The 132,461-nt window shown below is 39.5% G+C and overlaps 9 protein-coding genes across 18 annotated transcripts; 4 read left to right on the top strand and 5 right to left on the bottom strand.

The window, feature by feature from the left end:
- The first annotated feature begins 11,084 nt into the window (after positions 1 to 11,084).
- LOC130436972 (NACHT, LRR and PYD domains-containing protein 3-like) lies at positions 11,085 to 22,533 on the top strand. Its single transcript, XM_056768043.1, has 7 exons — positions 11,085 to 11,145; positions 14,834 to 15,018; positions 17,114 to 18,940; positions 19,021 to 19,194; positions 19,269 to 19,439; positions 19,533 to 19,579; positions 21,249 to 22,533. Exons 2-7 carry the CDS (start codon positions 14,858 to 14,860, stop codon positions 21,776 to 21,778), a joined length of 2,910 nt encoding a protein of 969 aa, XP_056624021.1. The 5' UTR covers positions 11,085 to 11,145; positions 14,834 to 14,857; the 3' UTR covers positions 21,779 to 22,533.
- Positions 22,534 to 24,186: 1,653 nt separating this feature from the next.
- Positions 24,187 to 54,109, top strand: LOC130436796 (adhesion G protein-coupled receptor L1-like). 3 transcript variants are annotated; one of them, XM_056767751.1, is made up of 26 exons: positions 24,187 to 25,501; positions 36,616 to 36,750; positions 37,207 to 37,420; positions 39,492 to 39,601; positions 41,357 to 41,371; positions 42,818 to 43,025; positions 43,101 to 43,365; positions 43,555 to 43,882; positions 43,971 to 44,267; positions 44,740 to 44,843; positions 45,543 to 45,728; positions 45,804 to 45,842; positions 45,922 to 46,102; positions 46,371 to 46,493; positions 46,744 to 46,949; positions 47,122 to 47,295; positions 47,368 to 47,577; positions 48,444 to 48,664; positions 49,015 to 49,081; positions 49,307 to 49,398; positions 49,537 to 49,705; positions 49,869 to 50,024; positions 50,767 to 50,863; positions 51,152 to 51,274; positions 51,413 to 51,430; positions 51,878 to 54,109. In XM_056767751.1, the coding sequence occupies exons 2-26, from the start codon at positions 36,681 to 36,683 to the stop codon at positions 52,708 to 52,710; spliced, it is 4,506 nt and encodes a 1,501-aa protein (XP_056623729.1). In that variant the 5' UTR covers positions 24,187 to 25,501; positions 36,616 to 36,680; the 3' UTR covers positions 52,711 to 54,109. The 3 variants fall into 3 exon arrangements, with proteins under 3 accessions (XP_056623729.1, XP_056623738.1, XP_056623748.1); XM_056767760.1 differs by lacking the exon at positions 41,357 to 41,371; XM_056767770.1 differs by lacking the exon at positions 51,413 to 51,430.
- Positions 54,110 to 66,439: 12,330 nt separating this feature from the next.
- On the top strand, positions 66,440 to 68,976 carry LOC130438076 (uncharacterized). Its single transcript, XM_056769846.1, has 3 exons — positions 66,440 to 67,000; positions 67,167 to 67,200; positions 67,529 to 68,976. Exons 1-3 carry the CDS (start codon positions 66,776 to 66,778, stop codon positions 67,936 to 67,938), a joined length of 669 nt encoding a protein of 222 aa, XP_056625824.1. The 5' UTR covers positions 66,440 to 66,775; the 3' UTR covers positions 67,939 to 68,976.
- A 6,486-nt stretch (positions 68,977 to 75,462) lies between these two features.
- On the bottom strand, positions 75,463 to 83,378 carry LOC130438027 (tumor necrosis factor ligand superfamily member 6). 2 transcript variants are annotated; one of them, XM_056769775.1, is made up of 6 exons: positions 82,947 to 83,378; positions 79,516 to 79,557; positions 79,228 to 79,261; positions 79,081 to 79,146; positions 78,668 to 78,884; positions 75,463 to 77,701 (listed from the first exon to the last, which is right to left on the bottom strand). In XM_056769775.1, the coding sequence occupies exons 1-6, from the start codon at positions 83,145 to 83,147 to the stop codon at positions 77,530 to 77,532; spliced, it is 732 nt and encodes a 243-aa protein (XP_056625753.1). In that variant the 5' UTR covers positions 83,148 to 83,378; the 3' UTR covers positions 75,463 to 77,529. The 2 variants fall into 2 exon arrangements, with proteins under 2 accessions (XP_056625753.1, XP_056625761.1); XM_056769783.1 differs by having other exon boundaries at positions 78,668 to 78,881.
- Positions 83,379 to 85,400: 2,022 nt separating this feature from the next.
- On the top strand, positions 85,401 to 88,108 carry tmed1b (transmembrane p24 trafficking protein 1b). The gene is made up of 4 exons (XM_056769858.1): positions 85,401 to 85,836; positions 86,784 to 86,881; positions 86,996 to 87,182; positions 87,288 to 88,108. The coding sequence occupies exons 1-4, from the start codon at positions 85,675 to 85,677 to the stop codon at positions 87,504 to 87,506; spliced, it is 666 nt and encodes a 221-aa protein (XP_056625836.1). The 5' UTR covers positions 85,401 to 85,674; the 3' UTR covers positions 87,507 to 88,108.
- Positions 88,109 to 88,899: 791 nt separating this feature from the next.
- dnm2b (dynamin 2b) lies at positions 88,900 to 101,789 on the bottom strand. Of its 4 annotated transcripts, none has more exons than XM_056768175.1 (21): positions 101,616 to 101,789; positions 99,442 to 99,515; positions 98,852 to 99,001; positions 98,666 to 98,750; positions 98,328 to 98,446; positions 97,779 to 97,877; positions 97,503 to 97,663; positions 97,283 to 97,425; positions 97,070 to 97,205; positions 96,772 to 96,839; positions 94,989 to 95,127; positions 93,371 to 93,457; positions 93,226 to 93,296; positions 93,092 to 93,143; positions 92,889 to 92,999; positions 92,684 to 92,793; positions 91,707 to 91,818; positions 91,423 to 91,587; positions 90,347 to 90,573; positions 90,005 to 90,265; positions 88,900 to 89,718 (listed from the first exon to the last, which is right to left on the bottom strand). In XM_056768175.1, the coding sequence occupies exons 1-21, from the start codon at positions 101,774 to 101,776 to the stop codon at positions 89,649 to 89,651; spliced, it is 2,601 nt and encodes an 866-aa protein (XP_056624153.1). In that variant the 5' UTR covers positions 101,777 to 101,789; the 3' UTR covers positions 88,900 to 89,648. The 4 variants fall into 4 exon arrangements, with proteins under 4 accessions (XP_056624153.1, XP_056624170.1, XP_056624161.1 ...); XM_056768192.1 differs by having other exon boundaries at positions 88,900 to 89,715; XM_056768183.1 differs by lacking the exon at positions 94,989 to 95,127 and adding an exon at positions 94,190 to 94,328.
- Positions 101,790 to 110,111: 8,322 nt separating this feature from the next.
- Positions 110,112 to 117,074, bottom strand: LOC130437617 (zinc finger protein 239-like). Of its 4 annotated transcripts, XM_056769022.1 has the most exons (3): positions 116,715 to 117,050; positions 111,981 to 112,059; positions 110,112 to 111,718 (listed from the first exon to the last, which is right to left on the bottom strand). In XM_056769022.1, exons 2-3 carry the CDS (start codon positions 112,003 to 112,005, stop codon positions 110,628 to 110,630), a joined length of 1,116 nt encoding a protein of 371 aa, XP_056625000.1. In that variant the 5' UTR covers positions 112,006 to 112,059; positions 116,715 to 117,050; the 3' UTR covers positions 110,112 to 110,627. The 4 variants fall into 4 exon arrangements, with proteins under 4 accessions (XP_056625000.1, XP_056624992.1, XP_056625009.1 ...); XM_056769014.1 differs by lacking the exon at positions 111,981 to 112,059 and having other exon boundaries at positions 116,715 to 117,052; XM_056769031.1 differs by lacking the exon at positions 116,715 to 117,050 and having other exon boundaries at positions 111,981 to 112,341.
- A 31-nt stretch (positions 117,075 to 117,105) lies between these two features.
- LOC130435483 (zinc finger protein 883-like) lies at positions 117,106 to 128,103 on the bottom strand. The gene is made up of 5 exons (XM_056766159.1): positions 127,939 to 128,103; positions 126,123 to 126,363; positions 122,263 to 122,613; positions 119,344 to 120,346; positions 117,106 to 117,256 (listed from the first exon to the last, which is right to left on the bottom strand). Exons 1-5 carry the CDS (start codon positions 128,101 to 128,103, stop codon positions 117,214 to 117,216), a joined length of 1,803 nt encoding a protein of 600 aa, XP_056622137.1. The 3' UTR covers positions 117,106 to 117,213.
- Positions 127,905 to 131,597, bottom strand: LOC130435475 (zinc finger protein 260-like). Its single transcript, XM_056766147.1, has 3 exons — positions 131,541 to 131,597; positions 130,475 to 130,838; positions 127,905 to 130,307 (listed from the first exon to the last, which is right to left on the bottom strand). Exons 1-3 carry the CDS (start codon positions 131,595 to 131,597, stop codon positions 128,962 to 128,964), a joined length of 1,767 nt encoding a protein of 588 aa, XP_056622125.1. The 3' UTR covers positions 127,905 to 128,961.
- Between the last annotated feature and the right edge of the window lie 864 nt (positions 131,598 to 132,461).

Below are 132,461 nucleotides of genomic sequence, written 5' to 3'. Positions count from 1 at the left end.
TCTTGATGTCATGAATGCATGAATTAATTTCTCTGCATCTGACAGTGACAGCATATGACGTAATTTAGATATATTCTTAAAATGGAAAAATGCAATTTTACAGGTGTTTGCGACATGGCTTTCAAATGAGAGAGTACTGTCAAATACAACGCCAAGATTCTTAGCTGATGACGAGGATTTTATGGAGCATCCGTCAATCGTTAAGCAGTATTCTTGGTTGTTACGCATAGCAGTTTTCGGTCCAGTAAGTAACAATTCTGTTTTGTCCGAGTTTAGTAGTAAAAAATTGTTACTCATCCACATTTTTAAGTCAACTATGCAATCCTTTATTCGATGAAACTGCTGGGTTTCATGAGGCATCGAGGAAATATAAAGTTGAGTATCATCAGCATAACAGTGAAAGCTAATTCCGTGTCGCTTTATTATATCTCCTAGAGGTAGCATGTATAATGCGAAGAGCAGGGGTCCCAAGACTGAGCCCTGTGGTACACCGTACTGGACTTGTGATTTGCGGGACACCTCATTGTTTATTGCTACAAATTGAAAACGGTCGGATAAATAAGACTTAAACCATTTCAATGCTATTCCGTTAATGCCGACGTAATTTTCGAGTCTATGTAGAAGTATGCTGTGGTCAATGGTGTCAAATGCAGCACTGAGGTCTAGCAGCACCAATAACGAAATACAGCCACGGTCAGACGCTAAAAGCAGATCATTTGTAACTCTGATCAAAGCAGTCTCTGTACTGTGACATGCTCGAAATCCAGACTGGAATTCATCATTAATGTCATTCCTTTGGAGGAAGGAGCATAATTGGGTTGAAACTACTTTTTCCAGAACTTTAGATATAAAAGGTAAATTCGATATAGGCCTGTAATTCCCTAGTTCTTTAGGGTCGAGTTTGTTTTTTTTTAAAAGAGGCCTTATAACAGCCACCTTAAATGCTTTAGGCACATGTCCTAATGTCAGAGATGAGTTAATAATACTAAGAAGAGGATCTATAATTTCGGGGAGCATTTCTTTCAGTAGTTTTGTAGGTATAGGGTCTAGCATGCATGTTGATGATTTAGATGATTTAATGATTTTAGATAGTTCATCGTGATCTACTGTAGAAAATAATTGCAATTTCTCCTTAGGGGTGCTGTAGTTAGTTTGTTCAGCGGGTTTCACTTCTGGTTGCATTGTTATAATTTTTTCTCTTATATCTTGGATTTTACTTGTGAAGTAGTTCATAAATTCATCACTGTTATGCTGATAATCAGAATCTGACGTCGATGACGACTTATTTTTTGTTAATTTAGCCACGGTGTTAAATAAGAACCTAGGGTTGTGATGGTTTTCCTCTATTAGTGTTGAAAAGTAGGCGGATCTAGACGTTTTTATTGCATTCCTGTAATTTCGAGTACTATCCTTCCATGCTATACGAAATACCTCTAGATTCGTTTTCTTAAAGTTGCGCTCCATTTTACGGGATGCTTTTTTTAGAGTCTGAGTGTGTTCATTATACCACGGTGTTGGGCTGCTATTTTTAATTTTCTTTAAACGCAGAGGAGCAACTGTGTCTAATATTTCCGAGAAAGTAGAGTTAAAATTTTCAATAGTAGTGTCAAAATCGTCAACGTTATTACTCATGCTGGATATTTTAGACAATTCAGGCAGATTATCGAGAAACGCATCTTTGGTAGTTGAAGTAATCGTTCTACCATATTTGTAACAAGGAGTTTGATTTGCAGCCGTAGGCCATTGAAGCAAACATAATATCAGATAATGATCCGAAATATCTTCACTCTGCTGAACGATTTTAACATCGTCCACATTTATACCATAAGAAAGTATTAAATCTAAAGTATGATTACGAAGGTGAGTGGGTCCTGACACATGTTGACTAACGCCCATGGAGTTAAGAGTGTCTTTGAAAGCCAGTCCCAAGGCATCTGTATCATTGTCTACATGGATATTAAAGTCACCGACGACAAGGACTCTATCTGCGGCCAGTACTAGTTCTGATAAGAACCCACCAAAATCTTTAATAAAATCTGTGTGGTGCCCTGGAGGCCTATATACAATAGCTAGAATAAATTTTAAAAATGTTTTGTCCTTAGTAATAGGTGTCGATACGTGAAGTACCATGACTTCAAAAGAACTGTACTTAAAATTAGACTTCTGAGAGGTAATAAAAGAATTCTTGTAAAGTGCAGCGACACCTCCCCCTCTACCTTTTAGACGAGGCTCGTGTTTATAGTAATAATCATGGGGAACGGATTCATTTAGAGTAATAAAATCATCTGGCTTTAGCCATGTTTCTGTCAAACAAAGCATGTCTATTTTATGATCGGTTATCAAATCGTTAACAAAAAGTGCTTTATTTGAGAGAGATCTAATATTAAGCAATCCGAGTCGTAACAGCTGATTATCTGTATTTTGTTCATGTTTGATTTGTTTAACGTTTATTAAATTACTTTCAAGAGGTTTACGCAATATCTTATGTTTGCTAATCCGGGGGACAGACACAGTCTCTATTTTATGTTGTTTGTAAGAAGGGATTATTACATGTTGTATATTTTGTGTATTCTGTAACGCGAGACGGCAAGCAGACAGTTGGTTAAGCCATTCTGTCTCCTTCCTGACCTGGGCCCCAGGTAGTCAGCCTTTAGCATTATTAAGACTGTGTGCCAAATTTCTAGAGAGGAGGAAAACCCCATCCCAGGAGGGATGGAGACCATCTCGTTTCAACAGGTCAGGTCTGCCCTCAAAACTCTTCCAGTTATTTATAAAATCTATATTATTCTGCAGGCACCACTCAGACAACCAGCCATTTAGTGATGATAATCTGCTATAAATCTCATCACCACGGTAAGCAGTGAGGGGGCCAGAGAATATTACAGTGTCTGACATCTTGCTTGCGAGCTCACACACCTCTTTAATATTATCTTTAGTGATCTCCGATTGACGGAGTCTAACATCATTTGTGCCGACATGAATAACAATCTTACTGTATTTACGATTAGCCTTAGCCAGCACATTTAAATTTGACTTGATGTCAGGCGCTCTGGCTCCCGGTAAACATTTGACTATGGTGGCTGGTGTCTCTATGTTAACGTTCCGGACAATAGAATCACCGATCACTAGGGCACTTTCAGCAGGTTTCTCAGTCGGTGCGTCACTGAGCGGGGCAAACCTGTTCGAGACTTTAATCGGAACGGTTGAGTGATGTTTTGTCCTGCGACTATGCCGTCTCACCGTCACAAAGTTTCCCAGCTGCAGGGGATTTTCAACCGGAACCGAGCTGTGTGCGCTAACATTGCTCGCATCCGAAGTGTTTTCTACGGTTCTTACACTCTTACTATCCTCAAATAAAGATTGGATGCGAGACTCTAATTCTAAAATCTTCTCCGTCAGCCTAACTACTTCCCTGCATTTATCACATGTAAAACCCTCGCCGCTGACAGAGAAGGCTAAACTAAACATATGACATGAGGTGCAAGTAACAACAATAGGAATAGAAGCCATAACTCACCGGGTATGAAGTGCAATCCTAACTTACCAAGGTTGCTTGATGAGTCTTAGTATATACACTTAAAAAGAGAAACAGTTAGCACACAAGACAAATAGGGGGAGATGATATTCCACAATGTAAACAGAAGGCAAGCTAACACGCTAATATGCTAGCGGCGTTACGTTTCAATGAATATAGGTTTAAAACATAAAGTTATAAATAATTCGGCAACGACAGTGATATGTAACGAAAGTGATATGTAACGATAGTAAAATACACTAATAATAAGACCAAGAACAAATGTGAGGTGAAGCAAGTGTCAGAGGATACAAACTAGCCGCCGGTGTTGTGCCGAAAAATGCACCCCTGCCAGATTAAGCACCCCCTTCTAACACACGCTGTCTGATTGGCTAATTCTAACCACTCCCCTCCCCACACCTAATCCTAACCCCTCCCCTAACACCTAATCCTCACCCTAACCATTGTGGGGATGAGGGGGTGCATAATCTGGCAGGGGTGCATTTTTCAGCATAACACCGGCAGCGATGCAATCAGGGATGCAATCTGGTCCTTCAGGTCCTCCACTAGGAGGACTCATCATTATCATCATTACGACTTCCCCATAAAGTGCTATGTGCATTAAAATCTCCACACCAAATGAATTTATGATTTCCTGACCCAATAACCTTTTCTAATTCTTTACTTAGTCTACTACAAGGATTATAATAATTTATTATTCTGATAGTTTGATTCTCTGCATATACTTTTATAACCACCAATTCATAAGCTTCAGTCTCATTAATGAGTAGAAAGAGAGTATAAAGAGTATTCTATACCATTCTTAATAAAAGTGGCCACCCCACCTCTATTTCCTGCCCCTCTATCTCTCCTTACTATATTATATCCTTGCAGAACAAAATTTAATCGTGGTTTTAACCATGTTTCTTGTAAGCAAATTATATTTGGTTTCTTATACTGTTGATCTATATAATTCTTGAATTCTGGTCCATTCGCAATAATACTTCTGACATTCCATTGCAAGACCGTAAAAACCATTATTATTATGCATTTCCACATGGTGTTTGAGTACTTGGTTTAGTCTTTAGCATGTCATTTATTTTTTCCAAAATTACTCCTGCTACATCCAAGTACCTCTCTGCTGCCCTTATTATGATTTTAATTCTCTCCGTTCTACTTTCTGATTGAGCCGAACAATTTATCACTTCTGCCACAAATGACACAAATTCAATTTTTCCAATCACCAATTTTTCCTCATTTGTCTTATCCTGAACCAAAGCACTTTCATTCCTATCCTGAATTCTCATCTCTCCCTGTATCTGCTCATGTTGTTTTGCTTTTTGGGCTGCTTCAGCATAAGTCAACCCCTCCGCTATTCTCACATTTTGGATTTTCACCGCATGTTTATGAGCAATGCAACCCCCAAATCCAGCACTATGCTCCTCACCGCAATTGCAGCATTTTACCTTTGCTCCTACATCACATTTACCATATTCATGTTCGCCACTACACCTCGCACATCGTAAATTTCCTCTACAAACCGCACTAACATGTCCACACTTCTGGCACTTGAAACATCTTAGTGGGGGAGGAACGTACGGTCTTACTGGGTAACTTACATAGCCTATTTTAATCCTCTCTGGCATTCTTTCCTCATCAAACTGAAGCATCACCGATAGACTATCCAGCCTTTCTTTGTTTTTACAATATTGAAGCCGTTTTGCTCCATTAACCTTGATCCCTTCAATGCAGCTTTTAATTTTTTCAGCCGGAACATCAGTTGGAATTCCATATATTACACCTCTTAACCAATGTTTCCTAGTCATCACTGTGCTTGATACAGAGTATCCAAGCATCGAATTAATACCCAGTGCCTTCTTTTGTTGTTTTTCATCCTTACACATGATAATCACATTACCATCATCTGTCAAAGTCTTTGTATTATTTATTTCTCCTAAAGCTTTCTTCAGAGCTTTGGTCAATTTAATTGGGTTTAACGTCATTCCAGATTCTGCGAATTTCATCATTACTTTATATTCTTCTATATTTTTCTCACTCACGTTATCCTCCTTTCCACTATCCGTGAATGATCCTTGACTATGAGTTTTCTTTCTTTTCCGATTACCTATTTTGCACCATTCATTCCCTCCAATACTCCCGCTACATGATTCATCCTCCATTTCCGGATCACTACCAGAGCTACCGTCATTTCCTGCAATCAGTGCTCCAGTCACAGTCCAGTGTTGCCAGCCGCCCCGATGTCCTGTCGCCACCTATCTGGCTTACCAGTGCTGTCTACTTTTATACCCCTGGACCGTACCATTTCCTCAAGCATAGGTAGATCGGGCGATCGCATCACCACATTACTTTAAAGCGTACGTAACATGACATCATGAAAAGGACGTTTCATGGATTTTGTTATGTTGCCGTGTTTGAAAGTAAGCTGTCTGCCAAGTTGTAAGTCCGGAGGTGAATAGATAACAAAGTTATTTGCTTGTAAAAATGGGAGTCTACTCGGAATCACACAAACGAGTAGTGGACGCATATCTACGTCACTATACATAAACGTGTTGCAGAGACTGCCAGGAAAAACTTATGTCTCCTCCCCCAAACACTGTCGCACTTTCGTGATGCGTGTGTATCATGTCTAGAGTCTGTGTTCTACGGTGTGAAACTAAGTCCGTCTTATTTCAGCTACCTAAGCAAGAACGTCTGAGGGAAAAATGGTTACAATTCATTTTCTGAGAATACCGAAGGAGTATAACCCCAGAGTTTAACTGTGTGCGCGTCATTTCACCGATGATTGCTTTGATAATCTTGGCGCGTTCAGTGCAGGATATGTGAAATGACTATTCTTGAGAGAGGGGGAATACCAACTCTATTTGGACCTTTTAGCTCCACCGAGTCCCAACCTGTTAGTGTGACTTTTGATATTTGTCTGAAGTTCAAGAAATATTTTCGTACCTTATGTCTGTGTTTAGCTAATGCATATAACGCTAACATTAGCATGTACTGTTATTTCTGGTGTGTTACAGTTTGTTTAACTTGCAATTTACTCGCTGATTTAATTGTTCAATCCATGAATTCTCAAAGTATTTATTTCAAGAACTAAGTGGAGTACTATCTGTATTGTAGTAACATCTGAAGATACGAACACGGTACATTTACATTTACATTTAGTCATTTAGCAGACGCTTTTATCCAAAGCGACTTACAAGTAGGGTGGGTAATGGAAGCAATTGGGACAGCACAAGTACAACAAAAGCATAAGTGCATCAAAAAGAAGACTGGTCTCATATAGCCTAACACAGTATACAGAATCATTCATTCATACTTTTTTTTAATGGATAGAGAAGAAAAGAGTAGAGAAGAAAATAGAGTCAGAACAGATCAGTAAGATGTTGACAGAAGAGTTTTCAGGTGTTTCTTAAAGATGGCTACAGAATCTGCAGATCTTGTAGCAGCGGGCAGATCATTCCACATAGGTGGAACAGATCCGGAGAAGGTGCGCGAGAGAGATTTTTTACCTTTATGGGATGGCACCACAAGACGCCGTTCGTTTGCAGAGCGTAGGGATCTGGCGGGTACATATGTCTCTATTAGGGAGTGAAGATAAGGTGGTGCAAAACCAGTGGTGATCTTGTAGGCCAGGAGCAGAGTCTTGAATTTGATGCGAGCGACTATAGGGAGCCAATGTAGCTTAATGAGTAGAGGAGTGACGTGTGCTCTCTTCGGTTCATTAAAGATAACTCTTGCCGCAGCATTCTGGATCATCTGTAGTGGTTTGGTTGTGCATGCTGGAAGACCACCCAGTAGCGCATTGCAGTAGTCCAGTCTGGACAGGACTAGAGCCTGCACTAGGACTTGCGTAGCATGCTCTGATAGGAAGGGTCTAATTTTCCTGATATTGTAGAGGATGAATCTACAGGACCGGGCGGTGCTGGCAACTTGATCCGTGAAGTTGAGCTGATCATCGATCACCACTCCCAGGTTTCTTGCCTTTCTGGAAGGTGTGATGGTTGATGAGCCCAGTTGAATGGAAAGGTTGTGATAAGTCTTTGTATCAACCGGGATTACAAGCAGTTCTGTTTTTGAAAGGTTCAGCTGTAGGTGATGGCCGTTCATCCAGAGCGAGATGTCGACTAGGCAGGCTGAGGTGCGTGCAGAAACAGTCGGATAGTCTTGGCGAAAAGACAGGTAGAGTTGTGTATCATCCGCATAGCAGTGATAGGAAAAGCCATGTTTCCGAATGACAGAGCCAAGGGATGTCATGTATACAGAGAATAGCAACGGACCAAGCACTGAGCCCTGAGGCACACCTGTGTCGAGATGATGGGACTCAGACACCTCACCCCTCCAAGATACTCTAAATGACCTACCCGAGAGGTAAGACCTGAACCATTGTAGCACCATTCCGGAGAACCCCATAGCCTTGAGAGTGGACAGGAGGATGTGATGGTTAACAGTGTCAAAGGCGGCAGATAGATCCAGTAGGATGAGAACAGATGAGTCAGAGTAAGCTCTGTCCAGTCTCAGGGCTTCAATAACAGAGATCAGCGCAGTCTCAGTGGAATGACTGGTCTTGAACCCAGACTGGTTGCTGTCCTGGAGGTTGTTCTGGGTGAGGAAGGATGAGAGCTGGATACATACAACACGTTCTAGAGTTTTAGCAGCGAAGGGAAGTAGGGATACCGGTCTGTAGTTTTCTAACAGTGCAGGATTAAGAGTAGGCTTCTTTAGTAGTGGGTAATACGGGCCTCTTTGAAGAGTGTAGGAAATGTGCCCGTGGTGAGAGACGAGTTGATAATGTGAGTCAGAGAGGGGACAACCGATGGAGAGATGTCCTGGAGAAGATGGGTGGGGATGGGATCTAGAGGGCAGGTAGTCGGGTGGTTAGAAGAAATTACCTTGGAAACGTCCTCTTCAGATAGGAGAGAGAACGAGGGGAACAAGCATGTGTCTGGGGATTGGCTGTGGTCCATAGGCGGTGGCGCAGAGAATTGATTGCTGATGGTGATCGTTTTCTTTACAAAGAACGATGCAAAGTCGTCAGCTGTTAAGTCTGATGGAGGTGAGGGGGTAGGCGGGCAAAGGAGAGCAGAAAAGGTTTTAAAGAGCGTACGAGGGTCAGGAGAGTTGTTGATTTTAGTGTGGTAGTATTGGGTTTTCGCAGAGGAGACAGTGGGTTCTTTTGATTTGCGCCACTTTCTCTCAGCAGACCTGAGAGAGGCGCGATGCTCACGGAGAACATCAGATAACCAGGGGGCAGAAGGAGATTCACGGGATGGCCTAGATCTAAGAGGGCATAAGATGTCTAAGCAGGAGGTTAATGTGGAGCAAAGGGTGTGGGTGGCGGTGTTAGCATCAAGGAGAGAGAATTGTTTAGGGGGTGGGAGAGTAGCAGAGACTGCAGAGGATAAGCGGGAGGTAGAGAGTGATCGTAGGTTGCGTCGGAATGTGACCAGTGGGGAGGCATGTGTAGTGTCTGGAGAAGTTAAGTCGAGATCAAGAGTTATGAGGAAATGATCTGACGTGTGCAGCGGGGTGACCTGGGAGTGATGGGTGAAGCAATGGCGTGTGTAGAGAAGATCAAGTTGATTACCAGATTTATGAGTCGCTGAAGTTGGGACCCGCTTGAGGTCGAACGACGCAGTCAGGTTGTTGAAGTCAGCAGCCTGTGGTTTTTCAAGGTGGATGTTGAAGTCTCCAAGTACCACCAGAGGAGTACCATCCTCGGCGAACGATGACAGAAGTGTATCCAATTCCTCCAAGAAGAGTCCAAGGTGCCCTGGGGGACGATAGATAACAACAACATGTGTTTTAACAGGGTGGATGATAGTAACAGCATGAGACTCAAAGGCATTGTTGTTGCATGAGGGTGCCAGCTGTTTAAATTTCCAGTCGTTAGGAATAAGTAGACCGGCTCCTCCGCCCCTCCCTGATACGCGTGGGCTGTGGGAGAAAGTGTAATTATTAGAGAGGGCAGCCAGTGTCCTCCGGTTTGATCCAGGTTTCAGTAAGTGCTAAAAGAGAAAGACCCGAATGTTTTGCAATAGCTGTGATGAAATCTGCCTTGTTTACAGCGGATTGGCAGTTCCATAAACCAATAGGAAAGGTAATAGAGGTAGTTTTGGACGCTGAAAGAGTACGCAGGTTGTTAGGACTAGCCATGCGTGGCCTTCTGCGAGTTACCATTGGTTTACGAGATGTAATGAGAGTGTGGATTTGAAAACACATATTGAAAAATGAAGGAATGTACGAGACAAATAAAGAAAATTGAATAAAGATCATAGATAAAGTGCAATAGTCGAAGTGAAGACAGTAATACTCAAGTGCCTTGTCTGTGTCGTTGCTCGGTGGAGTCGCACAGGTAGAGTCGATGGTCTTTACTCTCTTCGGTCTTCACGTGATGAAACAAAACTGCTTCTCCCTGTACGGTACACTGTATGCCGTGTCAACTAGTCCATGTTTTATACTGTTACAAGAGAATTGTAAATGTCATTTTCTTACTGGGATCTGCAGAAGGATGAATAAATTCTCTGAATACATTAAACGTTTATGAACTTAATAGAACCAATCACATGACACAAGGTTACCGGGTAGGAGGGGCGTAGACGGGTGAATCGCGGAACGAATCATTTGAGAGTCAGTCAAGTAGTAGGTACGAATAACTGCATATAATTACGAGATTAAAGTGTTTTTACACATTGTATGTAGATAAACTTGTTGTTGGACACTCCATTACCCAAAGTAGGGCCTAAAAAACATATGTTACCTACTCTTTAAAGGTTTATCAGATTTTTTATTGTTTTGTGTGTGTGTTCAACTTTTGGTTATCTTGGTAGGTTGTCTTGTGCAGCTGGTTTGATGCAATGCAAATTGTAAAAGCGCTATAAAATATAAAGATTGAATGACAGTGAGTTAAAAAGACTCAACACATTAGATGTTTGTGACTGGTCCTATCAGAGACACGCTAACATCTCCAAGATAGCGCAGAAATACCATAGCATCAGAAATAGAAGAAATCACTACATTTACATATTTAGCAGCTGGAGAAATGCAGCTGTGCAGCAGAGATGATTTGGTTCTGTCACAACCTTCTATACTGATCACACAAACACTTACAGCACTTACAGAAACTTATTGTGTCACTGTTTATTTTCTATCAAATACGTTGATATTAACAGCATGGTAAATAAAAAAATAAAGAATATATATACATGCATATATATAGTGTGTGTGTGCGTGTGTGTGTGTGCGTGTGTGCGCGCATGTGTATGGTAAAACCGGAAAAAACACATGTGTAATTTCAAACTAATGATCCTATAATTTAAAGCACTCTTTTTTCAAGTTTTGGTTTTAAATATATATGAATTGATTAATTATATTGACAGTTAATAGATCGTAATCGTGTAAAGTATCTTCTGGTAGCCGAAAGCACATTAATTTAATTAAATGTAAAAAATGAAAGTAATAAAACTGGTCAGTTCTGGTTCCCAGAATTTTCTTCCACCAATGAAAAGCATTTGTAACTTCCGTGTTATGTTTGTGGACACTGCAGCGATCCACGTAAAAACGAAAGTGAAAACACCGCGATTACACTCGAGCTGATGAGAAGTGCGCAGTTTACGGTAAGAACTTAAAAACCAATATCACAGTATTATCACAAAAACCACCAGAGATTCTGCATTTAGTTCACAACTAATACAAATACATATTAAAAGAGTATGATCGTTATATTTGATTATTCCGCTCGTTTACTTCGATCGTTTCATGAGGGAAACTCTTCTGTTGTGAAACCACGTAAAGTCAAATGACCAACACACACACAACGTTGTCATTATGTAGATAACCTTAAAAGCACTTTAACGTGATCAAAAGTTGGATGTTTTCTACGTTGTGTGTTAAAGTTGTCTTAAAGTTATCTTTTAATCTGCCTTCGTGGCCATCTTTTGAAGTGTTTGCTACATGCAAACGTCATTCAACCGTCACAGTAAAGAAGCGCGAAAATCAGCCGTTTAAATTTCAGCCGACAGCTGAAACATTAACATACATCCCAGTTTGTAATAAACATGTATAACATAATATATTTCTCTAAAGCAATCTTATGTCAATAAAAATGACTAATAACACTAAAATAATTTTTATTATGGGTAGAAAAAGTACCTGAAGAGTACTGCGTTTCATGCTGTTTGGTTAGAAAGATGAACTTCAGCAAATAACTGGCATTCTGGATCATGTCAAGACCACATCTTCTATTTAGAGTCTAGATTGTGACAAAGAATATATGTTAGATTAATATATGAGAAAACAGCATTTGCCCCTGCGTCTTCAATGCCGCTGTGGTGTTCTTCAGAAAGACGCTGTAAACATTGTGACATTGGCATTGAACGTGATGTTCTCACAGAGAAGTCCTCTAAATAGAACAAATATAAATGACATAAATAAATAATTCGATTTTTTTTTCAGTGTCCTTACCTTGTATTACAGTATAGCTTTCAATGGGTTCTTTTCAAGTTGATCACCACCCCTCACACTGAATCTCACCATTAAGCCATTTTAGATTAGATTAGATTCAACTTTATTGTCATTACACATATACAAGTACAGTGTAACGAAATGTAGTTTAGGTCTAACCAGAAGTGCAATTAGCAAGTGCAGGATATACAGTGTGAAAAAATACAGAATACAATATTAGGAAAATACTATACAATAGGCATGTACTATGAAAATATGACAGTCGGTATGTACTATAAACAATATAAACAGAAGGCTATATACTGTGAACATTAATGTACAGGTGGTTATGAACAGATAACAATATAGACTATAATAGTGCAAGTGACTTAAGTGTGCATTAATTATAGACATTAGCTATTAAAGTTACAGTGCAGTAGATGAGTTGATGCGGTTATTAAAGGTACAGTGCAGTAGATGAGTTGATGCGGTTATTAAAGGTACAGTGCAGTACATGAGTTAATGCAGTTATTGAAGTTATAGTGCAATACATGAGTAGATGCAGTTATACAGTTACAGTGCAGAAGATGCGTTAATGCGGTTATTAAGGTTACAGTGCAGTAGTTGAGTTAATGCAGTTATTGAAGTTATAGTGCAGTAGATGCGTTAATGCGGTTATTAAGGTTACAGTGCAGTAGATGAGTTAATGCAGTTATTGAAGTTATAGTGCAGTAGATGCGTTAATGCAGTTATTAAGGTTACAGAGCAGTAGATGAGTTAATGCAGTTATTGAAGTTATAGTGCAGTAGATGCGTTAATGCGGTTATTAAGGTTACACTGCAGTAGTTGAGTTAATGCAGTTATTGAAGTTATAGTGCAGTAGATGCGTTAATGCGGTTATTAAGGTTACAGTGCAGTAGATGAGTTAATGCAGTTATTGAAGTTATAGTGCAGTAGATGCGTTAATGCGGTTATTAAGGTTACACTGCAGTAGATGAGTTAATGCAGTTATTGAAGTTATAGTGCAGTAGATGCGTTAATGCGGTTATTAAGGTTACAGTGCAGTAGATGAGTTAATGCAGTTATTGAAGTTATAGTGCAGTAGATGCGTTAATGCGGTTATTAAGGTTACACTGCAGTAGATGAGTTAATGCAGTTATTGAAGTTATAGTGCAGTAGATGCGTTAATGCGGTTATTAAGGTTACAGTGCAGTAGATGAGTTAATGCAGTTATTGAAGTTATAGTGCAGTAGATGAGTTAATGCGGTTATTAAGGTCACAGTGCAGTAGATGAGTTAATGCAGTTATTGAAGTTACAGTGCAGTAGATGCGTTAATGCGGTTATTAAGGTTACACTGCAGTAGATGAGTTAATGCAGTTATTGAAGTTATAGTGCAGTAGATGCGTTAATGCGGTTATTAAGGTTACACTGCAGTAGATGAGTTAATGCAGTTATTGAAGTTATAGTGCAGTAGATGCGTTAATGCGGTTATTAAGGTTACAGTGCAGTAGATGAGTTAATGCAGTTATTGAAGTTACAGTGCAGTAGATGAGTTAATGCGGTTATTAAGGTTACACTGCAGTAGATGAGTTAATGCAGTTATTGAAGTTATAGTGCAGTAGATGCGTTAATGCGGTTATTAAGGTTACAGAGCAGTAGATGAGTTAATGCAGTTATTGAAGTTATAGTGCAGTAGATGCGTTAATGCGGTTATTAAGGTTACAGAGCAGTAGATGAGTTAATGCAGTTATTGAAGTTATAGTGCAGTAGATGAGTTAATGCGGTTATTAAGGTTACAGAGCAGTCGATGAGTTAATGCAGTTATTGAAGTTATAGTGCAATAGATGAGTTACAGTGCAGTAGAGAAGTTTGTGCCGTTATTGAAGTTACAGTGCAGTAGATGAGGTAATGCAGTTATGAGAGTAGTCCATTAGTGCAAATGAGCACTTTAGTTATGAGTACTTTATTTGTTTATTGATTCAAATTGGCAAACAGATAAATCAGTCGGGCTCTAGTTCCTTCAGAACTTATTCACAAAAGTGTATTTATAGAATTACACGAAGCTAAAAGTCAAAGTGACAATTATACATGCAACCGCAGATAGATATTGACATGTATTTTATGTAGGAACAATAGATTTAAAAACTATTTTATACCCGCTGCCATCGTTTTTTTAAATTACAAATCATTTTATGGATATTATAAATGTAAGTTATTGTTTTTGTTTGTTTGTTGTTATGGTGCTTGTCATTATTTCATATGGTTTACTGCTGGCTGTGAAACAAATTGCCCTTCGGGGATAATAAAGTTTGACTAAGACTGAGTCTACACATGTATCTGAATGCATTTTTTGGAATGTCACATATTTAACCGATTTATGACGACCTACCACCACGATTTTCGGCCAGGGACACGATCAGATTTCACACGCAAGAAGTTTTTTACTGAAAATAACATTGTAGTGCAACCAAAACTACTCGACTAAATCAAAGACTAAAACAAAAAAATTCAGCACCTTTATAAAATGGATAATTAAGAAATGGTGGAAATGTGTATATCTTTAATCTATATCATAATGTATTCTCTTGAAAAGTCTTTATTGTCAAATGTGTGTTGAAAATAAACTCCTTTAATGAATTTCACCATTCAACTGGGATGTATCAGAGAATATTCTTAAAATAGGAAATCGATTCAGTGATTGGTCAATGTCAATGTCGTCATCCAAAATCCCGTTTGTGGCACAGCAAAGTGTCGTCTATCTCTAAACCTGACACTAAAGATTTAGTTCTACACTACACGGGCCCTGATACAAAGTCATTTTATTTCCATTTAATTGAGTTTTTCTGTGTTTCTGTGTACAGATCTGAGGTCATTTTTATTTCATTATGGAGTACAGAGAGAGCACTGCTCCTCATACGAAACAGAAGAGAAAGCGTCAGAAAACGTCATCGTCATCTCCTGAACCCAGTGTTGTCTCTCTGAGGAGTGAGCACTCCATGGGTTACCCTCCTGAACTCAGTGATAAAATAGAAACATCTGACTTTATGTGAGTATAACGTGTTATTACATTTAAAAGGTTTAAAAAAGTGACATTTTCAATAAAACACTATATCAGCAAGCTCTGCACAATCTTACATTAGTCCTATTTAATAGTAAATAAACGTGAACACCAATGTTTTTGTAATGATGTAACACTGACGAAGGGACGATGTCACTAAGGGTGTAAATCGAACAGTTCATCACGATCCAATATGGTTTTTCCACCAGTGATCCGAAATATGCTGATACATCTGAAATTTTAGCGATCCGATTCGATTAATTTAATCCATATTTCTACATTACTTGTTAAGACAAGCAGTTACATTTTAATAATGCACAAATGCAACACAAATATAAACATGAATGTTTAATTAACCTGTTTGAAAATGACACAATATCTGTCGCAGCAGGGACATTTATAATGACAAACTAACAGAAAAAAGTTTTTTTATCAAAGAAAAATAAATAATGGGGGAAAAAATGTCATGGTGACGCTAAATACTGCATGCAAGGTTTAGAAACTCTTTTTAAAAAGTGAGATAATTGGAGACATACATTATAGGTAGTTTTCCTGGGGTCATTCCATTTGACATTTCATTATTATTATTATTATAAAAAATTAAAAAATTACCATCAAGGTCAACATAGGTGTCCATTTATGCCGGTCAAATTGGATAGCACCAAATTCTTCACATCCTGTGACCTTCCGGGTTTAAAACGTGTTTAAAATTACCGCCAGATACGTCAGCTGGGATTGTGAAATAGAATTGGTTCTTCTGTCAACACTGAATGTGAAGTCTCATTGACTCTCGATTGCGAGACGCAACTGTTGGTTGTAATAATGTGCTTGAACAAATGACCCATAGGTTTGTTTTTTTGGAGGACAGTCTCTTCTTTGCTTTTACGTTTGTGCTCTATGTTATGCAAACAATGTCTCTTTTACAACTACAGCACAAAATTGTTTACAAGATATTTGTTCTCAAGACGTTCTGATGCCTTTAACTTTAAAATGTACATATTTTTTACTGGGGTGAAGTTTCATATATAAATCAGACGATATTATCACTATTATCACACACTTTAGAGATATTCTCTATTATTGCTTTAAATATATGTATTTGCATGTACGGATATGTGTATGTGTTGTGCACACTGTGCCCCCTTAAAAAATGGTTGCATGACAGCCATGTATGTGGGGACTCAGAAATATCTATGATCTCATCAAACCTATCTTAATTTGTGTTCGGAAGATGAACAAAGGTCTTACGGTTGTGAAACGACTTCAGGATTAGTAATTCATGACTGAATTGTCATTCTAACCCTGAACTTAACCCTTCAACTGTATTTACACTATGGGACACAATGATTGCTAGTTATCAGATGTTTTTTCGGCATTGAGAAAATAAAACCAATTCAGCTAAAATGGTTTCCCATCATGCTTGATTTTCAGTGTTAATGTATTTAACAAACAAGTCTAACTGGTCTTTGGCTGTAGAAGCAACATGGTCAAGTGATGTAACGGGTTTTTGTCAATTGGCGTAACCAGGATTTTTCATAAAAATATAATTATATACAGTAAAATGAATGTGTAAGAGTAGACAAGCACCTGGTTTAGTGTATTAGTATGTAAAGTATTTGGCCATTTTCAAATAGTTTGTCCAAGATTATTCAGAAAAGAAATGTGTTGTTATATATATATATATATATCCCCAACAATGTTGCAAAAACACATTCAAATTAATATTGTTATACAATTTCTTTTTGTGATATTTTACCAAATACTTGATGTATTTATGAGTATGTGTACATTCCTTCTATGTGGATAATTTTTTTAATATTTCTCATTCTTTGGCAGTTACACCATTTTACATTTTCTGGTACCTCCAGTCTTAACTTTTATAAAAAACTATTTTTTTTATTTATATTTTGGTTCTGACCAATAAACTTAAAATACCAATCATTGATGTAAAATGACCTTTGAACATGTGCATATGAACATTTGAACTTTGAAACAAATAGTATGAACATGCACTATTTACATGAACATATGATTTATAAATGAAATATTTTACAATCATATTCTGTTTGTTCTTTGTCTGTAGATCAAACATTACACATAAACATGATCTGTCTCCAGTTGTGCATCAGGACTGTCATGATGAATCAGTGGATGATGTTCTTCAGAGAGTCAAAGACAAACACAAAAGCATCATGAAGAACAAGTATGAGAATTTATTTGAGGGAATCAAAGCACAAGAGACTCAAACGCTCCTGAAGAGAATTTACACACAGCTGTACATCATAGAGGGAGAGAGTGAAGGAGTGAATGAAGAACATGAGGTTTTACACATGGAGAAAAAGCCCAGAAGAACACAAGACTTACAAGACACTCCAATCTACTGCAATGACATCTTTAAAGCTCAATCACATCAAAGAGACAAAATCAAGAGTGTTCTTACTAAAGGCATCGCTGGAATTGGAAAAACAGTCTCTGTGCACAAGTTCATTCTGGATTGGGCCGAGGGAACAGCCAATCAGGACGTAGATTTCATGTTCCTGCTTGCGTTTCGAGAGCTGAACTTGATTCGAGAGCATCGCTACAGTCTTCACAAACTTCTGCTGGACTTTCATCCTGAACTTCAAGATGTGGACTCAAAGATTTATGAGGAGTGTAAAGTTGTGTTCATCTTTGATGGTCTGGATGAAAGCAGAATGACTCTGATGTTTTCAGACAGTGAAAAAGTTTCTGATGTGACTGACACTTCATCAGTGGCTGTGTTGATGTCAAACCTCATGAAAGGAGATCTGCTTCCCTCTGCTCTCATCTGGATCACCTCCAGACCAGCAGCAGCCAATCAGATCCCCTCCAAATACATCACGCGTGTGACAGAAATCCAGGGATTCAACGACGCTCAGAAGGAGGAATATTTCAGGAAGAGAATCAGCGACGAGCATCAAGCCAGCAGAATCATGTCACACATCAGAAGAGCGAGAAGCCTCCACATCATGTGTCACATACCAGTCTTCTGTTGGATCTCATCCACTGTGCTTCAGAAGATCCTGACACAAGATCACAGTGAAGAAATCCCCAAAACTCTGAGTGAAATGTACATCCACTTCCTGCTGATTCAGATGAAGATGAAGAATGAGAAGTATGATCCAGAGAGAGATCCAGAGATCAACAGAGAAGTGATTGTGAAACTGGCTGAAGTGGCTTTCAAACAACTGATGAAGGGCAATGTGATGTTCTATGAGGAGGATCTGAGAGAGTGTGGGATAAACATCACTGATGCCTCGATGGATTCTGGCATCTGTACTGAGATCTTTAAGAAGGAATCTGTCATTCATCAGAGGAAGATCTACAGCTTCATACATCTCAGTGTTCAGGAGTTCCTCGCTGCGGTCTACGCGTTTTACTACCATGTCATCAAAAATACTAACACTTTGCAGTTTCTTGATGTTGTTCATGCTCTGCATAGAGAAGCAGTCGATAGAGCTCTTGAGAGTGAAACTGGTCATCTGGATCTTTTCTTGAGATTTCTTCTGGGCATCTCACTGGAGTCCAATCAGAGACTCTTACAGGATCTACTGACACACACTGTGGACACATCACAAACCATCAAGAAAACTACTGAATATATCAAAGAGAAGATCAAAGATGGACGTGGTTTCTCAACTGAAAGATCCATCAATCTGTTCTTGTGTCTGTCTGAAGTGAATGATCAGACTCTGTACAGAGAGATTGAGGAGTTTGTGAGATCAGACAAACACTCAGAGAAGAAACTCTCTGCTGCTCACTGTTCAGCAATAGCCTACATGCTTCAGATGTCAGAGGAGGTGATGGATGAGTTTGATCTGAAGAAATACAACACAACACAGGAGGGCAGAAGAAGACTCATACCAGCTGTCAACAACTGCACAAGAGTTCTGTGAGTATTACAGTCATGTTTAGTGAAGAGTCTGAAAGTGACAAGTGAAGTTTTTCTAAAATGGTTTTATTCTCTTTCAGACTTGCTGACTGTAATCTCACAGTTGAGTCGTGTAAAATCATCGCTTCAGCTCTTCAATCTTCAGATTCTCCTCTGAGAGAGCTTGATGTGAGTAACAATGATCTTCAGGATTCAGGAGTGAAGCTGATCTCTGATGCTCTCAAGAACACAAACTGTCATCTAGAGATACTGAGGTGTGTCTGAGGACTTAAGCACTTCAACAGGATAGGACCTATGATGTAAGCATTAATGTTTCTTTTTCTTTAAGGTTGTCAGGTTGTATGGTGACAGATGAAGGATGTTGTTATTTGGCTTCAGCTCTGAGTTCAAACCCGTCACACCTGAGAGAACTCGACCTGAGCTACAATCACCCACAACACTCAACACTTCAGCTGCTCGCTTATCAAAATGATCCAAACTACACACTCAACAAACTCAAGTATGTGTGTTTATGACCAGTGAAGTTTAAGCATATCAATAATCCCTATTTATCAAACATTTGTTTTACGTACTTCTCTATATATTTGTCTAGTGTGGAGCATGGAGGACACTTAAGGATCACACCAGGTTTGAGGAAATGTAAGTCTTTTCTATTGTTTCCTCACACTCTCACATCAACCGTCAAAGCGTGTAATACACAGGTTGGTCCACTAGAGAACACATGTCAGTGTCAAGAGTTGGCTTCTCTGTGTGAATCTGACTCGCATGTTTGGAGATGGTGGTCTAGTGGGTTAAACCACTGAACTGGTAAATCAAAAGGTTGCTGGTTTGATCCCAGCAGCCACCACCAGTGTGTCCTTGAGCAAGACACTTTACTCCATGTTGCTCCAGGGGGATTGTCCCTGTAATAAGTGCACTGTAAGTCGCTTTGGATAAAAGCGTCTGCTAAATGTAAATGTAAATGTTTGAGGCTTGAGTATCAGCAGGGGGCGAAAGTTACCGAACCAGTAACAGTTTGTATAGTATACAATATAAAACACAACACAGGCAGGTACTGCTACATATTATATTTATTTAAAAAGGGCAATTATTCCAAGCGTTCCGAGGCGAAGAACAAACCCAAAAGCGTTCCCCTTCTCTATCTGCCATAAAACTCTGAGCCGGACCACCTGCGTTTAGTGACAGAATAAAAAAACTTCCTTACAATGTTAAACGTGCTGTCTTCTCATGCTTAACATGGTCAACGTGTCAAATAATTAACTGCCGTATTACATAGTATTTCTGTGCTCTATAGTTCTCCCGGAAAAGCACGCGGCACGGCAACTGCAGACCTCACTTTCACTTGTAACAGGATAGAAAAAGAGAGCATATGTTCACGAAGTTCGGGTGTTTGTTTGTTCATTGCATTTGGGTAATGAATGTTATATAAACTGTTGATATAAAGCTTGATTTCGCGCTAAAAGATGCCGAACATGCGGTGAGTGAAACTGATGTCTGTGTTTTGTTGACAATGGGTGCGCACGTGCTTTGGTTCAGTCTACCCTTCCCCCCAGCACGCACCGTATGATTTTGGAAATAATTGTAAAGCTGTATCTATCTTTTATAAATGTGATCAAACTAAATACTCTTTGAAGATATGAAGTAAGAAATACTACTCTATAGCTACTGAAGATTAATATGAGATTGGCAGAAAGAAACCCTGTGTTTTACGCCCAGTTTAAACACGTGCCTATAGATAGTGAAAATTATTTGGGAGTGATGATCTAGTCATTTTTACCGATGCTGTATATTAAACAGGTTTTAAAATGGTAGTTCTGCTCCGATGGCGTCACGAGCTAAGCTTATACTTTTAAATAAAAACACGACTGCATGCATTCCTGGAGCGCAATCGTCAGAGATTAAGACCCACTCACACAACCATATTTTTTGGCTTTTGAAGACTGAATGCGCGTCCTGTAATGTTTTATACTGTTTTTGGTCATTGTTTGCTATAAATGCACTAGGCCGACTTCTATTTGCTTGTTGCGTGTTTTACATGGTTGGGAAGTGGTTAGTTTTAGTTTTAGGGTAGGAGTGGGGCAAGTAGCTCTAAAAAACTATCAAAGAACAAATAATACAGATTTATAAAATCATTTTAGTTTAAAAAATGCAAAGAACGGACCGTGTCATTTTCAAGCCTAGAGGAGGCAAATCGTGACACCCACACACATTCTCTAGTGGACCAACGTGTGTATTACATACTTTGGCGTGATATTGAGTTGCCCACATACTGTATATTGATGCAGTTTAATATTTTTTTTGTGCTCAGATGTCTGTAATCTCACACTGGATCCAAACACAGCAAACGTTCGTCTCCTTTTGTCTGATGGGTACAAAAAGTTGACCCATGTGGAAGAGCAGTCGTATCCTGATCATCCAGACAGATTTGAGAATTACGAGCAGGTTTTGTGTGGAGAGAGTTTGACTGGACGCTGTTACTGGGAGGCTGAATGGAGCGGCTGGGTTGATATATCAGTGACTTACAAAAGAATCGGCAGGAAAGGACGGAGTGACGATTGTAACTTTGGACTCAACGAAAAGTCGTGGAATCTGAGTTGTATTTATGGAAGGTTCACTGCCTGGCACAATAAAAGTAACATCGAGATACGCACCCCTTTACCTCCGTCTAATAAAGTAGGAGTGTATTTGGACTGTCCGGCCGGCACTGTGTCCTTCTACAGCGTCTCTGACACACACACACTCACACACTTACACACATTCAACACAACATTCACTGAACCTCTCTGTGCTGGATTTGGAGTGTTTTATTCTAACTGCTCGGTGTCACTGTTACATTAAACATTGTGAGTAAGAGTGTGTTTAGTTGCAATACTGCAATGGTATTGGAAGCATTATATATAATAAAGTTGTAGGAAATATACCCTGATAGCACACACACACATCTGGGAGACATCTTTTTAATGTTTGCATTTACATCTGCAAGACATGTTTTTGGATTTGTTGCTCATCTGACATCGTATAGACGTCTAGAAGATTTACATTTAGTCATTTAACAGATGCTTTTATCCAAATCGACTTACAGAGAGATCAGGGAGCAATAAGCGATATGTCATACAGGAGCAATAATACGATGCTAATACAAAGTTACTAGACCAGTAAGTGTTGAGAGAAAGAGAGAGGTTAGTGTTTTATTATATTTTATAACTCATTTGTCTGTCAAGTATTCACAGAAGAGATGTTTGGAGGATGTTTATAAGTTAGAATGAATGTAGAACTCCTCTTTCTAAGACGTTTATCAGATGTTTTTACACTGCAGATGTTTGATGTACATGTGCTAACTGGGAAAAATATCATAATGTGTTAGTATTAGGTTACTTGTTTATATCAAAAGTGTTGGAAAATATATAAAATGGACTTAAATGATAATTGGTAACGAAAGAGAAATAATGGTAAGCCTATTGATGTGTTGATGTAAAACTGTAAATCTACTGGACAAACTCTTGATTGTGTATGTGTAAACTTTCACAAACTCACTATCAACTCAATTTTTTGTACTTTGTGATCAAATATACACATATATATATATATACTGTATAATTACATATTTCTCCAATAAATACCATATATCACAAAACCTCATTTACTCTGACATGCACATACTGTACTGTAGCAATTACTAAGACACAAAACAGTCAGTTAAAAACTAACAGAAATCAGGAGACAACGCAACATACGCAAACATAGAAGCATAATATCCTTTATGATTATATATATCAAAAGCAACGATACCAATATTGCGTACGACCAGCGTCCACAATCTTCTTGCTTTTCATAGAGTTTCCATCTATCATAAAGTCCAGAGCGATTATCATAAATTACTGATGTTTGTCAGGTAAAACAGAAAGTCTGTGCATGCCAGCCTGTTAAAAAGCAGCGTTATGTGTTTTTACGATAGATATAAGAATACATGAACATAGAAAACTGCAGTCAGCAGCACTTCTCAGGACCGTCTGATGAGGCAATGATGATTTGTGCCACTAGAGGGAGACGTTCACTTGAATTTAAATGTAAAGGTTCACAGCTGTGTTCAGTTTGCCAAACTAATATACATAAACGAACAAGTACTCACAAGACGTATATAATATCACAATAACAACAAAAATGTGGTAGTATTTAAATAAGAGTCTAGATCAATATAAAAATACGATTATATATAAAAAGGGACTTTACACCTGACTTCTTTAACAAAAAGCAATCCATAAAAAAATCACGTAGACACTTATATAAGTTTACAACTTGTAGTGAATTTAAATCAGGCCAACTCTTCATAGACAAAACAAAATGATAAAATGTTAATTTAAAATATGGAGAAGAAGCAAAAAGATACCAATTTAAATGAACGTAAACTACTGCATGTGTAACGTGGTTGTCTTTGTAAACACAACAGTTAAAATAGTTTTAGGGGGAAATTTTAAAGACAGCCAACTGCTGACCCTACAGAACAGCGTCACCTAGAGGTACATGTGTGACATCACAGGGACATAGAGAGACACACCTGTGTGCTTTGCTCTCTCTCTCATTTAATGCGAGATATTCACATGGCTGTATTATTTGTCTTGGATTAAATCAGTTTTGTTTCCACGGCATTTATTTATAATATTTGTGATTGATATCCTCACCACCAATTAAGGATGAATGAAGGTTTAGGTGTTTGATAAGTGAGAAAAAAATATGCGTATTTGGTTGTTTTTGTAGTAAAAATAATCATTTAATTTGACTACATATTTATCTATTGTTCGAGGGTAAAACGTGGATGTCCATGTGGTACATTAATCCAGAAGGGAAATGACCTCACGAAAATCTAAATTCGGTTAATATTTGCCTTTTGGCGGTGTGGTTGATTTATATTGATACACGTATTCTATTAAAGTGGGCAAGGCCATATGCAAATGTTTTAAGAATGCAAAATGCGATATTCCGGTCGACCACTGAGACGGTGGAAGAATTTTAGAGAGATTTGCATAAAGCAATACAACCCACACGCAAATAATAAACGATGAGACTTGTTTACAAGCCCAATGACATTATTCATCCTTGCATTAACTGCCAGTGAAATATTAATAGTCACGCGCATATATATGTAGGCCTATAGCTATAACACATGGGCCTGTTTTTTCCATGATGTATAGAAATATAACCTCTATTCAGAGAGAGACACAGTGAGAGAGTGAAGTAGGGCGGTCGTGTTCTCTGCGTTAAGATCTTATGGTCACGCCTGCCGCATCCAGCGCAAACGGGAATAACATTTCTCCTCGGGCACGCATTCGTGATGAAGTGAAGCGTTGGTGTTCGCTTAATAATTTGTTTGAAACACCAGCCGGTGTTGTTTCGTTCTCGAGGCAGAATCATTGCCGTGTGTCCCTATTGTGTGCAGCGGCAGAATCCATCTTCCATTGATCTGTTGATATCTTTTGGATCTTCTGCATCTCTCAGCCGCGCGCTTTTATACACGAGCGTAACATCTGGCCGCGCTCGCGAGCTCTTCTCGTCAGAACTCAGCCGAATCGATCGTGTTTTTGAAAGAGGAATTCGCTTGTAATACACGATGACCGCGGACGTTAATTTGTTTTATGTAAGTAGATATAAAGGCCAAATGATGTTTCTAGTCATCGCGTAAATGCGCTATTTATTCGTCAGCCATCGATATTTGCAGGCCGTGGGTTTTTTCACGGTTGCTCATGAGGGGTTTCTAGGGTCGTTATCGGGGATGCTGTTGATTATTTCTTTCATATTATACGGATGAGATCCGTGTTTCTCGCGTGGACGGGGAGCGGCATTTTTGCGTTCGCATCCATTGACGCAAATAATTTTACCTCAGCTGAGTCTTGTAAATATTGTAAATTGTTTTTTTTTGGTTTCTTATGAAAATAAGCAGTGTACCTGAAAGGGGTTGTGTGTCGTGGAGGGGAGCGGCACCAGGCAGGATTTGATGACGCAAATCTTTTTACCTCATCTCATTTTCCCCTTATAATCATTATTTTAGGCCTAGTTTGTAATTTCGACCGAAAGTCCTCCGTTCGTCAGAAGAGGCTCATCCTCGGCTCATTGCAATACCCTTGACGATCAACAGTTCATCCCTCGAACGCGATTACACATGTCCGCAAATCAGCACGATTGATCAGGAACGGTTCGTCATAATCGAACCGAATTATCTGTGTTCCGGTCGCGGTGACTAATAAACCGAGTCGGTAACGGACGCTTAATGTTGCGTTGTGATTCGTCTCATCGACGGGCATCAGGGGACTGTGTTCATATTGGATTATACCATTCTCTGTTTTAATTCTTCCTCCTACGTGTAACGCTCCGAAGACGATCTTTAGTTTGAGTATTTTGCTCGTGACATTATGTTCGGCCCGTTTATTCGCCTGGAAGATGGCAGCTGATTAAATTTTAATCTTGATGCATTCTGGCGACACGGGAGGAGAAGAGGAGAGAAGATTGAATCGGGGAGGAGTGGAGAGAGGAGAGGATGTAGGCTGGTGGATACGGCAATAGCTGAAGGTAAGAATACACGAACGAGTGTGTAAGTGTGTGTTCATTAATAGCTGACACGAATGCGTACACACGCTTTTGTCCATAACACATAGTTTGGTCCCTTATAAATACGCGCACTGAAACGTCAAGGTGCGCGCACTTACAGTATCAGCTCGCGCGCACACACACATCACTCTGAACACACATCTACACAACACACACACATGTTGTAGTCGTTTTTTCATTGCATTTAAATTGAGTTACAGGCCAAAGGCTCCAGCTGAGTGATGCGGCGCGTGAGCGGTGTTTAAATGTGCTGGCGCCAGTGTGTACTGGTGCATTCTGACACAACACCATCTCTCCCCACCCAACACCTCCATCTCACATCCTTCCTTCTCCTCAACACACACTATTGCGTGTAGAGAAGTCAGTGTGTAGATTCTCAACGAAATTGCTCAATGAAACCTCCCTGTGAGGGCACCTGTATTTGGACAAATGATTGATGAATGAATGGTTTTTATATCCAGATCTTTATATTTCTGAATAATGTCTATATTTATACAGAATTTTAGTTTATTGTGTGTGAGAGGTTTATGTTGAAGCAGATTGGCCTACGGTAACAATTTGACCACAAACACACGCAAAACACTGGAGGAGAATTATTTTATTTTATTTTTTTATCGCCCGGTCTTATGATATTTTGTGAAAAGCAGTGCATTAATAAATCCGTGTGTGTGTGTGTGTGTGTGTGGTAACAATCGACTCCAGGCTTAATTTAAAAACGGCTAAATATGCATAGACATTCATTATTAACATGTTTATGTCATTTGTGCTTTTAAAAAGTACACTGTTGGGGGAAAAGGCCACATTCTAATCATTTTGGCAATTTTCTAGTTTCGTTGTATGTTATTATACAACCCAGGAAAGCTTGAAATTTCACAAAGGACTAGGGACGCAGACCTTTTACAAAACTTTCCTTCGTAATAAGGTATTTGTTAATATTTATAAATGTTCTTCTAATACAATTTTTAAATCACACGTTGTAACTGTTAACTTTAGTTAATGCAGAATGAACTGATATGAATAATTGTGTTGACATTACCTAACACTAACAAAGATAAATTTGTGCAGATAGACTACATCCCTCAGTGTTCATGTTTGTTAATGCTAATGCATTTACTAATGTTAACAAAAACAGCCTTATCGCAAAGTGTTGCTTTACATTTAAAAATGAAAGCAGGAAAAATACATCAAAGCATTATTTGGTTGATTCATGAGCCCTCAAAAAGTAACAAAATAATAAATTAACTATAATAATATATGCGTGGCATGATGATTGTGTTTGTGAATTTGTATGTTAATGTTAGTTTGTCTCCTTAGTTTGCAATCAAAATCTAAAAAAATCTAAAAAAATTGAAACCACATTAATATTCTGTATATTTTTCTTAAGCATGCTGTTTCTGGTGTGTGTCGTGTGTGTGTCAGTGTGAGAGTGTGCGAGTGTTGTGTTCAGCATTGATGAGAGTGGTGTGTTTGTTTATATCTGTTACACAGAGGGACAATTCCGAAAAGAGGAGTTTTCTCTGCATGAGGGTGAATTATAGCAATTACTCTACCCTGATCATTACACACACTAACAGTCGGGTGTGTGTGTGTTTGTGCGCGTGTTGGAGTTTTTGGAAGCCCTCCAGATGAACAGCTCTGTTGGGTTTGATTTCTTAAAACTTGAGAAGCGAATGGCTGAAAAAATGCTAATTTTAATCACGCCGATGAATTGCGGGTCCTTACAAAGAGACCGACACTCTGTCATAACACCACCATATAATAAGTTGTTTTGCTAACTAGTTACTGTAATTTATGATAAAGCAAGTTAAGAGCATAATGTAAATGTTTCTGCACTATTTGAAGGTCACTAATCAAATGTAAGCAAATCTGTGTCAATGACCATGCGAAGTCCTCGGCACAGAAGGTCACATTTCCTTTGTCACAGTGAAACACACGTGAGGCTCCTCAGAACATTTTCATATCCTGCTGGAGAACATCAACCTTTATGTTACATAGCTTTCCATTTCCATTAGAAATGCCACAGTCATGGGTTCAATCCCAGTGGATTGCACAGAAACAAATGTTTATCACCATGCAATGTAAGTCAATTTGGATGAAAGCATTTGCCAAATCTATAAAAAGTAAATTGAAGTTCATGCAGCTCATTCTTAGAGCACACAAAATGAAGTGTTGAACGTTCTTGTTGATCATGTCATTTGTATGCAGAATGGAAGTGATCTTTTGGAAGTGTTTTCGTGGACGACTTACCTAAATATAAAACCTATTCTGTATCTTTAACACCAGAGTGTTTCTCACTACGCTCAGTAACTTGTTGTCGTGTTCAGATGTGCTCCTGGTATGATGTTATGGTCCACTTCTGTTTTAAGTGCGTGTTTTTGGGCATGGCAGCTTTAGCATGGGCTAAAGTAGAAGGTGTTATTTAAGTCACTTAGCCATTAGGGATTCATGGGTAAAAGTGTCGGGTAGCTCATAAAGTAGCTGAGACATGAGCTGCTGTGTTAGTCATGTGTATGCTCTGAACATCTGAACTATACATGACGTACAGTATGTGTCATCAGAGGACAGGTGTGCTCTTATAGAGGCGGAATAAACTTATTTTTGTCCAAATAAGGGCATGAGAAGGTAATCCTAGATGCTTCCAATTTGATTATTTCTGACAAAAAGATCATTCAGTACCAAAAACATTGATTAATATCTTTTAGCTAATAATAATGGCTAACTAGTATTGTTCTAGTATTTGTGTGTTTGCTATGTTATTATGCTCTGTGCCCGACAAGTTGTATATTAAAGGGTCATATGGCGTGAATACGTGTTGCCCATGAATGTACAGTTGAAAGAAAAACTATGTGAACCCTTTGGGCTTACTTGGATTTCTTCTTAAATTGGTCATAAAATGTTGAAAATTTGATCTTCATCTAAGTCACAACAATAGAGAAACACAATCTGCTTAAACAAGTACCGCACAAACATTATACGTTTTCATGTTTTTATTGAACACAACATGTAAACATTCATAGTGCAGGGTGGAAAAAGTATGTGAAACCCTAGTCTAATGACTTCTCCAAGAGCTCATTGGAGCCAGGAGTCAGCCAACCTGGGGTCCAATCAATGTGAAGAGATTGGATGTGTTGATTAAAGCTGGCCTGTCCAATAAAAAACACACACCAGTTTTGAGTTTGCTGTTCTGAAGAAGCGTTGTCTGATGTGAACCATGCCTCACACAAAAGAGCTCTCAGAAGACCTACGATCAACAATTGTTGACTTACATAAAGCTGGAAAGGGCTTCAAAAGTATATCTAAAAGCCTTGATGTCCATGTGTCCACGGTAAGACAGATTGTCTACAAATGGAGAAAGTTCAGCACTGTTGCTACACTCCCTAGGCGTGGTCGTCCTGTAAAGATGACTGCAAGAGCACAGCGCAGAATGCTCAATGAGGTGAAGAAGAATCCTAGAGTGTCAGCTAAACACTTACAGAAATCTCTGGCACATGCTAACATTTTTGTTGACAAATCTACAATAAGGAAAACATTAAACAAGAATGGAGTTCATGGGAGGACACCACGGAGGAAGCCACTGCTGTCCAAAAAAAACATTGCAGCATGTTTGAAGTTTGCAAAAGAGCACCTGGATGTTCAACAGCACTACTGGCAAAACATTCTGTGGACAGATGAAACCAAAATTGAGTTGTTTGGAAAGAACACACAACGCTATGTGTGGAGAACAAAAGGCACAGCACACCAACATCAAAACCTCATCCCAACTGTGAAATATGGTGGAGGGGGCATCATGGTTTGGGGCTGCTTTGCTGCCTCAGGCCCTGGACGGATTACTGTCATCGATGGATAAATGAATTCCAAAGTTTATCAAGACATTTTGCAGGAAAACTTAAGACCATCTGTCCGCCAACTGAAGCTTAACAGAGGATGGACGATGCAACAGGACAACGACCCAAAGCATAGAAGTAAATCAACAACAGAATGACTTCAACAGAAGAAAATACGCCTTCTGGAGTGGCGCAGTCAGAGTCCTGACCTCAACCCGATTGAGATGCTGTGGCATGACCTCAAGAGAGCGATTCACACCAGACATCCCAAGAATATTGCTGAACTGAAACACTTTTGTAAAGAGGAATGGTCCAAAATTTCTCCTGACCGTTGTGCAGGTCTGATCTGCAACTATAGGAAACGTTTGGTTGAGGTTATTGCTGCCAAAGGAGGGTCAACCAGTTATTAAACCCAAAGGTTCACATACTTTTTCCACCCTGCACTATGAATGTTTACATGTTGTGTTCAATAAAAACATGAAAACGTATAATGTTTGTGCGGTATTAGTTTAAGCAGACTGTGTCTCTCTATTGTTGTGACTTAGATGAAGATCAGAACACATTTTATGACCAATTTATGAAGAAATCCAAGTAAGCCCAAAGGGTTCACATACTTTTTCTTTCAACTGTATTAGACACGTATAATTGCAAAAATGAAAGTGTGGGAACAAAAGATGAATTCTATCTAAAAGTGAATGCTCACCCAGACCTGTCTGAAACACCTCGTGTAACCACACCCCCAGAAATCTTCGTCAGATCGTGGTATAATTTGACTAAGACCGCCCAAATGTAGACGCAAGGTGGAATACCTGTCAGTACAACTGAAGATGAACCTGATGTTCCAAATATGGTAAGAGGCGTTACATTTCCCTCACACGCTTGCAGTATTCCATCAATCACTACACACTGGTTAACTGGCCAATCAGAGCACACCTCAATTTTCAGAGCCATGAGGTTTGTAAAAAATCAGCACGTTTCAGAGAGGCGGAGCAAAGAGAAGATACAAACATGCACGGTATTTGGAAAATACCACGTTTGTTAACCTTAAATTGTCTTTACACTTAAAGTTAAATGTAAAACAAACCATAATATTATTTTTAGCCGTGTCATATGAGCCTTTTAACTTTGACACATCAGATTCTGGTAGAATATTATATATGAGGCTCTGTTAGGGAGTATTCACATTTTACGTCTTTTGCCTGCGCAAGTTAGTTATTTTAAATGTAGACATGCGGCAGACACCCGCAAATAATCCTGTTTTTAAGATGCCCCTGTTTAAAATCGAGATGAATATATTTTTTTAAATATTATTTGCGCGGTTTTAGACGTGTAATGTGAATTGCCCTTTAGAAAAATGTCTTACAACATCCTCAAAAACGTTACTCTAAAAACGACTTCTTAGGTTGTTAATGCAAGCATCTTATTGCAACCTATAGTTACATTTTAAAGTTACGCGTCCTCTAGCTAGTGTCGTGTCGTGAAATATCATTTGAGATAAAATCCCAAAAAGTATTAAGGCAAAGTTTGTAAAATTTTTGCCAAAAGCAGAGCACAGACTGTGATGGAGAGCGTCTTGCTAGTTGGTTGCAGGTGGTGTTGTGTAGGCGGATTTTCTTAAAGAACATTTGAGTGGAAAAAAGTCTAGTGCAGGATGATGAATCATCAGTATTTTCGGTACACAAACACCCAGAACACACTTGACAATGCAGCGATAGACAGATCTCAGTTAAATATCCCAGAGTCGAGAAATAAAGCGTTATTATATTTCTGTGAAAGGTTTGAGAACGGTAATGAACGAGGTGTTCAGCTGCAGAGAGGCCTGAGGCTGGTGTGAGGGGAAGATTCTCCTGATAAATCCTCTGAATCCGTCTCCCGGGATCAGGGAATATTTTTACTGCACTGTCAATAGAGACCGACCGAGGCCGCGGGGGTTTCACAACACGGTGTGTGTGTGTGTGATGGTTACTGTGAACTCCGACGTAGATCATGGCAGGAGAAAAGTATCCAGACAGCAGAGGCGAGCGCAAACAAAGAGAAAAACCAAATGAGCGAAACTGCGAGAGAGATTTCAGCCGCAGCCCCTATTGCAGCGTTGCTATGACGACCGAGTGTAGGGAGACTGGGCACCGAACGATCGATGTGCGTGTGAGTCTGTCTGGAGGGATCTTGGATTACTGATCCTTAAAAAATTATTTTCCAGAGCCACACAAACAGTCTCACATAGGAGGGAAGGGTTTCTGTAGATCCATTGTGAGCAGACGCTAAATAAAGAGGTTGATTTTGGTTTACAGATGCATCTTGTTTACAAACTTGAGCGATGTTTGCCTTAACCAATTAATTTTGTGTTATTGTCGCCCACAGAAAGCGGCTAATTGAGTTTTTTAATGTCAAATAAATGTTTGCTTGCGGTCGTGGTTGCAGCCAATCATCCAACAATGGGAAGAGGGCTTAAATACAGAGGTGATCTCGTTTTTTCATTTATAAGAGCTGATCGCCATCTTCCCAACATGTCAAATTCCTTGAATTTACTAGAAGCAGATGTATTGACTGTAACTGGCTCTTTGCTCACACACTGCGTGTTCTTGCTGAACATGAATTATTAGTTTGATGGAATGGGAAATGTGACACTGGACATTTTTTTCTGGTTTCCTGCTGCAGAGACTTTGCTGACGTTACGACACTCAAGTGAATTTACTCACATTTTCCATACCATGTTCACAACATTATTTAAACGGGCGCTTAGCTTAATATGTATGTTTATGGAGTTAAACATATATTAGACGCGTAACAGCAAATGTGTCAGAGGAGAACAGGCCCTCCTGGCTGAGACTGCTGAGATTATGTTTCATTTATTCTTCATTGGAGTTTTGGTTCCTTGCCACTGTTGCCATGTTAGTTTGCTCACCTTTAGAGAACTTCAAATAACACATTCATTTCCAAACATTTTTCAATAACGTGTTTAGCTAACTAAATAAAAAATGTAATCCAACCATCTCATTACAATTTAGTAAACTCAATATTATTTAAAGGAACTTTAAGGAATTCAGAAAGCTAAACTTTTTAAGCAGTAAGAGCGTACCATTGAAAAAACAAACCATTAAGACATTATATTCAGTCTGTTCATGAAGGTCAGGTTAGTTCAACCCTAAGGATTAAACTAACTTTTCATTGTAGAAAATCACCAAAGTTCTACGATGAATATCTTAAATATTTGGTGTTGACATACTGTATAACATTGGACATGAGTTGTTATAGAGGCTGCAGATTTGCATACAAGCCTGTGGGGTGAGATGCTCCTGAATGGAGAGTTATGCAACTAGGGGTGTCGCGATTATAATCTTTGGCTAATGAATAATTGTCTAATAAATCGTTGCTATCCTGAATATTAATTGTCTGTTTTAGGTCTTTGACTTTTTCATCCTCATACATTTTTGATTTGGCTTTGAAATGACCATTGTGTTTTGAATATAAGACTGTTTTTTTAATTGGAAACACATTGTAAAAAATGAGATCTTCATATATGTAGGGTGAAGGCTTTTTCGTTGTGAATAATGCAACCGCCAAATAGTGTACTTGTGTATCGAGTAAATTGATCAGGGGTGAATTGAAGGCACCCTTAAAATGCTTTTTTCTCACTTGCAAGATTACAATAAAATTTTATGTTGGTAATGAAATTTTGGTAGAGTGGTACACTGAGATTAAATTTACATTACATTTATTCATTTGGCTGATGCTTTTATCCAAAGAGACTTACAAGTAGGAGAGCATGTAAACTAACGGTACTGTTTAGTGTGTTGACAAAATGTTTTTAAGGCCATGCTACTTGGAGGATTAAAGCTGACGTAAGAAAGGGAGCCAATGAACAAATATATATATATATATATATTCTTTTTTACACAAGACATAGACAGATTATCTTAAATAATATTAAATTGTACTGCAGGTTATTTTATGGTGTATGCTTTAAAGCTGTTTTCAAAGTGATGGTGTTGTGGTGGTACATTTCACCAGTTAAAATAATTTGGGGCTGTGATAGTAATTGAAAATTAATCTTAATCGTCAATTTTGGCCTTCAACAATAAAAAAAAATTGAGGTGAAACTATGCAAAGATCCTCTCTTTTCTTATGGTATAAAAACACAGCACACAGATTTCGTTTTCAGTGGTTCACCTGTGCTATTTTCTTGACATTTATTTTTCATTTGAATTCAAAGTGTAAAAGCAAAGGTTTTTTTTATTTTTCTATGTTGTTTCAAAAGTTAGTGAGTTATCGTGTTAAATAATGATATTTTTCATTGTCGAGCAGCCCTACAATATATAGACAAAAAAATGCAATTTGCAGACACTACAGCTCCCTTGTGTCTTCTACAGAGATGTGCAATAATTGCGATCATCTCAAACCAATGCTTCTCAACCTTTTCATAGTCGCGTCCCCCTGTAAACCCATTTAAAGAACTGCCCCCCCCCCATACTTAACATTGAGGATAGATAAGATAATGTGTAAAATATGTTATATATGGTTTATATAGTTTATATATACTGTATGTATAAAGAGGCAAAAAAAATACCTCTATATGACAGATTGATCAGATTATAAATGTTACATATCCTGCTGATAAAAACGAAAGAAACAATCACAGAAATGAATGGTTTCCATTAAAATACCATTGTAAACCGTTAGCTTTTTGCGTTAAAACTAGTGGTGGGCATAGATTAATTTTTTTAATCTATATTAATCTAGATTAAAATGGCTCATTTGAATTCTGCCGAAGGCATTCAGAATATGTGTGCTACCCAAATAATGACTAAAAGTAGGTCTTTGAGAACGGGTTTCTCAAGCCAGGTGGCGCATTAGACCAGGGGCTCATCTCCTGTTTCCAAAATGCATCACAAACTGCTTGAGAAAGCTGTTCTACTATGATAATTGGTAATGAAAATTAAATTATGTTCAATAAGATGAACTTGTGTTTACTTCCGCATTAGCTAAGGGATGATTTGCGTTTAGGTGGTACTTGAGACTGGAAGAGCTCCTACAGTACATTTACATTTAGTCATTTAGCAGACGCTTTTATCCAAAGCGACTTACAAAGAGTGAGGGAGCAACAAGCGATATGTCATACAGGAGCCATAATACATTAGATCTCAATAAAAAGTTACTGGTTTCAACTATTCAATTCAATTCAAGTTTATTTATATAGCGCTTTTCACAATGTGTATTGTTTCAAAGCAGCTTTACAGCACAGTGCATGGTATTTATACAACGAGTAAGTTCATTCTAATAAATAACATCTAATTTCTAAATAAATAAATAAATGAATGAATGCAGTGTCTAACTAAAGCTAGACCACTACCTGTTGAGAGAAAGTTTTTTTTTTTTTTAACCAATTCCGCATTGCACAAGGTGCAAACAACCTTAGTCTTATCTATGTTTCTATTGGGAAGCTTCTTAAAAATTAATGTTCCCTGAAGCAAACCCGGCGTCTTCATAGCTGCATCCATGTTAGCACGTCACGTTTGATGCGGTAATTTCACAGTAACGTTATGTTGTGTTTCAGACCAAACGCGAATGGCGTGTCAAGCGCGAGTGATTTATATGTTAATGCAAAGAGCCAATAGACCTACTTGCTGCGCGAATCGCGCGAATGAAGCCCTGGTTATGAGATGATGAGGCGGCTTCTGCTTCCGCGAATGACGTGAATCACGCAAGTTGAAAAATCTCGTTCTCGCCCCGTACAGTGCAGTTAAGCTGGTATACATCCGCGCTAAAATATCAAGGTGAAAGTCATCATAGCTTGCATAGTATAGACCCAGCTCCCAACACAACTTTGAGAATAGATTAACGGCGACATTTTTTTATCGCGTGATAAGAGTCTCACTGCGTTAACGCCGTTAACGGCCCACCACTAGTTAAAACCATTACAAAATTGTAGTGTTTTGGACATTATTCCATTTCATTGGTTTTAACATTGCAATTTATAATACAGACGCGGTGTGGTGTCATCATTGAACTGTCAACAGCTTTAAACAGCCATCCAAGTTCAGAAATACATGAAAATGCACTTTATTAACACACCACTCTGAACTCATCGGGAGAGAGAGACTTGCTCATATTCTGAAATGACAGTCTGAAAGACAAACATACTTATATGATCTAGCTGTTTCTTAAGATGGTGTAGAGGTATTTGCTGCTGCTTCCTGAGTGGACGTTTGCCTACTTTGTAGATATTATGCTTTTGTGCGCAGCCTTAAATTTTACTGCGCAGGAACTTAAAAGAGTCTGCGCAGCCGCTCACGCACGCAGTTTTAGACAGAACAGTGCCATCCGTCAATGTGCAATCGCCTTCCTCCGTGCAGTCGCGATCGAGTTCTAAAGGTTGGGGTTTCGGGGAACCATCGCGCCCCACCTGCAGTACCCCTGGTTGAGAACCAATGTCTTAAACAATCGCGATGAGGTCAAACAATGGATTATTTAATAATCACGACACCCCTAGATGCAACCAGAGCAGGATTTATCTGTAGAAGGGTTCTTTTCTTTAATGTTGTGGTTGTTTGTGTTAACATCATTCCTGCTGCTGTTGCTGTGACTGTATTCCACTTTTGTTCCCTGCTGATCAATAAATGAATCGATAAAAACAGCAATCATATTAGTCTGAGCTGTGACCTTTTTCACTGTAATTAAAGCCGAGCACATTGACCAGCAGTGTGTGTGTGTGTCTGTGTGTGTTCTCATGTCTCTATCTATTGATCAGTGTCTAAATGTGCATGCAAATGATTTAAAGAGCAAACATTTTGTTTAAGATGTGATCTTGTGTTTTGTTTCAACCGACCGTAAGAGCTTGTGATTTGATCAATGGTGTTAAATTTGTTCAATGAATTTGACGCAATCCAATGTCATAAAATCATTTTTATGATCAATCAAGTAATCTCCAAACTATAAAGTGACCCTCCACATTTACTCTAAACTCATACAAATGTCATGTTTTTTTGTGACAATTTTCATGATTGTGTGTGTGTATATTCTTGAGGGTCCCTCATTAATGACATCAGACAGAACTGGGTCAGTCCTCATCAAGTCACTGTCACCAACAGTCTCTCTCTCTCTCTCTCTCTCTCTCTCTCACTCACTCACTCACTCACTCTCTCTTTCTCTCTCTCTCTCTCTCTCTCTCTCTCTTTCTCTCTCCCCCTCTCTCTCTTTCTCTCTCTCTCTCTCTCTCCATCTCACTCACTCACTCTCTCTTTCTCTCTCCAGGATAAACTAACTTTAGAGGGAGATTGTTCTGCCCCTTCCACCTTGTCCGTTCCTCTATTGTTACCATGGCGCTGTCACCTTGGTTACTGTGGATGTGTCCAGTGTTGCTTAGCAACATTGCTCCCTCCGAACAAGGTAGGTACTACATCACCATGAAGCACCTGCCGTTGTCATGGCAACATTGAGCCCATCCCTCAGACTCGAACAGAATCCAGTGTTATTTCTTTGTGGTTTTGTTTTACTTACTACTAATACATCAATCCAATGATTTAAACGTACGTTTTACTTTAACACAAAACTACAATAGCCTACAGCTAGCACACTTTAGGATTAGCCCGATACCCTGATAGCACACATACATCTGGGAAACGTCTATTTGATGTCTGCAAGACGTATTTTTCCCATTGTTTGCTCATCTGAGACGTTTCCTGTCAGTTGTCATTCAAAGAGCCAGCAGATGTCTGTAAGATGTTTATGATTTAGAATTTACATGTAGGCTACATTAATATCATAATACTTGAATTTCTCTTTAAATCTCTAATGAGGTTATATTGCTGTCATGTGTGTGAGAGTTTGTGTTGTTGCTCTCAGGTCTGAGCAGGGCAGCGATGCCTTTCGGCCTCATGAGGCGAGAGCTGGCGTGTGAGGGATATCCCATTGAGCTGCGTTGTCCAGGAAGTGATGTCATCATGATCGAAACGGCCAACTACGGGCGCACGGATGACAAGATCTGTGACGCCGACCCCTTTCAGATGGAGAATGTGCAGTGCTACCAGCCGGACGCGTTTAAGATCATGTCACACAGGTGTGTTTGTCAGTAGCCTCAGCAGGGTCATTTCATGTCTGAACACGACTAAAACCTCCATAATGAAATAAATACACACACAATACACATGTACGGTTTAATGGCTAGCTAGAAACACTCTAAATGCCCAAGAATAGTGTAATAATAGTTTGCTGCCAGCAGGGGACAAACTGGTGAGATTACAAGAAAGATCTGTGTTCTGTATCTGCTTGTGTGCCTGTGTCGTATGCATATGTCTATGTTTGCCCTGTGTGCATGTGTGTTTGTGTGTATGCCTGAACGTGTCTGTCTGTGTGTGGTGTTGTTTGTGTGGCTGTTTGTGTGTGTTTCAGTGTCTGTGTGGGTTGCTTTGCAGTTTGTCTGTGTCTGTCTGTGTGTCGCAATCTCTGCCTTTGTCACTGTCCCTGTCTGCGTGACGGTGTGTGCATGGTGTATATATATCTGTGTGTGTGCGTGCACATGTGTATGTGTGTGTGCGTGCACAACATTCTGTGTGTGTGTGTGTGTGTGTGTGAATGCATTTGTGTTTGTGTGCACGTATGTTTGTGTGTGTGCTGGCGTCAGTGTGTCTCCCCAGTGTTGATGCTGCTGCTCTTTCCAAGAAGAACAAATCAATGTAGCTGCACTCTCCACTTCCACAGAGAGAGAGAGAGAGAGAGAGAGAGAGAGAGATTGAAAGAGAGAGAGAGAGAGAGAGATTGACAGAGAGAGAGGGAGAGAGAGATTGACAGAGAGAGAGAGAGAGAGAGAGAGATAGACAGAGAGAGAGAGAGACAGAGAGAGAGAGAGAGACAGAGAGAGAGAGAGAGAGCACCAGCACAATACAAATAATGCAAGCAGGACAGAATTAGGCAAATATGATAATGATATAGACAGATGATAACGATGAAATATGAAAACAACCCATCAACGTCTATGTCTTATGTCCAGACTTTTTGGGTTTCTCTCCGTTTGCCCTCCAGTTTGACGTGACGATACACGTGGAAGTGTCTTCGCTTTAATTCATGCACTGTATACAAACACAGCATAGATAATATTAACTAGATGCCGCATTCAAACGCTCCAGCACGTAGATGTGTCCGCCGTCTTGGAACGGTCCACTGATGTCGCTTACAGTTGACTAGAATGCCCCTGTGGCTGTTAAACACCAGAAGAATGGGATAACCTTAAGTTGTTGTCATGTGTTAGTGTAGCAGATATAATGTTTGAGTTTACACAACAATAAATATGTTTTCATAATCATACACAGTCAGCTTGATTTTGAGTGTAAACAGACTGGCTTGCATCGTTCCAATATGGCAGACGACATACGTATAGCGGCCCATAGAAACAGATGCTAATGTGGCATCTAGTTATTTATATCTAAGCAGACACAGAAGTGTTTAAGTGTGCATGCGCAACCTTCAGAAAATGCTGGTTGGGACGAAAAACTATTTTCAAATGTATAATGATTAATGTAGATAACCCTTCTGGAAACATCACATTTTTCTTGAGTGATGCTGTACTGTATATTCAACATCATGATGTTTATTCATTGACAAGTGACTAGATTGTGCCTGTTTAGACGGTATCAAAGTGACAACATACACAAACATTACTGCGCATGTGCCTGTTGTGGACACCACTGAATTTCCTCAAAACATTCACAAACAAAAGAGCGCCAGTAGATTATTTCTGATCAAAAGTGAGAAGTGTTACTTGGCTAAACTTGTCTCTCCAATATTTTGACTTTAGACTGCGATACCAAGCTCAACCACTAGATGTCAGTGAACCATACGCTTTCTTTAAATGCGAACGAATTACAGGAGACATTCAACAAATTATTTACTTAATAAAATAAACATACGACAAAACCAACAAATCGTTTATTAAACAAAATCACCACACAATAAAATAATAATATAAATCAATATTAACATAAATTAAATTAAATATAAATAGTTTTAATATAAGACACTAGCCAAACACAAACCAGAAGTTAGCTAGACTCCAGGTTGCATGTCCGATGTGTCGCACTACACAAGAGGAGGCTGAGGATGAACGTGTTTGTGTGTCTGTTTGTGTGTTTCAGGTGTAATAACAGGACTCAGTGTGTGGTGGTCGCCGGGGCAGATGTGTTTCCTGACCCGTGTCCAGGCACATACAAATATTTGGAGATCCAGTATGAATGTGTTCCTTACAGTGAGTATTAACACAGAGTCGACACATTCACAAACACACACACACATTACAAACATAAACATTTTGCTTCTCTTCTATTTGTCTCTTCTGTCCTTTCTCTTCTCATATCATCCTTATTTTTCTCTTCTTGTCTCCTCTCATCTCTTGTCTTTTTTCATTTCATCTGTTTTGTTCTCGTCTCTTTTCTGTTTCTTTCTTCTCTTCTGTTTATTACTCTCTTCTCAGCCCTTCTTTTCTCTTGTTTCGTTAGTTCTTCTCTTCTTCTGTCCTCATCGTTGTTCTTGTGTTCATCTCCCTCTCTTGTATCCTTCCTCGCTCGCTCGCTCGCTCCCTCTCTCCACTCCTCCAGTGGGTGTAGTGCTGTTGGGGTGAAGGATGTGTTTGGTGTCTTTCTTCCTGTAGGGCGGCGCTGAAATGACCCTCACTGTTTCTTCTTACAGTTTGGAGTGATGTGCAGCTAACAGACTCATTCATTCGCTCGCTCACTCATTTTTCTTTGCAGTATTCTCACGCGACTCTTTTTCTAATTACAGATTGGAAACTGGGTGTTGGAGGATCTGAATTCACTGACGTTTTCTTTCTTTCTGCTTTTATACAGGATCAACACCCGAGTGTGTGTGTGTGTGTGTGTTACCTAAAGGGAACAGAGTGTTTGTGGCACACGGCTTCACCTCTGGGGGAGTGTGTGTGTGTGTCTCACATGTAAGGCCTGTTCTCACCATGAGTTCAACAATAACAGTTGTGAATAAAACTCATACAGCTTTGCACGTTGAGGGCGACACAAATATATTTGCCCCTCATAAAGTTATCGCGTCTGAACTCAGATGAAACGCTTTCGGTTGCTTTTAATTTTGAGACACAACCACAAATATAAAAATATTTGCTCTAGGTGAGAACAGACCTTAAAGGTACACTCCGCCCGAAAATGATGTCATCTTTTACACACCCTCAGATAGTTCCAAACCTGTATAAATGTCTTGATAAGATATTTGTAAGAATGTCAGTAATCCAAACAGATTTCATTCTCCATTTACTGTCATTGGAGGGAAAATAAATACTATGGGAGTCAACGGTGGATGAGTTCTGTTTGGATTACTGACATTCTTAAAAATATCTTCCTTTGTGTTTAGCCGAACAAATACATTTGTACAGGTTTGGAACAATCTGAGGGTGAATAAAGGATGACAGAAGTTTCATATTTGGGTGAACTGTGCCCAACAAACGTATTTCTCTTCTGTGATTTCATTCAGCTGTTTATCCATCTTTAGACCCTTGAACGGATGGATGGATGGATGGAGGGATGGTGGGATGGTGGGGGTGTGGAGGGATGGAGAGTGGACAGAGTTAGAGGGCAGATATGTTTTTTACCAAGATTATAAAAACAATCTTCAAGTAAATATTTCACCAATAATTGGTCATGTTTAAGAGAAGAACAACTAGCGTTCCTATTCCTTACCCAACCATACCATTACTCTCTCTCTCTCTCTCTCTCTCTCTCTCTCTCTCTCTCTTGTTACTTTCTTTCCATGCAATATTTTCTCGTCCTCGAGTTCATATTCTCTTGCGTCTAATAAATTTCACTTGACCTTTAAGCTTGAATAGAAACAGACGACTCTGCTGTGAAACTGAAATGTCTCTTTTTTCTCTCCTTTGCATTTTCTGTCTCTCTCTCTCTTTCTCTGTCTGTCTGTCTCTCTCTCTCTCTCTCTTCATTTATACCTCTCTCTACCCTTCTCTATTTCAACGCTTGAATAGAAGTGGACCAAAAAGGTAAAGACCATGTAAACGCCGCAGTTTCTTTCCCTCTCTGACCTCTTCTATCTCTCTCTCTTTCTCTCTCTCTCTCTTTCTCTTTTTACTCTCTTGTTCTCACTTGCTCTTACTCTCACTCTGTTTTCAGTTTACTCTCTCACTCTCTCTCTCTCTGTCTCTCACTCTCTCTCTCTCTGTCTCTTTCTCTCTCTCTCTCTCTCTCTCTCTGTCTCTCTCTCTCTCTCTCTCTCTCTCTCTCTCTCTGTCTCTCTCTGTCTCTCTCTCTCTCTCTCTCTCTCTATCTCTCTCTCTGACCCTTGTGTTGTGCTCTAGTTTGATGAAGCTCTTTCATCTTCTCTTCTTTCACACATTTACAAACACCGTGAAGATCTGTCCATCTCTCTCGCTCACATGCACAAGCACTTGTTTTTTGCCGTCCCTTTTTAGTTGCTTGCTGTATGAGACTAATTTAATCCTCAGATCCAAACGACACCTGTCTCTCTCTCTCTCACTCTCTCTATCTGTTCATTCCTTTGCTTCCCTCAGGATCGACCTGTTGTGGTTTTTTTTAGTGTTATAAAGGAATCTCCTCCTTCTCTTTTAGTACCTGTGTGCACATGCTGTGTTCCTGACCTGACTTTGTTGTTGTGCTCGTGCGTGTGTGTGTAGTATTTGACAGCCCTCCCAGCCTATACCCGCCCTCTGTGTCAACTAACCCGCATCTCATTGGCTCCAAAGGTTCCTGTAGCCCCGCCCCCATGCTCTGTCATGACTCTACCTCAGAATTAACCAAAAATTAAATGTAGCAAATCTGTCTGATGCAACCAAACAAACACAAGATATCTGTCTGTCTGCCTGTCTGTACGTCTGTCTCTCTGTATGTCTGTCAGTCTCTCCGTCTGTTTGTCTGTTTCTGTCTGTCTGCCTGTCTGTATGTCTGTCTCTCTGTATGTCTGTCAGTCTCTCCGTCTGTTTGTCTGTTTCTGTCTGTCTGTCTGTCTCTCTGTATGTCTGTCAGTCTCTCCGTCTGTTTGTCTGTTTCTGTCTGTCTGTCTGTCTCTCTGTATGTCTGTCTTTCTGTTTGTCTCTATCTGTCTGTCTGTCTTTCTGTTTGTCTCTGTCTGTCTGTCTGTCTGTCTGTCTTTCTGACTGTCTGTCTGTCTCCGTCTGTCTGTCTGTCTGTCTTTCTCTCTGTCTGTTTCTGTCTGTCTGACTGTCTTTCTGACTGTCTGTCTGTCTGTTTCTCTGTCTGTCTGTCTCTCCGTTTGTCTGTCTGTCAGCCTCTCTGTCTGTCTGTCTGTCTGTCTATACTTACACACACTCTTTAATGTTGTAGATAGCTTAAACGTTTCTGTGTGCAGTGTGAATAGATCTTTTTATTTGATCTGTTGTTTTATTACTCTCATGTCGTCTCACACTCGTCCTCACTTGTCCTATCACTGTATGATCTTTTTCTCCGTGTAGTTTTTGTTTGTCCCGGAACGTTAATGGGAGTGTTGGAGCCCAGTTCAGTGCGAGAGGCGGAGCATCAGTCAGGGGCGTGGTGTAAGGACCCTCTGCAGGCCGGCGATAGGCTTTACGTGATGCCGTGGACACCGTATCGAACAGACATGCTGTATGAATACGCCTCCTGGGACGATTACATCCAAAACAGAATCACCACCACCTACAAGTGAGTTTCTCTGCTCGAGTTTGTGAATGAAGGGTCCTGTGTGAATACTGACCAGAGGTGATGTGTAACGGTCAGGTTGCCGAGTCGAGTGGACGGCACAGGTTTCGTCGTGTACGACGGGGCCGTGTTCTACAATAAGGAACGCACGCGTAACATCGTGAAATACGACCTGCGGACGCGCATCAAGAGCGGAGAGGCCATTATCGGAACTGCAAACTATCACGACACATCGCCGTACCGCTGGGGTGGGAAGTCAGACATCGACCTGGCTGTGGATGAACACGGCCTCTGGGTCATATACGCTACTGAAGCCAACAGCGGCCGTCTGGTTGTTAGCCAGGTGAGAGAGACATATCTGATGGGCTTAGGTCAAGTGTTTCCCAGGAATTTAAATGAATTGTTTTATATTACATCGGAACTTCCTTTTTCTTTCTAGTTAGGCTTTGTTGTTTGTATACATCCCAATCTTTCTGTAATCTGATTGGCTTTGGGCCCATATTTTCAGAGTCTGATTGCATGTGCATTTTAGGTGAACCCGTACACTCTGCGCTTCGAGGGAACGTGGCAGACGAGTTTCGAGAAGCGCATGGCGTCGGAAGCGTTCGTGGCTTGTGGCGTCTTGTACGCCGTGCGTTCGGTATACCAGGATGATGACAGCGAGGCAGGCGGAGATCTGATCCTGTATGCTTACGACACGCGGCAAAACCGAGAGGAGCCGGTCAGGATCCCGTTCCCCAACCCTTACCAGCACATCTCCTCCATCAGCTACAATCCCAGAGACAACCAGCTGTACGTCTGGAACAACTACATCGTCCTGCGATACCCGCTGGAGTTCAGCCCTCCACAACCCACCACAGGTGACTCTCATGAATGGTTTTCATGAGGATATCTTAATTTATGAATTGTCAAGAATTCCAAAACAATGATCTTTGTCTGCTGTCTTAGATCCTCTGTCCACATCTCTCCTCTCCACCACTTCTCTGAACTCTCTCTCCTCCACGGCGTCGATGGCCCTCAGTCCCACATCTGTGCCATCTGTGACCTTTCATCCAGTGGGGGCGATCAACAGGGCTCCCGCCGGGCGACCCATCACAGCGACGGTACCGGTAACCGTAAGGCCTCCCCGACGGCCACAGGGTCCGCACACACCCATGTGTGAGGGACGGGTGACCCGCGGGGTCCAATGGCCCCCCACTCATCGAGGGGAAACCGTGGAGAGACCCTGTCCCAAAGGATCGCTCGGTCAGTTCATGAGGCGCTGTGTATTTTAAACTGGAAAGCATCAGAAGAGTCCGGAAAAACATTTTCTGGCACGCTCTCTTGCTGTTAGAATGTACGAGAGATGTATTAATACTGACTGCTGTGTGTGAATTATAATCTCTCTCTGCTGTACTCTGCATGAACCCCGGAGTGTGTCTGTGCGTGTGTGTTACACATCAATACACAAATACACAAGCTTCAGAACTCTGAATGAACCCATAAACATGCACACATGCTTGTTTATATGGGTTAAAGAGTTTCCAGTGGAAAGCACCGCAACAGAATCACATCACTTCATCCTGATCTCAGATGTTTCGTTGGAATCTGACTCTCTTTGCCTATGGTTTATTATTTTTAGTTTGGGATGTTTTATATATGTCCACACAATTCGTCTTGAGTGAATGTGTCACACCTGATTGATCACTGATCAGCATATGATGTCTGTATGTTTCAGGTATAGCATCATATCAGTGTTTGGCTGATGAGGTGAAATGGAACCCAAGAGGTCCTGACCTCAGCAACTGCACCTCACCGTGGGTCAACCAGGTCGCTCAAAAGGTCAGCGCTGATCATAAAGATACATAAGGATGTATGGATGAATAGATGGAAAGATGGATAGTGGGATGGATGGATGGATGGATGGATGGATGGATTGAGTTGGATAGATGGATGGATGGATTAAGTTGTATAAATGGATTGATGGATAGTAAAATGGATAGATGAATAATCAGATAATTGGATGGATATATTGATAGATAGTTGGATGGATTGATTGATTGATTGATGGATAATTGGATTGATGGATGGGTGGATAATTGAATGGATTGATAATTATATATTTGGATTGATGGATAGTTTTTTGGATGGTTAATTGTATAATTGGATGGATAGATTGATGGACAGTTGGATGGATTGATGGATAATTGAATGAATTGATAATGATATATTTGGATTGATGGATAGTTTGATGGATGGTTAATTTTATAATTGGATGGATGGATTGATGGATAGTTGGATGGATAGATAGATCAACACTCGTTCAAGGCCTGCTCAGAGCTCAGGATGGATGAATGGATCATTGGGTGAACCGAAGGATGTATGGATAACTGGATGGACTAATAAATATATAGATGGATGGATGGATGGATGAATGGATAATTTGATAAACCAATGGATGGCACGAATGTTTGGATTAATAGATGGATAAAAAGACAAATGCATGGACGATGAATATATGATTGATCTTCGTCTTTGTAGATCAAGAGTGGAGAGAACGCCGCACATGTCGCTTCTGTGCTTGTCAATCACACTCGTGGGCGGATCTATGCCGGTGATGTCACTTCCTCTGTGCGTCTAATGGAGCAGCTGTTGGATATCCTGGACTCACAGTTACAGGCTCTCCGACCCGGAAACAAAGAGTCGGCAACACGCACCTACAACAAGGTGCTTACACGCTTACAAACACACGCACATAGAGATGTGAAGACAGCAGAGTAACCGTTTCATTCTTGACTTCAGCTGCAGAAGAGAGAGAGGACGTGCAGAGCCTTTATTCAGGTAAACATTTAGCAAACACATTCATAACGTGAACACACACTCTCTTCTGTGTGCGACACATCACATGTGTGTTTGTCAGGCGGTGGTTCAGACGGTGGATAATCTGCTGCGTTTGGAGGCGCTGGAGTCGTGGCAGGACATGAACAGCACTGAACAATCTCACGCTGCGACCATGCTGCTGGACGTCATGGAGAAAGGAGCCTTCCTATTGGCTAATAACCTGTACGGTGGCCACTTCAGCGACCGTGCGCCCAACATCGGTATTTCAAGTTTATTTGGAGTAACTCAGTCATGTCACAGAGTTTACATCATTGTGTTTCGTTTGCTGTTGATATTCCAAGCTAAGAGATCAATTTGACATTCATAGACCGAAAGTTTTTAAAATATGAATTAAAAAGGATCTTTCATTCACTGATAAACTACATAAACAGAACCATTTTATACAGCACACAGCAGTTAACCGCTCTAGAGATTGTTGAGCTGTGTTCATTGGAAGACTTAACATTTGATTCTGTGTGTGTGTGTCAGATCTGGAGGTGTATGTGCTGAACACAGAGATGGAGTTGAAAGATCTGTCGTTTCCCAACACCTACGATAGCGACAGCACCATCCATGTGTCCTCATCCACAATCAAACAATACAGCCGCAACGGTCAGTGACACTCATTACCTGTCTGCAGACAGCAATAGCATTAACACACAACCAAGATGGTTCTGTCACCGTTGTCATGGCAACAGTCACCGTGGTTTTCTTCATGCAGTGGTGACAAGCGTGTGTTTGATGCGGCAGGTTATTTTGACTGGGATGTCATCTAAATGCAGTAACGCCGATCAGTGACATGTTGTAATTTTTCTCCTGCCGTGGCAGTGAGAGTGTGTCTCTGTCTTCTGCTCTCCATCAGGTCAGGTGAAGGTTGTTTTTACTCTCTACAAGAACCTGGGCCTGTTTCTGTCCACTCAAAACGCCACGGTGAAGACGGGCGGCGAGATGAAATCCGGCGGACACAGTCTGGCCGTCAACTCGCACATCATCTCTGCGTCCATGAACAAAGAGTCGAGCCGAGTGTTTCTGACCGAGCCTGTTGTGTTTACTCTACGACACCTGCAGGTGTGTTTGCATTCTTCATAGCATGAGAATATACATGAATGATCAGCTTTTCAAATCATCAAAACATTTCCAGTAAAATAGACGTGTCACGTGATATAAGAATCCAGAACACAATAACAAAAAGAAGATCAGACTCTTGTGTAACGCTCATCATGTGTGTGTGTTTTGACAGCTGGAGAATCACTTCAGCCCCAACTGTTCCTTCTGGAATTACTCGGAGCGCTCGATGAAGGGTCAGTGGTCGTCTCAGGGCTGTAGGCGTCTACACAGTAACAACACACACACCACCTGTGCCTGCTCACATCTCACCAACTTCGCTGTGCTTATGAACCACCAGCAGCCTGCTGTGAGTTAACCAGACACACACACATGTTTGCGTTTGTACAGCTTGTAAAGCTTCTCTGTGTGTGTTTGTCAGTATCCGGGTGGTGTGCAGGGATTGATTCTCTTCGTCATCACGTGGGTGGGGATGGTGATCTCTCTGGTGTGTTTGGCTCTGTGTATCTCCACCTTCTGCTGCCTGCGGGGCCTCCAGAGCGACCGCACAACCATACACAAGAACCTGTGCCTCACCCTCTTCATCTCACAGCTGCTCTTCCTCATCGGCATGGATAAAACACACTACACGGTGAGGGCGGGAGATCAGATCACAACAGACAAAACAAGATCAGATCAGACAAAATCATATCACACAAGACCAAACCCACTTTTATTGGACAAAATGATAAGATCAAGATCACGCCAGTTTACATAAAACAAGACTAGATCGTATCATACAAAACTAGATCAGATCACATCAGATCAGACAAAACAAAACAAGATCACAGAACATCATACAAAACAAGATCACAATAGATCACATCAGTCAAAACAAAACAAGACTAGATTGTATCAGAAAAAAACTAGATCAGATCAGATCACATCAGACAATAAAAAAAAAAAGATCACAGAACATCAGACAAAACAAGATTCAATTCAATTCAATTCAATTGAAGTTTATTTATAGAGCGCTTTTCACAATGTGTTTTGTTTCAAAGCAGCTTTACAGGGGCAAACAGGAAAAGCAGAAAAGATAAAACAAAGCACAGTGCATGATATTTATACAACGAGTAAGATCATTATAATAAATAATATCTAATTAATTAAATGAATGAAGATCACAGTAGATCACATCAGTCAAAACAAACCAAGAGCAGATCAGATCACATCAGAGAAAATAAGATCAGATCACAGTAGATCACATCATACAAAACAAGATTACGTTAGATCACATCTGACAAATCAAGATTAGATCACATCAGGCAAAACAACATCGCAGTATGACATATCGCTTATTGCTCCCTAACTCTTTGTAAGTTGCTTTGGATAAAAGCGTCTGCTCAATGACTAAATGTAAATGTAGATCCCACCAGACAAATCAAAACAAGATCAGCTCCCATCAGACAAAACAAGAGTGTGTTTGTGGGTATTGACTGGCTTGTGTTGTGTGTTCAGGTTGTGTGTCCCGTGCTGGCCGGTCTTCTTCATTTCTTCCTGCTGTCAGTGTTCTGCTGGCTCTGTATGGAGACGGTCCAGCTGTACGTTCTCATGGTGGAGGTGTTTGAAAGCGAGACGTCTCGTCGTAAATACTATTACCTCACTGCTTACGGCTTCCCCACGCTGGTAGTGGCCATCTCCACAGCCATCGACTACAGGAGCTACGGAGGAACTAAAGCGTGAGTGTGTGCTTCTGTTTGTGTATGTGTGTGTGAATCCCTCAGAATCAATACACATACACACTCTTACTCTCAGGTTTCTGACTAAAACCTACATGGTATATATTTTTTAATGTTTATATTTCAGTCAATTTGTGCTTTATTTTATATTTCACTCTATATTTTATCTTTAACTTAGCACCTTATTTTAATTTCCATACTTAAATTAATATTACTGTTTGTACTTAAATTAATATTACTGTTTGTACTTAAATTAATATTACTGTTTGTCTTTTGTTATTTGTTCAATGCTTTGACAGTATTGTAAGTATTGTGTGTGGGTGTGTAATGATCTCTTGTGTGTTGTGTAGTTGTTGGCTGCGGGTGGATAACTATTTCATCTGGACATTCATTGGCCCCGCCTCTCTTGTTATCCTGGTGAGACTTTAGTCCTCTAGTTAATAAAACCATCAATAACAAATAACACACAATGTACTGCAGTGTGCCGTGTTTTCAGTATGCCGTACACATCCTGTATTCTGTGTCCAACACTTTATTTGATTAAGTAACGTGGACTAGAAAGATTATGAATACTGTGGTGACTTATAAACTAGACTATCAATTCATTTTCTCTCGTGAGTGATGTATGTGTTTTTTGTTTAGCTGAACCTGGTGGTGTTGGTCATCACTATACACCGCATGCTCAGACATTCCACCGTACTGAAGCCAGACTCCAGCCGATTCGACAACATCAAGTAAGAGCGCGGGGTCAGAGGTCACGCACACTGAAAATCATATTTATGATGCTTGTGTGTTTGTTTATGACATCAGTTTGTGTGTCGAGACGGTCAGCAGGACTGTGATGTGTTCTCTCTTTGGTTCCTCTGTGACAGGTGTTGGACGCTCAGCTCCGTCACTCTTCTCTTACTCGTCTCTCTCACGTGGATTTTTGGCCTGTTGTTTATTAATGACAACAGTGTTGTGATGGCGTACCTCTTCACCTCCTTCAACGCTTTACACGGCATGTTCATCTTCCTCCTCCACTGCGCTCTGCAGAAGAAGGTGTGTGTGTTTTATTTCATTTGAACATAAGTCTGTTTATTATCAATCTGTTGATTGTTTGTTTATAATATGACTTAATAAGAATGACTTCACAAACAGATCTGTGTGTGTGTTATTTGTGTAGAATTTGTATTTCATGTCAGCGTTGTGTATCTTCTATTAGGTGCAGAAAGAATACAGCAAGTGTTTGCGACAGTCGCCCTGCTGTGGCCACGCCTCCTCGACCGGTTCACATGGTTCCCTCAAGAACTCCGCCCACCGTAGCAACAACCGCTACTACGGCGGTAGCCAATCACGGCATGCACCGGCGCAAAGACAGGTAACACAAACACACAAGTTTGTCCTAATATAATATTAAGCTTTTAATTTTACGATAATTAATATGTTTAGTGATTATATTTTTGCTTTTGTGCTCAAATTATAAGAAATCGTGATCTTCTTTTGCCCCATATTAATGAACACAACAGGTTTATAGACTGTCTCATCGTACGTGTTTCTGGCTAGTGTCTAATTATAAAACTATTTTATTTAATTTATGTTAATAATTAGTTTATATTATTATTTAAAAACTATAATTATTTTATTAAATGAACGTTTTGTTGAATTTTTTTGTATGTTGAATGGGTCCTGTAGTTGTGACGCATTTAAAGAAAGCGTGTGGTACACTGACATCTAGTGGATGAGCTTGGTATCGCATTCTTCATTCAAAATATTGGAGAGCCAAGTAACACTTCTTCAGGGTTTCTTTTGATTGTTATTAGAAATAATCTACAGGCGCTCCATTGTTTGTGAATGTGTAGTGTTTCATTAAGGTCAACCCACAAACGTGTGCATGTGCAGTGACGTTTGTTATGTTGTCCTTTTGAAACTGTCTATTGTAAAATTCTATTGAGCACTTATTAGTGTTTATAAAATGAACACACGTAAATACTGCATGAAATGATGAAAACATGTTTACGATTTTTTTCTTGATTGCATTGTTGTGTCTGTTTTCCAAAAACTATCCCAAGTTTTCTTTTTGAGGGGATTTCTTCATCAGTCACTCTCGTGTGTGTTTGTAGAGTCGTATCAGGAGGATGTGGAACGACACTGTTCGACGACAGACGGAGTCATCCTTCATGACAGCAGAGATCAACAACACACACACACTGACCAGAGGTGACACACAAACACATTGACCAGAGATGACACACACATACACACACACACAAACACACACACTGACCAGAGTTGACACACACGCACACATACTGACCAGATGTGAATCACACACACAACTTACTTGCAATACAATTTGTCAACCGTAGATGTGGACTGAAGTCCAAGTCTGAAGTTCATCTGTAATTATCATTATAATGTTTTTAAGACGACACATTTGTCTCACAGAATGTTTTTTAATGATTTCCCCCCCAATTTGTTTTTAAGATTTCAGTTGTTGTTCCACAGGCACTATGGGTAATCACCTCCTGGCCAATCCGATGCTGCAGAGCCGCTCTAGCTCCTCCCCTTACAACACCTTACTGGCTGAAACATTCAACCCCCCCTCACCAGCAGTGTTCAATGCCACAGGTCAGTGTGTGTGTGTGTGTGTGTGTGTGTGGGGGGGGGTATAGATGTTAATTCTTTTCTAAACGTTTTTATCTGTATTCACCTCTTCTCTCCTGTCTCACTCTCGTTCTGTCCGTCTCTCTGTGATCCGATCGACAGGCACGTTCAGAAACTCAAGTATGGATCATGCGTTCTAATGTTTTTTCTTACTTCACTCTGTATCTTCATCTCAGTTTCAGTCGCTCACCTAAACAAAGGAAATGCGCAGTCTTTCATTCACACTGCATGCTAGTTCCACATGGCTTGACGTTTACATCAGAAACACAAATCTGTCAATGCTGAGCTTATTTGTTAGACATATTCCGAGTGGGTAACTAAATTCTGTCTTTAGCTGTCATATTGACGTGGATTTGAAGTTGGCTCGAAACAAAAAGATTAAATGATGAATATAAGGTTAAAAAACATTTGTAAGATTTGCAAAATATGTTTTTACAACATGTTTGATCAATGACAGCATGAGTTTGTCTCAGATGGATCATCTCATCGTGTATTTTCATGAAGAACATCTGTTACGTTGACATGCTATAGGCTGAAGTAACGGTGGTTTCTCTCTCTGTCCTGTAGAGGGCACTCTGTCACGCAGTCGTGAGTCTTGTGGATTGGAGGGAGTTCGACTGAATGGGAACTACAACAATAGCTACTCGCTGCACGGAGGAAGCGCTGATCTACTGGGGGGCGTTCCCGTGGGATCCGGAGGCGTGTCCGGAGAGGTTAGCCCTGCCCTTCTGACACCCAGAGGGGCAGAGCCTAACAGCGGCCTGCGGCGAAACCTTTCCGACGCCGCAGCGCTGGAGAAGATGATCATATCGGAGCTGGTGCAGAGCAACCTGCGGCCCACCGCCGATCGTTACGGCAACGGAACCGGCTCTACGATGCACCGGCAAGAGTACGCCACCACGACGAGTCACCGAGAGCCTCCGCAGCGTCCGCTGCCCCGCCCTCCTCCCCCACCCCCGCAGGACGAGGAGGAGTTACTTTACAAAGCGCTGGAAAAGCCCCGCCTGCCGGACAAACCCCGCATACCCGACAAACCCCGCCTGCCGGAAAAACCACGTCTCTTGGAGCACGCTCAGTCGGTGTTCTACCAGAGCGAGGAGGACTCGGAGAGCTTCTCGGCAGAAATCACCGACGCCGTTTGCGGGGCGGGACCCGACTCCGCCTCTCTGTACATGCGGGACAGGGATTCGTCCTATCCCGACAGCAGTCCCGAAGCACTGGGGCCGGAACCGCACTCAACGCTCCCGCCAGACGAGTTGTACTTCAGCGCGGGGCGCCAGGCTCACGTCTCTGCGTTTTACCAGCCTCCTGTGCGCCGGGCCGCCGACGAGAGCCGTGCACAGCTGCAGCCGTCGCAGGGAGAAAACGATGGACAGATGCAGCTGGTGACGAGTCTGTGACTAGGGCGATGGTGACCAGGACACGCAGATCTGGAGGAGGACAATGAGGACGGACATCATCATCGCCAACATCATCATCGTCGTCGCAATTAGTAAATCAACAACAAACAAGAACATGCCACAGTTCAACTGTATCTTTAAATGAAGAAAACAAGGCTTAAGCACGTTCCCCCGAAACACACAAAAGATGGCAGACTCGTTTATTCTAAACAACTTACAGTGAATTCAGGCTTTACATTACTTATCAGCGTTTTAAAGCTACAATCCGTAACTATTTAATTATTTGGTTAAAAACAAACAAAAATCAGTGTTGACGTCCCCTTACCTCGATTTACAAGAGCAAGCTTTTAATAAGGATTTAAATCGAGCTGTTCGGTACGAATTTGTAGGAAATCTCAGTTTGATGTAACCCGCATAAAGATTGCACCTAAAGGATCGAGATACTGCCGTATGCATGTAGTTTGTGTATTTTCTAATGCATTGATTAGAGATAAAGGATTCTTGTTTATGCTATGAAACAGTTTTAAACGGAACCCCAAATAGACTTCAGACAAGATGATGATAATGATGATGTTGGCTTCCTCCTCCACGTCTCTGTTTCCCGGTCACCTGCACACCCACCCTGATCATCTCACCGCCATTCACACGCATCGTTCTTCTCAACCTCCCCTTCCTTTACATTCTCCAACCATTCATCATGTCCATCTCCTAAAGTCAGCCGACACCAGTCCGAGGTGGTTATCTGCTCCCAAGAACGCCGCCAAACACCGGCAGACCACCTCAGGCCGGATCCTTCCGCTGGGTCTTTCTTGCTTTTCAGGGTGGTGTGTCCAAAGAGTGTCTTAACTTCACACCAGACACTGCAGCTCTCACACTGTACATGCCAAAAATCCACACGTATCATAGAGGTCAAAGGTCATGAGTGTCTGTCGTCATCACTGGGTCCAGTGGTTTTAATCAGACTGTTTTGTCGGTGGTGTGGCCTACAAGAGACAATGAAAGGAAAAATGTTGTGCCACCTGCCCAGACACAGACCAATCGTCTTCTGCCGTGTCAAACACATCGACCAATCGTCTTTTTAAGGAGTTGGGCTCAGTGCCCCTCCCTCTTCCCGTGTTTGAGTAGATCGATGACAGTCAGAGTGCGACGTTCAACAACGAAATGAACGTCGCCTGGAACGCTGTGTAAATAGACAAGAGAGACGTCGCGTCTCTGGACGAGCTTCTCTTCACTTCTCGATTCATGATCGAAAAACGTCGTAACGAATCCGTAGATGAACTGACGGCACTATCTCTCTCTCTCTCTCTTTGTCCGTTTCTGTCTGTCTCGCTCTCTCTGAGTGTTTCATGTAAAAAGATAAGAAATGTTTTTTAATCAAAATAAAACAAAGCGAACTGAATGTGTCTGTATTCCTGGAGGAACACGTTATTGCTCAGATGCCGCTCTTTCTGTGTTCTCTGGACTTTTTGAGTTGGGTTTCATTAAGTATCAACGTAAAGGGGTCATATGGCGTGAATAAGTGTTTTTCTGTCTTTGTGTGTGCGCGTCAACAGGCAATGACCACTAGGTGTCAGTGTCCACGCGCGTGTTGCTTGTTTAACCGAGACAAGAGCCGAAGAAGAAGCAGCTGGTTTGAGAAGCATTAGCACTGATGGCGGTAAACACTTTTGTAGCAGCTTGAGATGTTAAATACAGAAGAACAAATCCTTTACTCACATAATTCATTGAGCAATGCGTTTGAGGAAACGTGACGCTATCGCAGAGTATCTTTACCTGAGGGAGGGGTTCAAACACACCAATCACAGCGCTTGTGGTCCACTTTGAGTTGACGCGTTCTTAACATTTTTGGAGAGGTGCAGGTCAGGCTGAACACGACCATAAATTACGCTTTAAGGCTTAAATACATTATAAGACTTTTGTGCAGATTTTCAGTCTGGACTTGTTGCAGAAGGTCTGTGGCAGTCTGCAGATTTGATCAGTTTGTGTGTTTCTATCTGAAACTTTCAAAGAGTCTGCAAGTGTAAGTCTAGTTTAAAACAAATCAGATTGTAAAAGTAACGTATCAGTCACTAGCCATTAGTCTCAGATGCTTTTCCAAATGAGTGTAAACACATGAAGAGTCTGGAGGTGTAAATGAATGAAGGTTGTAGATGTCAAATCATCTGTATTTGATGAGAAATGTTTGATTTCATATTGAGATCTTTAATAATATTGACTTTTGAGACAAATCTGATCTCATTTTGACACATTGTTGACGTCTTTTCTCAAACTAATGACAGACACATATCAGATTTCTGACTCTTTTCTCAGGAGAAACATCTTAGCAAAAGTTTCCATTTAATCTCACTGAAGTCTGAGAGAAATGGTTGAGATGTTAAAGAGATCTCAACCGTGAAGAGAAGATTCAGATCTTCAGATTCCAGCAGAATAAATCAGAGTTTCTTGTGTTTAAAGTTACGAACTCCAGATTCCTGAGACTCAACAAAAGAACCTGCTGATGCCAATTCTGTGAGAGTTCAGTCCCCCACACCTCTTCTTGAGTATTTGAAATGATTTTAAGCTGTAGTTCACGATGGGTGTGACTCTGGACAAACCCCTTCACACTGATATGAATCACAAACCTTCAAGTCTTCTGCTCACATCTCTGAAACAGGTTGATGTCATGTCTCAGAACGCCCCTGACTTTCTTTCTTCTGCAGAACACAAAAGAAGATATTTTGAAGAATGTTGATAATCAAACAACACAGAACCCCATTGACTTCCATTGTCTGAATACAAAACCACCCATACATTTCTCAAAATATCTTTTTTTGTGTTTCACCGAATACAAATTTACAGCACATGAGTGAGAATAAATGACTGAAGTTAAATTTTTGGGTCAGAATAAATTATTTTAGCAGTCCATTGCCAATTTACTATTATTACTTCTATTATTTAAAATCTATCTATGTAACACAATGAATGAGTTTATATTTTGCCAGGTAGCACATGATCCTGAACCAGCAACCAATCAGATCGTAGGATAGTGGTTTATGAGACAGTTTAGTTTGGAACTGGGATGGTTCATCCCCATTGACTCCCATGGTATTTATTTACCCCACTATGACAGTAAACTGATTTGTACATGTTTGCAACATCTAAAGGTGAGGAAATGATGACAAAATGGTCATTTTTGGGTGAACTGTCCCTTTAAACTGTTGTTCATCTTTCCTTTGGGTTTGATTGTGGTTGATTGCTCCTAAATAAAGTCAAATCACTTGGACTAGTTTTACACACCTTTAACACAGCAGAACACATCACATGAAAACTGTTTCACTTGGTTGAATTCAAACCTATCACCCAAAAAATACAAATTCTGTTGTCATTTACTCATCCTCTTGTCATGACTTTTGCAGAACACAACAGAAGATATTTGGAAGAAAGTTGGTAGCCGAACAGCACTGGACCCCATTCACTTCCATTGTAACCTCAACGCAAAAAATGAAAGAAAGTCATAGGCCTACATGTTTGAAATGACAAGAGGGTGAGGAAACTTCACTTCCCTTTCATGCGACGTCATGCATCATCGAGAGATGTACAGAAACTTGCCTACAAACACATTAAAAACAAATGATTGATTCATTCAGACGTTAAGGAGTGCTTTCACAGACAAGGATAAGATAAAGCCATCAGTTAACTGTGCTGAAAGACACACATTTAGGAAGCTTTTATAAAACGTGCTTTAGAAAAAAACATTACTGCTGTTAAATCTTTTTTTCAGTTCAGACACATTTTTCATCAGTCCGGGACCAGAAATATTTCTCCTAGGGATGATTCCCCAGACACGTGAGTTCAAACTTCAGCACTCAGGATCAGCACTTCAAATCTAGTTACACATTCACGACATTTAATTCTATAAAAGTCTGTAAACAGAACATGTAGATCCTATAGATTAAAGGTCGTGCGTTACGATTATTTATCACGAGAGAGGTGTGAAAGAGAACAGACAGCACGAGTACACGCGTGTGTCACCAGGGGGCGCGCGAGAGAGAGCGCGCGCGCGCGTGCTGCAGTCAAACACACGACGTGACTCAAGCGTCAGTGTGATGATGATGTTAGATATTACTCACCGATTCTCTGGCAAACCACTGCGATCACCACAGTAAAAACTCAGAATGTGCTTTAAATGTTGAATTGTTTAATGTTTTTCTGCTGTCAAGGAGACATTTTCAACATGTGGTTTCTACAGCAGTTAATCATGGCTTTTCTAAAGCAAAGGAACTTTCCTCAATATGAAGTGTTCATCAATAAAATCTGTTTATTCTAGGTTATGTCATCATAGTCCAGCACAGAGCAGCTGAAGGGTCCTCAGGCTATTCGATTTCTCAACGTCCAAAACTGATCCACTCCACACGCTCACGCTTCTCTTGACCATGCGCCACAGTTTCATGCACTAAAATGCATCATGCATTGCACCTGATGCAATAATCATCCATTACCAAATTTGCATACCTATATCTGCACCATTATACATACACGTTCATGTGTTCACATGCATATGTAATGTTTATATTCAACGTCTTCTAGAGGTCTATACGACATCTGACAGCAGACGCCACCGAAATGATGAGCAAATGATGTGACAAATGACATCATATAGACGTCTGCAGATGTTTGTGTGCTGTCAGGGAATAAGCACCCGTTTAAGAAGACCTTCGACTTGAAAATGATTTTATTTTCTCATTATTTAGCGGCACCTGTGTTTTGTAATGCAGTAATGTGATCAGCTAACACAGTCTGCCAATGTTGCTTTGATCGTCAAGTGCTTACACAGGTCTGAACACGCATGTGCATGACATCACTGTTTTCATACATTCACATTTCTGTAGTTTTCACAGAGACAAAAAATGTGCACTTTTTTTTGTTTAAGTACAAACGAATTGGCTTTATCATTTGAACTTCACTTTTTTGCCAACGGTAAGTTGCTGTGACTTCTTTAATTACAGACGTGCTCGAATTTGTCAGTACTCCTCTGCAAAAAAACAAAGAATGCAACGTTTTCTCTGAAAGAACTTGAGGCTGACAAAAGTAATTGGGGTCCACCATTGTTTATTCCATATTTAATACAAATCAGACTTTTGATTTTTTTATTCAACATAATATTGTAAATATTAAAACAAAGCAATGGAAAATTGCATGGCCAAAAATGATGGGCTCATAGAAGGCCACTTCAGAAAAGTCCCATGATTTGTTCTTCTCCTTTCATGGGTGAATTAAGATGAGTGTTTTGGGTCATTATCCTGTTGGGGGACCCATGACCTGCGCCTGAGACCGAGCTTTCTGACACTGGGCAGTACGTTTGACTCCAGAATGCTGGTCTTGAGATTTCTGAGCCCTGCACAGATTTAAGATCCAGCAATGCAGCACTAGAAACACAACCGAGTCTCCTCCATGTTTCACTGTAGGTGTGGCGTTCAATTATTTGAAAGCTAGATTTTTTCATCTGTGAACATAGAGCTGATGTGACTTGCCAAAAAGCTCCAGTTTTGACTCACCAACCCAAAGGGACATTCTCCCGGAAGGGTTGTGGCTTATAATAAATTTTAGCTTGGCTTTCTTATGTTTTTCTTTCAAAAGTGGAGTCCTCCTGGGTGTTCTTCCATTGCTCCAAAAAAAAATGTAGTATAACCACCCCCTCAATACAGTTGAATAGTTCTTTCTCTCTCTCTCCCTTTATACTGGAACTTCCCTGCTTCTGTCTGCCAACAGTGATGAAGATAATTGAATCCAACTGCCAACCGACAATCAATGTGTTTTCATGAAGTCATTGTAACTAAAAAAAGTATTTCACATGTTCTCTCCTGCCTTCTATAGCATCATCAATCTGTTCAAATATATTTACATTTTATCAGGTCACTACATTTGACAGCTTCAGTATCTCTTCAAACAAAAACAAGATCCAATCTGTCTGTTGATCATCACTTATTTGCGACACAACAGAAAAGGAGTTCCTTGTAAATTCTTGACCTTCTACTTTACTCCATATACAGAATGACACTTTATCTTTTTAAGTGCACTCCGTTATGCCCTTTAAAATGACACCAAACATGGAAATTCAATTTCGATGTCAATGTCATACATGGCGTTTTGTTGGTTTAGTGGAGAGAATCATCACTCGACCTGTGTTGTGTGAGTAATGAGTGTTGTTGACCAGCTATATTTTGCAAGAGGAAGTCTGAGGTGTCGTAGCTATACTGGAGGTGATGAAATGTGCTGCTCTCTTTTTCTTCCTGACAGATCGCATGATTGTTCTTTCGCCATCACGTCTCGATTTCCTCCTACACCAGTGCAAAATGAAGTTCTCTGAAATATATTTCCATGCAGCCAATAACTGCACTATTATGTCACCATGCTGGACTGTTTGATGTGCTATACATTCTGCCAAAAAAGACTCGGGAGAGAAGATGACGTTGCCATGACATTTATTTATAAGCTGACCTGCTAATGAAAGCAAAAGATACTGTGATAATGTTCTTTGGAGTAACTTGAATCAAGAGGGTCGTTCACTCTTGCACTTCCTGCCTGAAGATGAATGTTTGCTGCTATGCAGGTCAATGACGTCCAGGAACTGAACAGGGCCGGTGCCAAGGGGGGGCACAGGGTTGTTGTGCCCCCCCCAGATGACACAGTTTTAAATTCATGCAATACATAAAGAAAATAATGAATGAACTTTTCAACGTTTCAAGAATTTTAAACAAAGAGGAAATGAAAAGGTAGCCAAGCCAATTTGTTTACTTAAAAAAAAGATTAATCTAGTCCTGCTGTTGTGATGATGCGTCATTACGCAGCATATTAATGTATGTTTATGTGTGGAGGGAAGCCGCTAGCAATTAGCAAAGTGACAGACGCTGGATGTTTCACAAATGGAAGGCTCAGTTAGTTCAGCTTTGGAAAAGAAAAATTTACAACCGAATGGAAGAACACAGTTTTAAGGAAGTTTAATGTTCATACCTTTTTTAAAAGGTCGGTGTGTTTCATTTACTTTTAGCAAGCCATGGGGCGAAGGAGCATTATATCACAGCATAGGTTATAATTGTCAACCTGTAGTTTTTGTTGTGACTATGTGTGGTATCCCTTTTATAGAAAATAGCATCCTGCACAAGTTTTAAGTGTGCCCTTGCACAAAACTACCACATTTGTATTGATGATGCTGATTCTGTGCCCTCCCACTGGGAGCCAGTTGCCCCCCTGTTAGTCGTGGTCTTATGCCGACTCTGGAACTGAAAATGACTAACATTCCTTCAAATATCTTTGTGTTCATCAGAACAAAGTCGTTTACAGTGGTATTAAATGACAAGAGGCTGAGCAAATGATGACATCATTTTTGGGTGAACTGTCCCTTTAAGTGGCGATGCTCACAACACACACGTATGGTCTTGCTGACTCAGTCGAACGAAAGGTCCATAAATAGCATCACCAGAGTCCAGGAATGTAAAAAAAAATGTTTCCACCCACTTAACCGCTAACCTGTCTCAACGTGCCCACAAAACTTCCCATAATGCACAACGTCACCTTACAGGTGTATTGACACAGTCTTTGACCTTCATTGACTTTTCAGCAATTATAACAGGTTTACGTTTTATTGTAAGTGTATGTTACTGTAGCAGTTTAAGTTTTTTAAAAAGAAACTCACACAAAACAGGAAGAGAATCATGTGTGCTCTGAACACTGAAAGCTTTGGAATCTGTTTTTGTGAAACTGTTAGTTCCTCATTTTGTTGAATGAAAACCCAAAGCTGTCATGATGTAAGTGCTTGGCAGTAGCGTCCCCGACCTTTGTGTGAATTGCAGACTTTCCCTGACTGACCGGCAATACGCCTACAGTGCTGTGTTCTCACACACCCTGATGTTTGTCTATCTGAACCCATTCAGCAGGATTCGCCACTGCTTCCATCCTATCATCCGAAATTAATATCAACGTTTCATCAGCAAACATTTATCTGGAATGAGGACGTTTTGAGAAATTGCATAGATGTTCACAACAGGGCTGTCACAATGCATCCGTATTGCCAAAGATATTCATATGATTAAGATGCGTCACTGCCGGTGTCATGTGGTATCAAGTCGCCCCTCGAATTCAGTACCCCTTTAGGATCCCAATTGATTCTATCAGCTGACAGAACATCTATGTGGGTACTCTTTTAGCGCCTGATTGCAATTCTTACAAAATTACATTACAATACATGTCACTATAACTTTGCTAAAATGACCATTAACGTCTTTACATTAAGTGCTTGCTATGCTCGTATGTATATGAGGCTGTAGGTAGTGAAATCAAACAAATCTCCTTCTTACTGTTTAAGTAAGCTTACGTATCGACTAGCTTAGCATACAACTATGTGGTTAACTAGCCCTTGCAGAAAAAACCTAGGCCTAGCACTAACCAAACATTCATGAATTTTTGTACCAGTCGGGGTCCTAAAGGGGACCGAATTCGGGGGGGACTCGTTACCTTATGACACCGTTAGGATGAATGGCGGGGAGTGCAACGCTCAATATGGCCGCTCTAGCGAAGAAAGTCCCCCCTTCCAGTAAAACGAGGCAATCTTAAATCAGTAATGACTGAGGATTCTCTGGGGCGGGGCCCTCGTGAGGCGACCTCGAAAATTTAGATTTTCAGTGCAATTCAAGCGTAGCAAACCAAAGTTATGATACAGTTCATGTCACCTTTAATTATTGATCGGAAACATGCGGTCTAAATGAGATTCTTGCCAGCGATTTTAGAAATATCTCCCTTCCACCAATTCAAGTAGATAGGACTGTGGACTTGCTATGATGTCAATAGCTGCCCAGAGACGTTGAAAACATGGCCGCCGAGTGGCACGACTTATGTAAACAGACTTTTGTATGGCTTTTATAATCGCTTGAAATAAAATCAAAGATATTTTTGTCCGCTAGAGTTATGTTTGCAATAGAAGACAGCATTGTGAACTGTTTCGGACATGATGTCGTGAAAATCAAAGATTTGAAATCATACATTACATTAAATACATCACATATCTATCAAACAACAAATCATTTCTAAATACCTGTTATTATCAACATCTCTGAACATCCTCGAGTCTCCGGCGTCTCATTGATCAGCTGCAAAGATTTCAGACAGAAACAGAAAGTGAATGTGTTCTGCTTCTCTTTTAGCCGAATGATGTCATTCGTGAAATATTACAGGTGGTCTGAAATCGCCCGACCTTAGCCTTACTCTTCAACTCTTATCTCATCTTAACACATCACCTTTAAATCGAGCGTTTGTAGATACGGGTTTTTTCTGAGTCAGCTTTCATACGTCAGATGCTTTGATGTGCCTGTCATCACTACATTCATCTTTCCATTGAGAAATTTTCCTGGGATCTGGGATTTTTTACTCTCGTCATGTTTAGATATGATACTTTATCTCATATTTTTGTTTGCATATGATTGATTTTGTCTAGTTTCTTTACTGCTGTCTCGACTGGTAAATTACTTTCCAACTTGGATTTGAGTAAATGTTTGAGTTGAAATTGAGATCTTCACTAAAATTGACTTTTGATTGCAAACGAGACAAATCTGAGCTCAGTTTGACACATCGTGGACAACTCTTCTCAAACTCTGAGACATTTGTGACATTCCTGATTCTTTTTCTCTGAGATATCTGAGATGAGACTTAAGCCACCATTTGAAATTTGCATTTCTGTCCATTTGGTCTTCGTTCAATCTCATTGATGTGCAGGAGAAAGAACCCATGAGATGAAAATGAGATTTAGATGACTGAACTGTATCTAATGCCTCTCACATTGGGCTATGAAATGCTATGAGATTAAATAACTGACCAAAAATGGAATAAATACAAACCGCGGCAAAGAGAGATAACTTCCATTTGGCGCTTTGGTCATCAGGTTTGGTTTGTTTGGGGACGTCTTCATTTGTCTTAACAAAGCGACAGCTCTGTATTTGTCATGTAAGGCTAGATGTGCATTTAAGGATTTTAATGCACGATGTGGAGGCCAAGAACCACATGACTCAAAGTGCATAAAAATCCTTTAATAATGCACAGCTAGCCATGGATTATCCCATTTATACCAAGCTGTTATTGATGTTTACAGTGTCAGTTTTGATCACACAGGTGAAATATCAAAGTGACTGGAGCTGCACGTCCATAAAAGGGTTTTATTGCACATGTTTCAGTCAATCAGAATCAAGTATTCAAAAAGACCATAAAGATATAAAGAAGGACGTCTGACACTATGAGATTTATTGTTAATATGAGCCCATCACTGTGATGTCAGTCGTCACTGATCTCATTTGGTGAGATACCTATTCTGATCTAATTTGGTAATCTGACGGACAGAGAAATGTACATGAGAGAGAGAGAGAGAGAGTGGGTGTGTTCGTATCTATTCATATATATCTTAAATGGATATTTTAATGCTGGGGTTTCCAGTCCATGTCTTTGTTTACTTTTCCCTCAAGTAAGCCCTGATCACGAGTCTGGAAAATAAAACGAAAAGACCCGTCCACATACAGGAAACACTTCTGACACCCTGAGCAACTTTCAGAAGGGAAGCTGACAGAAATAACAGAGACACAGTTTCAGACCCACACATGACGTGACAACAACACACACACAAACACACTCTCTCTCTCTCACACACACACAAACACACTCTCTCTCTCTCACACACACACAAACACACTCTCTCTCTCTCTCTCTCTCTCTCTCTGTCTCTGACACACACAAACACACTCTCTCTCTCTCTCTCTGTCTCTCTCTCTGTCTCTGACACACACAAACACACTCTCCCTCACACACACACACTCTCTCTCTCTCTCTCTCTCTCTCTCTCTCTGTCTCTGACACACACAAACACACTCTCCCTCACACACACACTCTCTGTCTCTCTCTCTCTCTCTCTCTCTCTCTCTGTCTCTGACACACACAAACACACTCGCCCTCACACACACACACTCTCTCTCTGTCTCTGACACACACAAACACACTCTCCCTCACACACACACTCTCTGTCTCTCTCTCTCTCTCTCTCTCTGTCTCTGACACACACAAACACACTCTCCCTCACACACACACACTCTCTCTCTCTCTCTGTCTCTGACACACACAAACACACTCTCCCTCACACACACACTCTCTCTCTCTCTCTGTCTCTGACACACACAAACACACTCTCCCTCACACACACACACTCTCTCTCTCTCTCTGTCTCTGACACACACAAACACACTCTCCCTCACACACACACTCTCTCTCTCTCTCTGTCTCTGACACACACAAACACACTCTCCCTCACACACACACTCTCTCTCTCTCTCTCACACACACACACTCTCTCTCTCTGTCTCTCTCTCTGTCTCTCACACACACACACACACTCTCTCTCTCTCACACACACACACTCTCTCTCTCTGTCTCTCTCTCTGTCTCTCACACACACAAACACTCTCTCTCTCACACACACACACACACACACTCTCTCTTTCATACACACACACATTTTAAACACACTGAATTGCAGCTTTCCTGTAGGTCAGTGATTAAAGTATAGCGTTAGCGTTTGATGCCACAGATTGCACCTCCTTAAAAACAAATGTATAATATAATGCAATGTAAGTTGCTTTGGATAATGCGTCTGGTAAAAGCATAAATGTAAATGTTAATGAATTGATTGGTCAATGATGTCAGGTGGGAAGTTTCCGGAGTAAACAAGCTACTGAGCAACTCTTACATTCTAGACGATGACATTATTTCCTGTACACCAGGAAGCAAGAATATGTCTCTTTACCTTCATCTTCTAGACACCTGCAGACGTGACCTCTCTGATCTCCAGCCTCATGACTCCAAATTCTCACCTGGATGTCCAATCAGATCACTTCGATTTGCCTTAAATACAGAGTATTCATCAACCTTTCCGTCTTCTGCAGTATTGGGGAAGTAGTGTTAGTTTCTGTAATCTAATTACCTTTCCTTTGAGAAGGTAAAGTAAGGGATTACTCTTATTTGTTATGTTTTTAATTTCAGTAACTTCTGAAGTAATTCAACTAAATACTGTGTGTGCAGTAGTGGCATTGAATTATACAAATTATAATCCGTGCTTTAATGTATAATTCTCACATTTATAATATGTTGGTCAGGTAATAGCATTACTTTATGTAGTTTTATATTATTTGTTGGAATTAATTAAGAGGCGTTTCATGTCTATCCTTGAATCACTGATCACGTCAAGGTCGATGTAGTATATAGAAAGTAATTACATTTTCGGAGAGTAATTTAAATCAGTAATCTAATTACACTATTGAATATGTAATTAGTAACTAGTAATCAATTACTTTTTCAGAGGACCTTGCTCAATACTGGTCAATCTGTTTGTAAGTGCGTCTATTAATTCTGCTTGATAGAACTTGTTGATACATGAAACACGTTAATCGTTGTGTTTTTAAACGTTGTTTGGTTCCGTGCAGTGACAACAGAAGTTTAAATGTTACCGTGAATGTCTACACAACATGTGCCCTTGTTTCATGTAGACTAGTTTCAAAGCATGACCTTACACTAAGTAAACTTTTATTTCATGAACCTTGAGTGCTGTTTTAGTGCCCTTAATAGGTGCTTCAGGAAGGTGATGTCAGGGGCATTCCAAATGAATGTAAACACTTCATGAAGCTTCATCTGTTCACTGTACAAATACAGATGTAAACCCATTACACCAGTTGGACTTACTTTTTTGTGATAAAACAACATAATTTAGGAGGGGCCGTACTTTAAAAACGTTGGGTTGTTTCAACCCCATATAGGTAAATGTGAACATTTTCTAGGTTATTCTGTCACTATTTGGGTTTGTCCAAATTTTAAAGAGTACATAACTAGGGATTTTTAAGGTCCTACTTTGGTTTATGGAGTGTCCAACAACAAGTTTATGTACAACGAAGTTGTAAAAACACTATTATTTCGTAATAATAGGCCGTTTTTCTTACCTTACTTCTTGACTGACTCTCAAATGATTTGTTCGTGATTCATCAGTCTAATCCCCTCCTATCCGCTAGCATAGTGTCATGTGATTGGTCAGATGGTCTCGTCTGCTATGATTGGTCTGCCGTAAATAGGCTCACGAGGTACAGTGTTTGGGGGAGAAGAGTAAGGTTTTCTTGGGCAGACCTAGCAAAACGTACTCAGGGCCTATATGTAGTGACCTAAATCCTTGGCGGTTCGCTAATCGGACTAGGGACGAATAGTTTGCGTGATTCAGAGTCGACTCCCTTTTTTATGTGCCAATAACTTTCTTATTCATTCACCTTCAGATTTATAACTTGGCAGACTGCTTACTTTCAAACACGGCAATATTACACACTGCATGACATGTCATTTACATGATCTCATGTAATGTACTCTTTAAAGTAAAACGTTTTTTTACAGCGCAGTTAGTTTTAAATGAGTTTTTGGGGTTTGTAGGAAAGTTAAAAAAGTTTAAAAGTAGCTACTATGTTATTTATATTTATGTTTGTTTTGTTTAACACCAAAGAAAGTTAAAAATGGCACTTGGAAAGTAAACACAACTGGACAACATCTGAGTTCGGCTGTTAAACTAACACACAACACAGTTGGGCACAGGGATGCTCTCCTCTGATGGGAATCTCCCTGTGTGCCACAGGTGCATGCGGATGCTCGCGCATGCGTGACGTGTCACCAGGTCAGTGTAACGGCCGAATAAAAGTGAAACAAAAATAGCCGCGTGAGGGGACGATAATGGGACGGTATGGTGCATGTAGGACGATATTCCACGAATCGTTGGAGAAATTCACACTTCAACTCGCTCTTTTCGCTTTCCGTCTCCGCTTGCGCAAGAACAGAAGCGGAAAGTCTGTCGTTTTTTCGTCTCTCGCGCTCGTGGGCGGGAGGAGGAAACGTGGGAAACCCGCTAGTTCCTCCCTATAGACAGGACTTTAAAACCTCCCTCCTCATGATGTCTACCTTCAGATAGACGCAAACTCTCGTGGATATAATCACCTCGCGCTGCTGCTGGATAACAACACCGCTTCTGGATATGTCCGCGTCCGCAGATGTCGAGAGTCAGTCCGCTGCGCGTCCCCGCGGCAGATGTCTGGACACCTTTCTCATCACGTCCGTGGTCGCGCTCTTCGTCATGTTCCTCGCTGGACTCGGTGGCGCGCTGCTGTTCGCAAAACACCTCGAGAGCCAAATGAACGCGCGCAGGACACCGAAGAGCTCCGGCCAAGTCGGGGACATACTCTCCGAAAACTCCTATAAGGTATGTTTGCGCACTTATGTCGTGTTTTTCCATCTATCTCTCTCTTTTCGTAAAAACATTCATATTAGAACCCATAATATTATATTAGAAAAATATTTTGTTTCACTTTTTTATGTAACGCCACCTGCCTAATCTGACCTGTCATGTTTCTCTCTTCGTGTTTTAGGGACAGAACTTTGCATACCTGAGAGCCACTGACAGTAAGTTTCCTTTTGTAACTTCATACATTTATTTCATGATGAAATCTTTTAGGATCCATTTTATTTATAACATGATATTTGACAGATTTCTTTACCGAATGGCACTTATGTGCGATCTCCGTGCACTTAACTTTGGTCTTACTAGGAACAAACAAAAAATAAATAAATACATTTTACCTACTTGAATCTCCCTTTTTTCAAAACAAAAAATTGAGGGCAGACATGCACTTAATGCACATTGTCAGCAGAAAGTAACCCAACAGCCTACAACATTTGCTCAGTCAGCAAGTTTTGGGACTAAGTGTGTCTCTCTGTCTCCGCCCTGCAGGTAAACTGAAGAACGGCACTATGACGTGGGAGCCTATCGAATATGGAGATAGTCAATCCGTGGGCGCTCTGTACGACTATAACAATCAACAGAGTGTTCTGAAAGTGGCCGCCAGCGGAAGTTACTTCCTCTACGTCCAGCTGAACTTTTCCTGCATGCACAAGTGTCCAGAGGATCGCTTCACTGTCAAGTTTAAGGATCAAAATGCTAACACACGACTGACCTGCTCGGTGACCCTGCCAAACGGAACGCAACCGGTCAGCCATACGTGTTGGAGTGTGCTCACCCTTTCAGAAAAGGATAGTCGCCTGCTGGCCGGATCAGAGTTCACAGAGTTTTTTGAAACGTCAGTCAACTGGAAACTGGAGCTGAACGATTCCGGATTCGGGATGTTTCGGGTTGACGGATAAAAGCCAGATGAAAGGTCACTGCGGATGAGCGTGAGGAACTGAGCTGACTTTAGAGTTACCGTGCCCTCTCGACCTTCATCCACACTCATGCTATCTCAAGACTCTATTTTAATGCTCTGTCAAGCAGGTCTATCAAAGTTGGCGCTCGCAAAGCTGTGAGGAACAGAACATTTGGATCGGATTGGCCGTCCACTGTATGTTTATTGAATGCATATTTGGACTCACCGGATGACAACTACCAATAGGACTGAAGACATGAAATATGCGATTATTATTATTACGCAACATTTTATGACCAATTCCACATGTAAACATGGGCCAAGTTTGCACATTCTGCGTTGACCTGCTGACAACCAACCAAATGGATAAGCCATGATTCATAAGCACTATTTATAACTGAAATATATTTATATGTGTTTTACATAATTGTAATATTTATGCTCTGTTTTGTTTCTACTGTATATATGGCTCATAAATGTGTTTATGTTTACGTTGTACATGTTAAATATTGTAGATATCACTACATGTAACCCTGATACCACACATACATCTGGGAGACGTCTGCAAGACGTGGTTTTGTATTGTTTGCTCATCTGCACTACGTCTCGGAGACGCCTGCTGTCAGACGTCATATAGGCTTCTAGAAGACATCTGTAAGATGTTTATGATGAAGAATGTAGGTACAACTGCGTTTTCTAACACGTTCAGCAGATGTTCCACATAGCGACGTCTCACAGGTGTACCTATGCTATGTGTGAAGCGGTATGTTTAAGGTCAAACGTGACAATGATGATCGATTGACTAATTCTCCTGTTCACAGACGACTGCGTCACTGTATGTCGATGTTTATTACACACAACACTTAGAAGCCATGTGTGTTTTGTTCAGTCTGTGATGTGACACACACTTTGTGTTCTGCTGTTTGTTGTGAAGTGAATGCTTTCAAACTCAGGAACTCTACAGATGAATGTATCAATGATGACAGCACTGAAATGCTTTATTTAATATTTAATAAAATGCAAAATATTTGTCAATGTACATATTTTCAGGCGTTTCTGATGTGTTTCCGAGTAAAGAGTTTTATATGATCAATTTTGTGTCTGATTCTTCTCCTAAAATTGCAAAGGAGAAATGAGGACGAGCACAAATTGATCAACAGTTGACATTAGAGCTATTCAAAGTTTTCCAGTATATGCAATTGTTTGATAACAAATGTTTAAAGGAGTAGTTCACTTTCAAAATACATTTTCCTGATCATTTCCTCACCCTCATGCCATCCAAGATGTTTCTGTATTTGTTTCTTTAGTGAAAAAGAAATGAAGGTTTTTGATGAAAACATTCTTGGATTTTTCTCCATATTGTGAAGAACGGTTGAAGGTCAAAATGACAGTTTCAGTGCAGCTTCAAAGGGCTTTAAATCAAACCAGATGATGAATACTGGTAATCTTGACTTTCAACCGTTTGGAGTCCATTGAAGTCCACTACATGGAGAAAAATCCTGCAATGTTTTCATCAAAAACCTTCATTTCTTTTTCCCTATAGAAACAAATACATAAATACCTTAGATGACATGGGGGTGAGTTAATGATCATAAACATTTATTTTGAAAGTGAACTACTCCTTTAAGTTGGTCATAACCAGAGCCATAGAGAGAGTTCTGCCAACGGAAGTCCAAAACGCTGGAGCTTCACGTGACACATGGAGCCTTCAGATAGTTCCAGGAAGTGAAGTCTTCTCTTTAAATGCTTTATTTCGTCCATTTTTGTATTCATTAAATGGCTTTCGTCTTAGTCGAGAGCCTCCATGAACCGCCATTGCTGTGAAAATCTGTTCCATTGGAGTCAACGGAGTTGACCCGACTCACTCTCTCAATGGCTCTGTTAATAACTATCTTCACTATTTATTGGAGATCTTCTTCAACTTAAGAGGAGACACGTGTGGAGTAGCACATCATGTTCTCAAGAGGAAACTCTCCATTGGCTCTCCGTGTATTCTTGTGTTGTTTCCGCTGAAAGGGATGTCGGCAGACTCTTCAGGAGGAAAGTTCAGCCAATTGTCTGCGTCACTTACAGTCAGAGCTGCTGGTGTGGTTTCAGTTCGTCACCGCGCGACGACACCTCGTCCCACGGTGAACAAACAAACAAACAAGTACGAACCCTGATGATGTTTGAGGACATCAGCAGCACCTTATCAGCAGCATTACGAAGTTGAAATAAAAATCCTTACATTTCAGCTGTGAACATGACCATCACCATTCAACACAAGTTTGTTCTTTATCTGACATCAATACCTCGGGCAAGTTATGCAGAGCGTCTGGAAACAGCATGAGTCATTTCAACTTTTAGACTGTGTGCCAGTAATTTAGCAGGAATTTGTTAAGATTATCTGTACTGACAGAATCGAAAAATCATTAATGTGTGATTTAAGAGCGGCTGGCAGAAATACGTGATATAGTGTTTGGTCAAACGGACAGTTCCGCGGAAAATTCTCATCATTTATTCTCTCTGGTGTGGTTGTAAATCTGTATGTGAGTCTTTCTTCGGTGGAACACAAAAGGAGATATTTTGAGAAACGGAAGTCAATGGATATCTCCTTGTGTGTTCTGAAGAAAAACGATTTGGAATTTGTTTTGGCGTGACCTGTGACTTTAAGAGCTCTGTACTGCAGTGCTTTCACTGATAAAAGAGACCTTCAGTTTGGCATATTATGTTGTGATTGGTTCCAAGAAATTGAAAGATGGAATGCTTAATGAACTCAAATTTAAAGGGCGTACCCTAACCTTAGCATAACGTTTCGTAAATGAAAATTCTCTCAACTTTTACTCACCCTCATTTCAAACCTGTATGACTTTCTTCCGCAAAACACCACCGAAGATATTTTGAAGAAAGTTGGCAACCGAACAGCACCGGACACTTCCATTGTATGGACACAAAACAATCCAACTGAATGGGGTCCGGTTAACAACACTCTTCAAAATATCTTCTTTTGTGTTCTGTGGAAGAAAGAAACTCACATGGGTTTGAAATGACAAGAGAGTAAATGATAACAGAGTACTTTAAATTATCACCCATACACATGGGTTGAATATTATTATGAGTGTTGTATTACAACAACAAAAAGATGAACTTAAAAAAATGATGCGACTTTAATTTGATTGTAACCACAACCTTGAATGTCCGCATTCACTTTTGCTCGTTTAAGAACGGTGAATATGGTGGGCACGCCAGCCGTATGGTGGGCAGGGTTGTTCCTATCAGTCAAGGGTGTGTTTTGGGCTAAACATGCAGTAAACCAATCAGAGTCTCATCTCCCATTCCATTTAAGCAGACAATCTACAGGACAAGCCAGATTTTTATCTTTATGCACACAATGATAATCTTTCACGTTGTAATCCATTTTTTTTATATTTTGCTTGTTTGTGTGTTCCTCCGTGTGTAATAAGCAGAAGGTACGAGCCGTGCTTACTAATGCGCTCTTTTAATTACCAAAAAAATTACCGTTGACTTTGGAGCAGTCTATTAGCACAAATGGGCGAAAATTCTTTTTACTATTTAAAAACGTGGCGCACAGGTGTGAAAATGAAAACTGCGTCGAGCAGAATTTTGCAAAAAACACTTGCATGATAGAGACCTCCCTGTTGAAAAAAACAGCATATGCTGGGTTAGGTATGTTTTGATGCTGGTTTGTGCTGGTTTAAGATGGTTTAAGCTGGTGAGGAGCCAGCACACCACCGGCACACAAGCAAAGCAGCATCAAAACATACCTAACCCAGCATATGCTGTTTTTTCAACAGTGTACAGTCATGAGGACCCAACAAATGCAACATCAGAAAAGCTTCAAAGCAAATCTTGAGCAGCTGTTTCAACTCATTCCACCCCCACATGTGCTTGTCATCCAGGAAAATGTGTTAGCTTTTACAAATGTCTTTTTTAATCACATTCAACCCAATGAAACACAAGCACTCTTACAGCTGGACTCGTGGTTCAAATGACTGCCGTGTGTTTCAGGGAACTCAACGGTTTATTACTGACATCTGCTGTTATGCATGAACAATGTCTCAATTTTTTTTCCTGTATTTTTTTGGCTGGTCTCTGCAGGCCTGTGTCTCTATCTGCCTCTCATTTTGACTCAGTTTGTCATGTCTCAGACGGATCCTGATGCCAGGAAAGAAACAAGCAACCCAATTTCTCTGCAGCTCTCTCTCTCTCTCTCTCTCTCTCTCTCTCTGAGTAACAGAAACACACAGGAAGAAAAACAAAATATTCATCTCAAAAGTTTTTATGGCATGTAGTGACAGAAAGTTTCTGGAAACATCAAGTGAGACAACAGAAAGTAGCAGTCAGAATCAAAAGTCTCTGTCTTCAATCATAATTCAGTATTAGTTTGTGTAAGCACATCTGTAAACGTCTGGTGTGTTATGTGGGTGTGTTTTCTTGTGGTTTTGTTAGGTTCATTTATGATTTTTTGAAAAACTTGCTATTTTAGGAGAAATGGTTTTGTTCTCGGTTCTCAAAATGAAAGGAGACACCAAACACGCATTCTGAGATTTTGCTGTGACCACAAACACGCAATTAAACATTAAACATCAGTCTGTTTGTGTGTGAAGCATCTACAGTGTCTACATCAAAAGCCTCAATTCTTAGTTCACATCCTTGCATAGATTCATTGCATTTCTACTCAGCTCAACGCCAATCACACGTGTCAAATATCAGACCTTCTATGTAAGACAGTAATGCTTTAAACATTACTGAACTCTAACTTAGCTCTGTATACTGTGTTAGGTTATATGAGAACAGTCTTCTTTTTTGATTGCACTTATGCTTTTGTTGTCCTTATGCTGTCCCAATTGCTTACATTGCCTACCCCACCTGTAAGTCGCTTTGGATAAAAGCGTCTGCTAAATGACTAAATGTAAATGTAAACAAATTAAAATGCGAACAATACATCTGGGAGACGTCTAATTGATGTCTTCACACATCTGCAAGACGAATTCTTTGAGAGATTGCTCATCTGTAATATGTCTCTCAGACATCTGCCTTTCAGATGTTATACAGACCTCTAGAAGACGTATACAAGACGTTTATAAAATTTCGTAGCACACATACATCTGTTAATGTGCTGGAAAATATCTGCAGTGTTTAAACATCTGCTCAACATCTCAGAAGGAGCAGTTGTACATCCATTATAAATCAAACATCTTACAGACGTCTTCAATAGATGTCTTGCAGATGTAAATGCAGACATCAAATAGACTTCTGCCAGATGAAGTGTGCTATCAGGGTTAGAATGGATGTAAAAGTGTCTTCTCCAAGACTATTATCAGACGTTTTCCCACAGCAGACATCTTACAGACGTACATGTGCTACCTGGGATCTGCTTTTTTACGATACACGTTTCACAAACTGACAGTGTGAAGCAGCTATTAGCAATGATGGGTTATTCTTAGCCAAGTATGGATTGAACGGCATGTTTACGGTGTCTCTTACAAAAATAACAATGATATTTTATAGTAAAAGTGCAGTAAGCTTGTTTATTTTCTGCATATCGATTACCATTGGCAAAGCATGATTTACTCACAGCTGGACAGCTCACCTCCAGGTGGCGCCATACGTCTCCATCAATGTCAATTTTATTGCCATGGTTGTTTTAAGTACAATATTGCCAAAGCATCAACACACAACAATATAAGTGACCTTACAAGAAAACAATGAAACATAAACTGCAAATCATTCTAATCTTTCAAAAGGCATACGTTTGGGTTGAGAAACATCTCTTCGGCTGTAATGTGTGTGGAAAAACGACTTTCTCTCATTCTCTAAAAACTGAAGGAAAAATGCAAAGAATTGAAGCAGACGGCAAAAAACAAAAATGGCAGTCGTTTGGTTTGTTTGTTTGTGGTGACCTGCAGGTTTTTGGAAACTTCCGCTGTGAGTGTAGAAATGCGCTGAGTAAGGAAAATGCACCACCCCCCCACCTCAAAATAAAAAACCCGGTTTCTATACATCGTTCCTTTTCTGTCTAACACCACATCCTGTCTCTCTCCATCCTTATCTGTGCCTTTCCTCCTCTGTCTCTCTCTCTCTCTCTCTCTTTGTGAGGTTGAGGTTGGAAACGAGAAAGAGAACGAGGGACATTGTGCAAACGTCGCAGCTCAAGTGATTCACTCTAAGATTTGAACATTTTCGTTATCACATTTCATTCTGCATTACAGTCAATCCAATCATTTCAACTTCATAAATAAGGAAAACAGAAACGTCAAACTCCACACACTCTTAAATGAAGAGTGAACCCAGAAACATTAGATACTTGATCATTGACTCAACACAAGAACTGTTACTGATGTGTTTCTATAGCGTGCTGTAGTTGTTGGAAGCCACAGGAAGCGAATAAGCATTTTAACTCCTCTGGATCCCTCGTCAATCCGTTTTTAGTTTAAATGTCTGGAATAAATTCTATGACATAAAACAACCGTTTTTTTTAAAGCCTTTACGTGTCAGGCACAAATGGGACACATGGGACTTCAACTGTTGTCGGGAACTTCTAAATCATAAAACAAAAGAATCCACCAATCAAAAACGAATGTAGATTCATCCACAGAGCTCCTATTGAGTAGAGAGCATGTTTTTTTAAATCTTGGAAGTCTCAGACGTCACGGCCACGAACCGTTGGCTGAACGTCTAAAGCATAAGACACGCTTTCTGGGACAGACTTAGGCACGTTCTGAATTTTACAGGATTTCTGTGAGACGTGCGTGTCACGTTCTTATAGCCTGGAAACAACCTGAAGCCGTCCGATCGAAGTAGTCTGTTGCAATAAGAATCATCACGATCCACCTAACGCTTAATTCTTAAATAATATGCAAAGATCACGGAATAAACTCATGAAAATGATTGCTGTTCACTTTTGATCCAGCACAAAACTAAACGTGATTGGTTGCTTTACCTGTTGGTCATACGGCCTTTTGAGCGGGCCTTGGCCAATGAGAGCAGTCTAGACTAGAAGCTTGGTGACTATAATGTCAAGTTTGTTTATGGTAATTCATGAATTTGTGTTGAAGTATCATAAACCTTTATAGATCACAGAGTTTATGCTTTTATGATTATTCACAAAAGTTATTTTGGCTTCTTGTTCTTGTACAGTAACACAACTGCTGTCGCTGTAACTTCCAGGTTGGACTAAAAATAATATGTCATCCCTGGTGCAGTCTATTGTGATTGCAAACATGCGTACGGAGTGTTTCATATGCATTAGGAACCAAAATAACGACGTCTGACAAAAGTCATCATCAGTAACTGTCCCGGGATGTCCAATTTAATCAATGGTTAACCCCAAACTGTCAGAATTTTATTTTTTCAGTGAACTATTTCGTTAAAACTAAAGGGATTATCTTGTTCATCCATTTTCAAATGAGCAACAAACATCCTGTGAATCTGAAGCATAAATCTGTTTTTCTCCACTTCAGTTTTACGTTAGACATCAAACACAACACAATAGCATAAAAACATGAACAAAAATGTATTTTAAATTTAAACAATGATATTTATTCACAATTTATTCATCTTATTAACAATGAACTGCACAGCAATATGCAAAATTATGAACACGCCATAAATTAAACAGGAAAACAGCAAAAGTGTGATTTAACAGCCTGACACGTACGTTTTTCATTCCAAACATTTTGTGACTATTGTTTCATGCTAACAGCAGCCAATAATTCACTGCATCAAAAACAGCACGCAACCCCCCAGCAAACACAGTACGTTCTGACAACGTCGCCAGTGCATCTTTGTTTGGTCAACGTTACATTACTTTGTGCCACGTTGTGAGGACGTCTTAGTTCTATTGCTCAGAATTTTTGCTTAAGTTACGTTTCAGAAACGTCGTAGCCACGTCCTCAAATACAGCAGTGAATTAATCCCATGGAGAGCGTTGTAGCGTACGTGATGTTCTGGTCTTCAGATAACATGGACACTGGTTATTGGATTACTCAATGTGGTCTTTTCTATTTATTATGTTATTATGTGGTCATTTCTAGAATAAAATCATTATATTGTCAAAACGAATGCTATTAATCCGATATTTCACAGCTATTCAGCTGGAGTTTAATAAAATACAATGATTAAAAATGCATTCGCTTGCATCATTTAAACATTAACGGTAATTTCGTTTTACCTCACTGCATGATATATTATTTAGATGTTTATTGATATTCTTTCTTTATTTTATACCTTACAAATGTGATACATATTTTAGAAAAAGAGGGAAATAAATAAAATTATGAAAAAAACCTGTTTGGTCATTGGGATATACCGGTTACGTCCCAGAAACTTGATTTGGTACATTGCTGTGACAAAAAATGGTTCATTCCATTTATGTCTTCAGGAGGTAATCACCACGTCCCAGCAACGTCCAATGTTTTGTCTCTTTTCTGCGAACCGGGTCTTTCGGACAGTTCTTTTCAATGAACCAGTTCAAAAGTCACTCGCCCTGGCGAGGATGAAAATACTACACTCGGGCTCAGAACAAAATATATAAGTCATCAATCATAACTTCTGTCAGTTAACAAATCATCATCATTATGACACATTTCTCACACTTTTGAAACGAAATTACCCAAAAACAGGCACAGTGATGTGCAGCAAACTATGATATTTTAAATCTTAAAACATAAAGTACATAATTAATCTTCATCTGCATATTACAGAAACTATATGATCCATGCACAATCCAATACGATTTATTTCTTATTATATAAACTTACGTTTTGCCAGATTGCTCCATAATATTTACTATCTCGGTTCACGTGAGCTTGCAGCATTAGGATAGCATCAGTTGTCCTACAGGGTTCAGTAGCCTCACGGTGAATCACGCATGCTCAGTCACTATCCAGCGCATCGGTTCTCAATCGAACGTGTCCGAAGGAATCGTCTCTCGGTTCAGTGTACTGCTGAATCGTATACAGTGATAAGGCAGTAATAAAGTCCTAAAGATATTTCCATTGTGTTTTATATCATGCCAATTGATGAAATATCTGACTAAAAGCTTTTTATTCGCTTTAGAAATTACACGCATGCGCAGTAGAAAGTAAGTAATTCAAATAATTTGAATTAGAACGGTTAAGAACGGTTCAGTCCGATTTCACTGAAAAGAACCGAATCAAAAGAATGATTCGTTTGCGAACCGGCCATCAATATGACAGGGAATCACGAAGACACGTCGCTGGAACGTTATTTGTTACGTCGTGGCAAGAAATATGGTCTGGTACATGTATGTCGTCACAACGTAACTGTGTTAGCTTGGCCATAACCACATACTCAGTCTAAACAGAGTACAATAAAAACGTGAAATATGATAAATGTTCTTATATTTTATATGAACACAACATCGTCTTTAGAACCAAACCCAGAATTTAAGAATATGCTCCCCAACTGAAAATAAACACCTAGAAATGATAAAAACAGCACAGGATGTGTAAATATATTAGCATCTAAAAATATTTCAAACTGAGAACCTGAGAGTAAAGAGACTAAAGAGTAAAGAGTGTGTGTGTGCCTAGTACATGGGTTGTGTGTGTGTGCAGGAGTATGGACGTCAGTTGATCTTGAAGGCACCAAAAAAGTTCTCAGATGCTTCTCCGTACACCAATGAGAGGTTATTGACCTGAACAAACAAGCAGTCACCTTTCACCAGGTTGAAGATTCCACCCAGGTAACTGTTGCCACGTTCTGGCATCGACTGGTCTTTATGGTTGTTGCAAAGATATCTACAAAAGATTCATAAGTATAAAAAAGTTAATAAGATCACATTTTCTCTACTCTATTGCACTGTGCTGTGTACACACCACATTAAATGCATTTACAACTAACAAACTGTAGCTGTTCGTTTACATAGGGGTTACCATACTCAGACACGTCCTGGCCAGGATTTCGGGTGCATCCTCTGGAGGTCACATTTGTCCATCACATAGTCTACGTCATCAAGGTTCTCACATTCCGGATAATAAAAACATTGAAAAATGAACGCAGTTAAATTTGTACCTTGAAATCTAACTGTTGGTTTTCTGAAACCTGAAATAATAAACCTCAATGATGTATGCGGCGGACAAATGCGACCTCAGGAGGATGCCACCGAAATCCCATCCAGGAAAAATGGCACACATGGTCACCCTAATTTACACGACAACTGCATTTCAGCGTCCTGAAAACTCACAGTTTATAAAGAAACATTATATCCAACTGTGAAAACAACAAAATTGTGAATTAGAGAAAACTGTGACCAGGGCTGGATTAGAAAGAAAAATCAAAACATTGGCCCTCCACCATTCTGTCGACGGGGGTCCATGGTCGGTTCTGTCAACTGGGGGGGGGATTTGCATGGTTAAGTCTACTGACCGGGGGGTTCGGCATGCATATGTGTCCTGGAAAACTCCCTGAATGCCACATGGCCAGCCCGCCCCTGACTTTGAAATGCATATTAGGAATTTCTTGACAACCAAAACAACAATTATATAGAGGAGTGTGTTTGAGAAAATCGACCGAAAATGATACCGAGTCGATCAAATCCTCAAATAAACCAATTTATTCTTCGTCTTCTCTGTAGAACAATGCGTATGCATGCGTGGGTTTAAATGGAGTAATATTGTTTTAAGAAGTGCGGCAGAACTCAAAGCTGCTGTATAAAGGACACAAAACTTCAATTGTGTTACACTTTGTTGTTTTAAGGTAGATACCTGGAACTCTTCATCAGCTCAATGGTGCCGGAGTACCTCCCTGTGATGTACATGACCTGATGTTTCACCAATCTGCAGTTCTCCAGGAAGGACATTTTGGAGAAGATGTAATAAAATCCATCCTCTTGAACGTACAGACTGTTGTTCCTGAGTTGCAAACCGGACACGAAGGTAGGGTAAATGTTTTTTGTCCAGCGCAAAGCCCCGTGTTCTTCTGCTGGAACACAAACTCACAGTTAGGCAAAGAGAAATGTACTCTTCTATATTTGCCATGACTATTATTGCTGTTGCAGAATTCTTTGTCAGCAGATGTAAATGAATCTTGGGACATTTCTCATTTCTATGAAATTCTATATAGACAGAGTAAGTTATACTTTTCTTGTTGTGTACTTTATGTGTAAAGCTTTTCATACTTTGTAGAAACGCTGCAGGTTTGCGCACATCTTCGGGGAGTTTTACAGGTGGAATTTCATTATTCTCTGTTCACAACACAAACACAAGGATTAATGAACACACATCATCACGCGATTACACATGTGTGTGTGTGTTTTTGTACTGACCGTGTGATTTATTCATTAATGGATCATTCTCTGCCTGTTGATAAAAACATACATTGATATTAATATGGCTCTGTATGAAACATCTTCCAAAAAGATTTGATGCGCCATCTACAGCAAGGGTTTTGATAGTTTGTTCATAATTAATAACACTCCACATTGACGACTTTAACTGTACACGTCATGTGGGACAGGGTTGTCAGATCTCTTGTTTTTCTGCCAAATTGAACTAGTCGCCTTGGGTTGTGTTTTTTCCTGTAGATGTTAAACACAAACTTGTAGACAACTTACTTTAATATATTCAAATTTCTGAATGGTCCTATCTGATGGTGCCTGCAATGAGAATAACAAGATCAGTTACTTTGCACAACAGTGACTTTTACCTAGAAAAACCATCATCATTACATTTCATGATATTGAACGTAAAAATATTCTCTCTAATTTTAGTTGAATATGAAGAGTTAGCTACACCTAGGAAAAATGTGTACACTAAATGTTTTTACACATTGAGTGACACATACATTTTGTACTTTAAGGCCCAGTAAAATTTAAATTACACTTCCTATTTTTTCATGAAATATTGCAGCGTTTATTGTAAATAGCTTATCAGTGTGGGTCGTTCTCTTTTTAAAATTGATTTGCCCTCATTATATTCAGTTAAAAACCTAAAATATTGTAATTACTATCCATCTGAAATGCCGAATATTAGACGGCTTGGGCGGAGCATCCGTTAACTCCTCCTCTTCAGCTGTCAGTCTGCTGCCAGTTTCATTTCAAAATGCAACGGCTGTTTTTATAGATCCAAGCAATTTGCTGTGAAAAACGATAGCCACGGCTACTATTTTTCTCATTCGAAATTCTGATTCACTCTTAAATGCATCAAAATACGGTATAAAAAACGATCACAGCTTCCCGTTCACAGTGACTATAATATTCCATTCCATTCCATTTTCTACTGCTTATCCGAACTACCTTGACTATAATATACTAGACATATTGTTTTTTTCTTTTATTCATACCATGGTGTCTCAAAACTACTCTGTAGCAATGTGGAGATTTTAGCTGCATCTAGTGGTGAGGTTGCGAATTGCAACCAACGGCTCACTCAACCTCTCCGTTTTGAAGCACTACGGTGGCTGACACAGGACAAAGATGTCATCACGTTTTGGCTTCTTTTCCGTAGGATATAACGCGTTTACGAAACGCGCTCTGTAGAGCAGTTTGTCCGTTTAGGGCTACCGTAGAAACAACATGGTTAATTCCATGCAAGTGGACCCGCGGTGTATGTAGATAGAAAGGTAATTAAAACATAACGCTTCATTATGTAAGTTTGACATACATCTTGGAACACAAAGTTAAGTATATTGCATTTCTGTTAATAGATCCTCCTAAATATTACACACTGGACCTTTAACTCAGATATTAAGAGATGATGGTTCACCCATGAGCTCCTGACCAGCCCATGAACCTTTGCGTTACACAGGGAGTGAATGATTTTCACTTTATTAGATAATGCAGCAAACCTTAACCTTAATTTTTAAAATCTCTGTCAAAGTAAAAGTTGTATGTCTTACTCAGTGCAAATGCACATCTACAGGCCACGACTGTAAAAGTACAAGCACTACAAAGGTACAAACATTATCTGCTGTACTCAGTTTGTGAAACACAATTGTGAAACACATTTCTCTACATTAGACACGTTGTTAAAAATAATAAGCTCTTCGGTTTCATTGAGAGAATGTCGACATTTAAGAGAGAATATTCAAGAGGTATGAAATATTTTTTAAATTGAACACATTTCTTAGTCTTAATATGCATAAAACAAACACCTTGATTTGACACAAAACTGTAAATATATCAAAATTTTCGAAATATCCAAGATAAGTAAACATTAAACGCTAAAAAGTATTTAACTTTACTGAAAAACTTTACTGAAAAAGTACTCCCCTAATGCAGTCTGACACAAAGCATGCTGGGAACTGGAAATCCTTCTTGACCAATTGTGTTGAATTTACATCTCTAAATTAAGTAAATTGAACAAGGTGCATTTTTTTGTTTTAGTTTTAGTTTGATCTTCAAATTAATCAAAAATAATCATTATACTTTACTCAAAACTATCTAAGTAAATATAACTTTTTTCAACAAATTAAATTTACATTACTTGATCTGTTTGATTATTTTGAGCATTTGGGTTTACAGAGAGAGTTGGAGGACGATGTGATCATGTCTTTTTTTTAGGGCTGTCAAGCGATTAATCGCATCCAGAATAAAAATTTGTGTTTACATACTATATGTCTGTGTACAGTGCATATTACCTGTGTGTTTATAACACATACACATACATGCATATATTTATGAAAAAAAAATATATAAAAGTGAATAAATGATCATTTGTTAGTTGAATTATTGGTAAATATCAATAATTCAACCAAATTAATTAATAAATATAAATACATTTCTGTGTATTATTTTGTATGCATGAATACAATGTTAATATGCACAATACACGGACACATATTATGTAAACACAAATGTTTGCGATTAATCGTTTGACAGCCCTACTTCTGTCATCTTCATAAAAAAAAAAAACCTAAATAAAAACAAGCGACACACATCTGAACAGGAAGTGAACACCGTCATATAAAAGCATGAGCATTACGCTGCAGAAGGTGATGTCACAGCGGTTAATAATCTGAACTAATAACCAAACGCTGAACCTCAGGTCACTGAAAGAGCTAAATAACAGACCGTTTAACACAAAAAACAGAAACTGAAACGTAATCTGAACAAATGCACGAGCTTTTGGTCAAAGGAATTCCCATCATGCTTTTTGGTTCCCTCTCTGCAGGGCTGTCTCAGACCTTGGCTGCAGGGTGAGAGGAAGCGAGGTCAGCTGAGGGCGGAGGTCAAATCTGTTCAGCCGAACAGATATTAGAAAGCACTTTTATGTACCTGACACACATCGGTTCTTTACACCTACGCAGCAAAATCCCCAGACTGAAATCAACTCTGCTCAGAGTTCATCTTGTCCCAGTCTAGTTAAAGTAACACTGTAGGGAGATAAAGTTAATGAGATGATGAAGATAATTAATTGAGTCATTAATAAACAAACACAATCGCTGAAGAAAATATCAGCAATAAGAAGCTTTTTTTTGCATCAGCTGAAATAGTGTTTCTGATGCACATTTATGACATCAGCTGATTTAACTCTGGGGATTTTGCCGCGTACAGTATGAGCTCATATTATCAAACTGTCATTCTGTCATCATTTAGCAACTGCCGTGTGGTCGCACAAGTTTCTTTCTTCTTCAGAACACAAAAGAAGATAGTTTGAAGAATGTTGGTCACCAAAAACACAACCCCATTGACTTCCATTATATGAACGCAAAACCACTGAGACATTTTTTCAAATACCTCCCTATGTGTTGCACTGAAGAAAGACTCGCACGCAGATTAACAACCACGCACACAATGACTGAACTTCTGTTTTTGGGTGAAGCGTCACTTTAAATGAGATGACACATGTATGTATGAATGCAGTAATTGAAATGCACAAACACAAACGTCAAGACAGGTTTTTCTGTCACTGCTCACGCGCTAAAATATAAAAAGAAGCGGATTTATGTTCAACAAATTTCAGCCAATTCAACATCAAGTTCTGAACAAATCAGTCTAGTCTGGCTAAAAGCAGAACTAAAAATGACAATCCTAGAAGCGCTCACCGTGAGTCTGCCGTAGAGATGATAGATGAGTCCGGCCTCTATAAAGACGCCCAGCAGTGCCACACCCAGCAGCAGGTAGATGAGAGAGAGGTGATGACCATACACCTGACGTGCGGCCGGAGGGCCCAGCGCCTTACTGTCCACCACAAACACCTGAGGGCAGCGCTCTTTCACATCTCTGTTCTCACCCGCGTCTGCCATGCTGCACGTCACGCCGATCCAGAAGCCAACGACGACACCCCAACCTGACCCCTGAACTTCAGCGCACCTCAGATTCCTCCATCGATGTTAATGAACAAACCAACCACAGAAGAAGACAATGAGTGCGTGACTCTCCACCGACACTATACAGCGTGTGTTGAAGCACCATGAGCAAACACAATCTGACCTACAACCTCTCATGAAGATGAACTGAGCTGAGCTGCTCGTGAGATGACCGCCTACTGCTGCTTTCAGAAGGGTGTGTGCTACAGAGAGAGAGAGAGAGAGAGAGAGAGAGAGATAGAGAGAGAGAGACACACAGAGAGATAGAGAGAGAGAGAGAGAGAGACAGAGAGAGAGAGAGAGAGAGAGAGACAGAGAGAGAGACAGAGAGAGAGAGAGAGAGAGAGAGAGAGAGAGAGAGAGAGAGAGAGAGAGAGAGAGAGAGAGAGAGAGAGAGAGGGGAGTACTTTATGGGAAACCAAAAATTAGGAAGTTTTGCTTGAATTACAATAATTGTGTGTGTCTGTGTGTGCGTGTGTGTCTACCCAGAATTCTGTCATCATATTTGCCTTCTCATGCGGTTATAAATCTGTATGTTACTTATAAAGATATTTGGAGAAATGTCTCAGTGGTTTTGAGTTCATACAATGGAAGTCGATGGAGTTCAGTTTTGTGTGATGCTCAACATTCTTCTTTTGTGTTCTGCAGAAGTAAGAAACTCTTTCAGGTTTTACACGACATAAGGATGATGAAATGATCAAATCTGCCGGATTCAGATGCATGTAGATCACACGCCTACAAATACAGAACAGGCCGGAAAAAACACACAGAAACAAGTTGACCACACGTGGCTGGTTTATCTGAGGACCTATAGTCTAGTGCACAGACACCCACGCACACACTCAATCCACTCACACACAAACACACACACCTACACAAAAACACACTCACCCACAAGTACATGCACATGCACACACAAACACACATGTAGGGTTCAGGGTTTGAGTGCAGCGACAGCATGAAGCTGAAGACAGGAAGCCGGCAGCACTCAAACTGACCCTGAACACCCTCCGCATCTCATGTCTGATCTGAATCAAAGGAAGTCTTGCTTTGAGAAGTATCTGACATCTTGAGGTTTCCTTCATTACACAGCAAAACTTCTGCATCAGTTGAAGAAAGTGCTGCTGCTGTAACTCTATGGGATTGTTAGTGTGTGGTGATGCAGACGCCTTCACGTTCAGGGTGTCTAATAACAAAAATAGTCACAGATGTGATCTTCTGCACATCAATGGAGAGGAACTGGAAACTTTGCTTAAGTCTCATCTGTCTGATATTTCACCAGAAAAAATGATTTGTCAAGTCTGCCATCCAACGTCAATATTACTGAATATTATCTCAGTATATACGCCAAATGATTTTCCCTCTACATTCTTCATTCATTTACACCTCCAGACTCTTCTTGTGTTTCTACAATCACACTAACATTTGGTTCTGTTCCCAGGTGAAACATGTGATACTTAAAGTGATACGTCTGAATGAACACAGAGAAAGATATTAGGAAGAATGCTTGTTACCAGACAGATTTTGCCCCCCGTGGACTCCCATAGTAGGAAAAATAACTTTATAATTTTATTTTATTTGAATAATTTATTTTGAAGAATGTGACAGCGAACAGTTCTCGGCCCCTTTTGACTCCCATTGTATTTGTTCCCCCATTGACTATGAGAGTCAATGGGGGGCAAAATCTGTTTGGTTATAAGCATTCTTCCAAATATCTTTCTCTGTGTTTTCACCAGAACAAAGACATTTATACAGTTTGGGAACAAATCGAAGGTAAGGAAATAATGACAGAATTTTCATTTTGGGGTGAACTGTCCCTTTAAATGACACATCTGAGATCTCCAAATCTCATGAGCTATGAGAAAACAACATACAGCAATAACATTCTGCTCTGCGAGTGGACAGAAATGTGTTTGTGTGTTTGTGTGTTTGTTACAGTACCAGCTCTGCAAACTGTACATTTCGTTTCATCTTTTTAGTAAAGCTGCTCAGTGTGGTTATACGATGCTGTCATCTAGTGGTCACATGTTAAATGACACATGTTCCGTGTTTGTGCACTACTGTAAGACCCCAGAGCGAACAGACATGTTATACAAACCACGTGCTCAGAGGAAAAATGCAGCGATACACAACAATTCAACTAAACTGTAAAGTTTGGAGATTAACGCAAAGATGCGAATAATATCAAGAAGTTTGATGCCGCTATTAACGCCGCTGATCTCGCGTTTACGCTTTTACTGTATAAACGTGTATATAAAGGGCATGTGCGCGACGCGGAGTTCCCGCACGCTGATAGGCTGCGGGGCGGACACTCAGTGCGCTCTGATTGGTGGGGAGTGCGGCTGCAGACGCGGAACAGACGTGTCGATGGACGGAGGATTTTAAACGGATAAACTTTTTCTGCGGGAGTTCACGGATAAATCGCATCTGCAAAACTTTCCTGTGCGTCACGTCAGCGCGGAGGATGTGCACGTCACAGCTCGCGTGTTTCGCGGCGTTTTTCGCCGCCGTGCACGCGTTCAGTCCGAACGTCGACAGCGAGTTCACGTTCGTCCTGCCCGCGGGGAGTAGAGAGTGTTTCTACCAGACCACCGTCACCAACGGCAGCATGGAGGTCGAGTACCAGGTACTGGTCGAGCCACCGCATCAAACACTCAGACATATAAAACATCACAAACACACACGTATCGTACAAACACATATCACAAACATAACCCGGATACGAATGCTAAAGATCACAAATACATCTGCGGTGTAAAAACATCTACTAAACGTCTTCGAATGAGCAGTTTAAAACAGACATCTTCTGACAGCAGACGTCCCCGAGACGTAAAGAACAACCCCCAAAAAATGTAGTAAAAAGATACTTGTGATGAACACAGAAACACATTTGGAAGACAGATTTTGCCCCCCATGGTCTTCCATAGTAGGACAAATGACTTCATCATTGTTTTGTTTTGTTGAACACAAAAGATGATCTTTTGAAGAACAGTTCAGTTCTGGGGCGATTTTGACTACCATTGTGTTGTTTCACGTGTATTATGGGAGTCAATGGGGGGCAAAATGTGTCTGGTTATGAGCATTCTTCCAAATATCATTTTCTCTGTTCACCAGAACAAAGACAGTTACGCAGTTTTGGAACAAAAATGTCTTGCAAAATGTAACTAAAGACATCAAATCTTAATACTCACAAACACACAAGAACTCGTTTTAAACTCGCCCTCACAAGTAAGATTAAAAAGGAATTGTGTGGTGGACAAACAACATGTAGTCTGCAATTTAGATGTGAAGATAATGCTCATTAATCATGAATGACCCTTTGGGACACATGTGTAACTCTGGTGAGTCTCCACCGTATCCAGGTGACTTAAGTGGGTGTGATATGTTTGTCTATCGTTGGGTTGTAATGTCCTGTCAAAGATCCGTGTTGTCAGAGCGTGATAACAGCATTACAAGCGTTAGTTGTGTGTTTGCTGTTCATTCAGAACTGAGATCAAAACTCTTAAATAGGATTTGTGAAAGTGCTTTACATGATTGTTTGTCTAAATAAATGATGTTTGTGTATTTGTGCAGGTGATTGCTGGAGCAGGTATGGATGTGGATTTCTCCATCATCTCACCTCAGAGGATTCAGGTGGTCTCAGAGTTTCGCCGATCTGACGGCGTCCACATGTGAGTCCTCGAGTCACATGCTTTCAAACGGCGCCTATTGCATTTAGTGGCCGGGGTTCTGAGAACACGTCCTTGTTTCATTGGCTGTTGTTGACACGTGTTTGTCACATTTAGGGTCGAGCCCACAGCAGACGGCGACTACCAGATCTGCTTTGATAACACCTTCAGCAGGTTCTCGGAGAAGATGGTCTTCTTTGAGGTCATCCTGGACAGCCCGGCCAATGACGCTGGAGAGGACGATGAGTGGGCGGGGCTAGGAGAACCCGAGAGCCTGTTGGAATACAAGCTAGAAGACATACGAGTGAGTTCTCTACGGGAAACATCCACAAATATATTTCATAAATTGAAATTATATAATATGCTTGAATTGTTCAAATCTGACATTCTTTGTTCACCTTTACCACAGGAGTCGATGGACTCCGTTCACCGGCGGTTGGAACGCAGTCGTCAGATGCAGACGGTCCTTCGGGCGTTCGAGGCGCGTGACCGAAACCTGCTGGAGGACAACCTGTGGCGGGTCTCCTTCTGGTCCTGTGTCAACCTGATGGTCATGTTGAGCGTAGCGCTGACTCAGGTCTACACAGTCCGACGTCTGTTTGACGACAAGCGGAAAGTCCGCTCATAAAACACGCCGACGTCACGCTGCCCACTCCGAAAATGTTCAGAGAGAACTCAGTGCCTTCATTTGTTTTAATCGGGCACGTGTGGCTCGTTCTTCAGATTGGACGATTTCATTGGACGGCACACTTTAGCAGGATTCAAGTGAACTGTAGTGTTGAGATGAAAAAAGACCTTAGCTGTCTGTTGGGAGTTTAAGCAAAAGAAAGCAGATGTGTGTGCGACTGAATTTTATTGACGTCATAAAACCGATTTGATCATGTTGTGTCTTAAACGGATATTTGTTCTGTTTTAGTCACGAATATATGAGGAAAACAAGGTTCGGCCGCTTTGGGAGATTTGTAGTTCGTAGTTTTTCAGTTGAATGTGAGATGTTTAAGTAACAAAGAGAATATTCTGTACAGCTTTTTGCTTTTGTAAAGATTTTTACACAGTGAAACAAATGAAATCTATCATATATTTTTACTGGTTGTTGATGAATGTCGACAGCATTCCTTTCGCACCAGCAAATTTAGTTCTTTATTTTTTGCATTGAATATTCTGTTTTGTACGCCACATTGAAATTAAGTTGGTCTATTAATAGGTTTTAATAAAGTGAATGCAAATATAGCCTGTTTTATTTTTATTAAACTTCTTACTTTACTTTTGAATAAATAAACGTTGTGAATACTGTATAGTGTTGACATCAAGCTAACAGTCCAGCAGTGAGATTAAACGACTGCTGTGTCAAGTGCTTGTAGCTCTGATCTAAACTTCCTCCAAACTACGCCTGTTACAGTCTCACATTTGACCATTTACGAGATTAAGATTGATGCGATTACTGTGGGAAAAAAACAATGATTACAATATTGCCATATCTAATGAATAAACTAATGCTATCAGTCAAATAAAATTTTAAATTTAGTTTATTTCGGTTTTCTCTTTGGCTTTGTTTGTAATCATTGTGGTTTTAAAATGTTAAACGCGTGTAAAACCACCAGCTGCTATTTACATTCACATTTATGCATTTGGCACACGCTTTTATCCAAAGCGACTTACATTGCATTATCCTATATATTTATACGTAAATCCCCTGGGATCGAACCCTCAACATTGCGCTCTTACCACTAAGCTACAGGAAAGCTATCCTGTCATCCGGCTATAATGTCAACCATACGCTATCATATTTGTAGTATTCACACAATAACAATTATCAAGGTTGTAATATTCAAATATATTAATATTAAACATTCGAAAGTGATTTGAAATCTAAAAGCTTTAAAGTTCAGTAATAAATCATCATGAATTATATGCAGATATAAATGCAGTGTATATATGCAGTGGCCGCAAACTATTGACAAACAAAATTAATTACACAATTTAATCAATATAAATAAACAAATACATTTAGTGCTCATCAATGGAAATTGCAAAAAGTTTATTCTCTTTTATATACCAGTTATTTCAGGCAATTAAATCAATCATCGTTAAAGTTTGTTCACTAGCCTGCAGATGTCAAAATGACAGAAGTAAAAAAAGACAAGCAATGAAAATACAGAATATAAACATGAATAACAATAAAGCGATTTTATTTTTACTTGTAAACGAGGCAAAAATACTCAAAGAAGCAGATTTTTGCAGATCACATAAACAACAAATAGATATATTAGAGTAGTATTTAATTAAACAGCTTAAGGCAAAATGGTGGATTCGTAGAGAAAGTTGCGAAAATGATAGTGTTTGAGGTTTTAAAACTCAGTAGATTAATAAACGTGAGACTTGAGATGTTGGTGTGTTACAGTAATGCCGTTACACTGTACGATTACCAAATTGAATATAGTGTCTGTTGTCATCATATATAAATATTAAAGTGTATATAGAGAAATAATAAGAAATGGAGTGTCAGACTAAAGGATTAAAGATTCGTCATTACTGTTCAGTCAAGTTTAACACTGTTTTGCTGTGTCAGTCAAAGGCTGAATATGAAATAAATGGACTTAAATCAAGTTAATGATGTGCTGTTCGCGACAGGTTACAATTTCTACATACACATGTATGTTGTTTAAAATGTGAATGATTGTTACGTAAACACGAGGCAATGAGATGTTGTAAACAATGATGTGTGTGCGTGCGTTGCTCTTTGGTTTTAGTATGTGGAAGTCTGAGGTCTTCAGTCCAGTAGAGACGGTTCTGATGGTCTGATTATAGTGGGTCTGTTGGGAGCTGCCGGTGGTCTCCTGCTACACACACACATACACACAATGATCACACACTCAACGTTTCTATTATGAGATTAATGAGCCAATAGCTTGTAGACGATTAGCATCAACTCAAAAAATCGATCTAAATTTCTCAAAGTGGCTTTAATCATTATCAGTACAATGAAATGGGTTAACAAACTCGATAGGATTTTTGTCAATACTCAACACTGATACTTTTAAAATCCCTAACAAATGCTCAATCTTCATTTCACAGAGCTTGGCGAAACCTTATGGTTTATTAAAAGTGAAAGTGTGTCCGTCGTACCTGGGTATGCCAGGAGGCAGAGCGGGCGGCACGCGGGCAGGTCGTGATGGAACCAGAGGGGGTGGAGCAAACGGCTCCAGCGTCCCATAAGTATTAGAGTTGACAGGAGGTGGTCCGGGCCGGGTTGGCACAGGTGGAAATGCAAATCCAAGGGTGGGGTTATTAGGAGGAGGGGCAGGAGGACCAGGGGTGGGGCCTCGCACCGCAGGAGGTCGACCAGGAGGCGGAGCACTTACTGACGGCTTATGCTGAGGTGGAGGACTGAGAGAGAGAGAAATATGCTAATGAGCAACGCTAGCAATACCAAGGTGATGGGTTCCAATGTCAAGCATGTACTGATACCTGGGGTCACTCTGTATCCAGGTGTCGTCCACAGGGGGCGGTAAAGGAACAGACACCGTACTGGTGCTGATGTCACCGATGATGTGTAGAGACTCTTTGAGAGCGTGATACATACGCAACATCTCGTCTCTGTGCTGTGCCTGTTCTGCGGACTCCTCCATCAGACTGTTCTGGTCTGCAGACGAGTAGAGATACGCCAGCAGCTCCGAGTAAATGAACTCCTTCGCCTGACAGACACAGACAATATAACACTTCATCAATTGTGCATTGTTAAATATGATGTGAGAAAAGTTTCCATTCTTTTATAATTTATTCAAAACCAAAGTTAATTTTCAGCAACTTGGGTAAGTTTTGACCGTTGAATTTGCAAGATTAAAGTCCCCGTGAATTGGAAATTCAGATCTCTTTTACTTCTGTATTTTGACGCATTTCCGAATGAAATGGAATGTCGAGTGAAAAAAATAGCGGGTGTGGTGTTTTTAGCTGCGATCGGATGTATAGAAACAGCTGTTGCATTTTGAAAAGGAACTGGCAGCAGACTGACAGTTGAAGGGGAGGAGTTAATGGATGCCCCGCCCAAGCCGTCCAACATACGTCATTTAAAACGGATAGTCACTAGAGTGCAGAAGTGCATTTTCAGATTTAAACTTCAGATTATGAGGCCACACAGCCACATTGATAAATTATTTACAATAAACGCTGCAATATACAAATAAGCATTGTAATTTTTTGTCACTCGGACTTTAACACAAATGCAAAATTTGAGTGTCGTAAAAAACATCTGCGAATAAAGTAACTTCCTGATAAACGGACACCAAATACCGCTATGAAAAGTAGAAGCTGCTGCAATAGATTTAAAGGTCTTTAATTGTATGTAATAAATTACTCAATTATGTTACCTAAATATGTTGTTTTAAGCATTTTTTTTTAGAATCTATGTAATCTTCATCCACCACTGTTTACGCCTTATATCCAAATCCACCAAAAATAGAAGGATTATGATACAGATTCACTTTAAATCAATCCATCTCAAACAGACGACGATGATGCGGGAGATAAGCCCCGCCCACACTCACGCTGTTGATCATGAGGTGCATGATGGTTTTGGGCATGAGGTCTCTGATGCTTTTGTTGACGATGCCGATGTAAGAATCCACCAGGTTACGGATGGTCTCCACCTGCCTCTCCAGCTGAGGGTCCATGGAGATAGAGTCGGCCGGCACGCTGTCCTCGTTCTCCGCCTGAGAACACGAGACAACGATGAGACATCATGACTTAGTTCAGGTATGGAACGAATAAGATTGGTGAATCGGATGATTCAGATTTAGGTGCTCTTCTGGTGTAGAGGTGTAAAAGGTACCTGATCCTTCTCAGGATAGACTCCCGCTCGCAGAAAAGAGGCTTTCCAACTGTCCACGTCCTCCTGAGAGTCGCAGGCTAACTCAATCTGACGGAGATCTTTATACACGTTCCTAAACACAAACATATTGTAAACATACCAATAAGGGTGTGACGATATATAGTATTTCATGGGATGAAAACGGTTAGATGTTTGGCTACTGTGTAATAATATTACTATTTATATTTAATTTAAGTTAATATTGATTTATATTATTATTTAATTGTATAATAATAGTATAAAATAAACAATTTGTTGAATGGCTCCTGTAGTTCGTTCGCATTTTAGAAATATACCCATAATATACCCTATGGTATATTGACATCTACTGGTTGAGCTTGGTATCGCAGTCTAGATTCAAAATAACAGAGAGTGAGTTTCTTCTTGATTGTGATCAGAAATAATCTACAGGCACCTTTTCAAATTTGATTCACTGATGTGCAGGTTTTTATTTTAAATTATACAACAAGAAATCGTATGTACCATGACAAATGTTACTGAAAATTGTAAATGAAAATAAAATTGTTATAGTTTTGTAAATAAATCTGATATTAAAATTTGTAATAGTTTTTTTTTTATTAATGCTTCATAATGAGAACCTAAGGGATTGTTACCACCGGGATGATAATCGTGCGCGTTTATCGTCGAAGTTTAACGCCTCGTGACTAAACAAAGGACACAATGTGAGTGTGCGCGCCATCTATGTCAGGGAGTGAATTTGCACGTTCACTCGGCTCATCGCCAGTGGAAATTGTTTGGGTGTGAACGCCTAAAATCACTGCCGTTAAGCGTGTGCAATTATTGTCCCGGTGTATACAATCCGTAATTCTGTTTATTGTATGGAATCATAAACTGAACATATTACGATATTGTGATTATAATCACATTTATGATTTATAACTTAGCATTTACAAACACACACACATACACACACACACCTCTGCTCGGTGTTGAAGATGGCAAAGGTGTGTTTGGTGGACATGAACCCTTTCTCCACATCTCTGATCTTCAGATTATCCAGAGGGAGCATGAACTTCTTCTCTTTCTCCTGGAACACACACACAAAAAACACAAAATTAAGTCTTCTACACTCACAGTTTATCCAGAACACGCACGCACGCACACACACACACACACACAAACCTCCTCATCTTTGTACCAGGAGAAGGACTCGGCCGTCAGAACGAACCAATAATCTTTCGAGCCGCCCTTCATGATGCTAATGTTGATCGTCAGCCAACCCCTTCTGATCACCTGAACAGAGGGGCGGGGATATGTTAATGAGAAAAAGAAACAAACCAATCAGCACTCAGTGTTCGTCATGAAGAACAGTTTTTGTGTGTCACCTGGTTGGGCATGGCTCTCTTCTTAGTGACTGCCGCGCTTCTCTGCTGAGCGCTGAAACACAAAACACACACACCTGTTCAACACAACTACACACAGGGCCGAGGTCAGTACGAGGAGGTCAAAGGTCACTCACTTAGCAAAGCCGATGAAGTCCTCGTGGTTTGTGTTAATGTACGAGAGCTCGATGTCTATCAGCAGCATCACCTATAAAGCACACACAACATTAAATACACAACAGTGTAAAAATAACAACACCATCCACACACAGACACACACACCTGGTCTTTGGTCTTGCTCTCTCTCTCTCTGATGTAGGTGGTGACGATTCTCTCCGTCTCTTCTCTTAGTTGAGGATACGAGTTCAACTACAAAACACACAGACAACTGCAGCCCAAATACTCACAACACACAGACAAGAGAACAGCAGCAAAAACACACACACACACACACACACACACACACACTGACTGGCAGAGATGAAGAGATTTTTTTTTAAACCACAAAACACATAAATGGACGAGCACATACAAACGCGCGTGCACGCACACACACACACACACACACACATATGCTCACAACAAACACACGCACACAACGTACAAATTCACACATACAACATGCACAAAACACACTCACAACAAACGCGCACACATTCACACACGTGCACAACACACATACCCAACACACACATGCTCACAACACACGCAAAACACACTCAGCTGATCATCAGATTCAATTCAAATCAGTTTCATTCAGAACAAGTGTAAGTGTGTTTGTACATTAGTGTGATTAGTGAACACAATGAGAGACACACAACATCTAAACAAAGCAAAAACAGACTCGAGCTGATCATCTGTCTGTCACTACAACAGAATATGAAATATCATTTTCATTGACCTCAGAAACACATGAGAATGAAATCAAACACAATCAGAGGTGTGAACATACACAGGGCTGAGAGATTCATCACAATGAAATCTGTGAGATGATTGGTTGAGAGAAGTTGTCAATCAGAGAGGGTGGAGTAACTGGATTAAAGGGAGATTCCTGCAGAAACCATTGGCTAAAGAAACTCTTTTATTTCCAGGATGAATTACCTTCTCTGTGCACTTGCGGATGAGCGTGGCGAGCTCAGACAACACCAAATCTACACATTTCAGACACGGCTCCTTTAACTTCACCAGCTGCTGTTTCACTATAGCCTCAAACGCCAGATCAGGTGTGAACAGACCCGTCCTGAGGGATCATGGGACAGCTTTTGATGGTTATTCTTTTGTCAAACATGAACCGTTTTGTACGTTTTCGTTTAAAATGAACAAATATCAGTAAATGAGCAATTACATCAAATAATCGCTGTTGAACAGCAATTAAAAGGCTTATAATTTAAATTATAATATTGATTTTTACACCACGTAACTTACGCACACGTAAAGAAAACGACAGAAATTTTACGATGTGTAGTTTTATGTTTTATACAGAGATGGCGACAGAGAGAGACAAGTTTTCTTTTGACTATATTAATCGTTTGATTTAAGTAGTAAAACATTCGTAATACATTTGCGATAAAATGTACTTAAAAATAAAATTTGATTTCTTTTGGGTTGTCCACACATTACATGTTTCCTGTCATACGTGTCTTAGTGTCCCATGAGTATTTTCCCGAAATTCTTCCTGCGTCTTAAACAGACGCAAACGTCACCGCCGAACCGCAGATGTGTAAAGAACGTTTCTTTTCTTCTATGTGTTGTTGTATTGAGGGGATTTGGACTCCGATGTCTCTCAGCTCTGTTCTGTACAGAAGTATTGTCTGAGTGTTTTTGCTTTGAAGACAATCAACACACACACACACACACGAGCGAGGGGGTGAGTTTGTTAAAGATATCAGGCGTGCGGTACCTTCCGTGTACACTGTCTGACTGTATTGATCAGCTCCTGAATCACCAGATCAATACATTTCAAACACGGCTCCTTCAGCTTGATCACCTGCTTTTTCACTATAGCCTCAAATGCCAGATCAGGTGTGAACAGCCCCGTCCTGAGATCACGCACACACGATAAGTATTGTCAGCACACACAGAGAGCCAGAGATTGAAGAAAATACAAACACAAAGAGATAAAAAAAGAATGTGTGTGTAAGTTTGAGAGTTTGTTTATGAGTTGAAACCTGAGAATATTTTTTATAAATACAGAAGTGAATAAAAGTGATCTGAAAACACAACCGTGGGGTCTGGAGTAGGAAGCAGAAGTGTAACGTCACAATGCTCATCTCAGTGAAGTTTAGCACACATACATCTTGGAGACGTCTTTTTAAAATACAGGGATTGTTTGCTCTGCAATACGTCTCTGAGACGTTTATGATCCACAATATATGTATGCTCTTTGCCAGACGTTTGTCAATTGTTTTTACACAGCAGACGTTTTACAGATCTTAAGCCGACGTACCTGTGCTAGCTGGTCTTTTTTGTCAACTTTAAATCTGAAAACTTGTATGCCTTTTGGCTGTTCATATACAAAACAACAGTTTTTAAGGGGGCCAGAATAAAAAATATATATATTAAAGGATATAAATTTGTGTAAAAGTGACATTACGGCACACATAATACAACGTTTATAATCGTTTTAGCAGATCCGTATGAACAGGGTCATTTGGACAATGCTGACTGTAAGCAGACACGTTCAATGTAACTAGGGATGCACTATATGTCGATTTTGGCCGATAACGATAACCGATAATTCTTCAACATTGGATGCCGATAACCAATATATTGGCTGATATAAAGTATCTAAATTTGAATGTTACATTTTCTGTGACTGAAAATTATGTACCACGCCTACTTCACAATTATTAAAGATTCTTTAACTTTTAAACGTTGCTGGTATAATGTTTATTTTATAAACAAATTATAGATGTTCTTCCAGAGCAACCCAAAAAAATGTTCTTTATATCCACAAGTCTAACAGGTCTCAAGACAGAAAGCAGTCTGACAGTCTGCTTCAAACAAAATGCTTTTGTTCCCATAATTTACACATTCATTAATATCTCTAAAATTTATACCGATATGAGCGATAATTTATATGGTGTTTTACTAAACTAAGTTCGGGAGGAGCAGGAGCACATAATTAACTCGGCTGGTCGGCTGTCAGCAATCACAACAATCAACCTATCACTTAAAAGAGAGAGAGAGAGTGTCTCTCTAAATAGTCAAGACGTCTTACCTTCACTCTCTCTTCAGTCTCAAGCATCCCACCACCACCCCGGCTCCTCATTTGGAGCCCCTCGTCTCCAGCAGGACACAAAAGGGGGGGGGGAGTGTTCCGGGTTCATGCTAATGCCAGATTCGGAGCTCTCACCCCGGAAAGGGGGGAGTGCTCTGAGCTCGGAAGAATAAACGAGCTCGGAGCCCTCTCCCCACAGCATGCAAAATACGCTTACCCTCAAAACTACTCTATTATCTGCGTAGGTGAACTTGTGAAACCAATATGGGCGATATTAAATTCCTATGTGTGCGATAATAAATACCGATATGGTAGATAATAAATACAGATATGGCCGATAATTTATTGTGCATCCTTAAAAATAACAAAGGAAAAATATATTCAAATGTAAAAACATTGCAGTATATGTTGTTGTTTAAGCGTGTGTGTCTGTCAGCAATATAAGCAGTTTGTGTACTCTTACCTGACACCATGAATGTTTTTTATTGCGTAACTGATCTCTCTTCTCAGCTCCTTCTCATCAAACTCCATCTGACACACATACACAGGTTTGTTTCCTTGTATTAATATCTTGTTTTCCTCTCTTGACACTAAACCTAAGCCAAGATGCATTAGTCTGATTTACAAAACACTAACAAGACTCCCTAAGCCACACATTATATTCATACTGAAAGTGCACATCTATTCACCTTTTGTGTTGTATTTTTTAAACTCGTTGCTAAGAATGACTGCCATTTCCATAGCAACGTGCACATAGTTACCTTGACAAGCTCAAAAGGAAAGCGTTCATGAAAGATGCGGTTGATGCGCGCTCCGCCAGAGAGTTCAAGCGTGTCCACCTGATCTCCAGAACCCTCGATCCGCTTCTCGAAGTCCACCCCGAACTGCTGAACCATCCTGCACACGAGACGCGGTTACATTGACATCAAAACAATGACAGCCATGACATGTCTTGGTTTAGTGTGTGCTCTCACTGTAGTAGAGCTTTAGTCTTGCGTGTTGGATCATCAGGTTTGTAGTTCTTGTACTCATCCACTTCCTTCTCTAAAGACAGCAGTTGACTCTGAAGTTTACTGCGCAGCGCCGGCAGTGTGTCTCGAATGTGATTCGTCAGTTGCTGAAACATCAAACATTTTGAGCAGGTAAGGTGTGTGTGTACCTGGTTAAGTGTCTTCTGCAGGTGCGTGTGTGTACCTGGTTGAGTGTTATTTGCAGGTATGGTGTGCCCATTCTCTCGGCCATGTGTCTGTACGCAGGATGAGAAAGAAAGAACTTCCTCTCCGCTCCCAGTGCGGCGCGAATATCTTTTCTCCCGTCGATGTCCTTCTGACTGCGGTTCACCACACCAATATAACCTGAACACACGAGTACATGTCAAAGTCTACAGAAGCTTAACCTTACACCTTTATTTGACAAGAAACTCTTGATTAGATCAGAAACAACACTAATCCAGTGTGTTTGTCTCTGTACCTCTGCGTAGAGGCAGTAGTTTGTTTTCTAGGATATCTCTGGCGTCTGTTCCTTCATCCATTAGATCCAGTTTGGTGATGACACCGATGGTGCGAAGACCTGCAGGGCAAAGATTAACAATAAACTCTCATTTGTCATTCGATCTCCTCAGATCAAGGTAACGGAACATAGAATGTGAGGTTTATCAAAGCGCTGAGCAACTCTCAAATCGTTTATGCGTTTTGGTCAATTGGTTACACAACCACAATGTATTTGGGACGTGAAAACGTTAACTTCCAAAAACAGGTTGTGAATTGGTTATCGATATTAAATGAAAAAAAGTGCAAGGTTGTGAAATTATAGTTTTTATACACCTATACTTTTTATTACAACTTTACTTATACCATCTAACGGCCTGGCAGGCATATTTTTTTTTTACGTTTTCGCTGACCCGTAGAAATCGTTTTCACATCGTTGTTGTCTGTATGAGAATGTTTTCCAACACACCAAACCTTTCATTTTTTGGCACATGGTTATACGTACGCACGTATAAACAAAACGTTTTCTTACCCTGGGGATCGACCTCCTTGCTCATTTTTAAGGCGTCTGAATTGGCGAGATCAGTGTTGGCGGGTGTGACAGCAAGAACTAGGCAGTTCTCCTTGGAAATAAACTGCAGCAACATGTCTCTATAAGCAACAACAGAACATCTGTCAGTCACCTGATATGCTACTCTACACTACGGGTATCAAACTCAGTTCCTGGAGGGCCAGGGTTTATCACCATCGCTAAAGAAACACACTTGATCCAGCTCATCAAGATCTTCACAATATCTAGAAACTTCTCGGTTGGAGCTGAACTCTGTGTTTGACACGTGTGCTCTACACCATCATTTCACAAACACTTACCTGATCTGATACTCAATGTCTACTGGTTGGTCTCCAACTGCAACCTTAGTCATGCCAGGAAGGTCTATCAGCGTGAGATTCAAAACTGTAAGAAAACAAGAGAAAGAGAAAAAAAGTTGGGGAGATTGAGTCTGCTAAACTTAAGTCTTATGTGACTCTTACATTAACTTCTGAATTGTGAGTTACCGTTTGGTGAGTAAACACGCAAGTTGATGGGAACTGGTGAAATTCCTTTATTGGAGCCTGTAATTCGCTCCGTCTCTGCTTCAATCTCCAACCGAACCTCATCAAAGTCCACAAACTTGCGACCCTTACAGTGCAAGAACTCGGCATATTCTAGAGAGAAAGTTATGTAATATTCAATATGTTATCAATCAATCTGTGCATGTCATTTGTAATCATATTTTGCCAGTGCAAACATAATTTTCCACCATTTTGGTAATATACATCTTGTGTGAGCAAATGGGAAAAACATGAATTTTCATGTTTTACTAATCAGGCTGCCATCGCTAAATACTATAACAATAATATACACAATTAAAGCCGTAGTTCGCCAAAAAAGAAAATTCTGTCATGCTTTACTCACCCTCTTGTCATTTCAAACCTGTATCAGTGTCTTGTTCTGCTGAACACAAAGAAACCAAACAGATCTCATCCCCCATTGACTCCCGTAGTAGGGAAAATAATACTATGGGAGTCAATGGGGGATGAGATCTGTTTGCTCACTGACAGACTTTTCGTCTTTGGGCGAACTATCCCTTTAGTCGTGTGTGTACCTGCTTTGCTGTTTACCAGCTGGAGAATAAGTGGTCTGCGAGTAACAATCCCAGATCCTCTTGGGAGAAAATCCCTGAATGACAAAGCAAAAGAAAATATGCAAATGAGAAAGCGTGGAGTGTACAAATTCAAAAGCCTAGAAATGAGTTCATTCGGTTTTATGCACGCTGCACAAATTTCTACAAGTTCATGGATGAACGCGTCCAGTTAAGTGTTTCTACACCTCATGGTGGGGTAAAGTACGGACAAGCCCAGGCGTTGGGTTAAGTTAACTCTCTATTTGACAACCCTTGCGTAAGTTGATTTAAATGACAGAAGTTGAGTGTACCCCACCATGTGTTTGACCCGACCCAGCCTTTTAAAGTGTTGATAAAATGAGTAAATCAATCTTTATCAGACACCCCCCAGAAATGAACCTCACAACCTCTAAATAAATGTAGTATCACTTCCCACAAATATTATAATTATGACTCATGTGTGTCTTCCTGGAACGCGTCATGAACATGTCAAGCCAGCACATGCCAACGCCTGGTGAAATGACTCCGAAAGTCTATTCAACCCATAGATACTCGAATCCTTCAAACCTCATGATAGAAGGTCAGCCCACAATAATAAATGGCATTTTTGTCAAAAATTAAACAATGTAGTTTGTTCAGTCATTCCAATACAAAAATCTTCTCACGATTTTGTTTGAGCGATTCCTTTCAAATGCCACAGACAACAGCACCAGTCACTACCACTCCTGACGTTCCTTTAAGAACACGCTAACAATTTGACTTTATTGCTTACAATATTACAGATGATGGTTAATGTTTGACTTTCGTTGACATGTTGGACTCATTAATGGACAACTGTTTCTGTTTGTCATTTCAAGTCTTTTCTCTCTCGACGACTAAACCTAAACCTGTGAAATGTTTTACCATTTTAATCAGTTTTCCTCAAACACCATGGATAAATTATGGCTAATGTTGCAAAAACATGGTTGTGTTTATCAGGGTTTTACTATAGTAACCATGTTCTTTAGTGAAACCATGGTTCAACTTCATAAGGGAAAGATTTGCGAACACATGTGCATCAAAACATCTACACACAAAACATTTCACATAAAAATACTGACTGTAGAATACAGTACTATAGTATTTAAAAATAAAGTTACTTGAGTATAATCCTTTTATAAAAGACGCTGTAGTATACTATTGTATTTACTATATTAAAGGTACTAGAGTATACCGTAATCTTTTTGTTTCTAAAAAACAATGTACCCTCACAAAAATGATCCATGTTTTTTCCTATAGTAATCAATGCACCAAAGCAGCGTTGTTACTACCGTTTTACCACAAAAACATAGTTACTTTTCATAAGGTTAGCATTTTACTATAGTATTTCCTTTAATAAAGTTACTAGAGTATAGTCCATTTATAAAAAGACTGTCGTATACTATAGTATTCACTATATTGAAGGTACTAGAGTATAGTGCAGTATTTTTAACAAAAGCAACGTACCCTCACCAAAAAAATGATCGATGGTTAAAACAAAGCAAAAGAACATGGTGACTGTAGTCAAACTATGGGTTGATACTAATCAATGCACCAAAGAACCGTTGTTACTACAGTTTTATCAGAAAAAGCTTGCTTCATTTTCGTAAGTCTAGCACACTTACGTATTTACTATAGTAAAGTTACGACATTGTACTTTAGTATTATTTATAAAAATAAAACTGTACCCTGATAGCACACAAACATCTGCCAGATGTCTATTGGATGTCTGCAATACATCTGCAAGACATTGTTTGCTCATCTGTCAGACATCGTATAGACATCTAGGAAATGTTTGTAAGATGTTTATGATTTAGAATGGATGTGAAACTGCTCTTTCTTAATTGTTCTTACACAGCAGACGTACGTTACCTGTGCTAGCAGGGTCGTATACAAATTTACTAAAGTATACCATAGCATTTTTATAACATGGCATTTTTTTTATTTTGCAAGACGGTATCCTATTACTTTCATTTTAGAGGCTCGTTTCAAAATCCACGTAAGCACTGGTATGAAAACTCGCAGAAATTGACACAAACTCTAACAGTTACTAAGATACAGCCCCTGTGACAACAACTCTTCATTTTACACAACAAACTCGTGACACACACACGGTATTTTCTCTCACACACAATCACCTGCCCACAAAGTTCTCCAGCACCGAGCTCTTCCCCGCGCTCTGGCCGCCCACCACAGCGATCTGCGGCAGCTCCAGATTGCAGCTCTGACCGATGGAGCTGAACGCGTCCTGCAGTTTGTTAATGAGGGGAATCAGGTCTTCCATCCCCCGGTTCCCCATGACGACTTTGAATACGCTGCTACAAACTCCAGAGAAACTCACGACGATCTCTTCATCGCTGCACAAACTTTTCCATCCGGTCAGGCGACCACCGTGAAGTCCAGCGCGAAGCCGCCCTCATTTCTAGACGGCGCGTGTTCGTTGGACGTCCCCAACGTCCGTCATGTAACGCGAGCTCGCCATTGGTCAGACCCTGGCGTCGGTAAAAGTGAGATGTCTGCAGCCGACGCCCCTCTAGAGGGAGCCAAACGACGGTTAACGTGGCGGTTTTGGTGGATGTTGAACGTATTGGTGAGTTGTGCTAAATAAACTTGTGATTTCTAAGGAAACTGTTAATAACTTTGTTCAGTTTTCTACGTTGAACAATCCAATCGGCTCATTTGGAGTTAAGCAATTTATTTTAAGATAATTCACAACTCCAGTCAGGTTTCTCTTGTGGCGCCCCTCGTAACGGTCATGTGACTCACATACAGCGGCTCAGTGACGTCAGAGCTATTGTATACGACTGCCTTACGAATATTTTTTGTCGTATTTACAAACTATCGTTAATATTATTTGGATTACGAGTATGATTTGACCGTCGGTTATACAACTGATGATATTAAGATCACCACATGACTTCTTTCTACAGAGCGCGCGACTGGAACGGTTTTAACGGTCAATATAGATATGACATTCAGTCAGTTCCAGTTGTGTTACCTTACGATTCAAACACAACTGGACACTGCAAAAGACAACAGACAATTCACCATTTCATGAACATCCTTCAAAGTTTTTATATTCCAGTTGACTTTGTAGAAAAATGTTATTATTCTTATAAAAAAGCCCCACAATGACCATAACATCACCTAATGTAAGTAAGAATCTGTGAATAATCTCAGAGAGAACCTTTTAATTCCAAGGGGACGATCTGCTGGAGTCTGTCAACTGTTATGATAATCAGATTTTGTCTTTATATCTCTAGATAAAAACTTATATAAGATTTAAAGACCAGGGCCCAGATGATAAGAATCCTCTCAGAAAACTCTTAATTTATCTTAAACTCTTCTACATAAGTCTTTGCTCAAAAGTGATTCAGGATCACGTTACTATGTATGACACAGTCTTTTGAAGACTGTGATTGGTTGGTTGGCCAAGAAGGGCGCTCTTAACTATGGGGTGGTTAGTTTGCAGTTACATTGATTCGTTCAGTTTTACATGTGTGACCCTGGACAACAAAACCAGTCTTAAGGGTAGATTTTTTGAAATTGAGATGTTTACATTATCTGAAAGCTGAAGAAATAAGCTTTCTATTGATAAATGGTTTGTTAGGACAGGACACTATCTGGGGGAACAACAACTGTTTACAAAGCTGGAATTTGAGGGTTTAGAAAAAGCAAAATATTGAGAAAATCGCCTTTAAAGATGTTAATCTGAGGCACTGTGGAATACATTTCGTACTGTAAATAAAATATCTTCATAGAACATGATCTTTACTTAATATTTACATTTAGGCATTTGGCAGACGCTTTTATCCAAAGCGACTTACATTTCAATGTCCTATACATTTATACATAGGTATGTGCAATCCCCTAGGACCAACGACCTTGCGTTGTTAATGCAATGCTCTTACCAATGAGCTACAGTAAAGCTAATATCCTTATGATTCTGTGCAAAAAAGGAAAATCTTACATTTTTATCCCTACAATGTATTTTTGACGAATTTTTAAAAAATTCCCTTGCTACTTAAGACTGGTTCTGTTGTCCAGGGTCACATATATGCGTGTATACATACATATCATTTTTCCATGCTGTTTTAACACAAGCTTATTTGATAGAAAATGAACAGTGACACAGTAAGTTTCTATAGGTGCTGTAATTGTTCGTGTGATCAGATTGTGACCGTTGTGACCGTCCAAATCATCTGCATAGATTCATTTCTCATGTTGCCAAATATGTTAATACGATTACTTATAATTCTGATGCTATGGTATTTCTGCGCTGTTTTGGAGATGTTAGCGTGTCTCTAATAGGATCGGTCACAAACATCTAATGTGTTGTGTCTTATTAACTCACTGTCATTCAATTTAATTTAATATAGCGCTTTAACAATTTGCATTGCATCAAACCAGCTGTACAAGACAACCCAGAAAATCAGAAGTTGATCACACACAAAGTACAAAAAAAATTCAGACTAACCTTGAAAGTTATATGGAAATTCTCATGCACAGCAAAACATTTGTTCTCACTTTTTGTGTTTCGTCTTCTCTGCTACAAAAGAAACTCTTGAGTCTCTTAAATGTCCTCCTTGCAACTCCTAAACTTTTTGACCTTAAGAGCTCTTTTAAGGGTTTAGATGCTTGATGAATTACTTTTTCTTTACTAGGATCTTTTCTTTAATCTCTAAGAATTGTCTGAATTTTGTCACTAGGAGCAACTCTGTGCGCTAAGATATTTCAAAACGTGCAATGAAATGTGAATTGTTTTCGTTTTTCTGCAGTTCTGACTTTGGCTAATATTTTATCTTTGTCTGAAGTCTTTTTTACAGGTTTCTTCTGATGTGTTTGAAAACCTCTCAATTAAGTGAATCTCTACCCAGAGATTCACTGGTGGATTTCTCTCCTGTGTGAACTTTCTGATGGATTCTCAGGAGAACTCTTTGAGTAAACGCCTTATCACACTGAGAACATTTGTAAGGTTTTTCTCCTGTGTGAAGTCTCTGGTGTGTCAATAAATTGTCATGTCGACTGAAACTCTTCCCACAAACACTGCACTGATGAGGTTTTTCTCCAGTGTGACTTCTCTGATGAACTTTGAAAATACTTGGATGAGCAAAGCTCTTTCCACAGTGAAAACAGAGGTAAGGTTTCTCTCCAGTGTGAGTTCTCTCATGAATTATCAGATTAAATTTATGATGGAAACATTTTTCACAGTGGGAACACTGATAGACTTTTTCTAAGTGTGTTTTTTGGTGTTTCTTCAAGGAACCTAAATACCTAAATACTTGTCCACATTGACTGCACTGATACAGTGTCTCATTGTGTGAACATGTGTGTTTCTTCAGATTGGTTTGACGTTGGAATCTCTTCTCACAGTGAGGACACTTGTGCGTTTTTTCGCCTGTGTGAGTTTTCTGATGACTAACAAGATTTCCTTTGGTTCTGAAACACTTGTCACATTCACTGCATTTGAAAGACTTTTCTCCAGTGTGTGTCCTCATGTGAACTTTCAGACTAGAAGAAGATACACAATTCTTCCCACACTGCTGACAGTGAAAGTGTTTCTTGTCTCTGTGCTCTTGTGAATGAAGTTTCTTCTCTTGTAAGGTAGGAAAGCTGATGTCACACCTCCTGCAGGTGAAATATTTCTGTTCTGTGTGTTTTCTCTCATGTCTTGCTAAAAATCCCTGTGAACAGAATGTCTTCTCGCACTGCTGACAGTGAAAGTGTTTCTTGTCTCTGTGCTCTTGTGAATGAAGTTTCTTCTCTTGTAAGGTAGGAAAGCTGATGTCACATCTGGTGCAGGTGAAGAGTTTCTGTTCTGTGTGTTTTCTCTCATGTGTCTCTAAACGTCTCTGTGAACTGAATGTCTTTCCACAGGTGATGCAGGAAAGAGTTTGTGCTGTCAGTCGCTGTTTTGATGTAGAGGCCGTTTCTCCATCTCTACATGAATCACCGCTCTCATCTGAAAGAAATGCAAGAAGGTTAAAAATCTATTTTGATTCAAACTGGAAACACTGAAAACAAAAGTGTGAACTGAGATTCTGCATCTGGTTTTCTACATTCACAAGGTTTTTCTTTACATTTACATTGAGTAATTTAGCAGACGGTTCTATGCAAAGCGACTTACAAATGAGGAAAACAATAGAACCAACCCATTCAATAAAAGGCCAACAATGGTCTCAATTAACCTAAAGCAGTGTTTAAAAATGTAGGAATATTGGTTTTCTTAAACTCACATACTGTATTAAAGTGATAATTCACCCAAAATTGAAAATTCTGTCATCATTTACTCACCTTCGAGTTGTTCCAAATCTGTTTAAATATCTTTGTTCTGATGAACACAGAGTAAGATATTTGTTGGAATGTTTATACCCAGACAATTAGGAAAAATTACTTTATCATTTAGAAGAATGTAGTACAACAGTTATGGGGCACTTTTGACTATTATTTGACTCAATGAGTTGTTTCGAGTTTACGAACATTTCACTTTTTGAGTGAAGCTACTGCCATCCACAAATCAAGCGTCTGCAAGATGACCCACCAAAATTAAAGTCTCCTTAATCTTAACCAGATGATAAAATGATTAACTTGAAGAAGCCTAAGTTTGTAAACTTGTAAAGCGCTGTATTGTAAAGCATATTTGGAAGAATGCTTTCCTGTAGCTCAGTGGTAAGAGCATTGCGTTAACAACGTGGGTTCGATCCCAGGGGATTGCAAATACCTATGTAAAATGTATAGGATAAAGGAATGTAAGTCACTTTGGATAAAAGCGTCTGCCAAATGCCTAAATGTAAATGTAAACTGTAGTAAACACTATAGTATACATAATTACTATTATAAGGTTCAAATATACTATAGTACACAATTTTACTGCCTTTCAGTGTAGAAAATACTGTAGTATACATTTTGTCCATAAAAATTCTGTATTTAGTGCTGTATTGTAAAGCATTGAAAATACAGAATACAGAAGAAAAAGGGGGGAAACTAAATATGATATGGCCCTAATTTAGCCCTTTGTATAACGTCAGATAAACATGGTCATTATAAAAGTGTTCTTCTATTGTTAAGCATGTGTCTGAGTGATAAAAGCTCCGAAATTCAAACCACGGTCTTAAAGAAAGTAACATACCTGAAGGAATAAAATCATCATCATCATGATTCTCATCTTCATCAGTCTGATCGTCCTCTGCTGTGGCTTCTCTTCTCATCTCCATCAGTGTGACAGAACACATGTTCAGTGGTCTGGTGTTCAGGATCTGCTGTTCTCCAGCGTTACAGACAGAATCCAGAGACTCTGTGGAGGTTTGATCAGTAGATTCATCCTGATTCAAGGTGTGATTACTGTCACACACAGTGTCCTGAGCGTCTGTGGGGTTTGTGTCAGTATAACAGAGTAAAGTGAGGCTGAGCTCTGAGTCCTGTGTGTGTCTGGACTTCTGTTCAGAGAGGAAATATATTGAGATAAAGATATAAACTATGACAATGAGATTAAAAACATTATTAAAATACAAACATTTAAAAGCAGTGTGAGTGATTGAGGTCAATGATGTTGAATGTGTCCAAACCTCTGTGTTGAGTTCATCTCCTCTTGTCCTCAGCTTTTCCTCCAGTAACTTCACCTCTTTCTTCAGCTGACAGATTTCTGTGATGAAATCATCAATATCCAGCATGGACAGATCAGTTCCCACTGATTTACAGCACATCTGTGACGTCATCGTCAACATCTCAACACAAACACACACAGACACACACAACACTGTGTTTAAAACACTAAAGAGAGAAAATCAAAGTGATGTAAACACGCAGCGCTTGATGTTTGTCTTTCTTTCTTTCTTTAGTGGGTTTATCGGCGGACTGAAGAGCTGCAGAGCGACTCCTGCTGGACTGGAGACACAACACGATCCTCATGAGCGTAAACTAAGAGTTTCCTATACAACACATTAAAACATTTTGTGAATAATCGTATTGTTTTACCACCAGGTTCCCGGTGGCCTGTCGACTGATTTGGCCTGCTGCCAGCCAGCTCTCAGCTAACAACTTTTGGTTCCCAGAAGGTTCCCCTAACGTTAGGTTTTGGTTCCCAGAATGTTAGCTTACTTTATAAGGTTCGTTTTCGGTTCTAAGTTTTCTTTGCGTTAATATAACGTTAGTTTCTGGTTCCCATAACGTTCTGGGAACCAAAAACTAACGTAAGGGAAACGATAGCCTAAAATATTTTTCTCGAGTCCGTTTGGCCTCACTCACTACACGTCACATCCATGCTGTGTTTCTATCCATCGCTTTTCTTATCTTATTAAAAAAGGTAAAATATCATCCCACACAATGTGGAGGTTGAAATCAGTCCATTAGATTATTCTTTTAGCCTAATTATACCTTTTTCATTGCTGGAGTAGCCTAATTTTCGATTTAAATTGCACAGTATATCATTTCTAATAAAATTACAGTGTATACCTCAACATCAGACCTTACAGATATTTAAATAAAATAACCAATGACTTCAACACAATATTTAAAGCAGATTTTTATTGACAGAAGAATAAACATTAAATTATCTTCAGGCTAACAATATTCTTGTCTCACCACAACGTTAGTATAGGATATACAAGATTGTATTTTCCTTGAGCTTAACTATTTTCTGCCATTAAAGGGCACATTTATTAATTTCATTTGGTCAGTATAAAATGTGTAATTTGGTCCGTATAATTTCTGTATTGCAAATGTCACTGATGTTTACCAGTTTGATTATTTAAAAAAAAAAACGTCAGGGAACGTTATTTTCTGGTTACAAAATAATAACCAAAAAGAACCATCAGGGAACATTGTTTTTTGGTTGCAAAAAAAATACCAAAAGGGAGCCAAAAACTGATGTTAGGGGAACATTTTGTGTTTGCTGGGATATAGCATTAATGTGATGCAAAGCATACTTCCCTTGAAAAAATACCCCTTACAACCTAATTCAAATTCCCTACATTAGCCACTGATGTTAAGGCCTCAGCCCCTGATGGTTTTAAATACTAGATACACCCCTGGTTTGTGGCCTGGATGAGTTTGGGATTTTCCAGTTTGAATTTGTGCCCCAGTCCGTCCCTGGTTACCACTAAGAAAAACTGAAGGAAAATGGTTTTGGCAATCTACAACAATGTATGACAACTTTTAATGCAACAACACACCAGAATCCTAATGAAAGGTTAGATTTTTTTATTTTTTTAATAAAAGATCAAAAGGATTTATGATGCGGATTTATTTTTACAACCTTCTTTGGTCATTTACCTAGGGATGAATCATTTTGAGTTCAATTCTACATTGATGACGTTGTATAGACGTCCCCTGAGGAGCCAGAATGTATGTTTTTACATCGTCTCTTTATGACGTCTTCTGAACATGTGCTATTGTTGTCCAGGTGATCTGGCATGATTGTATCGGCATGATATCGCACCTGCAAATAATTGTGATCAGTGTTTGCTTTAGTTGGGCTCTTGCCTCTTATTTATAACAAATAAGTTGGGTGCACTTTGCCATTACAAATATGTCTTAACACACTGTTTTAATGGCCAAATAATACTAAATTATAAAGAGTTCAACTGTGAAAATTTTCTTTGAGGAATGAATATTCTCACTAATCATGAGTGTGTTGCATTGTTGTGCAAATATTGGCTGATATATTTTTTATGCATAATATGAGATGTAAGCCATGATATGTCTGTAACATTTCTTAGCAATTTTTTAAAATATATTTTTAAACAAATGAACAGCATGAGCAAATAAACACACAAAGACATTATGAATTAATGTGTGAAACTCAACAATGGTGACAACCAACAGAAAAATACTTCTTGCTGCAATGCATGCTGAGTAACATCATAGTACAAAACTCATTCATGATTCCCAGCATGCATTGCAATTGATCTAATTATCTTAAGTCTTTGTTAATTGTAACCATTATTGAGGTTTGTAGGATGAATTTTGATATCTATGTGATATCAACCACGTTGAAATGACGTCTTTTGGACTTTGTTTGCAGTGCGTCCTCAAATAACGCTGTGAATTAATCCCATGCAGAACGTTGTAGGGGTGTGATGTACTGGTCTTCAGATAACCTGGACACTGGTCATTAATGAATCTGGTCATTTCTATTTATTATGTTATTATATGGATTATTTATGATCAGATTAAATATGTTACATTGTCAAAACGAATGCTATTAATCAGACTTATCAGAAATAAACTGGAGTTTAATAAGGTACAACAATTTAAACTGCGATTCTATTTATTTAATGCGCATGCGTGTTCAGTGATCTTCCAAGAGCATGCGCTCGCATCTTTTGAACATTAACAGTCATTTAGTTTTACCTCACTGCATGATACATGGTTTATTATTATTCTTCCATTACTTTATACCTTGCAAATGTGAGAGTAACCACATGTTAGTGATTTTCGATCGATTTGGTATACGGTATACCAAATCGATCGAAAATCACTAACATGTGGTTACTCTCACATTTGCACATATACTCTCACATATACGGTATACGTTTAAATGAACGGACCTTGATGTTTGTGAGTGTGACTGAAGAAGCTTTTGATTGATCTAAAAAAAACACATCCCGCTAAATTTATGTGTTAACACAAGAATATAAATTTTAACTTAAAGAATTTATTATCATAAGGTTATTTACATAATTTACTTCAGTATCTATAATATCTGATGCTGATGTGTGGTGCTGTGTTACATTTAAGAAAAAATAAGATTTCATTTCAAATTATGCATAAAATTGAAACTTAAATGCACAGATTGAATCACAAATTAATTCAATCCTCAATTTGAGGGAGGATCTGTTTAAATAAAATTATAAAAAGATTTGAACTGTTTGGTCGTTGGGATGTCGGCTGGTCAGGTCCCAGAAACGTTTTTTGGTACTGATGAAGTACGTGTACTAATATGGTCTGTTCCATTTACTTCTTTAGGAGGAAATCATCAGTCTCAGAAACGTCCAATATGTTTGTTGTGGCAAGGAATATGGTCTGGTCCAAGTACGTGGTCACGTAACCGTGTTAGCTGCAATGATGTGTTACTGTGTGTTTAGTATTAACAGGAGTCCACGAGAACCTCAAACAGATGTTGTTAGTATACTACAATAAAAATAATATATTTATAAACAACATTCACGTTTTATGGTAGATTTTATGTGGATATTTTCCAGCTTTTCTAACATTGGGCTGTTGTTTGAGCTGTCTGTATGAATGAAATCTTCTTCACAAGTTTTAACATGTTTCTTCAGATGAGTCTGAAGACTTCTTAAATAAGTGAATCTCTCGCTGCAGATTGGGCAGACGTAAGGTTTCTCTCCAGTGTGAATTCTCTCATGACATATAAGATTAGCTTTCTGATGGAAACGTTTATTACAGTGTGAACACTGATAGAGTTTCTCAGAGTGTATTTTTTGGTGTGACTTGAGACAAAGTGAATCCCTGAAGCCTTTTCCACATTCACTGCACTGATACGGTCTCTCATTGGTGTGGAGATACACGTGTCTCTTCAGATATGCTTTTTGACTGAATCTCTTCTCACAGTGAGGACACGCGTACGGTTTTTCTCCCGTGTGAATTCTCTGATGAAGTCTTAATGCACTTTGATCAGAAAAGCTCCTTCCGCAGTGAGAGCAGACGTAAGGTTTCTCTCCAGTGTGAGTTCTCTCATGACATGTTAGAGAAGATTTATGATGGAAACGTTCATCACAATGTGAACAATGAAAGAGTTTCTCAGAGTGTATTTTTTTATGTGACTTTAGACAACCTGATTCCCTGAAGGTTTTTCCACATTCACTGCACTGATACGGTCTCTCATTGTTGTGTGAATGTATGTGTCTCTTAACATGAGATGTATGGTTGAATCTCTTGTCACAGTGAGGACACGCGTACGGTTTTTCTGCCATGTGAATTCTCTGATGAATAACAAGACTTCCTTTGGTGCCGAAACACTTGCCACATTCACTGCAGTAGAAAGACTTTTCAGCAGTGTGTCTCTTCATGTGAGCGTTAATATTAGATGAAGTTGTAAAATAACTCTTCCCACACTCCTGACAGTGAAAGTGTTTCTTGTCTCTGTGCGCATTTGTATGACGTCTCCTCTCTTGTAAGGTAGGAAAGCTGATGTCACATCTGGTGCAGGTGAAGAGTTTCTGTTGTGTGTGTTTTGATGTAGAGGCCGTTTCTCCATCACCACATGAATCACCGCTCTCATCTGAAACAAACACAAGAGGATTTCAAAGAGAAAACACTTAAAACATTTCTAGAAGTGTTTTGAAACTATTTAAATAAATTACTGGCAAAAATGTCGTCCCTGTTATGGACAAACTTACTATAACTGTGACACTTTCCTTTTAATCATATTCGTGTTTGCCTTAAAATTCAATTTATCATCAATATACCATAGATCTTTATATTGGTTAACCACTTCTACCAGATGCCCTGTTATAACAGTGGGTAAAGCAGGTCCAGAGTACCACTTTCAAAAGGTTTTTTGGGCATCAATGTTTAGAGGCATCACACCATTGAGTAAAATAGTCGACCACCGGACCATGCCTGAGGAGAGACACAATCACTGAATCATCCGCAAATTGAATGTTTCCCCTCAAAGGAACTCTGACAATCGTTAGTATACAAAGTAAACAAAAGATGCTACTGAGAGCAACTTTTACTAAGGAACAGAAAGAAATGTTAAGCTTAGAAAAAGGACAGGGTTGACCTCGTTGCTAAGGATGATGTCAGCGAGTTTACTGAGTGATTGGCTGATAGAGGATGGGCCTCTGTCAGTCATTTAATCATAGAAATATTATAGAATGAGATCTCAGGCTGACATATTTTAATTAAGAAATTAATCTTAAAATAAAAATGATATTCAAATAGAATATTTGAATATATCATTATTGCCTTATTCAAATTAAGATTATAAAACTAAATTACTAATTCAAGTAGTGAAGCAAACAATAAAAAGTTGAATTTTGAATAATAAAAATAAAAGAGTTATCTGTGCATTCCAATTATTGTTAATCAAACCGTTTGTTTTTTATATGTAAAATACATCTGACAAATACAATAAAACAAAATAAACACATGATAACATAATAAACAACATGACTTTTTTAATTATTTTTAAAAAGGAGTTATCTTTTGCAAATAAACTTTATGTCCATATAAAGTATACATTCAGCTAATTTTAAGCATTTTTCCTGTCTCATAAACAGTTAGCAGATAGTAGTAGTCTTTAAGCTCATTGTCAAGAAATCTTTCTAAAATGTTTATGTTCCAAGGTAGACTGCCGGACCGGTGTTACAGACATTTTAGGATTGTTGCGAGTTGGTTTTACTGTGTGTTCAGACCAGACGCAAATGGCGCGTTAAGCGCGAGTGATTTACATGTTGATTCAGGGCAAAGACGCGATAGACCTACTTGCGCGAATGACGCGAATCGAGAGTTAAAAAAATGAACTGGCGAAAATTCGCGCCGCGCGCGTTAACCAATCAGGAGCTTGCTCTAGTATTGAGGCGATGTTGCGAGCGGAGGCAGAAATCCCAAACAACAATGAACACCTGGAGCTGTACATACATCTTACTTTTATCGAAACAGAAATAAAAAGGATCTTACTGTGGAGGTTGGACATTCTGGCAAATTGTCAAAAACGATCTTTACACAATTCGAGCAATATATATATATACGAGACTGGAGCCGCCTGGCAGAAGCCCCTCCCATGACGCGCGTCTGTAGTGAAGTGAATTTGACGCGCGAATGAAGCGAATAAACTCAATGTTCAAGCGTCCAACTACACGCGAAAAGCGCTTTTCATTCGCGCAAATCGCGTTTGGTCTGAATACACAGTTAGTGACTGGAGTCCTCTTCACTACTCCTAACCAGGGCCAGATTAACACTACACTGTACCCTGGGCAACAATATTCAAGTACCCCATTATCACGACCCAAGGATGACCATAATCAGGCAAAATACGGAAAAAAATACAGTAATACAGTAAATATACTCAATATTACAATAACTAACTAAGTGCATTTTGATGTACAGATGTGCAAATGCTCATAGAGCTACAAATGCACCACTATGTTCTCTTGTCAAGGCCACTCATTTATGATGTTATGAAACAAAATACATCGGCATCATTATAATCTGGCAAAATTGACCCACTTCATAGAGAGTGATGGAAGTATCCTCCATTTTACAAATAAATAAATAAACAACATCTTTCAAAGAATCCAGTATTTATTTAACAACACCTACTCCCAGCACAAATGTATTGAATTGATAGAGCAATCACAGAGGACGTCCACAGACAAGACACAAACAAAAATCCATAATCTCAAGTAGCTTTTTGGTCCTCAACTCATTGCAGAAATCATCTCAGAATTCAACAGGACAATTAAATTAAAGTGCAATATAAACATTTTGAAATCTGCTGTTTTCTGTCAACAACAATAAACAATTTACAGCATTTTCATGGATTCACCATAAGGAAAAAATGAATAAATGCAGTATCATCTGCTCATAAACTCATTTTAACTTGTTTTAAAACCGAAAACAACCTGTCACATCACAGTTCAACAAGGCAGGCAAGGGTTAAACATTTGGAAATCTGTAAATTTCTTTCAATTAGACAAGACAAAAGGAAACGCTAAATAATCTGGCAAAATACACAATTTTAATCCTAAATAATTAGGAAGAGCATGTTTAAATTTGAAATGCTTGATTTCATTTGGCAAACTCATCTTTTTTTTCTGGACTATTGTAATGCTCTACTTAGTGTTTGTCCTGTATCATCAATAAACAAACTACAGTTAGTTCAGAATGCAGCTGCCAGAGTTCTTACCAGGTCAAGAAAATACGATCACATAACCCCAGTTTAATCATCGCTTCACTGGCTACCCATTAAGTATCGTATTGATTTTAAAATTATTTTAATTACTTACAAAGCCCTGAACGGTTTAGCACCTACTTACTTAACCGAGCTTTTATCACGTTACAACCCATCACGCTCGCTAAGATCTCAAAACTCAGGACTTGACAACACCTAGAATAACAAAATCCACCAAAGGTGGACGAGCTTTCTCATACGTAGCACCTAAACTCTGGAATAGCCTTCCTGATACTATTCGAGGGTCAGACACACTCTCCCAATTTAAATCTAGATTAAAGACACATCTTTTCAGCCAAGCTTTCACTTAATGCATAGTTAATGAACAGCAGCTACGCTAATTATTCTCTTTATTCTCTTTCCGCCTCTGCCTCAGGATGCCCATCCCGAGGTAGGAAGAAGTTCCACCATGTCCAGACGACCGACAGATGTTCATCCCCAATTTTAGATTACGCCAGATACAGCTGCAGACTGACTGACCATCACAGCTCCATCTAAGGCAATTCCACCACCAGCCAAGAGAAATATGACCATCAGACCATCCCAGCTCAGACCACTACATCCCCAACCAAGAGCAAAGACGGACTATTTATCTTATTAATGCTGAAGTTACAATATTTGGTATTAAATGCTAAACTAAAATCACATGTCAGCAGTTTGAGTGCAGCTTTGACACGTCAGAGGGGATCTGGCCCTCCCGGTTGAGCCTGGTTTCTCCCGAGGTTTTTTTCTCCATTAATCAATCATTGGAGTTTGGGTTCCTCGCCACAGCAGGGCAGTGTTGGCTTGCTAACCGGGAGACTGCATTCATTCATTTATTTATTTATTTATTTAATTAATTAAAAATTAGATGTTATTTATTAGAATGAACTTACTCGTTGTATAAATACAATGCACTGTGCTGTGTTTTAACTTTTCTGTTTTTCCTGTTTGCCCCTGTAAAGCTGCTTTGAAACAATACACATTGTGAAAGCGCTCTATAAATAAACTTGAATTGAATTATTTAGTCTATGATTAGCTCACCTCACCTCTTATCTTGATTAATTTGTCATTTCACAGTCTTTGTCTATCAATAGACAAACACTAGGGCTAAACTATTCGCCCGTTTGTTAGGAAGGTTGTAAATTAGATCATTTCTCCGTCCAAAGCTGTCACATCACATTACAAAAGACCGAACGACTCGAACACGAAGACTGGGCAGGTGAACTAATCAATTCTCTTTCCGGCTCTGATTGCATTTGTTAAACGTCCGGAGCGTGTTGCGCAATGCGCATGCGCTACTGAACGAATCACTTAAGTCGACTCGTTCTTCCCATGAGTACAGACAAGCCCATTATTTTTCAGAGTTTCTCCTAATCAGCAAGTTAAGATACTTTCAGTCATAAAGGCGGGATGTCCGCTTTCTCATAGCCGTTGATGATGTTCAAAGCCCAAAAACAGACACACCCCTAACCCCATCTTTCGCTTCGCTCGGCTCGACTAGACTAATGTCCACCCTGTGCACCTTACTGCTGATTGGCTACAAGGTTATTTTGGTACTCGGCCCGAATTGGTCTAAACAAGCTTAAATCGGACACCCCGCCTTTAAGATGTTTTGTTAATAGGGCCCAGATCTATAAATAAACAGGGACAGTAGGTGACGGCATCTCCTCTTGACACAAGCCGGAGTTCAGTGGCACATGTTCAAGGTAAACACATATGCTTTTAATTACAGCTTTAACCAATTATTAAGATTACTGTATACATTATTGGAATATAACAATAAACACGGTAGCGAGATGCTTGTGGTTTGGTTATTTATTCTGTATTAGCGCACACGCGGATGTCAACCCCCATTAGCTAATGACCGAGAGACAGAAGATTTTATAATAGCTAAAAATATATTAAATTCGCCATTATGTTTGGTTATTAACATGTATGTTTGTAGTATTTCAAAATGTATAAATACACCAAATATCATCTTTATTTTCATTCCTTCTGACTTTCCTTATTCTTCTTTATTTACTTTTTCTTACAGTACCTTATTTCTACAGTAGAACTAATTTATGTGTCTGTGAGTGCGACCAGATAACGTCATTGAAAAGAAAATGAGAAAACCTCTCTAGGTTAAAATGAGTATTACATTTTGGGGTTTTATTATAAATTAAAATATTTGAAGTGTTTCTAACGAGAAATGAGCGTGTAAGGCATACAAGCCTATTTAATGTTACTAAAAGTAACAGTTTGCAGCAAAAGCTGGAAATTCTGCTAATAATGTTGTGTTCCTGCTCCCCAAGTACTGCCATGAAAGAATTAAACAACATTAAGAAAAGAATCATACCTGAAGGAAGCAAATCATCACAGTTCTCATCTTCATCAGTCTGTTCTTCCTCCGCTGTGGGTTCTGTTTTCATCTCCAGGTTCATGCCGTTCACCCGTTTGACTGAAGGAATAAAATCATCATGATTCTCATCTTCATCTGTCTGTTCTTCCTTCACTGTGAGTTCTGTTTTCATCTCCATCAGTGTGACAGAATACATCCCATCCGCCTGTGACGTCATTATTAAACACAAATACATACACACACACACACACACACACACAAACACACAACACTGTGTTTAAAACACTAAAGAGAGAAAATCAAAGTGATGTAAACACGCAGCGCTTGATGTTTGTCTTTCTTTCTTTCTTTAGTGGGTTTATCGGCGGACTGAAGAGCTGCAGAGCGACTCCTGCTGGACTGGAGACACATCACACTCAACACTAGACTCATGACGATATTTCTTCATCTCTGTCCAGTAAACACTGAAGGCATTCTGACCAGCGACAGTTTTTGGTCACGTGATGTACTTTACAACCTCGTCACTTTGTAAAGTCTCACTTTGAAAGAAACAGACGCAGAAAAGAGTCGTTTCACATTAGTTTTTACAAAAAAGTAATGAGGCATTATTTCAGGGCACATTGTCTGTTGCTTAATGGGGGAATTATACACGTACGCACGGTACAATATTTGTTTATTTTTATTGCTATGTACTTGTCCATAAATGGGTGGACATCGTGTGACTGAATTTTCTTTAATTAACCAATTTAAGCGTTTAAGTCTATTCATCTTGTGTTTAAATTTCCAAAAGTTTCACATTTCAAGGTACCAAATTATTAAAGTCCATTTAATGAGCAGACACATCGACGACATTTAAAATGGCTAAATCTTTTGATAAATGGCTAAAAGGATTATTATGGTTTGTTTAAGATGTGATGTGATGTAATATAATGCGTATACACGATTTAAGGTTAAAAAACGCTATATTTTCCACACACCGTGTATCGCCTCATTGCTCCGCATCTCTAAAACGCTCTTTTTTTTTACAAACCTCATGGCTCTGAAAAGCACAGTGTGCTCTGATTGGCCAGTTAACCAGTGTGTAGTGATTGGTCGAATACTGCAAGCGTGTGACACAAATGCAACGCCTCTTACCATATTCACAACATGTTCCTCTTCAATTGTACTGCCAGGTTATAAAAATATTATCTTGACTTTCTCATATCAATTAGAGCCCGAATCTGATACGGAAAATGAAGATGATCTAGCCCAGTGGATCTCAACTCCAGTCCTCAGGCCCCACCTGACAGAATACATGTCTCCCTATTGAACACATGAACAAGTTAATGAGGTAATGAAGTGATGATTGATCAATAATGATGAACAGGTGATGTTAATCGCTGAAGAAAACGTCATAAGTAAGTTCAAAAACCATAATAATGTTTCCTTTAGTGGGGCTCTTACCCTTGATTTATTTTTTATATCAGCTGTTATAGTGTGTTTCTGAACAGCCATACAAAAGACAAAATTGTTGGAATGAAACCTTCTTAAATTGTTATAAGACAGATACAAATATCGTGACACACCAAAAATCAACCAACATTTGCACAGCTATTACCAACACCAGGACGAAATAATTTTGTCTTTTGTCAGGCTCTTATAAATATGCTTCAGAAACAAACTATTTCAGCAAAAAATGTAACATAATAACTCAAGGGTAAGAGCCACACTTAATGAAAGCTCAACACTATTATGTTTTTTATTCTAGTGATTGTGTTTGTTAACATCACCTGTTCATCATTATTGATCAATCATCACTTCATTATCTCATTAACTTGTTCAGGTGTTCAATAGGGAGACGTCCAAAGTATTCTGTCAGGGGGGGCCTGAGGACTGGAGTTGAGCCGATACATCAACTTTGTCAGCGCGACTTGAGCAGGATGTAATTAGCCATAAGAAAAACATAGTACTTCAAAACAACACACCAAAGTATGTACACATGTAGCCACTAAGAAAGTGTAACGATAACTATATTTGCGTCCAGCGGAAAATAACAATAATGTAATGTTCATTCTATGTCTGCGCACTGCAGTGTTTTCTTTTCTCCAAAACATGACAGGACGCTCTCTCTGAGGGTTCGCTCGTGTCCAGGATGAAGGATTTATTTTGCGAGCTTGCTTAGATTTATATCATCGTTACATACATAATATCCCGCCGTAAACACCCCGTTACAGTCTTTACTTCAGACCCCCCCAAAAAAAACACGGCACTATCAGCAAGAACTAAACATTTGAGATCTACAAGAGGACGCGACGGGACGATTTATTGCTCATTAGCTGGAAAAACATCCCAACGAAATTGTTCTCTTTACAGTTATATTTGTCATGTGAACCCTGCGATTCTCCTAAACATAGAAAGATTTTTACAACTTTATTTATTTTTTGCTAAAGAGATCGGCCTTTAACACAATGCTCGTCCAACTGAGCTACAGGTACATTTGAAGACCTCCTGAAAGAGTCAAGCTGATTATTAGGTCTACAGATTGTAGGAAATTCAATTTCACAAGACCTCAGAAATGTATGATGAGCTGTGAGTAGAATGATTCCTAGTTTAAAAACGCTGAAGATAAAGATGACCAAAGACTTACGATGATTCCAGAGCAGTTTGTTCTTCAGCATGTTTCTTCTGATGAGTCTGAAAACTTCCTAAATAAGCAAATTTCTCTCCACAGATGGAGCAGTGATAAGGTTTCTCTCCAGTGTGAACTCTCTGATGGGTTCTCAAGACATCTAATCGAGCAAACGTCTTGTCACACTGAGAACATTTATAAAGTCTTTCACCAGTGTGAATTGTCTGGTGTTTTACTAATACATATTGGCGGCTAAAACTTCTCCCACAAACATTACAGTGATGAGGTTTCTCTCCGGTGTGAACTCTCTGATGACGTTTAAAAGTATTTGGATCTGAAAAGCTCTTTCCACAGTGAGAGCAGAGATAAGGTTTCTCTCCAGTGTGAATTCTCTCATGACGTATCAGATGAAATTTATCACGGACACGTTTATCACAGCGTGAACACTGATAGAGTTTCTCCTCTGAATGTGATGTTTGGTGTTGTTTAAGACCACTTGAAGTCTTAAAGGTTTTTCCACATTCACTGCACTCATACGGTCTCTCACCGGTGTGGACACGCATGTGTTTTGTCAGATGAGGTTTGTGGTTGAATCTCCACTCACAGTGAGGACATGCGTACGGTTTCCCCCCCGTGTGAATTCTCTGATGAATAACAAGAGTTCCTTTGGTGCTAAAATATTTGTCACATTCACTGCAGTGGAAAGACTTTTCATCAGTGTGTGTCCTCATGTGTCGTTTCAGAGGACCAGAAGAGGCAAAAATCTTCTCACACATGTCACACTGAAGCTTCTCTCTGTGCTCTTGTGAATGAAGTTTCTTCTCTTGTAAGGTAGGAAAGCTGATGTCACATCTGGTGCAGGTGAAGAGTTTCTGTTCTGTGTGTTTTCTCTCATGTGTCTCTAAACGTCTCTGTGAACTGAATGTCTTTCCACAGGTGATGCAGGAAAGAGTTTGTGCTGTCAGTCGCTGTTTTGATGTAGAGGCCGTTTCTCCATCACCACATGAATCACCGCTCTCATCTGAAACAAACACAACAAATGATTACTACAATACTGATGTTTCTGTGTAAAGTGGGCCAACACCACCCCATTTTACGAAACATCTCTCGTCACCTGCTTTGAAATCTTGTTCATGAGCACAAACTAAATCAAATCAAATCCCTTTATTGTCACTCAACCATATACACAGGTGCAACAGTAGGTGAAACATGGCAGTATGACAGACATTTCTTGTACATATTTACACAGTAAACATTTCTGTACAAGTTTTACACCAGAATACAACAAATGACACGTAATATGCATAATAATCATACACAGCAGCAAATGTACACAATGTGCGTAGTGTACACACAGGATAATGACACATCATTTACAAATAACTAAATAAATAGCAGCGAATGTACCAGTAAATGGGTTTTAGAATTTGGTAAATTCGGGAATTCAAAACATCGGAATATTTGAAACGGTGTTCATGATTCTTTCATCTAAGAGCTGTGAGGCAACGAGGCGGGGAGAGATCGGAGTAGATTGGGAGCATAAGAGGAGGAGCAAGAGGACTGCTGACGAGAGAGGACCGGGCCTGGACATGTCTTTAGTTTGTATTTATGTTCTTGTAGCTGGCAGCCAACTGTGAGGTGGCTGCCAGCCTTTTACTTCCGTGTTATTGTTTGTTTATTTTGATTACAGCTTCGATGGTTCCCGCCTCCATCCTTCCTTACTGTGAACATTGCTACAACCGGTATTCAGTCAAAGGCACTGCAATAGTTCAGATCTTACTTATCAGACAGATATCAATTTGTCCATTTAAATGGGGAATCGTCAAATCTAATGCAAGTAAATTATGGATTACCTCAGGGATCAGTTTTAGGACCCTTGCTTTTCTCCATATACATGCTGCCCCTCGGCAACATTATTAGAAAACATGGAATTAGCTTCCACTGTTACGCAGATGATACTCAGCTATATATCTCATCAAGACCAGATGATTCCTTCCAGCTATTTTAATTTTTAGAGTGCATTGAAGACATAAAACATTGGATGACTAGTGATTTCCTTCTTTTAAACAGAAATATTACTTATCGCATCAAAAACACGTAAACAGAATATCTCAGATTTTAACCGCCAAATTGAAAGCTGCACTGTTACTCCAACAAATACAGTTAAAGACCTAGGCGTTATATTAGACGGCAACCTGTCATTTAAAAATCACATCTGAGAAATGTTGCCAAATTACGAAATAGTTTATGTGTTGCTGACGCAGAAAAGTGTATTCCTGCATTTGTGACCTCAAGACTTGACCACTGTAATCCTCTACTTAGTGTTTGTCCTGTATCATCAATAAACAAACTACAGTTAGTTCAGAATGCAGCTGCCAGAGTTCTTACCAGGTCAAGAAAATATGATCACATGACCCCAGATTTTAAAGTTCTTTTAATTACTTACAAAAGCCTTAAATGGTTTATCCACAACTTACTTAACCGAGCTTTTATCACGTTACAACCCATCACGCTCTCTAAGATCTCAAAACGTAGGACTTTTGACAACACCTAGAATAACAAAATCCACCAAAGGTGGACGAGCTTTCTCATACGTAGCACCTAAACTCTGGAATAGCCTTCCTGATACTATTCGAGGGTCAGACACACTCTTCCAATTTAAATCTAGATTAAAGACACATCTTTTCAGCCAAGCCTTCACTTAATGCAGTTAATGAACAGCAGCTACGCTCATTATTCTCTTTCTGCCTCCACCTCTGGATGCCCATCCCATGAGAAAACTATGTGAGATAAATTCTTACAATTAGTCACATTTGACTTTTGGATTAAAGCACAAATCTTTAAAAAGACATTGGTGCTAATAAAACAAAGGAAAGTTTGAAATGTGTCAGGAAATAAAAAAAAACATGAGACAAAATGTCAAAGAAGGAAACATACCTGAAGGTATAAAATCATTATCATTATCGTCATCATTCTCATCTTCATCAGTCTGATCTTCCTCTGACGTGGGTTCTGTTTTTATTTCCATCAATCTGACAGAACACATGTTCAGTGGTATGGTGTTCATGATCTGCTGTTCTCCAGCGTTACAGACAGAATCCAGAGACTCTGTGGAGGTTTGATCAGTAGATTCATCCTGATTCAAGGTGTGATTACTGTCACACACAGTGTCCTGAGCGTCTGTGGGGTTTGTGTCAGTATAACAGAGTAAAGTGAGGCTGAGCTCTGAGTCCTGTGTGTGTCTGGACTTCTGTTCAGAGAGGAAATATATTGAGATAAAGATATAAACTATGACAGTGAGATTAAAAACATTATTAAAATACAAACATTTAAAAGCAGTGTGAGTGATTGAGGTAAATGATGTTGAATGTGTCCAAACCTCTGTGTTGAGTTCATCTCCTCTTGTCCTCAGCTTTTCCTCCAGTAACTTCACCTCTTTCTTCAGCTGACAGATTTCTGTGATGAAATCATCAATATCCAGCATGGACAGATCAGTTCCCACTGATTTACAGCACATCTGTGACGTCATCGGCAACATCTTAACACAAACACACACAGACACACACAACACTGTGTTTAAAACACTAAAGAGAGAAAATCAAAGTGATGTAAACACGCAGCGCTTGATGTTTGTCTTTCTTTCTTTCTTTAGTGGGTTTATCGGCGGACTGAAGAGCTGCAGAGCGACTCCTGCTGGACTGGAGAGAAAACGCAGATTTAGGATGTAGCTACTTCTCTTCGTTTCGCTCTAGAATCATATTAAACAATTTTATTAGTGAGAAGTAATAAGCGGTGTCTCACCTGACAAAATGACATTTTCTTTCGGAGAATCTTTCCAGTTAGTGAAGCACATAAAAAAGAGAGTAATTGCTGTCGAGAGTACGTCACGACATTCTTTCAGACTTAACATCTTATTTGAAGTTTATTTTTCTGACTTCAGTAAAGATCCTGTCAGGCCCGGTGTTCTGTCGTGCGCGCGCACTGTTCTAGACGCGGGAAGCGCGTGCTTTTCTGGGTTCTACACTTCCCATGCAGACCAATATTAGAGCAGGCTGTAGCATGTTCAGTTTATTTTCTGTTCTAAAGGACAGCACTTTTTGATGTTGTGACTGAAAATGTTTTTTAAAAGTCCTTTTAAACACGGTTAATGTTTATCGTTATTTTAATTCCAATTTTAATTCCAATTCTTAAAGATGCCTTAAGACTCTGTTCTTTTAGAGACAGGCAGATCATTCCCCATCATGGAATAAGTTCCAAAAAGGTGCGCTGTAGGGAGCCAATGTAACCTTATGAAGAGCGGTGTAATGTGTGCCCTCTTCGGCACATTGGAGATCCGTGAAGCTTACCTAATCATCAGTAAAAACTAGGGATGCACCGATACTACTTTTTCCTTGCCGATCCGATTCCGATACCTGAATTCTGGGTATCGGCCGATCATGATCCTGATGATCCCGATACTAGCACTGTTTATCTTGATCAAAGTAGACTTGCATATTTGATCTTTTATTGCCAGAGGTGGATAGTTGTTAAGCATGTTTACTTTCAAGTACATTTTAATATATCTGTACTTTATCAGAGTACTTTGGACAAAAAATACTTCCCTACAGTATGAAGCACATCATACTTATTCCACTACAGTCCATAAATAAATGCTGTTTTTAAACTTTAAATCCATGAGTACATTAAAATCTACAACTTTTCTTTACTTAAGTATTTTTACTTTTAAAAGTATGATTTTTTAAATGTAATTAAATGCTGTATTAAATTTAAAAAAACAAAGCACAGATACTTACAAAATTTTTAACAAATAAATCTCTGTTTATTACACAAAACTATCACAGTATAAAAGTCTCCAAACTTGCTCATGCACATCCTGCACACAACATGATGCGCTTAATACATTCGATTCTACGTTATTTAAAGTCATGCGCATTGGACGCAGAATGATGAGCTTAATGCACCCGCTTCACTCACGAGCATCCCGGATAGTTCAAAACAGTTATAACACAAAGAGAAGAGATATGTTATGTGCTTAAATCATAGTACATTACATCCATTAAAGGGAACCCGTCATCCGATACCTGATCCAGCAAAAAAGACCCGTATCGGCCCCAATTCCGATCCAGAGTATCGGATCAGTGCATCCCTAGTACAACTCCAAGGTTCCCGGCTGTCCTCGAAGTGTAATAGTTGAGGAACCTAGTTAAATGGAAAGGTTGTGATGAATCTTTGTGTGAGCAGAAATCACAACCAGTTCCTTCTTGTTAAGGTTCAGTTTAAAGAGATCTTCCTTCTTCCAGAGTGTAATATCACAATCAGGCATGCAGATATGCGATCGGCTTCTTTTGTATCGTCTGGCTGAAATGAAAAGTATAGTTGCATACCATCTGCATAGCAATGATTAGAGAAGCCATATATATGGGAAAGAGCAGTGGTCTAAGCACCTAGCCCTGGGGAACCCCAGCAGTGAGATGTTCAGGGTCAGAGACCTCACCCCTCCAGGATATCCTAAATGATGTACCTGAAAGTAAGACTTGAATATTGGAGAGCCATTCATGAGACACCCATAGCTCTAAGGGTCAACTGGAGAATGTGGTGATTAATGGTGGCAAAAAAAGCAGATATATCCAGTAGGATGATAACACATCATTTAGAGGAAGCCCTTGCCAGTGTCAGAGCTTCGATGACTTAGGGTGGTGCAGTCTCGGTTAAATGACCGGTCTTGAAACCTGACTGGTTGCTGTCCAGGATGTTATTCTGTGTGAGGATGGCGGAGAGTTTGTTATATACAACGCTTTTAAAAGACTTGGCGATGTATGGGAAGAGAGATAGTGGCCTACAGTTGTCTGAAAGTGCAGGACCAAGTGTGGATTTCTTCAGTGAAGTTGGGTTATGCAGCCCTCCTTAAGTGGGTGAGAGCCGAGACTACTGATGGAGCGATAGCCTGTACGAGATTGGTGGACATGGGATCTAACGAGCAGGTCATCTGGTGGTTAGAGAGGATGACCTTAGATACGTCAGCTTCACACAGGAGAGAGAATTAGGGAAGTGAGTGTGTGTCAGAAATTTGGACACGTTCCTGAGGAGGCGGTGAGGAGAACTGAATGCTGATAGATGATCCTCCGCTGTTACAGCTAAAAATAGTGGGGCGGGGGAGCAGGCGGACAAATAAGAGCTAAGAAGGTTTAAAAGAGAGTAGAATAGTCAGATGTGATGTTGATTCTAGAATGGCAGTATTGAGTTTTTGCAGTGGAGACATCAGTGGAGAGTGAAAAGAGGAGAGACTGAGGGGGGAGCACGGGCTGGTCGTGGTACACAAAGGAAAAAGGGATCCGGCTTGTTTTTGATAGAAATAAAGAGTTGCAGGTAATATTTACGAAAAATTGTGAGTTTTTTTACAACATAGTTTGAATTTTTTCTGCCTTACGAAAAAGGCATAATGGCAGCTGTCAGAAGATGCTCTGACTGGTCAAGTTGGCCCAGTCTACTGTGATTGGTCACCTACTTTAAGCGTGTCTGTCATGTCCCGCACCTTTCCATATTTACAACTATCTTCTTCTCAGTCTGTTGTGATTGATCTACTACTTTTTGACTGTGTTGAAAATGTCCGGTGTGTCGATGTGACAATGTGCCAAACCTCTTGTTCTGTAGTTATTGATGGTGCTTTTTGAAACTTTTATTTAAAAACAAATGTATATAAAAAAACTGTCACAGACACTTATTTTTAACAGAACCTCAGGAATTTACACCATAGTCAAATTTCACGAATAAACTAAACGTTTAAAGAAGAAACATACCTGAAGGAAGAAAATCTTCAACTTCTGTAACTTTAACAACAAAAATATCAACACCGTCAGCTTCATCACCATCTTCACCACTGTCTTCTTCATCAATTTGTTCTTCTGCTGTTGGTTTTCTTATCTCAATCAGATCGACTGAACATATCTTCACAATCATCCTCTGCAGGATCTGCCGCTGTCCTCCTACGTTACTCACAGAATCCAGAGACTCTGTCGAGGTTTGATCAGTATATTCATCCTTAAGCACATTTTAGATCATTTACTTAACTATTGAATGATAACAGCATACAATCTTAAGAATCATGTGATCCTGACACACAGTCAGATTGCTTTAAGTGAAGAATGTTTAATGTGTACAAACCTCTTGCTTCAGTTCATCTCCTCCGGCTTTATCTCCATTTCTGCTGGTTTCTGGTGAAATTGTAAAAAATGTAAAGCAACCAGACTTAGGGGAAAACACTGAAATGTTAAAATCAACAAGCACATTAAAAAATCAAACTAATGAACACATTAAGTCTGTCAAGATCTTATCAGAGTAGAATGACACAAAAAAAACATCTTCATTTACACCCACTCCAGTTAATTTCTGTCAAATGTCTACAAAAACACGTCTTGGGAATTACCAGAGGTTCATCTCAGATTCATATGAATGTTTTATTTAAAAGAAAAATAACTATTGAAATTCACAATAAGGAAATTTTACAGAAAATAAAGAAAACAGCATCGCTAAGTCTAGGGCCAAACTAAGAGAAACGCTAAACAAGGTAAAACCAGGTGAGGTTCTAGGGTCAGTGCCAGGGCTGGATTGGGAAGAGAAATTGGTCCTGACATTTTATGTCCCACATCTGCCCTCCATTATTTCTATTGACGGGGGGTTTGGAGATTTGGGTGCGCATTAGCGATGGGCATTTTTAATTAATTTCATTTTTGAAGGTTTGAGCTCATAAAAAAACAATATTTGAATATTAGTTTATTAAAATAAGTTAATAATGCATTAATTTCTTACGTTGTTATTTAGTCACAATTTCACATTAAGCTTATATTTATCATTAAATATTAATTGTTAATTATTATTATAGCCCCATACGTTAGCGGCGCACCGGGAAAACACACGGTACACCAGATGGCCAGTCAGCCCCTGGAGAGTATATCCATGCCGTAGCCTGGAGAAAACCTGTCAGAAAACATGGTCTGGTTGATTCTCATGAAACCACTGAAACATTGTGTTCTCTGCTTTGGACAAAAATGAATAAAAGTGAGAAAGATGTTCCTTAAATCACAAAAAAATGTTTGACAGAATATTGCTGTATAATAAAATGAAGAAATAGTGGAAGAAAGAATTGTCCAGGACTGATGTTTTCATCCTCCGTAACATTCTTTTAAAGACTGTTTAAACACACAAAGATATTAACAGTAAGTTTGAGTTTATGTGCATCTACTAGTACCTTTCAAATGGCTGACAAGTCAAATAAATTGTGTTAAACTGTCAGTAAACGTTTGAAATGAATGGCTTTAGACATGTCATATCTTGTTTTAAATGAATATAAAATGAATTTGTTTGTGTTTTTAAGATAATCATGTTTGACATCTAAAAAAAGCACATTGGGGAACGTTCATATTTCGCATGTGGATAAGTGAGCCGCTGTTCAATGCACTCAAATTCAGTTTAAATGTTTTCAGTTTCCTGCAACGTAGACACAATGGTCTTGTTAAGGGCGAACTATTCCTTCAAGACATTACATCTGTGTTGTTTTTATTCTTACTGTTTGATGTGTCTGATATTAATCAGACTGCAAGATCATTTAACATTTACCCGAACCCGAGGTTTGATGATGGGCACAGCTGTTGCTTTCAGAAACCGTCGTGTTCCATTTAAAGGTTTAAAGTCGTCTAGTGAAGGATGTTCACTACACACTCTCATTTGCTTGACGTGTCGAATCTGGAAATGAACATCGCGCTCAACAGCCACGATTTCCATCGCTCTTGTTCCATGAAGATATTCTATAAATGTCCTATCGTAAATATATCAAAACTTTATTTTTGTGAGTAATATGCTCTTCTAAGGACTTTATCTGGACAATTTCATAGACGATTTACACAATATTTTGATTTTTTTCACCCTAAGATTCCAGAGTTTTAAATACTAGTATCTCTCCCAAATATGGTCACATCCTAACAAAGACATGGCTGCACAACTGATTTATTCAGCTTTCAGATTATGTAAAATTTTTGAATTATTGACCCTTAAGACTGGTTTTGTGGTGCAGGGTCACATATGATAACGGAGTTTCTGAGCGACAAGGAGCGACTAACAGTCTCACAATCAACTTAAAAAACAGTTTCAGTTTCTGGACGCCTCAAACATAGTAAGACTCAGCAAATGTCAAGAGACAATTCACCAGATCTAATTGACATTCTAAAGAAGAACATAATCAGAAATGTAGTAAAAATGTACAACAGAGTTATTGTTAAACTGTCATGAATGATCCAGTCAAAGTGAATCCAGTGTGAAGTGATTTTACTGTTTTATCATCAACTGGAGTTCATCAGAACCTCACAGCAAATCAACAGTTCTGAGATATCAATCTGATTGCTTGTTTAATTTAATCTAGTCATATAGCGAGATCTAAAAATACACTGTTATTATGTGACTATGTCAATCACAAAGTTGAGGTAGGTCGCAGGACGTCAAAAAAGATCCAGTTAATGAGCTTACAATCGCAATGTTTGGGATCTTACTATAAGGCAATTTGGTATCGCATTGAACTTAAATTCTGTAGTGACTAAGATAACACACATTCCTCGTTCAAGTCACTGATGCTCTCATTCAAATCTGTCACTGGTGTTGAGTGTGTTTCTCTCCAGTGTGAACTCTCTGATGGATTTTCAGGAGAACTCTTTGAGTAAACGTCTTGTCACACAGAGAACATTTGTAAGGTCTTTCTCCTGTGTGAGTTCTCTGATGTTTCTTAAAATTGTTACGTCGACTGAAACTCTTCCCACAAACACTGCAGTGATGAGGTTTCTCTCCAGTGTGAACTCTCAGATGATCTTTGAAAGAACTTGGATGAGAAAAGCTCTTTCCACAGTGAGAGCAGATGTAAGGTTTCTCTCCAGTGTGAATTCTCTCATGAGTAATACGATGAGATTTCTGATGGAAGCGTTTATCACAGTATGAACACTGATAGAGCCTCTCCTCAGAGTGTGATCTTTGGTGTCTCTGTAAAGAACTTGACTCCGTAAAGGTTTTTCCACATTCACTGCACTCATACGGTCTCTCATTGCTGTGTGAACGCATGTGTTTTGTCAGATGATGTTTCTGGTTGAATCTCTTCTCACAGTGAGGACAAGCGTACGGTTTTTCTCCCGTGTGAATTCTCTCATGAGTTATCAGACGAGATTTCTCATTAAAGCGTTTATCACAGTGTGAACACTGATAGAGTTTCTCCTCGGAGTGTGATGTTTGGTGTCTCTGTAAAGAACTTGATTCCCTGAAGCCTTTTCCACATTCACTGCACTCATACGGTCTCTCTTTGGTGTGGACACACATGTGTTTCTTCAGATGAGGTTTGTGGTTAAATCTCTTGTCACAGTGAGGAAACTCGTACGGTTTTTCTCCCGTGTGAATTCTCTGATGAGCAACAAGAGTTCCTTTGGTTCTGAAATATTTGTCACATTCACTGCAGTGGAAAGACTTTTCATCACTGTGTGTCCTCATGTGTTTTTTGAGACTGGAAGAAGATACACAATTCTTCCCACACTGCTGACAGTGAAAGTGTTTCTTGTCTCTGTGCTCTTTTAAATGTTGCGTCTTCTCTTGTAAGGTAGGAAAGCTGATGTCACACCTCCTGCAGGTGAAATATTTCTGTTCTGTGTGTTTTCTCTCATGTCTTGCTAAAAATCCCTGTGAACAAAATGTCTTCCCACACTGCTGACAGTGAAAGTGTTTCTTGTCTCTGTGCTCTTGTGAATGAAGTTTCTTCTCTTGTAAGGTAGGAAAGCTGATGTCACATCTGGTGCAGGTGAAGAGTTTCTGTTCTGTGTGTTTTCTCTCATGTGTCTCTAAACGTCTCTGTGAACTGAATGTCTTTCCACAGGTGATGCAGGAAAGAGTTTGTGCTGTCAGTCGCTGTTTTGATGTAGAGGCCGTTTCTCCATCACCACATGAATCACCGCTCTCATCTGAAACAAACACAACAGCGTTAAGAAGAAGCTCCAGCACATCTGAAACGACATCAGTGTCGACTGACAACAAGAAACTTGACTTGATTGAAACAACCCTGATTATATGAAACGGGAACACACATGACAATGAAATATTGTAAAAAAAGATAACAGAAGAAACAAACCTGAAGGAACAACATCTTCATCAGTCTGTTCTTCCTCTTCATGCTTGGGTTCAGTTTTGATCTCCCTCATGTTCCCGCTGTTCATCAGTTTAGGTGAAGAAAACAAATCATCATCTTCATCAGTCTGTTCTTCCTTTACTGTGGGTTCAGTTTTGATCTTCATCAGTTTCCTGCAGTCCATCAGTTTGACAGAACACATGTTCAGTGGTCTGGTGTTCAGGATCTGCTGTTCTCCAGCGTTACAGACAGAATCCAGAGACTCTGTGGAGGTTTGATCAGTAGATTCATCCTGATTCAAGGTGTGATTACTGTCACACACAGTGTCCTGAGCGTCTGTGGGATTTGACTCGACCTTTACCACAATCTGACAAACACACAACACATCATCAGCACTGGAGCTTTATAGAGAATATATGTGTGATATATAACTTTCATTTAGTTTGACATGAATTACAGAATAAAAACAGTGTGAGTGATTGAGGTACAGTTGTGTTCAAAATTATTCAACCCCCACTGAAATTGATTGTTTTGGTCGGTTTGACATTGATTATGATCATTCAGTCATCCTGCTTACAATTAAATCAAAGAGGCACGTGTAGGTCAGACAAATATAACACAACATTTATAATGAAATAAACACAAATGTCTTTTCTGAGCTCACATCATTATCAGTTTTATTCAACCCCCAAGTGACATTCAATCTTAGTACTTAGTACAACATCCTTTTACAGTTATAACAGCTTTTAAACGTGAAGCATAGCTTGACACAAGTGTCTTGCAGCGATCTACGGGTATCTTCGCCCATTCATCATGGGCAAAAGCCTCCAGTTCAGTCACATTCTTAGGCTTGCGCACTGCAACTGCTTTCTTTAAGTCCCACCAGAGGTTCTCAATCGGATTTAAGTCTGGTGACTGCGATGGCCACTTCAAAATGTTCCAGCCTTTAATCTGCAACCATGCTCTAGTGGACTTGGAGGTATGCTTGGGATCATTGTCCTGTTGACAACTGAGCAGAAACTTCAGTACCCACATCTGACAAATCTTTTCTCAGTTCCTCAGCAGTCACAGGGGGACTTTTCTCCACTCTACACTTCAGGTAGCTCACAGCAGTCGAAGTCAGCATCTTCTTTCTGCCACGACCAGGTAGCGTTTCAACAGTGCCCTTTGCCTTGAATTTGCGAATGATGCTTCCTATGGTGTCTCTTGGTATGTTTAACATCTTTGCAATCTTCTTATAGCCATTGCCCTTCCTGTGAAGAGTAATCACCTGTTCTCTTGTCTTCCTGGACCATTCTCTTGACCTCACCATGTTTGTAACCACACCAGTAAATGTCTAGAAGGAGCTGAGTATCACAGTCATTTTAAAGCTGCCTAATTGGTGCTTATTAGGCTTTATTGCTGCTCCCTGATATCCACAGGTGTTTTCAATACCTGATTGAAAACACTTCATTGAACCTCTGTTCTTCAGAGTGGTGGTCTTTAAGGGGTTGAATAATTATGTCAATGAAGAATTCACAAAAGAAACATTTACTACTGTATTACAAAACTAATTGATGTCATTTTAGTTGCATATGGTTCTTTAAGAAGTCCTTGTAGGATTTCATTCTGAATACAATTACAAATGTACACTAAATTCCCTAAAACCATTTACAGCATTGGGGGTTGAATAATTTTGAACACAACTGTAAATGATGTTGAATGTGTCCAAACCTCTGTGTTGAGTTCATCTCCTCTTGTCCTCAGCTTTTCCTCCAGTAACTTCACCTCTTTCTTCAGCTGACAGATTTCTGTGATGAAATCATCAATATCCAGCATGGACAGATCAGTTCCCACTGATTTACAGCACATCTGTGACGTCATCGTCAACATCTCAACACACACACACACACACACACACACACACACACACACACACACACACAACACTGTGTTTAAAACACTAAAGAGAGAAAATCAAAGTGATGTAAACACGCAGCGCTTGATGTTT

Source organism: Triplophysa dalaica, chromosome 2 (genome assembly GCF_015846415.1).
Source record: "Triplophysa dalaica isolate WHDGS20190420 chromosome 2, ASM1584641v1, whole genome shotgun sequence".
Classification (NCBI taxonomy): Eukaryota; Metazoa; Chordata; class Actinopteri; order Cypriniformes; family Nemacheilidae; genus Triplophysa; species Triplophysa dalaica.
This window is presented reverse-complemented; position numbering and strand designations above follow the sequence as displayed.

What these genes read in the sequence shown, in the direction of transcription:
- LOC130436972 (XM_056768043.1), top strand. Translation starts at nt 14,858, where the DNA reads ATGGAGTACAGAGAGAGCACTGCTCCTCATACGAAACAGAAGAGAAAG. An exon ending in TGTCATCTAGAGATACTGAG is followed by an intron (nt 19,195 to 19,268) that starts GTGTGTCTGAGG and finishes TTTTTCTTTAAG; the next exon opens with GTTGTCAGGTTGTATGGTGA. An exon ending in CACACCAGGTTTGAGGAAAT is followed by an intron (nt 19,580 to 21,248) that starts GTAAGTCTTTTC and finishes TTTTGTGCTCAG; the next exon opens with ATGTCTGTAATCTCACACTG.
- LOC130436796 (XM_056767751.1), top strand. Translation starts at nt 36,681, where the DNA reads ATGGCGCTGTCACCTTGGTTACTGTGGATGTGTCCAGTGTTGCTTAGC. An exon ending in CAACACGCACCTACAACAAG is followed by an intron (nt 45,729 to 45,803) that starts GTGCTTACACGC and finishes TCTTGACTTCAG; the next exon opens with CTGCAGAAGAGAGAGAGGAC. An exon ending in TGGATAAAACACACTACACG is followed by an intron (nt 47,578 to 48,443) that starts GTGAGGGCGGGA and finishes TTGTGTGTTCAG; the next exon opens with GTTGTGTGTCCCGTGCTGGC.
- LOC130438076 (XM_056769846.1), top strand. Translation starts at nt 66,776, where the DNA reads ATGTCCGCGTCCGCAGATGTCGAGAGTCAGTCCGCTGCGCGTCCCCGC. An exon ending in TCTCCGAAAACTCCTATAAG is followed by an intron (nt 67,001 to 67,166) that starts GTATGTTTGCGC and finishes TTCGTGTTTTAG; the next exon opens with GGACAGAACTTTGCATACCT. An exon ending in ATACCTGAGAGCCACTGACA is followed by an intron (nt 67,201 to 67,528) that starts GTAAGTTTCCTT and finishes TCCGCCCTGCAG; the next exon opens with GTAAACTGAAGAACGGCACT.
- LOC130438027 (XM_056769775.1), bottom strand. Translation starts at nt 83,147, where the DNA reads ATGGCAGACGCGGGTGAGAACAGAGATGTGAAAGAGCGCTGCCCTCAG. An exon ending in ATTAATGAATAAATCACACG is followed by an intron (nt 79,147 to 79,227) that starts GTCAGTACAAAA and finishes TGTTGTGAACAG; the next exon opens with AGAATAATGAAATTCCACCT. An exon ending in ACCTGCAGCGTTTCTACAAA is followed by an intron (nt 78,885 to 79,080) that starts GTATGAAAAGCT and finishes TTTGTGTTCCAG; the next exon opens with CAGAAGAACACGGGGCTTTG.
- tmed1b (XM_056769858.1), top strand. Translation starts at nt 85,675, where the DNA reads ATGTGCACGTCACAGCTCGCGTGTTTCGCGGCGTTTTTCGCCGCCGTG. An exon ending in CGATCTGACGGCGTCCACAT is followed by an intron (nt 86,882 to 86,995) that starts GTGAGTCCTCGA and finishes TGTCACATTTAG; the next exon opens with GGTCGAGCCCACAGCAGACG. An exon ending in ACAAGCTAGAAGACATACGA is followed by an intron (nt 87,183 to 87,287) that starts GTGAGTTCTCTA and finishes CCTTTACCACAG; the next exon opens with GAGTCGATGGACTCCGTTCA.
- dnm2b (XM_056768175.1), bottom strand. Translation starts at nt 101,776, where the DNA reads ATGGGGAACCGGGGGATGGAAGACCTGATTCCCCTCATTAACAAACTG. An exon ending in GCTGGTAAACAGCAAAGCAG is followed by an intron (nt 99,002 to 99,441) that starts GTACACACACGA and finishes CTTTCTCTCTAG; the next exon opens with AATATGCCGAGTTCTTGCAC. An exon ending in TGGATACAGAGTGACCCCAG is followed by an intron (nt 90,266 to 90,346) that starts GTATCAGTACAT and finishes TCTCTCTCTCAG; the next exon opens with TCCTCCACCTCAGCATAAGC.
- LOC130437617 (XM_056769014.1), bottom strand. Translation starts at nt 116,952, where the DNA reads ATGTATTTGTGTTTAATAATGACGTCACAGGCGGATGGGATGTATTCT. An exon ending in TGATGATTTGCTTCCTTCAG is followed by an intron (nt 111,719 to 116,714) that starts GTATGATTCTTT and finishes TGTTTGTTTCAG; the next exon opens with ATGAGAGCGGTGATTCATGT.
- LOC130435483 (XM_056766159.1), bottom strand. Translation starts at nt 128,103, where the DNA reads ATGGAAATCGTGGCTGTTGAGCGCGATGTTCATTTCCAGATTCGACAC. An exon ending in TCATCAAACCTCGGGTTCGG is followed by an intron (nt 126,364 to 127,938) that starts GTAAATGTTAAA and finishes AATGTGCTTAAG; the next exon opens with GATGAATATACTGATCAAAC. An exon ending in CAAACTGCTCTGGAATCATC is followed by an intron (nt 117,257 to 119,343) that starts GTAAGTCTTTGG and finishes TTTCTTTCAAAG; the next exon opens with TGAGACTTTACAAAGTGACG.
- LOC130435475 (XM_056766147.1), bottom strand. Translation starts at nt 131,597, where the DNA reads ATGCTGACTTCGACTGCTGTGAGCTACCTGAAGTGTAGAGTGGAGAAA. An exon ending in GAGTGGAGAAAAGTCCCCCT is followed by an intron (nt 130,839 to 131,540) that starts GTGACTGCTGAG and finishes TGTGTTTGTCAG; the next exon opens with ATTGTGGTAAAGGTCGAGTC. An exon ending in TGAAGATGTTGTTCCTTCAG is followed by an intron (nt 130,308 to 130,474) that starts GTTTGTTTCTTC and finishes TGTTTGTTTCAG; the next exon opens with ATGAGAGCGGTGATTCATGT.